We start from the raw sequence: 144,179 nt of genomic DNA on the forward strand, positions 1-144,179 counted from the left end.
ATCTGAAGCCATTTCTGTGTCTTTGAAGGTGTTTCTGGCTCTGGCAGTTTCCTGACAGCAAGGTCTGTTTCCCCTTATTTCTTGTGCAGCTCTTTGCTCAATGGGGTTGTTTCCTGGCGTAACTTGTGGGGTTACATTGCAGCCTTCCCACCCTTCTTTTTCTTGCCTTGACCACAGGGAGTTCTGTGAGCATAAGTTCATTTCTGCCCACATGTGTGCCCTTGGAAAATAATCTTGTGAGGGACGTCAGTTCATTGTAGCAATATCCAGGGACTCCAGGCAAACTTGTATTTCATACTTTGTCCAAGGAGACACATAGGAAGGTGCAACTTTTGCCCTGAAGACCTGTAACAGTAAATTCTGCTGAGCCTGGTGCACCCTCTAAAGTCATCAGGGGACATCGGTTATAGCTTCCAGAAAGAACACCAGAGTCAAATCAATGTAATGCTGTACCTCATCAGGCTGGTGGGAATAAACTGGAAATAGGAAAGAGGGAGGACAGGAGTAGTTGAGTATGCACCACAGAGTGACAGAAGTTCGAGTATCTCAGTGGCCGCTGACTTGCTATGTTGGACTGGTACCAGTGTGGAAAAGATCTCAGTAGGACAACCAGTGTGAATGGGGCCGTAGGACTGGACTTCAGAAAGCACAGTTTGAGCCCTGCTGTAATAAAAAGCTCATGTGAATGATTGATTTTACACACATTAAAAGTTCTTTCAAAACCAGTGGAAATGCTCAAGTACATAAGTCTTTGCCAGACTAAGACTTAGAAATTAATGCAATTTATGTATTTCAGTTACCCACATGAGATAATTTTTTCTTTTTTAATGTATCATGTGATGGGGAGGGGAGAGAATATCCTGAGGAGCTTTGGTATGTGCATGGAAATGTTTCAGCCTCTGTCATTTAAAAACAAACAAAAAATGAAACTAAAAAGCAACAGCTAAGTTTGAAAGCAAGAAAGGATTTTCTCACTAAATAACATCAGACTGTGTGTGTTTTAGCAGAAATGCTACAGAATACCATCTGTTGAAAACTGGTGCATAATTTAGTTTTATATGTTGGAATTTTATGTTTTATGCAAAAACAAACATAAAAAAGAGCATCTTTGTTCTTTTGCAGAGAGTTGGATTGAACGATGTCTCAATGAAAGTGAAAACAAACGTTATTCCAGTCACACCTCTCTGGGGAATGTTTCTAACGATGAAAGTAAGTAACTTGTCATTCATTTAAAATGGGAGTGAATGTCTGAGTCCTAATTTCCTGTTATATCAGTTGCTACCTCTTGGTGATATTTTTAGTAATCTGTAGTTTGATGAGTCAACTCACTTGACATATCAAATAGGTTGTTTTTGTTTTATTTTCTGGAATATTTGCTATTTTGATTTCTTGAAAAAGAAGTAATACTATCTATTAGTTAAATAGTTAAATACTATCTATTAGTTAAAACAACCAGAAGAATTTGTGTGTCACTGAATAAAGGTTGGATGACCTCTAACATGTGCAGTTAGTATTAGCTTATGAGTAAAACCATCTGTTTTGCTTTGCACTGGTGAACACCATGTGGTTGAAATACAAGGGAAAATTGTGCTGTTTTTCAATATTACTGCATCAAATCATACATATAAAATCTTTCTTTCAAGAATTAAAAAATCATCAGGTTAAAAAAAAATCACATATTACATCATGATATTGCTTCTTTTTTAGTCATAGAGGCGAAACAATTATAAATCTAGCTGATTTTAAAATAGCTATTTTTTCTTATCTCTAGTTAGTTATTTTAGATCTTGTTTTTTAACAACAGCATGTAATTAAAAAGACCCCAAAATATCTTAACATAACCTAATTATTTCTTCTTAAAATTGTAAGACAATTTTTAGTTTACCATAGTTTTCCTTGTTTCTGCAATTTCTATTCTACTTAATTTGCCTAAAGCAAAATGTTAGCTTTTCTGTCTGGACTTCCTGCATTAGTTCATGGTATAAGCTGTTAATGCAGACTGAATTCTCACATCTTTATAATTTTTTATTATTACTCACACTTTTTATAATATTCAAGCACGTAAGTTTAGAAAATGTATTTTTAATAACTCAGTTGCTGAATGTCCCTTTGTCATGGCTTAACTGGCAAGCAGCTAAACACCACACAGCTGTTCCTTTGCTCCCTGCCCACAGTGGGATGGGGGAAAGAATGGGAAAAAAGAGTAATATTTGTGGGTTGAGATAAGGACAGTTTAATAGTTCAGAAAAGGAAGGGAAAATAATAACAATGATAAAAGAATTAGGATGTACAAAACAAGTGATGTACAATGCAGTTGCTCACCACCTGCTGACTGATGCCCATCTAGTTACCGAGCAGCAGCCCTTGGCCAGCTTTCCCCCTGGTTTACATACTGAGCATGACATCATATGGTATGGAATATCCCTTTGGCCAGTTTGGGTCAGCTGTCCTGGCTGTGTCTCCTCCTATGTTCTTGTGCCCTCCAGCCTACTTGCTGGTGCGGTGGGGTGAGAAGTTGAAAGGTGCTTGACTTAGTGTAAACACTGCTTAACAACAACAAAAAACATCACTGTGTTATAGACATTATTCTCATCTGAAGTCCAAAACATAGAGCTATACCAGCTACTAGGAAGAAAATTAACTCTATCCCAGCTGAAACCAGGACACCCTTTTACATTTTTTTTCATTTTAAGAGAACTACTTTATTTTGATGTCACAGTAAAATTACATGCCTTGCAGCAGTGTTTTAGTGGATAATGGACTGTGTTATATTTGGACTCTACTCTTGTTTGTCCAAGGATCTTTTTTGAGGCAATATGTTTTCTGAAGGAGAAAGGAGGTGTTAGAAACATGGTATTTATTCATGACTCCCAAGCTAAGAACAGTGGATGAGAATCCTTAAAGACAGACAATAAAACTTGGACAGGTTTGGGTTTTTTGTTTTTTTAAAAGTTAGAGAATTAGAAATTAGTTTATCTTTAAAATTGTAGTGAACTGCAGTGAAAACAAAAAAAAAAATCTGCTTGTTAATTTGCATTTTACAAGAACCTGTAAGACTTACGAAGTTCATTTCACTCTGATGCTACCAAGAAAGTGATGAAAGAATCTGTAATGAATGAGATGGGACTTCAGACTCTTAATACAGCCAGAATTCAGGATTCGACCGCATTGACTTTAGTAAGATTTTCCTTAGACTCACAGTTCAAGACAGTATTGTCAAGGTAATTATATAGCACTGCTAGTTACATATGAAAAAAAATGTAATGATAATGTCATAATTATAAATCTCCTTCTATGTTCTGTTCTAAATCAGCTACCCTAAACAGGTTGAAGCAAAACTAGTGGTAGTTTGTTATATGTCCTTTCAGTTTAATTTCGAGCATGAGAAAACTTCCACATAGCTAGGGACAGTAAGAAGTGGACCTGTGTGGGTTAGTAAGAGCAGGTATTTCAGACATCAGCATTGAGAACATCGGATGTTTGTTCATTCTGTTTTCTCGTACTGGAATTAAGAGGCAGGCGATGATAATGAAAGGCAGCAAATTTAGAAATGATAAAACAAATATATGAATGAATTTATCCCACAATTTATGTGCTGAAGACATTGTCACAGTATATAATGGAAACACAAATGAGAGTGAGAGTTGATTTGATCTAGCTTCCTGCTTAACAGCCAGTTCTTTCAGATGCTTCCTTTGCACTGACACCAGCATTTCTGCAGTGTGGATAAGAGAATTAATCCACCTGAAAAGTCATCCTTGTTCTGAGGGGGTAAGGAAAGGGAGGAGGGAGGGTGAAGAGGAAGGTGTAGGAAAGAAAAATAAGCCTCTTGCCCAGCAGCAAGAAGACCAATAGTCTGTGAAATCCAGAATAAACTAGAAGTTTCACCTTAGAAATCACTGTACTGTGTGCTCCTTTCCAGCCCTTGAGTTATTTCTAACGTTTCTCTAACAGTGCCCACACACCAACCAAGAAATTTCCAAACCATTGTGTCACTCTTTGCCCAGCCTGTCATACATTTACAAACAGCAGGAGGCAAAATGTTTTTAGAAAACCTATGTAACCCCATTTGAATTCTTCAGAATGGTGGTCAAATTGCTGTTGTCAATGGAGCTCCAGTTTTCATCTGCAGCCAAAAGAAGGCATCATCCATCTTTCTCTTGACTAGTTTTATTGTCTCTAAATACATTAGGTAGCTGTTGGCTGAACTCGACCAGGGAAAATGTGGTTTTGGTGTTGGTTATTTTGAATTTATTTTGGTCTTGCATCCAGTGAAGACTATGAGAATCTGCATTGTGAACTGATAATGTTCTTAGTATCATGCTTGCTTTTGTGACTGTTTTTTTCCTGGATGTTTTTAGAATTCATAGGTTTTTAGGACAAGAGCGATAGTTTTGCTGGTCTCCTTTTCTACAGTTGAAGTATGTTACAGAACTATACTTCAGGCCACAGGGGTTCTTTGTAATCTTCTGGTCTCACTCAGACACCTCCAGGCCTCTTCTTGAACGTGCATTACATTGTGAAGGGAAGCAATGACTCATAGCTTTGGATTCACGTGGTCTCACTGCTTTTTGGGGTGCTTCTTACATTCTTGGAAGCTTTTATGACCTCTCCCAAAACACAGCTTTTACACTTTAATATAAAAAAAAATAGGTAAATTTTATTTCACTGTCCAGTTTTTTTAAACATTTTTCCTTCCACCACTTCCATGCTCTACATGTTAGTCAAACAATGCACAGGAAAAAGCGAATGGTACAACCTCATATCTAATAATTAAAAAAGACACCCCACAACATTTTATGTGTACTGTGCATTGAACCAGATTCTCCAAATTGAAATAGCGGTCTGGAAGAATTGGAGGATTATGAAAGTTTCAACCTCACTTCCATGGGGAGCAGGTCATGATGTTACATGATGAAGTGGAAGGGTTGTTTGTCCAAATTTTCTTGCATATTTAGAAATGTGAATGTGTAGACAGTTCATATGAGATAAAAGATTCAGACTGCTTTTTGAACTTCAAAAACAGTATCCAAAATTAATGTTCAAACTGTCTGAAATGGATTTATTGAATAGTTTATTTTTTTGTTTGAACTAAACCTCTTATTTTTCCATTGGAAAAAAAGAGCTACTTGATTTCATTGAAATTTTCCTTGGGGAAAAATCTTTCTCAGCCATACCTACACAATTACAATTATACTCCTATGTGTCTCAGAGGGTTTTAAAAAAATCCCACTATTTTACAAGCATGGAATACATGCTAATGAGCCTGAATCTTATTTATGGCTACGTGTAAGTGAGAGACAAGGTAGTTTCTTACTAATACTTAATTTTAGCTAAGGGCAAACCACTTCTGAGGACAGTCAGAACCTGGACTGCAGGGGCTGCAGAGGGAGAGGCTGTTCCTCTGAAAGGTGTGGAGTTACCTGAACTAAGGCAAGGATTTTATCCATATAAAGCTACTAATAACATTTTAGCTCCTTAGTGGTTTTGAGACACGTGCAAGCAGCACTGGAAAGTACAGGACTCTTCTATTATCTGCACAGTGGAAAGCAGACCTTTACCTTCACTTTAGTTACAACAAACGGACCAATGTCAACACTTTAGAAAAAGGTGTACTAAGGCAGGGTCCTCACTTCGAGTTGTTCCAGTTACTGTTTTAAGGCAGCATGCTTAAAGAAGTGCTGAGCATAGCTCCTATTGTCTCCATGTCTTGCTCCAGGAAGCAAGAAATCCCTTGAGCCATACCTAAAATCAGACAGCAGAAGTTAGAGGATACTACCAAGAGTTCAGGGAAAGCCCCAAATGTATGCAGAAGGTACAAACAGAATTCTGCTCTGGTGGCTTTGAAACAGATTTTTGAGAGGAGAAAGATAGAGCAAAGAAACTTTCATGGAGTCTGGGAAGAAAAAGATTGTCTGATATTTCTGGGAGCCAAGAAATACTATTTTTCTAGTACATTGATGATCCTAGTTTTTAATATATTTGAAGGCCTCTTCTGTGCTGAGAGTTTTATTTACAACTGTCTAAGCCATGACCCGCTTTCAGTTTGGGATGGGTACCAGGTTTCCCACTTAACCAGGTACCTTGAAGATACCTTTCCTTAGAATGCCAGTAGTCCTTCTACTGCCAGTGGAGTGAACACATTAGATCTGCTTCTAGCAAATGGGTTTCTTCCTGAGGTGCTGTGCAGCTGCCATATGTGTAAACACCTGCAGCTGTGCATCAGGAGCAGGACTTTTTCTTGTGACTTCAAATCCTTTTGGATTTGTCACAGAATTGTCAGGTTGGTTCTTTGGCAGTGCCTCAAAACAAGACTTCTTTTCAATGTCTTTATTTCCTTTCTTTACAACACAGATTGTAATTTGAAAGTGTTGAATTTTGAAAGATATGGATTCATTTTAATCTACAGCGTTGTTCTGATGGGAACTGATAAAATGACAGGCCAAAAAGTAAGGAGAAACAGCATTTCTTCCCTCTTTCATGCTATACAAAGAGATCTGGAATCAGACCCGAGCCAAGTGTTAGACAAAACGTTCCCTGCTCAAGAGGGAAGCCATCCAGTGCCCTGCTACCAACTAAAATATAAAGAATAGGGGTATGTATTATTTTCTGCTGGTCAATTATCTGATGAGTTTAGTAAGAATAAAGTGCTTGTATATGTAACGCTGAAGGTTTGTATTTCTAGGTCCCCTCTGTTCCTATACCATGTGCAATTCTTTCCATCTATTTAATAAAAAAGTGGAAGTTCTGTGAAAATATATTTTAGCCAACACCTGATGAACATGAGAAACATTTTGGCTGACAGCTGGTCCATTGGCAGAAAATAACAAAAAAAGTAGTTTTCTTGTATGGAGACTTGATTTTGGGGGAGACAAGCGCTAACTCTGTGAAAAAAATTAGTTCTGTTGAAAATTCAATTGTTAAATGGGTAACATTTTGATGGAAAATGGTGCTTAAAGATCTTTTTTAATAAGCTCAAAGCCCATCATTATTCTTCTTGGGTTTAAGGGACAGTTAGTGGAGGATGTTGAAGAGTCTTGAAGAAGGATTCCCAGGAAGCAGACATACCTGAGGAGGGAGATGTAAATTGCAGTTTATGATCTTATTGTTAGTGTTATTAAAACAAACCCTTACATGAGAGGAGCTGAGTATGGCTGGCTTATCATGTGTCTGAGGACAGGTTAGATAAGGCACCTGCTCATAGGTGCTCACTCTTAATGCAAGTGAAAAACACCTGAGGGAGTGATGGAGGGATGCAGAAGCTCTAGTATTGTATAATTTAGATATTGGCTTGATGTCTGATAGAGTGCCACATATCCAGGAGAAAGTTAAGTCTAGTTAGCACAGGTGAAAGCCATCTAATAACAGACCTTTGAATACTAACCTCCTTAAATCAAGAAAGATAACAGTTTTATTCCAGGTAAGGGGGAGTAGGACCTTTTGGTTTCACAGGCAGAGGTTTAGGATTTCTGCCCCTTAGTTAAGATGAGGGGTTATTTAGATCAGTGGCTTTTAGCCTTTCCAGTTTGCATCCCCCTAGCAATTTCCAGTGAGGTAGAAACCAACTGTGTGCTGAACTCAAATCAGTGGATGGTAGGCTTTGACACTGACATAGAAAATAATGACTAAGAAAATGGATGTCTTTCACTTGGGAAGCAATAACCTGCATTTGAACAAGGCAACAGGGGGGCACAGGAGGACTGGGACTCCTCATGCTGCTGATGCCTAAAGGCAACAGCTTTGGTGGCTGTAACTTGCTGTGGTGGCTCCCTCCCCGTGCCAGCAAAGGCCTGAATCCCTCGGGGCGGTGGAGACGCTGCAGTGCCCGTGTTACGGGTCCCTGTTGGCGAGGCCTGCACACCCCACACGGCCGCCAGCCGTGATCGGCATTGCTAGAGCAGAGGAAAGCCAGCGCCACCCCCTGCAGCCGGGGCTTTACACCCAGCCACCCTTTGTTGAGATGAACAGTTCATCTCAATCTCCGTTTCACTTTTACCTCAGGAACGGTTGGGAGGCCACCAGTGACTGGCCACCCACAGGGCCTTGGCAGGCCAGGCCAGCCTGCCCCGGGTGAAGGAAGCTGTAGCGGCCTCTGTGCCCTGAGCCTGGGCAGCTGCCATAATGTCCCTCCCAGCCCTGCTGCCAGTTTTTCCCTTGGCCAGGGCAGCCAGAAGGACAGAGCAGAATGCAGGACTGGGCTGGGCTCTGGTCAGGCCACCTGCCTCTTGCCCCTCTGCGGAGGCTGTGTGGCCTTCCATGCCAGGGCTCTGCCCTCCCAGCCGGTGCCCTTGCACCTCACTGAGCCTTGCTCCCTCGTCCCCTGTCGCCTGGAAAACTGAAACAACCCAGAAGGCTCTTCCCACCACAGAGCAGCGCGTACATGGCCGTCCCCTCCTCCCCAAGCCTCTCCTCAGGGAAAGCTGGAGCCAGATGAGCTTTTTGTAGGGTGTCTGTGGAGTCAGTTAAGGGTAAGAAGGGAAAAACGGTCAATGTTGTGAGAGGAGACAGTCCCGACTATTTTATCCACCCAGTGGTTTAAATCTGTGCTGCACGGCTCTGCCTCCCACTATGGAGACAGCATTTGTCCTGCCACCGGGGAGGCCGGAGGCGGTTGTCGAGTGTCAGCAGCCCACAGCAGCCACGGCCGCTCAGCATTCAAGCCCTGTGTGCCTATGGTTTGTTGCATGCCGACCATTTGTTTAGGAAAAACAAACGAAAAACACAATTTAAAAGTGATTTGAAATGTGTATGTTGGTCCTATGCTCTGAATAAAAGCGGGGCCCTGAAAGGCAGGGAAGGAGTGTGCAGTCCAATAATTAGAGGCCTATTGTCATGCAGATGCAGAAGAGGGGCGAGGGGCTGCCTGCAGGGTCTGTGGGTAACTGTAAATCTGGATTTTCCTGACATTCAGGGGACTGGCCTCGCAGGTTAAAGGATGTTCTGTTAATACAACCTGCCCTATATGTAATGGAAGAAATACTGTGGCGTGAGGGCTGAAGACAGCGTTTTCCAAAGTGGGGTTTTATTTGTGTGTGTCCATTCTTGGGACAGCACAAAAGGCCTCCCAACAGGGTCTGCTGTTCAGAGGAGATAGCCCGGCTCCCTCAAGATTCAACATCCTAAAGGCTCACTTAAATAATTTCTAAAAGTGAATTGTGTGAAGAAATGAAACTTGCAGCATGGTGTACGCATGCAGTGCTTTACCTTGTTGTTTAGGTATCAAAGCCTTCTGCGCTTAATGCTTTCATCAGCAACAAAATTGTTAACATATCAAACTTTTTTACAACAGTCCTTCCCAAACAATACCCTTTCTGGAGAGGCTGATTGAGCTTTACTCCAGTTTTCACCTAGGAATGTTTTATATGCTCTGCAAATCACAATTTAACAGGAATTATTCTATACATGCTTTTAAATTGTTTCAAAAGAACTTATGTGAACTAGGAAGAATCCTGTATTTTAAGAGTTTTATTTTAATTACCTTTTTCTTTATTCATCTTTTATTCAAATGTTTGGAAAGTTAGCAAATCAGAGAGTTACCTTGGAAACAGCTAATGAGGAATACTATCAGAAAAATTATCTGAAAAGAATAAAGTTTTTTAGTTTCAGTTTTTCTTGTAATTTCGGCTTGTCTTTGTAATTTTATAAGCATCTAGTACATATCATATGTTTGGATCACAGCATTGGATGAACCCCATTAGGTTAAATGCTTTGTTTAATATAAAATTTGGGTAAATCAACTGTTCCCCTAAAGCAGGTGAAAGTGATTTTATGTTCTGACATGCTGCTAGAGGTCTGAGAGTTGCCTTTTTTCCCATATAACTTTATCCTTTCCAATTTTATTTTCCTTGTGCACCCCTCTGTTCCTGCGATCAGTGATTTTTGCAAGCTTTATTGCCTTAAGCAGTATCTACCGATGCTAACTTAGTGAACATCATTATTTACATTTCCAAAAATTAGCCAATATTTGGAAAAAGCTTCGGCACTTGAGAACATTTTTTTTTTTTATCAGATAATTCCTTACCAGTTCGTATATGCCTGAGCAATTCCCACTGGAATTACATAGTGTGTTTTTGTTTCTTAACAGATGAGGAAAAAGAAAATAATAGAGCATCAAAGCCACACTCAACTCCAGCTACACTGCAATGGTAAGATACCTTTTAAAAAAAAAAATCAAGAAAATCTGTTAGTGTTTTTTTTTTTCCTGCTGAAGTGAATAGAGATCTTGGACATCATATACAGTTCTAAAGATACTTTCACTGTAAGTGTTTAATCTGCTCATTAGTATTCCATACAGCATTTCTCAACAAATATCTTACTCTATGGGATTTGTTTGAACATAAGAAACCTCTGATACAGTTTAAGATCTCCTTGGCATACTTCTTTGCCACCTTGCCAGCTGGTGATTTGTGGTTTGTAACCATTGTTATTTTTATTACAAAAAGAAAACGAGTACTGAGATTTTTTTTCAAGACTCACATTTGTTTCAGTGTATGATGAAGCCCACCTTTAATGATAGTTTTACTGAAACACAATCTCTGTAATTCAATGTAGAAGAAAATAAAAGAGAGACAGTTTGAAGTTTGATTCAATTTGTCAAAAAAAAGAGAATTTAAGTGAGGAGAAAAATGGAAGGGTAATTAGGAAGAAAGAGAGGATGGCAAAAGGAATGTTGAGTTACTCTGTTATGAAAAATGTACAAGTGTTGTTCACTGTGATTTACAGCAGTATTTTAGGCTGCATGTTCTGTAATGTTACTTACCCTTCTGACATCCCTTTCTATAGGTTATTTCATAGACTTTTACTGACTTTTTCCTTAATTTAAGTTTTAAATTCTGGTTTAGCTTTCTTAATATTGTAAGTGTATCTGGCAGAACAGAGCTCTGTTACAGAGAAGCCTTGGAGCATGCTTATCTGAAAAGCCATACTCCTTTACTTCACCTGTATGTACTTCTTGGAGTTTTCTGGATGAAAAGCTAAGATTATTGGCAAAAAACGTGGGGTTATTAGCAAAATTATTTTTCTGCTTCTGTTAGTCTCTTGGGAGCTCTAACTGAACAAACAGCAAAGAATAATTAATTCAGTGAATTTTATTCTTTTCTTCTGCCTGTGAAATTCTGTGATTCTGTGAAATATGCATAGAGAGATTGGATTATTTTGTCTATATTTGCTTTCTAAAGTTGATCCATTACATTTTTGATTAAAAAACTCCAAGACCTGTGGTTCATTTACAGTAGGTTGCTGCAAGTATTCAGTGTTCTGACTTGAGGAAACTTGCAGACGCTTCCAGTGCAAATAACGAGATGGGCAAATATAAATAAAGGCATTTATTTCTGAACTATTGCTTCTTTGCACCTATTTGTATCACAAAAGTGCTGTTTTTCAGAAGTTCAAGAAAAGTGAATAAGGAAAGGGAATGAGAAAGGGAACGACAACAGACAGAGAGAAAATTATTAAAATAATAGTGAAATGTCATAGAGGTATTTTATTGTTTTTCATTATTCACCCACACAACACAGTTGAAACAGGATAACAAAGAACTACCTAGCTAAAATAAAATAGCAGGCAGGGCTTACCAGTCCCAAATTCAGAACAGTGTTTATTTTGCAGTAGAGTCAGCTAAGAGTCTTTTCCACAGGAGCAAATAATGTAGTAGCCAAGAAGTCAGAGTTAATTAGAAATGCCAATGATACTGTTCCCAACAGAAAACATGTAAATACTGTAAACAATCTTTTGCCAAATACTTTCAAGCTTCCTCAGTCATAAAGGTTAGTAAATCCCTAGACTCCTGGGATATTGAGCCCTGCTGGAATGCAGTGTGCACACTAATGCTCATTCAGCAGTGTTTGCAATAGAATCCCAGAATTTTGATTCTGCAAAGGCTGCTTACATCATCTTCCCTTCCCCCTTGCTAGTGTACTGGCTTACCACCTGTCTGTTGTGCTAAGTTTCTTACATGTTTAGGTTGGTCAGGAATTCTCCCTTTTGAGTCTTTTGGAGCATCTGCAATTTCCGCCATTCAATTTTCCACCCAGAATTGCACGAGGGAACAGAAAACAAAGAAGTTTTCAAATTTAATTTCTTCAGCTGGTGTCAAACTGAATTATATGATTGGCTCATTTATTAATAGACCTGTAGGCAAAAATTTCCCAGCTTAGTAGCCATACCATAGAACAGTTTTTTGGTGGTTTCCATATGCTTTTCAGCCTATGTACTGCGGCTTTGAACTGGTATTTCCTGGAGAAACTGCTACTGGATTTGATATACTAAATAAAATTACAAGCTCAAAAGCTATGGTCAAATTGCTAAAGTAGTAAGCTTACTTTCTGTGAAGGTGCTGAGTCTCCACTGTTTGGGAAAGTCAGATACATTAGTGTCAGGTTATTTGTTCTGCAGTAGCACCTAGCAACCCATGGGTTGGTAAACTATCGTGGTTAGCACTGCACAAATGCTGCACTGAGTGTTTCCTGTAGGTATTACTTTAAGCAGACAAAACTGTCAAACATATAGACCTCAGACCATGTATTTGCACAGTCAGGAAAGAAAAAAGACTAAATTTACCTGAATATGCCTTGGGTAAGCATATGTCCTACCCTCTTAGGGCAATCTCTGGGCCAAATTCCCCACTGGGAAGCAGTGAGGTAAATTGTTGACCAGATCTCAGGATACAGTACCAAACTTGCCTTATTCTGGCAAATGGAAGCACCACAATTGTCTGCAGCATCTGGTGTCTGCCAAGTTAAAGCTGGTCGTGTTTTAACTGTAAGATGCTACTATCATTTACAGCTAATGAAGGCAATAGGGTGTTGGAGAACAAAAACAGAGGAAATGTCAGTAACAAGGAAAAAGAAGAGGAAGAAAGTAGTAAGGGAAGTGAAGCAAAATGTAAGGGAAATATGTAAATTTTGTCACATGGTTCATATTGCCATCAATTAGTTATTCCTTATCTGGCATCTTGCTGAAAAGAGCAAACAACATTGATCCCATGGGGATCTATCCTTAAGGCTTATGCCTCCAAAGGCAAAGTACATTGGACACTATAAGTGAGGAGGAGGAGGAAAAACTAGCTGAAGAAGCATGTGTGGATGACTGTCAGCCTGGCTAAATATCCTTTTCCTGGAAACAGGAATGATGTTTTTGTTTTATTTTGTTGAAGACACAAAATGAAGTGAAAGGCCTGGTAAATGTAGCATTACTGCCAAATACATCACAATTGGGGAAACTACGCAAGCCTGAATTTAACTGTTAAGGCATGAATATACCAATACCTAGTATCCTGTGCTTATCCCACGTTCCTGTGTTCATGATCATCTGTAAAGCTATAGCTTGCTAAATACTTGGCTCTAAAGCATTCATGATTATTTCATTGGTGAACTGCTTGACCAAATTGTATGTGTGAAACTTCATTTTACCTCATATTTTACCTCATTGGGGTGTGTGTGTGCATGCACGTGTGCATGCGTGTCTACTTCTCCAAACACAGAATTATTCAAAGCATGGACAGCCTTATTCCATGCAGTTTGGTGGCTTACAGTGTAGGTGCTCCAAATCATAACAGTATTGTGAAGCTAAAATCGACAAAACTATTTTCTGCAGTATTCATAAAAAGAAGTAAAGAAGAGGAAGATAAAGCAATGCTAGGTAATGGATTCTTCCCAGATTAGTAGTTTGTCAGAAATTGTTATAATGCATCATAATTAATCTGTTCTAGAATCATTTATATGGTTAGCAATGGTCAACAACACAGCTGTTTTCTTGCCTTCATATCTAAAACCAAGTCTGTAACAACACTACAGACCTGACTCTTCTATAGAATAATGTCATTTCATCTAGAAGTATATAAGTGTACAAAGAGGGAAACAGTAATAGGGATAGATAAAATTGTCATTCCTGTAGAAGGATTAGGGGTTTTATTGCTATACTGTAGTGGTACAGAAGGTCTCATTGTGAACTACTGGATTTCACATGGCTTTATTAGGACATTTAAAATGTTATATATATATTATTTCTGGTAATGATTTGTTAGGTAGAAGATTGAGTTCATTATCCTTCTACAATACTGTAGAATGAGGCTGAATTCAAAACATGATAAAGTTGTTAAATAAAAGACAGGAAAATAAAAGAAGTGGAGCAAGATGGGTTTTTTGATCATTAAAAAAAAAGTTCAGGTATAATGGAGCATTGTTCAGTGTCAGACTAATGACTCTCAGTGAAAGAGAGGAGAAAAAGAGAAAAATTCATCAGATATGAACAGAAATAATTAACTGCTTTTCTTTCTGTCCTGTCTTGGTCACGGAAGCTGACATTCCAATTAGCAGCTATAGTATACAAACGAACTCTCCAGGTTTTGAAAGGAGTTTTTGTTAAAGCACTATGAATTTGAGGGAAGATGCCATGATGATATTTCTGTAGAAACCAAGGAAGAATAGATGTTGCCCATACAAACTGATTCCATTCATCTAGCCGGATATCTTATTAAAATAGTTTGCAGTCACAAATGATCACGATAATTGAAATAGAAGGTAGGTAGGCCCTGAAAAAGGCAATGAAGGAGAGAAACAAAGTTTTTAAAAGGTGTTCTACAGCCATCAGATGACAGGTGGTTATTTACTGTAAAATGGAGTTTGTTTTCTAATATGTTTAAGAGGAAGTTGCACCCATCTTCTTCTCCTAGCCAGTAAGGCAGACAAGTACAAATGTAACTATATATGCATACAAGTGACACCACAGATGGCAAGATTGATTATGGTTTAAAATTAAGTGTGTACGTAAATACGTCTTGAACTTTGTTGGATCAGCAATTATAAAAATGTAATTTCAAAGCAATGTTTCTTGTAAGCTATAGATTTATAATGAGCTCAGTTTCAGATTTTAAACATGAACCATATGCCTAGTCATGTATTTGATGCGTAATTTAAAATTTTATGTGCGTTTGCATGTGTAAATGAATAATAGTAGTTTCTAAAAGGCAGAGGAGGATGTTATTTTACTATTTTATTCAGCATTGTATTCAGATCATGGACTCTTTTTTCACTTTGTCCATAAGCAATAGCAAGAAAGCATTATACAGATATGATTTTGTGCACACTCTTGAGTATTTGCAAATAACTTCCTTTAGCTACGTCTGCTTCCTCAAGGTAAGAATTTTGCAGCTGGACAGGAGTGAAAAGACTATCATGAAACAGAGGCGACCTGTGCTGTAAAGAATGAGAGAATGCTTCCCCTCAGTGAACGCTTGTTGTTTTGTAATTGGACATATATTAGTTTGCTGAAGGATGCTTTTGGGTTGTAACAGATTACTAGCATATTTTTTTTTAAAAATAGTACTTTGGAGCACAGTCAAAACCCAATATCCCTTTGTGCTAATCTCTACTTGCCTGAGAACTCACAGCTTATGTTTTTGATAGCAAGTATGAACCAGATGAAGTAAGTGTGTGTTATGGAAGTGAATTAGAAGGAGCACTTAGGAACAAATCAGAGAAAATTTATCAGACAACTAGAAGCCAGAATGTTTGATCTTAAAGATGCAGCATTGCATACTGTTTACCATACAGGGCATCCAACATACTTGCAGTTCTCTTTGTTTTATATTTGCTTTTTAAGGCTGGAAGAGAACTATGAAATTGCAGAAGGTGTTTGCATTCCTCGAAGTGCTCTCTACATGCATTACTTGGACTTCTGTGAGAAAAATGACACGCAACCTGTTAATGCCGCCAGCTTTGGGAAGGTGAGTCTAAACAGCAGCATGATGCCTTGAGTTCTCACCTGGTTCAGGTGAATCTGGATTATTGAAAATAATTAAATTATCATTTACCATTAGAGATGGAAGTATATGAATGGAATATCTTATGTATTCAAGTTATTGGTCAAGAGCTAAGATTTTGAGTATTTTGACTGTTGGAATAATTTCTAATCATGACTAAGCTCCAGAATACACTAAATTTTTTGTTGGCTTCAGTCCCCAGCCTTGCTGACTGTGACATGGTATACAATAATGGCAGCTTGGAAGCTGAATACAAGCCAGTGTAAATACATTTGCATTGTGACCTGCACTGCTTTAACTAATACATTCTTTTAAAAAAATAGAAGGGTAAAATATCAAACATTGAATTCTGGAGCCTGTCTGTGTTGTTCTTGTAAGCATGATATGGAGACCCCTGAATTAATGGCATCAGCTTACACTGGCAAATTCCCATAGTGGAGTTCAATGCCTCCAGATGTGGAAGTCCAGAAAACATCTAACGGCGTTTTTGTGGCACTGTGAGTACAGGCTGCCAAGTTATCTTTGCACTGTGATTCCTTGTGCTTCCACTTTCCACTCCAGCTCTAGTAAGAGCCACTGTAGTTAACTTCAAACTCACAGTGGAGATGCATTATTAGCAGAGATGCAACATGCCTTGTCCAGGTATAAGCAGTAAAACTCTTGTGCTGTACGCTACTAGCAGACATCAGTGCTGGCTAGGATGTTACATAAAGTTTGGATTTTGGATTTGCTGGTCAGGTGATGTTTTCCTCTTAGTGAAAAATACAATTATATGTTTATATTTTTAATATTTTATTTAAAACTGAAATTTTACTATAGAGTGTGTCACAGGCCTTTAAAACTTTTAGGCTGTGAAAAACACCCCAAAGTGTAGTTTGCCACTGTTTTTTCAAATGTTTGCAAGCATGAATCTGAAGCTGATTGTTCTGCAAGCTATTCTATTCTAGTGTTTGCAACATCTGTTCTATAGAAGCACTGGGCATTCAAAGGAAAAATGTTCCTAGGGTAAGTGCCTGTGTAAAGACTAGGTGAAGGAGAGGAATGTATTTAATGAGGTGTCATTTTCTATAGTGCATCTTTATGTAGGCAGTTTAACAAAGCAAGTTAAATGTACCATGTTGTAACATTACTGTATTTGTTGTGTCTTAAAGACCTGCATAGCTCAGTTGATTCTGTGCTAGGTTTCTGCTTAAATACATGGAATAAGTGTGAATGAAATTGTCCGTTGTGTATATTATTACTACCAAGTGGTAAGTATAGTGGCGACATGTAATTTCAGAACAGTAAGAAGAAACAGATTTCATGCAGGCTAACACATTTTGAATGTGGGTAAAATTTACATGATGCTACTTTTGCTGCTGCTAAAAACTTCTGTGAAGTGTAAGGTGTAATTATTCTGAAATTATTTCATCAGAACATAAATTTACCAGGTATTTCAGCAATTTTCAGCAAGCATCAGTCTTGTTATACTGTATATTACTCCATGCTCCTTCTGTCCTGCCCCCCATGCACAGACCTGTTCATTGGTAGGAGTACCTTGACCTAGCAGGATAGGTACAGTGTCTTCCATCCAAAAATCATGGCATTCCAATGTGTTTTTCATGTGCTGTGATCTAAGTGCTTTCCACTTGGTTGCAATAAAGTTCTGAAGAAGCAATGCACAAAATTTGTTTTCCCTTTTTATGGAGAGGAAGCCATACAGAATCATCCTGGTAGTGTCTCAAACTTGTGCTTTGTGTGGCCATTACTTCTGCATCTGGGAGCTGAGGCTTCTGTACAGGTGTGTCCAGGAACCTCAGGTAACACTGGCACAAGTATGAAGTGAAACAGGCTTCTGCATCTGCAGAACCCAGAGCAGACCCCAATGATTCTTTCCAATCTGTTATTGCTAAGAAAATGTACTGCACAGTCATGAAGATCTGCAAGGCAGACCCATTTCATTAAATCAATAGTTTGCAGTCAGCTTCATCTTGGGAGCAGGTACACGGATGAAGTTTAACCAACAAAGTTGTTAGCATATGACTTAAATACTGTATTAGCAATATGTGTTGCATAAATGCCTTGGAAGCAGAGCAGTGAAATAGGTGCTGTTTGAGGGATTCCGCACTTAGCTGCTGAAACAGAGACCCCAGACAAGTTTGCCTTCACTGGGAATGGTCAAGAGCCCTGCAGCTGTCATGTCCTCCAGAGAAAGGAGTTAGTTGTTCTGTGAAATGTAGACAGTTCGCCTTTCAATAGACCACATTGAATTTATGATTCATCTTTGAACTTTAGCTCTGTGGGCAATGTTAAACATTTAGGCTTTTTCTTTAACAGGCTGGTAGTTTTTAGAAAGAGACGTGGAGTTCAGCACATTAAACCAATCTGTAATAAGTAACATCCTAATGTATTGTTACATACTCAGTTACATTTAACAGAACAGTGTTGATTTCACTTTTAAAGATAATGCTGGAGACATATGAAACTTGCCTGAAAGTGATCTCTCCAGATTAAGGTTTTGTAGACAATGCTTTAGCCCATGTGTACTTCTTAAGCCTGATGTAAGTCAAATATATCCATAATAGAGTATGGCAGGGAGAACAGATGAGTTGTTCACAAAAAGCTGAACTAATGGATCTTGTTTCCTACCATCTCCTATGTTCCCTAAATTCATAGCCTTACCTAAATCTTCTATAATATCTCCATGTTTCCCTGCAGTACATCAAATTATTTCCGGGTCCTAGTCACTACATCAAAGTCTTGCTTCTTTCAGTTTTCTCACACATCTGCTGCACCTTCTTTCTACATTATTTTCAGATTCCCTCATGTCTGTCTGTCTATTTGCCTGTCTCTTTTTCTCTCCTCCCCCATGCCAACAGCTGGGCAAGAAGCAGCACATGGGGTGGCTGGTTCAGAGCAGGTGAAGTTTTGACTGTTTGCCTCACACTGATGGTTGTTCAGTCAGGAAGTGCCAAATGGCTCAAGTAAAGCCTGAGCTTTCTTCCTTGTCCTGTCCCCAGCACTAACATCAATGTGATCTCCCCACTATCCAGTGTTTTCTGTTAAACTTGTTAGAAAGGGACTGTACCTCAGGCATTTGGTACTATTGGATCAGCAAAACAAAAATCAGTCTGGGAGGTGGAGAAATTAACAGAGACAGTAATAGCTTATAGACTGTTTCTTGAGGAAACCAGGCTAATAGCAACAAAAGTAACAAGAGGAAAGAACAGTATTACTGTATAAATAAACACCTTTTAAAAAGCACCCTATACTCCTAAGCCACTTAAAGTACATATAAAATAAGGACTCTAATAGTTATTATTGTGATAAATTGTGTATCCCTAATGTGATAAAGGGAGCTATAGCTTTAATTTGTTAGCCAGGATTTTAGTGCTTTACTCCTCCAATTAATATGTGAAAATTAAAGGCAGTTTTGTCTATACTAGCATTTGCCAGATGGCTATGTTACCTAGTCTGTCATTACAGAACTTTTTCTTTTCTGCAAAAGACAGGGCCAAGCACTCTTCTGTCTATACACTTTAACTAAAGAGCGGCTAGGGAGGGCCCTGTATCTGCTGGTTACAGCTCAGCATCAGCAAGTGGAGACTCCAGTGTTAAACTTTTTCTCTCACTGTAGGCAGAAAAGCATTTTATATTCAATGGGACCATGATTTCACCCATAAGTGAAGTGGAATAAGTAAAAATGTTCCATGCCAACTAGTGGAAGACAGGAAAGTACGGTGAGAAAGAACGGATACGTTACTGAGTTATTAGCGATAAAATGTTGCATATGAGAAAAAGTTTTCTCACAGTGAACATGTTTAGACTGTGAATTAGTCTTCAGGCAAAAGGAGTGAAAGCCCTGTTGCTGAGGTCATTTAAGAAAGACTGCAACCTTGTGCCCCTCAGCCCTGTGCTGCAAATGCTTTCGGCTCTGCTCTGGGACCCTGTGGACCTGGAGAGGAGTTTAAGGTGTTTCCAATTGGAAGTTCTGCTGCTGCCTGCACCAGGGAGGGTGAGCAGTTGTATGTTTTTTTCCAGAGCAAATGTTAACATAAAATGTCATTGATAATTAATACATTGAGCTAGGAATTACGGTGGATGAAGGCTCTCACTCATTATTCTGCTCTCGCTCATTATTCTTACAGGGTTTAGTTGCAAAACCTAAATCATCCTGAACTGGGGCCTTCGCTGTATCAAATAAAAAGCAGGAATGTTTTGAGCATTTCCAAGCCCCTCAGTAGCTATTGTGTATGGATGGGTGCCAGTAAGGCTGTTGGTCTTCTCTTAGCTCTCTTCAGCTGGGTTGGTAGGTTTTTAGTTTCTCTTTCACTTTTTTCCCCCCAATTGATTTTTGTTCTTGTTTCTTTTGTGACCCTGTATGAACCTTATTTTTTAATCAAACCTCTTGAAGATGTAAACTTCCTCCTCTGCACCAGTTTCCCACATCCTCTGTGTCCACAGTTCACGGCTTTAAAAATTTACCGTGCAGTGCTAAGTCACCTCCCGGACCCTGCCATTATCTCTCATACAGAACACTTCGTTTCTGGTGGTGCAACCTCTTTTGCATCCTCATGAAGTGTTCTTCCCACAACTCCCATATGCCCCCTGGAGGTTAAATACTTTCCTCTTTTGTTTTTCTTTTTCTCTCTTCCGTGCTTTCCTGCCATGTCTTTTGACAAGCAATAATAAATTAATTTTTGAAAAAGAAAATGAAGGATGCTGACACTTTTCGTGGTCGTTCTCCCCCAGCCTGAGGTCCCTTTACATCACTCTGGCAGCATAAAGAGGTTTGTGAACCATGTGAATATGGATGCATGCTCACAGAAATTTTAGAGCCTCTTTGCTGCTCCTTGACTGACTTTGCTGTAAGTGACAATTAAGATTCCAATAATTTGATTTCACTAAATAAAGAAGGGTAAAGTCCACAAAAGATTTTTAACATTGATTAGGAATGAGATCTTTTACATTTTTGACCAAAATTTCCACCCCGTTTCCAAAAAATGGGTGAAGGCATAGTTTTACCAGCAGAGAAGTCTTTTTTAATTATTTATTTATTTATTTATATTTCCCCCACTAGTTTGCTTTGCTCCAGGGAGGTACAAGCTGTACCAGCCAGAATCCTTTTATCACTACGCACTGTCTCTATGCCCAGAAGTTTTCCCAGGGGGACTGCACTTCCAAGCATGATTAGCATAAATAGGATTTAGTTTCATGTTATCATACTACATATATTTAATGTTTAAAAAGGACAGACAAGTAGCCTTATTGAAACACCTTTGATAATGACATTGTGATGTGATTGCATTCTGATTTGTCTTTATATTGAAATGCACAGATCTGGAAATTGCCAGCTATGCATAAGGAGATACTTCTCCTGAAGATGTTATTTTTACTCTGTTTGCTCCTAAGTAGTCTCAGTTATAGCAAAGCCAAATTTATTCTAGGTGCTCTTTTCTGATAGAATAAACCAGCACTTGTTTTATTAAGAACAGTTGCTACATATGGAATGGTTTTTTTTATTAGACTTTATCTTCTCAATATAGAAAAGAAAAATAGAACTGGGGGGAAATCAATCTAAAGCTGAGGCTGTGGTTTCTGTAACTGCCTCAAAGGACTGTAACAGTCTGCCAGCACTATCTGAGCAGTCCCTGCTTTTCCTTCATCCCTTTTTAACAGCTGAGGTTCCTGACTGAAGGACAGTTAAGACAAGCATGACTTTGCTTCCTGACTCAGAATCTTCTAGGCCAAGTTCCTCTGAGGAGGCCATAATAGCAGAAGCAAGTGGTCATGCTGGTGTGGGAAACAGGGGTACTACAGTGTAGTTGGAAAGATCTTTGCCCCCTTGGCTCTGCTTCACTGATCCCTTGTACTATTGCAGATTGCTGACTATTGCCTCTTTCTTCTTGAGCTTGGGGAGTAAGAAAACCAGTAAGGACACCTCAGTTTCTTCTGAGTGACGTTTGCTTTCCCAAAGGTTTGCCCACTAGTAAAGGGATTTTTTACTGGCTTTGCCACTTCAAGCATCTGGCTTCTAGTTATGTCTTCAGCATGAAGTAGAGCAGCCTCTGGGCTCCTTTACCTCATGCCTTGTCAACATGTCCCAGAGGCTGTTCTTACAGCGCCAGGTCTGCCAGAGTGCAGGGATCCTGGCGCTCAGCCTTTTCCCACAGATATGCTAGGTGATGGCAGTAAGTGTGCTGGCACCAGTACAGAGCAGGGGGAGTTGTGCAGGGTTTTAGATCTGCTTGGCTTCAGCAAGTCAGCACCAAAAGTGGCTACAGCTCAGTTAAGCATTGGAGTCAGGGCATTTGCAGCTTTGTTGGGATGCAGTAATCTGATCATGCCTTAGGCTGAATTCCATCTGGCCAGAGGAGCTGCTGAAGGAGGATATTGTTGTACATAGATGAATTTGAGGAGGGGGTCTCATAAGCTTCACTAGAGGGTCCAGTTCAGTTGGAGTTCACCATGGAGTGAACTTCCATAGCAGGCAGAATTAGGCACAGACATTACAGAAAGTGCCAGCAGGCTTTTTTGACTTGCTTTACAGCATCTATTGAGATTTATCAGTGCTAGAAACAAGATCTTGTCCTACAGCTAGACCATGCCCTGTTCCACAAAATGATGGGAGCGAGTGGAGAGAAATAGGAAGGTTATTGAATCTAACAACAGGTCTGGGGTCAAGAATGCTGGACCTGTACGTTACAATCTTCTCTCCTGGGCCATGCAAGAAAGCAAGCAAAGAGTAGAGAAGGTATAGACATAGTCACACGTCCTCTCTTTTTGCACAGTTTGGTGGATTTGGAGGACAGGAATGATATTTTGTAATGGGCTTATTTGATTATTCTCTTTCCTATCAGTGGATGTTTCTTGGGGCAAAGCTTTCTCAACCTTTTCCTCAAGGTAATGTGGTGTTAAGCCAGCCCCGAGCCATCTTTGATCCAAAAGGTACCTGTTAACACAGGTGTTAATAATAACAGACCATCTCAGGGCACGATTTTCAAAAGGAGTGAAGGAGATGGGGAAACCCCAGAATGATCCAGCTGGAGCAGTACCAAGCCAGAGATGAATAAGCCTAAAAATCATACACTTATCATGTAAGATTGAGAATGTCAGTGTTGTTTGTGTTTCACAGCAGTGAGAATAAGGAAAGCATGGCTGTGTGGGAGTATAGTTATATTTGGCATCACTGTTTTCTTTTTCCTGCTGCTGTGGCAAAGAAGCTTAAGACTGAAACACTACAACTGAATTCAGTAAATAAACACAGATATTCTGTACCTGACTTTGTGAAAGAAAAGCACACCCTTTAGATATGGGACTCAAAACTTGTGTTCAGATAAATAGAATTGTTATCAGAGAAAAGAGAATTGATTCCACTGTATTTAGAATTTCTCTAGAACCTCCCAGAGCTACAGAGCCTGGAGCCTGAAATCCATTTCTCATTCTGGCAGAGTGCAAATGCTGGCTTGCAACTTAATTTGATTTTATTTCATTACTCTGGGAAGTTCTAGAAGCATGGCCAAATTTATTTAAAAAAGAAAGGAACAAGAGTGAAGAATAACATCCCTCTAGATCAGATGCACTAACAAAATTAACATGTCTTTTGAAAAGCAGCAATTTAAATTATTCTGGGGAAAAAGACTCCTAAAAGTCATCCTCTGCCTATTGCTGCCAGAGCAAAATGTAATATTTTGATACAGGGAGGGAGAAAGAAAGTTCAGAACTTTCCAGTCATCTCTAGTTTGTCATCCTTATTTGTTTGCATAAAGACTGGATCTGTAAGATGCTTTATAAGATAGTTTTGGGGGTTTTTTTTTCCAATTTGCTTTGGCATCTCATATAGAAGAATTTACATGGAATGATTGGGAAATATGAAGTTCACAGTTCGATAGTGAACGCAATGAGGAGCAAAGGGTCACAGTGTAGGGATGAAGGCAGAATAGATGATATATTCCTCATTTTAAAGCTGGGGCTGGCTTTGCTTGTGTTGGAATGTCACAGTGCTGGAGATGTGAGGAGAGATGCAGTGGCAGAAATTACAGCTGGCAGTAATCAGGATGAAGGAATGTACCTTTGCAGCCATTTGTGAGTAAAAGAAGAGCTCCTGCAGTTTGCCATGTCTAAGGTTAATAGATTAGTGCAGACTACAATACAGACCTTTACAGAGCAAGTGCATTTTTCTAGTTGTTGCTCCTAAAGCTTTCTGTGTTTTGCATGGATGCTCAACTTATGTAATTTTTATTGCATTATTTTAAGAATGACCCAAAATACAAGTAACTAAATACTTAATTCAAATTTACTCAGATACCTCTACTGTGTTTAAAAAGCCCAACTGGGAAAAAAATCCTGTTAGCTCCAAGATCTGTGCAATATATGTTGAATGTTGTACTACCAGTGTTGTAATCTCAGTGTGAGAGAATGGTATGAGAAAACTTCTTTCCTGCATTCAGTTTGGCTGCCCCATACATACAGAGTGGAAAGTTTACTGCCTGTCAGAAAGAAAGAAGTCCCCTTATTTCACCTGCACAGGCATTCCTAAAAACCATGGATCAGGATTGTCTGCAAAAATGTTGAACAAATGGTGACTTGATATGCTGGTCCCCTGAAAACATGTAAACTATATGTATATTGGTTTATAATTTAATGACTTCTGTCTGGCTCTTATGTATACAGTAGGCAATCACCAAAAGAACTATGGGGCTGCAAAAAGATAAGATAAAAAGACAAGATAAAATAGATAAGATATCTTTTTTTTTTTTTTTTTTTTTAAATCCAGAAAGGCATACAAGATCTTCTATAGGCAGAAGGGAGGTCAGATCTTGAGCAAGGCACAGAATAAAGAGAGGGAGAACACAACTGAAGTTTAGTAACCGAGAAAGAAATTGAAGGGGAGTTGGTTTCTGAGGCTAATATAGTAAGGACAGAAGTTATTTGCATGTGAAACTTCTGGTCTACATCTGTCTCAACACTAAAAAGCCAAGTAGCATAAAATAATGCCTAACAGTCAAAACTACTGCATAATTTAGGTAGAAATTTGCTTGGAAAATGTAAAGCCTGTACCCTTCTACTCAACAGATCTGACAGATCTCATAGGGCAACTGAATTTGTGGTCAGTTTGGAGAAGTATGAGATGAAATTTCAGTTCTGTTGAAGGACAATGGTAAAAGGCCCATTCACTCAAAAATTCCCTTGGATAATACCACCCATGAGATCTTTTTACCACTGCTTCTGTTGAGAAGCCAGTGCTGCTGTGAAAACGGGGACTGGGCTCCATTCAGAAAGCAGCTCAGACTGCGTGGTCTGGTCTTGATTCGTTTGCTTGTGCAACCCCATTGCAGTGATGAAAGGAAAATGATCCAACTTGGTTTTCAGATCCAAACCTGAGTTTTCATGTCCAACAATTAGGAACCCCCTTCCCTTCCCACTCAGCTGTAAAATGAACTAATTTTATCTGTAGGTCTTTAAAAGTTAATAAACATGAAACACAATGATGATGTATTTTACAGGGTGACTTTTCAGGCTGAAAGTATGATTTAAAAATCAACATTTTGGACCCTCTGCTTTTTCCATTGATTTCAGCACACAATGAATTCCACTTTGTCCTGCCTGATCTGGCTTCCTCTCTCCTTTCAGGGAAATCACACTGCCTTTGGCAATATCATTACACAGGGATTTGTATAAATGTAGCTGAATATAAACATTTATATGAACAGCTCATTCATTTAGTACTTGACTCGTTTTATTCCAAACACAAACACAAATACCCATGCTCATGTGTATGAGCACCCAACCATGAGTTTGTCATGTTATACATATTTTACATATACAGCATTAGATCAAAAAATCTGGACATTTTTTCATTTTTTCTAAATGTGTGCTAGATTATTTTCTCTTTTTTTTGTAAATTATTTGTAAAGACTATTTTAATTGATGCATACTTTTCAGCTGTATTTTGAAAGGTGTATTTCATTGTTTAAAATGTGCCAGATTTAAAAAAGAAACAAACAAAGAAAAGAAAAAAGGATCATCTAATCAACTGCTCCATTATTCTTCTCTTTTCCTGATCACCTCTGCCCTGGTATGTAGAAATTGGCTGATCTGTTTAAATCCCAGGAACTCCCACGGCATATGGTTCATAAAGTAGCATTTACAGTGTGTATTGTAACACTTCATCACTACTAGAAAGACTTGAAAGTAATATGGGTTCATGTCGTTCTAAAAGAAAAAAATAGCATAAACAAAAATCTCTAATATTAAGATTTATTTTCAAGGTTACTTCTGTAAAATCAGCTTTTGGAGAGGAATGGTATTTTCTGAATGACAACTGCCACCAGAAAAAAAAATAAATTAAAAAATCCCCTAGCCCCAAAAACCCATCCTCAGAAAGTAGTTCTTCAACACTGCTTTTTTCCCACAGCCTTGTGGAGCCCCCAACCCTGTCTGCAGAAAATGAAAGAGAGAGGGGTGGGATTAATGTGTAATTAAAGGGAATTTGGAAGGCTGAGATGTTGCGGAATGTTAGATCAGTAGCTGGAACAGCATGTGGTGTTCTTTAGGCAGGCTTCATTGAATCCATACAAAAAAAGAAAGAAGGGCTGCTTGCCTGTCTGCTCATTTATCAAACAGCTAGGCTGAACTTTCACAGCTCCACAAAAGTGTTTTACTGTTTGCTGAAGTTTTGCTCCAGAAATTAAAGCTGAACAACCTAGCGACTCGGAGTCTATGCTGCATTTTTGACATTGGCCACGTTGTGCAAAGCTCTTGGAAACCAACACAGTTCAATTTTTACATGATACAGAGGGAACATGACTGTACTTTTCTAAAAAAAAAAAAAAAAAAAAAGAAAAAAAGAAAAGAAAATATTACCGACGAAATGGACAAATATGTGACATTGTAATGTCTTTATTTATATAGCACCTTTTGATCCAAATACTTGTTCCAGAGCTTTCAGTCATCAATCAGGATTAAATATTTATCACGGTGGCAAAATGGCTAATGGAGAAAAAAATCTATATTATTTAATCAATTTTAATTGACATTTTGTTCTAGTTGAGCAGTTATATATACATATATATCTTGTATGCCTGTTTACCTTTAATACTAGTCCGTGTTCCCCCTCAAAGAGGAAATATTTAGCAATTTATACAATAAAAAAAATTAAAATAGACTATAATTTAAAAAGGAAGAAATTCTTTTTGCAAGTGAATCCTCAGGACTTACTGCAGTCCTTCTTGCATGACTGTTCTGCTAGAAGAATTTTCCTCCTACTGCAGACCACACTGAGAATCAGGTTCAATTCTGTGAGGTGCTGAACACCACCTTCACAGAGCTTTCTCATCAGGACTAACCTGGTTGACAGAGGCTCTGATTACTGAGGGCACAATCTACATTCATTCATCCATTTCCTTAAATGCATCTGGCACTAAAGTTTTGTTTTACAGTGGCAACGTTCTTTTAATCTCTGCTAACAGACTAGAGTCCAGATTCTTGATGATACCCTGCTGTTTCTGAAATGCACTTGTTTTCCATAGAGGACAAATCGATCATGTGCTATCTTTACAAATGCAACAGTGAATCTTCCCTGGTGGAAGGGGTGCCTCTGTCAAATACCAAAATCTTTTCAGGGAATCATCTTTTAGAAAAAGGAGTGTTTAATGGCAGGATCATGAAGGTCTTTAAAGAACTGTGGCCTCCAAGACTCTCAAAAGGAGAATTTCCTCTATTTGCAGCAAAACCAAGTTTGTTCATTCTGCAAACAGACATAAATAAGTAGTAGGGCAATGCTAAGTACAAGCCTCCTTAGTTTAGAGGGAGACCTGATCTTAGATTTTTAAGGAAATGTATTCTACTCCAGTAACTTCTGAAAGTCTTTATTTAAATTAATGGTATTATACTGAACTTCAAAGTCTCTTTCCCCTCTTTCAAAAGTAAAAGAAAAAATCAAAAGTTTTATTTCTGGTTTCTCCTGCCATGTATATTGCTGACTTTACAGTAGGTTTTCTGTCCTAACAGTCTATATTAAATTAAATATTAGTAAATGTGCTTTTCATTTTTTTCTAATATCAGTTCTATTTATTTGCAGATAATAAGGCAACAGTTTCCACAACTAACAACAAGACGACTTGGAACCAGAGGCCAATCAAAGTAAGCAGTATATGGTATTGTCATCTCGTACAGGCCGTCATCTGGCTTTGGCTTTACTGAATAGAACGGTATAAAATCAGGGAATAATTTGTCCAGTTGGGGACTTAAAACCCAACTTTGATGGAGGTTCCATTGTAGTCTTTATATTGTCCTAGTGATTCAGCAATGATCCTGCAAAGGTAGTCTAACAGATGCCTTTTACTGATTTCATCAGCAATATTTTCCATATTGCTCCTATAATGTTTTTCATCTTGACTCACTTTACACAACTTAAAGGACATTCACACCCAGGAGTAGTGAGCTACTGTTGGAGGCTGGAAAATGACAGCTGGTTAACATCATGTTTCAGTTTAGAGGACGAGTGGCAGAATGCTATCTGAAATTTAGGTAGGAACATACATTGGTCTAAACTGGAATTGTCCACAAACCTGGAATTAACCACCATTTTTCCTGTGTAATGAAATCAAACATATCTTTAAGTGATCAAGGAATTAGTTTATTGCCTTACCCAAAAGGGTGCTTCCTGAAAACAGTTCATCTTAATTTTAGAATAAGAAATTGATGCAGAAAGAAAAATGCACTTCCTGGGACATTTGACTTTTTCCAGTTGTTGACAAGATGTGGTTCTACCAATTTATAGAGAGGATGCAGTGATGTTTTTATCCTTTTTTCTGCTTGTGGACTGCATGAAATTTTTCAAGTGGAGCTTTGGCTCTTTTTATGGCAAATGTAATCCCGCTAAGAAAAATAATATCTGCTTTTCTTTATTAGCTTTCAGAGAATCCTACAGGGTAGTCTAAGGGTAGTCTCTGTAGAGCACAAGCAGAAAACTATGGAGGGGAAAACAAAAACCTGGGACAGTGTGTTTGCAAAATTTTGCTGGTAAAGCTTATCTTTCAAAACAAAGCCTGGAAACACAATATTGCTAGATGCTGAGAAACAAATATGCTATGAGACTTGAGCTTATATACTAAAGGTAGAATGACCCACTCTTTAAAGGAAAAAAGAAAATAAGATGCTAAAAGAAATCCCATTAAAATTAACTTTGCTGTGCTTTTCTAACTGGTGGTCCATGCCATGTAGTGTCTCTTTGATGGGAACAAATGTTCTTTCCCCCATCTTGAGATTTTCCTAATCTTTATAACATAGTTTTCTTTTTCTAGAGCACCTGTATTTAAACAGCTAATAGAATATTTGAAATCTCTTCCCAAATACAAATTCAGACCTACCGTAACATCGCTCATAAAAAAACTGCCAGGAATCTCTCAGGTGCAAATTCTGGGCTAGTCCAACAGCATATTAGGAAAGCATGACAGGTCTGGACTCGGAGAATCAGGATTTAGCACTGAATAGAAGTCCTGTGGAGGTTCATAAAGATGGAGTGAAAGTGTGCACAGGTTGCTTTATTGAAGCATTCATATGACAGTACCTGCTGTCAGCCATAAAATCACTGACATGGCTATAACTTTGTTATTTATCTTCCTGTTTAATGAATGAGTACTGCTCTGTTTCCAAACTGGGCTCCTCCTGCAGCTCCAGGAGTCTCTCAGAGGGCTCTTGATCTGCTGATTGAAGGTACCTTACATCTCCAAAAGCTATGGCTCTTTACTCTCAATGAGGCTAAAAATCAATGAGACTTAATATTTCTTGCATATTTTCCCTCAACCTGGATGCCTGTCAGAGGGGTTTTCAGGTCACATACTCCTCTCATGCCACCTTTGCAATGGTTCTGCCCTCTATCTAGCAAATAAGAAGGGGTTTCTGTAAAGCATGCTGCCTGTGCTCTGCAGATTCCTTTTCCCATGAGAGTCCCTGGTCACCCCTGTGAAAGAGATCATAATCACTCAGTATGAATGAAATTGAGTTCTTCTGTTCTAAAAGACAGTGCCTACATCTTTGTCAGTGGTTAACACCCCAAAGATTATAGCATACAGAGGAGTCATTCTCATTTGATCCAATGAAGAAGAGAGTTATAAACACACACTACATGTACACTGTACTTCATTGCAATAAATACATTCCTTGCTAGACCCAGCATAGCTGTAATTGAACACTATTTTTGTTTTCAGAAACATCTGACTGCATTCCAACAAAGTGTTACATAAAGAAATTACTTTAGGCATTAACACTTCAGGCCCTTTATTGCCAACTGTGGTAACCAATTGCTGCCAGTATGATTTTCATTCCACTTCCCTACTACTTCCAAAGGAAACTTGGCCATAGAAGTGGTTAAGATTATCTGACTTCACACTATTCTGCCTTCAAACTTTTTATAGCACGGCTGCCTTGTAACATTACAAAGATCAGAGCTACAATGCTGCTATGCTCTTGGTCATTGGTTGTGAGGCTTCTTTTTTTGCAGCTGTGTTTATTGCTGTAAGCATGCAGCTGTTCTCTATTGCACTGAGCTTAAAACCAGTTCCACCACAGGTAAGCCATGACAAGGCAGCTAACCTAAAAGCTGATTTCTTTCTGTACTGTAGTTTGAAACTTCAATTATGCACACAGGAGGTTAGTTAAACTGATGGAAACTACATGGTGTGAAGGGAAGTTTTCTTCTTTGTTTAAAGGAGTGCTGCAGATACCAGATCCATGGAGTAAAAAGGATGCCAATATTTACCACAAAAATGATTGTGTTGTCTGTACATTATTCTTCTACAGATCAAATTTTCAGGCCCTGTTTATTGAATTAAGTTGGGGTCTTTTTCTGATAGAAATACAGAAAATTGCTTGGAGAAGAATCTTTGTATGCTGCACCAGTGAATTTTTGCCATTTGGGATGGTAAAATTACTGAAGGAAGAAGCGATCTGGAAAAATTTTGGAGTTAATTTGGCTGTTGCTGTCTACATGATTTTGAAGCTACCTGGAAAACTCTTTTATGTAGTTAACTGCCAAGTGCTATACCAGAAATTAAATAAGGCACAGTGAAATTCTACATTTTCCAGGCTTTCATTCATTATTTTCTTGAACTGATTTAAGAGGAAACTTGATATGAGACTGACTGCTGTTTAAATTATACAAACCTCTCAGTCTTGAACTTTTGCAGTTCTGCTTGCTTGCTGTAGCCTTTTCCCTTTCCTCCCCACCTTCCCTCAGCAATTCGTGGTGCTAGCTTCTTGTAGCATTTCCTTTAGGTTTCTCCTACCCCTGAATACTGCCCAGGACGTGCGTGGGCCTTATGGCTTCTAGGTGCAGTGCAGGCATGACAGCTGCTAGAGACCAACTGTGGACTTGAGCTGCAAGCTGGAGTTGTTACCATTCAAGTAAAAAAGCTAAACTTCTACAGCTGGTGTTATAACCCCAGTGTTAGCACAAACTTCCCCTTAGCCACCTTTAACAGGTTAGGACCAATCTGGAGCCTGGTTTCTAGCGTGGAATACACATTTTGGCCTAAGCCCTGATGGGCAGGTTTGGAGTCAATAGCGTGGCTTTCTAAAGTATTGAAACTAGGAGGTCCCATTCGTACCATGTCATCTTAATGTTTTAATAAATCTCACTTGGGTTATTCAATATTGAGTTCATGATAGCTTTTTTTTTAAATGGACAATATGGAACATCCTTAGTGAGCTTGGAAAGCGAGCCATGTACTAGATCTCTGCCACAACTCCCCAGGCCTCCTCTCAGTCTGTCTGTGCTGGTAGAAAAGATTAGGGCTTCCAGCTCTTTGTCACCACTTTCTGCTGGAGATTGACACACGCTGATCTGTGGGTGAATGACTGTGAGAGAAAAAAGTCACCTGAGTTAAACTGCCATCAATTAGATGCTACTCTTTCACTAATTTATTTGAAGACATTTGTAAAACCACCTGATTTTGCCTAAAGCAAACTCAGGTCCGTTCAAGTGAACAGATCTGCTGGCAGCACTCTGAAATCAGTAACTGTCTAGGGAATACAGCAAACACCCGAAGATGGTATCTTCTCCTGCCACCATAGTGGGATCCAGAGGACAGTGTCTCATCACGGTCTAATAGGCTTTTGATAGGCTGTAAGGAGAGAACTGGAAGATCATTAAAAAATCCCTCTAGGAAAGTAAGGTGAATCAAAACTATATGAGCAATACAATCTTGAGATGCCTTTTGTAATCATTAAAAATTTAGCTGATGGGTTGGTGGTGCCTACAGCTGAGACACTGGAATAAAATTTAGCAAGTTATAAAAGGACTAAGATTACCTTTGCTGCTTTGGTGCAAGAATTAGACTGGATAATCAGTGCTTCCATTAACAAGTATAATAAAGCTATGTTGTAGCACAAACTTGTGCCATAAGGCCACCAATGCATTTTTATAGCACAGCCACACTGGGTAATTCCCACTGTGGTCTGCACGGACAGAGTTACACTGTTGTGTAGCATCCCTCACTGATCTAAACCCAGTGCTGATGCTAAGTTATGAAGCAAATAATTTTGAACTGTACATTTTCTACCATTCATTGCTTTCCAACACACGCCTTTTTCTACCCTCTCTTTTCATTGAAGTGTTTTCGATTTTTGAAACATTTCTGATCAACTCATTTGCAATAAAGACTTGTGCTTTCCAGGGATCAAACCAGCCCTCAACAGTGTGAGAATCACTGTAACAACAGAAGGGACAATCCAGAGGGTCTGTACCTCTGCTAATTGCTAAACTAAAGGAGCAGCTGCACAGCAGAGCTTTGCCAACAAGTAGCTTTAAGATGCTTTTTTTTTTTTGTATAACAAGAAAAAAAATAGAAGTCCATTATTTCCCTGCCCTGCAACAGTCAACTTTATTAACTCTGAAGAGAGCTACTTTTCCCAGAAGGAATGAAAATTGAAAGCCCAATATATTACTGCAATGTTCTGCTCCTGAATCAATGCTTGTTAATAATATACAACTGTTGCACAGTATGTTGTACTGTAGAAGTTGTTAGCATTATCAGTTTCTCTTACCCCCACTTTTTTTTTTTAATTTTCAAACAATATGTTTTATCAAATATACATCTCTATGTATCAGGTACCATTATTATGGAATTGCAGTGAAAGAAAACTCCCAGTATTATGATGTGATGTATTCTAAAAAAGGAGCAGCCTGGGTGAACGAAACAGGAAAAAAAGAAGTAACCAAACAGACAGTGGCGTATTCACCACGATCCAAACTGGGAACGTTACTGCCAGAGTTTCCAAATGTCAAAGATCTAAATCTGCCAGCCAGTCTGCCAGAGGAGAAGGTAACACTTTGGAAATCTTTTCTTGGCTTGTCTTGCTTTTTTTTCCCGTGCTCTGGAAGAAAGCTTTATCTAAAATATGAAGACTTTAAATTAGAGTAAGTTTAATAATGCTTTGACTTTATTTATGGGGGACTTAATTGCTTCATATAATAGGAAGAAATATCTTCCCTTAAAAGAGGCAGCTGACACTATCAGCTGTACAATATTTCTAAAGCCTGTGCACACTTTTTTAAAAAGCTACATTACATACAGCAGATGAGTTTGAGAGTAACTGTTTTCAAATATGTTATATCTCTTTAATCTGCGAACATACTTGATGGCAAACTGAAAAACAGTTCTGATGCTTTCTTGAGCAGAGAGGGACTTGGTGCATTTCTTATTTTTCTAGACTGGAAATTAAAAGAATCGTATCTGCACATATGACAGAAGTGCTCTGACTGCTCTTGGCTGAGCTTGATAGTTTTCTGATGCTATTCACATGTGTAGTATCAATGTAAAGTGGGCAAAAGAATAGGGTTTTATAGTTCTTTATGTCCTAATTAGGGCCACATTCTCGTCTTTGATCTCACTGAGGCTTTTTGCTCTTACATTTGAAGAATCCCCATTGACATAGAAAAATACACGAATTCAAAGGGAGAATTTACTTTTAAGAAGAAAACTCATCTTAAAGCTAATCTAACCAACTAGACTAACCGATTTCATTATTTTTGCAATTGTGCATAGGTAAGATAAGAAAAAACTTACTTTTTGTGCTCTATATTCTGATAGTTTTAAAAGCTGATTTCTTAAAGTAGAATAATCTTTTGTGTGTCTCCCTCTCATTCTTTTTCAGGTTTCTACCTTTATTATGATGTATAGAACTCACTGTCAGAGGATACTAGACACTGTAATAAGAGCAAACTTTGATGAGGTATGGTTAGAAACTACAGTTGTAGTTTAATGATACATATGATATTAATGGATCTGAGAGCTTATTTTGAATGTGATATTACAAACTTATGGTTTTGCAGTGGCTGATCCTTTTTATGAGTAATGAATAATAGTAATGATGTATATAGTAATGAATAATAATAATAAATAAGAGTAATGAATATATACCTGTGTATATAATATATGACAATAGTGTTAAATCTCACTTGTAACACTGTATGAATAGAGGAATGAAAGCAATGGGAATATTTTAATTCTGCCATTCTCCAGCAAGATTAAGGTAGCAATATAGCCTTACGATAAGTTGGTCAATCCAGTTCTTACAACTCAAGAACTGTGTCCACAACCATCTTCTTCTAAACTTCGAGATGGGACTGAGCTCTGTTTGAAGGAGTTCCTTTGAGTGCTCAGCACAAACACAGGGCAGGTGCCACAGCCAAAATGGTGGGCTCTGCTGGTCTAGTAACAATGACACGAGGCAGTGGGGGGCCTACAGCCTCCCAGATATCCCAGTAAGCTGTAGCTGAAGTCTCCAGTTGCTCAGTTTTACTGCAGTGCCGCTGGGAACACATACACTGCTCAGTGGTTGATGCGATCCACTAGAGATGGATGAGGTTTGTACCTGCTGCATATCTGACTGAATCTGAAGGTTTTCTGGCAGTGCATGCAGACAGCTCTATAATTAGAGCTGAAAAATTAAATGTTACTGAAATGCAAACAGTTTTATATTACATGTGAAGAAGGCCTCTTGTCCAGGAAAGCAAATCTATCTATGGTGATGCTGAGGGCAGGATTCAAATATGACATCCAGGTCCTGGAAAAAAATCAAAGGAAACTGGTATTTTGACTTTCCCTTCTGAACAATGGCAAGAAATTCTCTGCTTCCTTTCACTGTTTGATTTTCACACTCTTCTGCTTTAAAGCTGAGACTCTTTTAAGTCATTGTACTCAGACTAGATGTTTCCACGTGAGAGAAATATGTGACACATATTCAGGAAGTTTTGCTGCATAAATCTCAGAATACCTCCTTAAGAACAGGATGTTATATTTTGTTAGGAGATCTGTTTGTCAGAATCAATGGCAGATAAGAGGCTGAGCAGCAACAATATATAAATGACAAATATTATTTACTGCACCTGGTGTGGTTACTTGTTTCAGTAACAATTGTGTGCAAAAGTTTATCATTTATGAATGCTGGTGCATTCTGACCCCTGTAGAACTGATCATATCGTTCACTGAGTAACACCTTTACTTCCTAAATGAAATTTTTCACAGGTATATTTTACTGTGTCTGCAGTCTCCTCCCCATTTTTTTTTTTGTCTTTCTCCATTCTTTCTCCTCTTTCCTTCATAGTGGAGGAAAGAATAAATATAAAAGTGTAATGTTTCTTTCCAAAATGAAGACAGAAAATGGTATATTGACCCCTGTAAGCCATGTGCTGTCCTCCTCTCGCTCCCTACACCAAGTCCTAGATTGCATTCCTTTGTATACAGGGACAGAGAGCAAAGAGAGAGAAAAAGGCTTGACATGTGGAAGCCAAAGAGTTACACTCACCAGCTACTGATGGAATGTAAAAATACGGTGGTTTCCATGGGTCCTCTCCTGTAATAACACAAAGACACCCTGTCACCAACTCAGAGTGTCTCCTTGCCCTTTGGTTGATTATCCCATTTTGTGCTGCGTTACAGTATAAGCCTGCCTAGTTAAGGAATATGCCTTGCCTGTGTTTTACACCATTGATCCAGCTTTGGGTCTGAAACAAATGCTATGTAAGCAGGATATTTAAAGAAAATGGTGTTTGTAGCCTTTGATTATTATTAATTTAAACAACCCTGCTTCTTCTTGTGATTTCAGGTTCAAAGTTTTCTTCTGCACTTTTGGCAAGGGATGCCTCCTCATATGCTGCCTGTATTGGGTTCTTCAACTGTAGTGAATATAGTGGGAGTTTGTGATTCAATTCTGTACAAAGCAATTTCTGGAGTTTTGATGCCAACGGTACTACAAGCATTACCTGACAGGTCAGTACAGCTAGCAGCACTGACCACTTTGAGCTCAGCTGTCTTTGTTACATGTCTTTTCTTCGACAATGACACCTGTTCTCAGAAAGCTGCTTGCTGCTACCCCATTTCCTGAGTTTAAATCACAGTGTCAGCTCCAAGGAGTTGAAAAGCCGACATGTTCATGAAGAAATATTCAGATTTTAACAAGACTTGTGCTGTGAAAAACTTGTTATTTTTTGTGTGATAAAGAATACGACCTTCTTCTTGGTTTATTGACATCAGTCTGATAGTCATTTCCCAGCTTTCAGGGAATGTCAGAAATCTGCAGGCTGCAGAGTGCCACATAGTCTTCTGAAAATTTTGGACACTTTTCTGCTAGTGTGGGATAAAAACATAACAGTATTCTGAATTATAGTGACAAGAGGAGCTGACCTGGCTGGTCTGTTTGTAAATATTCACATGCCTATTCAGGCACAGAAACCTAAGCATTTGCCTCTGTATACACTCTTGGAACCCAATTGTCACTCTGCCAGGAGTATAAAACATGAAGATCATACTTGTTAAGCCTTGGACAAGCTGGTTTAATTTAAATCCTCAACTATGAAGAACAGATACATGTTTATTTCAGGATCACATTATTAATATTAAGAAGTCTTGTTTATATAGGTAAAGCAGGACAGAGATCAACAGTTCACAGCAAAAAGTGTAATCACTGAGGGCAGTCAGCCTGTTTTCCCCCCTTCATTTTCCTAATATGTGTATCAGGAAATGCTTTTTCTAAATATATGTGTACGCCTTTAGTATTATTTGACTGATGTGTTCCTGAGGTTGAGTAATTTGTTAAGAATGTTGCTCTAGGATTTCTTATTGGTGGTGTGTATTTGGCTCACAAGATTTTAGAGCATCTTTTATCATGGCAAATGTTTTCAAGATGATGTTCTGCTCTCCTATGCACACTGCATAACTGCTAAAGTACAGGCAAAGTATTTTTTCCACAAGAAACCTGTTATAAGCATGGACTTTCCTTGATAAGACATATACGTTTTTACAGGCTTTGCCCCTCACCACCTCTCCCCGCCCCCCCAAATCTATTTCATTGGAAGGATTAAACAGAACAGCAGTCCTTTTCTCAAGCTGCTTAGTTCTTTCATAGCAAATAAGGAGAGACTTGAGTGTGAATATAGACTTTTGTAATGCATATAAAGGGCCAGATTGTGGCTATTAAGCCATAGCCTGCACTGGAGGGGGTGAAGAAGGGTCTCATTGCAATGGAAGCTCCTGAAGGAAATCTTGCTGACTCAGCCAGAATCCTCTGAGGGACTTCCTGGGAACAAGTATTGGCTGTCCAGAAAAGCCACTTTTTAGGGGGTGCAGCAGATGTCATCTATTCCTTGTCCTCTTAAGGTGTCTTAGTGGAGCAGAGCAGCCTATGGCCATGTTTATTTTACCAGCTCTGTTCTCAGTGCAGTGTGTTAGGAGTACAAACAGAAAAAGCTGCCTGTCTGAAAGAGGGGAAGTTCCTTGCATCTTTCTTCTCTCTCTCATTTGTGTATCTTGGGTGTTGCTATAGGCAGCACAGCTCAGTCTGGCAGAACCAACTGTGAGAGTCCCCTGCACAACGCCCTGCAACTGCTCCTGAAAACTGTCTTTTAATACTAAGCAGTTCTAAGAAGGGCGGAATGAACTGCCTACCAGGTTTAGCAGGAAATGATGGAGCCGTCAGGAAAGAGTAGTAAGAGAAGAGAAATCTCACTTGTCTGGGAAAGTTCCTGTACTCTGCAGAGTTAAGCAGGCAGGTCCTGCTCCGCCCCTGCTTCCCCCACCTGTGTGGGCTTGGCCTGGAAATTCCTCCCCACCGTCATTACCCACTCACTGGCTCAGCATGCAGCACAGTTGGTTGTTGCTTCACTTGCACATCTCTGTGCACATCTGTATAAATGTGGACACAGCTGAGCTGAAATCCAAAGCCTGATCTATTGCCTTCTTTAAACAGTTTTGATTTTACGTTTTTATGTTTGTACAGAGTGGGAATGATTTTATTTCAAGCTAAGAATAGTGTTTGTAAGTATCAAAGCAGTGCAATACAGAGACTTGCATTCTTTGTGAGGTCTTGATTGTGGTGATATGTTTCCCTTTCCTTACAAATGTTTTCAGAAGTTTTTCTTCACACCTACAAACCGTGTTAGCAACTCTGCATAATAGTGAGTTGTAAATAATTGACTCACAATCTTCACATGTTCACAGTTTTTATAATATAAAGCACAGAATAAACTTGTTCAGATATAGTGATTTCTCTTTTCAGTTTGACACAGGTGATCCGAAAGTTTGCAAAGCAACTGGATGAGTGGCTGAAAGTAGCTCTCCACGATTTACCAGAAAACCTACGAAATATTAAGTTTGAATGTATGTATTGCCCAATCTGTCTCCTGTTAACTTGGGATGTGGATAGTGTTTATTGATTACAAATTAATTGGAAGTGAGATTAGTGTTCTTTTAGGAATTAAAACATGTCAGCATTATAAATATTGCATTCACTTACAATCTCTACTTATTCATGAGAACCAATTTCATTTAGTGATATGAGGGACTGCTCAAAATGAGAAGAATTGGTTTTCCTTTCTTGTGGATTCTGATAAGAAATTAATTTTGTTGATATTAAGCAAATATTAGGGATGATATTAGGCAAAGGAAATTATTAAACAACCCTTTAGGCTAGCACAATTTGAATACAGCTTGAGGCCCTTACTCAAAAAAGTGCCAGAGTTAAAAATGAAGGAGATCAAATTACCCTGTCACCACAGGAAAGGGCACTAGTCCTTTTCAGATGTGCTTTGTAGATGCCTGCAGTGCACATCACCTATTGATAAAGCCTGCTTTATTTCACGGCTCTCAGTTCTTTGCCTTTCATGAGCACTAAATTCCACACCACAAAGTTAAAGGGGAAAAAAAAAAACCAAAACAAAACTAATTTAGGAGAAGGATTAACTATTTTGATCAGCATGGAAAATTAGATGTATATTTTACTGGGAACAGTCAAGATGTAAGTTGGAACAACTAATTTCAGGGCTTTTTGCACTGTTTACTGATTTATTTTTAAAGTTCCACAGAGTCAGAACTAAGAATATGCTTTTTCACATCTTTGTCAGCTCGAAAATCTCGAGAATCTGCAACAGCAAAATCTTTTCTGACCTTATAGGGAGAGAGAAAGAGATGGACAAATGAACTTTCTCATCATTCTCAAACTGTTCTTTTTAACTGCCTCCATGTACAGTGCAGAGGGAAAACCTACTCTGTGGCCATGTTTAAGGCCTGTTTGGATAGTTCTGCAAGTCTTTGGAGATTTTAGTAAAAGGAAAAACTTGAGTGTATCCTACCTTTTACATGAGCCTTTGTTGCTTCTGCAATTGTTTCCTCCTCGTCAGAATTTGTGATAGTGTACACAGCCAGTGGACGTACCGACAGGAGTAACTGCAAGCCTTGGTCATGTTTGCAGTTCCTGTGCCACAGATTTCAGACAAAAGATGAGCATACAACATTTTAAAGTTTGTTTTCCAGGTATAGGAAATATGTTAATACAAGGCCCGTATCACTTGGAAATTGCTATAAGAGAGCGGAGGACTGTCAAGTACCTCCTGGGCCATCTTGCCCCATAGCAAATTAGTACATCATATAATAGCTTTCAGAAACTTTGATCAAATTCGACCTGAAACTGTATCAGATTTTTAGGTCCTACTAGTCCAGTCAAAAGACTCCTCCAAAACTCATTTGCATTAAGATTTAGCATCCTTTTCTAATTTCCACAGATAATGTAGCTGTCATTATTTTATGCCCGCTTCTTGCATCAACATTTTTCTTTCTATTAAGTAGTTCTTTCTGGTCTTCAGTTCTTTTGTGTATCAAGAGAAAATTTGCTATGCTGAACAAGCAAAGCTCTTTCATTGTCCTCTACATTTCTCTTGTCATCTCATTATTCACAGCATCTATAAATCATTGCTTGTAATATGCCTCTGTAAAACTGATTGAGCATCCAGATTTAAGGTTTTAGGTCAAGGTTTAAACTAAGTTAAAACTGGGATATTTGAATGAAGTTTGTATAGCCACAATCTTGTATGGGAAACTGGATATATTTTTTTGGTTCTTATTTTAATTACTGTGTTAAGAAGTAACTTTCTTTATTTAGCACAGTATGTAAATATGTATCTCTTCTTTCCTGCAGTGTCCAGAAGATTCTCACAAATACTTCGGCGACAGACATCACTGAATCATCTCTGCCAAGTAAATATATCAGTTACCCAAGTCTGCTGAATCATTTTTTAATGACTTTTCAAATAATTTTATGAATTGGCAGGCTGGACTTTGCTCAAAGTGGAAGAGATCATGTTAGCAGTTTGTCTTGAATATTTATTGTGACAGTCTTTTAAAAATCAAAAAGTAATCAGCAAAAAATGCTTTTCTAGACAACTGGCAACCCCTTATCATTAAATTAAGCAGGATACTTTTATGAACCAAAATTATTATTTGATTTGAAGAGATGGTTCATTTCCAGGAAATAAATGAGAGACATTCTATTGATTTCAGAGCAGTTTGTATTAGGTCTATTTCAAAGCAAGAGAAATTTCTATATGCCTGACAATAAATCCCTCGTCTAATTGTCTATTATAAATCAAATGCAAATTAGTAAAAAACAAAAAATGTGAACCACTGGGGTTTTAAATAGAAATACTCTTGCAACCATGGCAAATGAATATGAACACTACTCTGAAGTGTTTGTTTTTCACCAGTTAAGTTTAGATTGCAACTACCTATCAGAAAGTGATGAGGCCAAATTCTGTGTAGGATAAAAAGGGGGAGAACACATTGAATTCATTGACATTTCACCCATGTATTGGAGCAGACAGTTTGTTTTCCCTATCACACTGGAAACTCCACTTTTGGAAGGTGTATGTATCCAGCACCCCAGGTTAACCTTGTAACTGATGAAGTCACAGAAGAAGCTCTGGGGGAAAAAAACCCCACTCCTGCAAGGACTTCTTTGTAGATTGCTGTCTCCATTATTTTAGTGGTGGAGGCAGAGATACCTGTGCTACCTTTCCCCAAATGTAGTGAATCATCACTGAACTTTGGAGGTCCATAGAGATTCAGAGGAAATCAAGATATAGAGACCACAACTTCTGCATCAAACCTGGGATCAAACAGTTTATTTACATGAAGACCTCTTCAAATGCATCATTTCCTTGGGGAAGCTGATAACCCTAGTGTGGGTTATCATCTCTGCTTAACTTAGAGAGATCTAGTGTGTGTTATATGACCGTAATCTTGTGTCACTTCCTTTACTCTCAGCCCATCCTCCCAAATTTCAGCAGCAGGCCCCTGTCTCAACCAGCCAAGAAGCAGATCTGATGTGAAGGCAAATGAGGTTTAACCTTTTCATGTGGCTGAGGGAAGAATGAGAGTCTTCATAGTTTGGGAGAGGGGAGGGTGCAAACCAGAGTGGGGTTTGTTTGGGTTTGGCTTGATTTTTCTTGTTGCTTTTTGGTTTTGAACTGAAGTTGGTCAAGAAAATCAACAGCACTGTTGGAGACTGAGGAATATAGCAACAGCACCACCAGATTAGGGTTGCTCATCAGGGTTTGTGGTGAATACAATCAAAATACTTGCAGTTGATTAAAGTAGTCAAAATGACTTGGGAGTTCTCTGTAGAGTGCCCTGTTATGTCCATAAGACGTCAAGCTGGTGGGTGGGGGTCTACGAGGAGAATCAACTTAGAAAGCCTCATGAAGGAAGCGTAAAAGTGGATAAAGCCTATTTTTTAACCTAATAAACCATGAACTAATGAATAGATTGGATTACAGGCATCGAGAACGGTGATCCACAGCGCAGACATCACATTTCAAATGCTGGAGGACTGGAGGAATGTGGATCTGAATAGCATTACCAAACAAACTCTCTATACTATGGAGGACTCACGGGAGGAACACAGAAAGCTCATCATACAATGTAAGAGCAGAACCCTCAAATAAAGCCAAATGAACTTGGTTTCCTGCTGGAAACAAAGCTCAGGGAAAGTAACACTGTTTTTGTAGCCATTGGTTTGCTTGGAGGCTTAAGATAATTACAGAGACATTTATCAAAATGTAAGGCAAAGCCCTGTCAGGGTCTTTGAGGCATAGAACTGGGCACTCTTCTATTAAGTTTCTGTCTAGTATCCAGAACAGCCAATGGCACAAAACTTGCACTCAAATTCATGAAGATTTTTTTCCAGGAACTTGAGCAAATTAGATCTATGAGTTAACCATTGAATCTGATAAAGTCCAGTCTCTCTTGCTGTAGAATTGCAAGACAGCTGTCTTTTGAATGGCTTTGATGCTAAAGTGGTTGTGTATTTGAGTCCCTTGTAAACTTTTATTTGTAAAAGGCCACATTTTATACAGTGTTTTCACAAACAAGATCATTTGATGGGGTAAGCTTTCACCCTGAACTTTTATAAGAAGTCCCATATCGAGCAAGCTCATTGGCTAGTATAGACTCTGCTTAGTATAGTGAAGGGCATGAACTGAAAAGTGACTTTGGAGATGTTGGCAAATTGGTTTTAGAGTCCAAGATCTTTTGCAAAATAAAATTTAACTTGCATTGTCCAGCAAGTGTGCATGATTGTAAGTTTAGGTGTACCCCTAAGCATGCTGAGTCTGTCCTTCTGAGGCACCAGAAGTGACCGGCTTTGTCTTTAGCATCATTCATAACCTCACTTCCCTGTGAGCCTACCTGTTGTATTGCCATCTCTCTCCTGAGGAGGACCAGTCATCTTTTATCCAGAACCAGCCTTAATGGGGAGCAACCTGGGCAACCACTTTGTGGGCACCCTGCAGGGGTAGTTTGTTAGTGGGCTAACTCTTTCAGTGAGTGGCTGTGAAGAGAAGGGGTGACACCTTCACACGTTCACTGGACCCTACAAGGTTAACTTTGGCACTGGTTCTACCATGTTAACACTAGAAGTCTTCTCCCCAGAATAGGCTTTGTATTCTCTGTTAGCTCTGTTTTCCAGTGAGAGGTGCTTGGTACTCTTTCTCTCCTTCTTAACCCTTGAGTCATTTCCTGATTGGCCCTGTTCCTTTTTGAGGAGATAGAAACTTGATGTGGCAGCAAGGAAGGTAGCATACAGTGAGACTGGAGTCCAGAAGCTGGGTGCATCTTTCTGTCATCTGTTATGTTTTCAGTATCTACCCAATATCCTCCAACTGGCCAAAAAAGAGGGTTCCCAAAGTTAGAATCCCTAGTAACAGCAACAGTTTGGGCTCTCATTTGGAAAATCCTTACTGTTTAGGAAAGCTTTTCGTATATGTGCTAACTATTTAAAAACAAACTTATGTGTAATAAAATCAAATGGATTTTCCTGAATGCTAATGGCTTTGAACACGTTTTTCCATATTTTAAGCCTGCATTGTCTGATAAGCAATTACTTAGAAATGGTAACCTAGTATGAATGTTCATCATGAAATGAGATTCCACTGAGATGTGCAGATATACATAGAGATTACTCTAAAACTTAGAATCTCCCACCCCCCATCTTTGATGTTTATTCTACTTGGCCAAAGATCTTTTCAAAGGTCACACTCTGTATCACTTGTATGACATGGAGTTATGGCCTGCTTTCACTTTCTTGGTGTTAATAATCAAGAAAGTATGATTTTCAGCTACTGTAAGTGGAAAAAAAAGTGTTTATAAGCCTATAAGCAAGCTTAGAGAGAAACAGAAAAATCACTGGGTATAAGAGAACCTCCTTCCTGCTTTGTATGTTAGCTGTCTCTTTATTTATTTATGGTAGCGTGGTTTCTTTATTCCTTCTTACTCAGATCCTGCTGAGGTATTTTTAACAGGTGCTAAAGGCTAAACAGTTACTTTTCTCAAATAGGTCGTTGCATACAGTTGCATTGCTCCAGAGGCGAAGCAGGCAACTGATTTGTTTTTCCACTCTTGCTCCCCTCTTTGCACAGCATATGAATTACTTCATCTGTTGTATCAGGCAGTTTTTGTCCAGCCAAATACTCAGGTAAGGAGAGAACATTTAGATTTCTCTGTGATCCTGTTCTGAATAAAGGGAGGTTGCCCATTCAATAAAACAATGAAACAAGATAAGGGTGGCCCAAACGTCATTATTTCCCTTCTTCCCCAACTAATGTTTCTGACCATCCAGCCTTTGCAAGTCTACGTGGAACAAAGTTATAGTCAGTTGTGAAGGGTGTGCATTCCTGCTCACCTTGCTGATCCAATTTAGAGACCAGGGAGCTTGTTCCTTGTGTTATTGTCAGATAGCCTCTCTCGCTCACTTCTCTAGTTATCATCTCTAAGCTTCGCCTCCTCCACCTTCCCCCCTACCTTTCCTATGGTGGGAAATTCCATCCTCCTGTTATTTATAATTGAGCATAAATGGAAATGCATAGCACATTGAGATCATCCTGTAACACAGCAGGTAGAGAGTATCTTTCTTCTTGACTTACCAGGCCTTTTCTTTTAGCTGAATTGAAGAATAGCTTCTTAAGGTGTCAAAGCACATGAGTATCTCTCTTCCAGCCATTGATTCTCATAAATAAACTAGCTACTTGCATTTTTAAGAGCTGCAGTTGGATGACTTGGTTGTTTTTACTTTCTGTATTAGAATATGAATGTGTGTACTTGGGAGAGGTTAAAAAGTACACAGTTTGCTTTTTGAAACTCTTCTTGATGAATTAAGTATAGCATTTGTGCATTGGTAGCAATTTGTTTTGAAGAAGTAGAAGTTTATGGAAATTCTTTGTGTGTGTTTCCGGAATTGCAAATAGATGATTTGCAGCAGTTAAATCATGTTTTTGCAACTAAAGCATTATACAGATAAGAGCCCTATCAACGATACTCATCCACTTGATGCTTAGAAGATTCTTCATGCATTTCTAAATCAATTTTATAACCTTTTTTCATCACCAGGGTCAAGGCCTAGCTTTGCACTCTGCATAGAGAACACTATAAATGTTTCACTTCTGGGCACACCAGACAGCCAAAGCTTAAATTAAAAGATTCATTTTAAACAATAGGCCCTGATTTGCTTACATTAAAATACCACTTCCAATGACTCCATCATTTTCAGTAGAAAAAAGAGACCAAGCAAACTTACTGGGTCAGCACCAATATATTGTTATAGCTAAGTAATCTATTATAAAAAAACACAACAAACTTGAGATAATATTGGCAGCTTTTTGTGATTTGTTTCTCTTTTGTTTGAAATGAAATCCAAGTACTGAGGTGGGCTATTTTTTGTCTGCCAGTGTATCAAGAGTTTGATCACCTTCTGGAGGAGCAGTCCCCCATTGAGTCATACATCGAGTGGCTGGATTCCATGGTGGACAGATGTGTTGTAAAGGTTGGTAGCAGGATTAAGGACCTGAGTTACTGATGTGTATTATGAGCTCTATTTATGTCAGAATTTTCGGGGAGGAAAAAAAAAAAGGCAAAAAAAATGCCAGGCATGGGTAATCAGCAGGAGTAAAGCAGCAGTGGGGAAAATCTCACCAGTTTTCATGGACACCTGCTTACATTCAGGATTCTGCTTTATTCTGCCATTGTCTGTTCTGTCCCAAAAGACCATATTCAAGAATGGAACAGGGCTGAGGTTTCCAATCAAATCTCTATTTCACAGTTATGGAGAGATAAGTTCAGAGTCATCCTAATGACACAGTGCAAATAAAAGCATAATCTAGTCTGGCCTTTTAAGATTTTAATGGAAAAGATATTTAGGCTAGCTAATTCATTTATATACGTTCAAATGTAAGGATGAAAGTTTGCATTACCATTCAGCCAAGGACACATTTATGTTGTCTTTTGAGCTGATTTAGGATACCAATAATTTTTTAAAAATAATTTTTAAATTAAAACCAAATTTAAATAATAGAATATTTTATTTTAATTTAAGTACATGCAGGAAGTTAGTAATAAATCTTTAAAAAATATTTTCAGAAGGGATCAGGCATCACCATAATTTTACGTTGAGTATGAAGCTGTATGAATGACTGTTTTAACTTCTGTCAGTAGCTGTACTTTGTATTAGGATGTTCTGTTAGAATTTCAACTCCTCATTCGAGTTGTTAAAGCTAAGATGTAAGTAAAAAAAAAAAAAAAAAAGCAAGCATACAGAAAACAACAGATAATTCCCCAAATTACTTGAAACACTTTGATTGTTTTGAGGAACTTTTCTTTTAGTGAGTGGAATGTAATTTGAAATTCAGGCCATAACTGTTAATTTTCATAAAGAAATTGACATGAATTTTATTAGCTGATTGGATGAACATAATTCTTTAACTCACATATGGCTATAGTAAATAAATTTTTGAAGAATTGATGCCTAAAGTGTGCTTTCTGGCAAGTATTGTTCCTAGTAAAATGACTGTGTGAATTCACAAAAATAAAAACATGAAAGAAAAAAAAATTATATTCAAGAGTAAATTTTATTTGAAATATTAATATAAATTTTCAGTGTAGATCAAGCATTCTTGATTTTAAATTGCTTCCTTGACTAGGAAACAATAATGAACACATAAGTAATTAGGTTAAGATGAAAATCAGATCAATTTTTTGGGAGTCCTTTCACTGAGATTCAGTCTTGGTGTTGAATAATACTTTATGATTTCCTCTTTCTGAAAGTTGTGTATGGTTACAAGGCAGTTTTCTGTGTAACATTGTTTTTGGTTTTTTAAAAATGTTAGAGTTTATTTTCATGTAAAGATAATGTTAAGTGGTTTGTCAGTACTAAAAAAGAAGACAAATATGTGCATTATTCAGCTGTATCAAGAAGTAGAAATAAAAAATTTCTCCATCTATCTGTTTTCTTGCAGGTAGCTGCCAAGAGACAAGGCTCTCTAAAGAAAGTAGCTCAGCAGTTCCTCCTGATGTGGTCCTGTTTTGGCACTCGAGTGATTCGGGACATGACTTTGCACAGTGCACCCAGCTTTGGTACTTTGATTTTGTTGTAATAGTTGCATGCCACAGACTAAAAAAAAAAATCTGTATCCTGGCTTGTAATGTACTGTTTAAGTGAAAACATAACCGGTTTTCACATGTCCAGAGCTCTATTAAAAAGAAAGTTGGAGCTACTGACATTTGGAAGTAATGCTCAGGCAGATGTCTGACTTCAAGATCTAGCTGGGGGAGCTGAAAACATTACTGCTTCCTTCTGTTTGCTGTTAGCCAGTAGCTGGAGTTATCAGTCACAGGTCAGCTGGAGGAGTTGCTTACAGGAGCATTCCCTAATGCACTTCAGTGCAAAGTGAGGCTGGTTACCCAAATCGTTCCGACCACGTTATGCTAAGAGAGATGACTTTGCCTGAAGTGGACAAAAAGCTCTCCAGTGAACCACTTTGCCAGCTCAGTTTTTAAAAGACATAGCATTTTAAAATAGTTTTTGCAAAATGAGTGTGATTCGATACACTGGACAGATTCTCTTCCATTCTTTTAGAATTCAGGCAGAGTGGAAAAACAGACTTCCACTTTTAAAATGAAAAAGCATGTTGCGTTTCTATACAGTTTCAAAGGGGGCTTTGTCTTGAATGCTGGGATACCAGCAATTCAGATTAAAATCAGCTAAAACCAGGAACGATTGAAAATGGACTGCCATGTCAAAAGTGAGAACATTCACAGTCACTTGGGACCACGTTTTGCATGAGGGCTGATTTTCATAATTGCACATTTGTCTGAATATGTTAGTAGAAGATTAATAATGAATGAATTTATGAAGGCACTGCACTGAACAAGGTTTTCTGCCAGCTGAGCTTTGATGCCCTTTATGCTTTTAGAGCCATCTAATAGCATAAATTCAGATACTATCAGATAGGCACAATATGACCTGTATTTTTATTTTAACCTGAAACTACTTCTGTTGGCTTCCCATTGTAAAGAGTTTTCTAGACAGGTATTAGTGAGTCGCCATTAGACATCAGGATGGTGAACATCCCCAAGATGATCATGATTTCCATCTGCTAGCTTGTGTTTTCAGCACCAGTGTCCTGGTCACACCTATTTTCCACCTCCCCTAGAACTCCTTTTCCCTTTGAGTCACTGCAGCTTTTCCTGTTGTTGTGAGCATAAAAGTAGCTGATGCTGCTTAACAGTATACTTTTCTCCAGTATCCAAAAATCCCTTTGCATGAGTATTGTATAAATGCTGAATTCTGTGTTCTAGCACTTCGTGTTGCTACGCTTCTCTCTGCAGACATAATCTCAACCTGTGAAACACACTGGTACCCAGCAAATGAAGAATTATCCTGCATTAGTGCTGTGTTGAGGTTGCGCTGTTACAAGTCATGAAATGCTGGCATTAAACTGCCCCCAAGGATATGTTATTGCTACTGAATTGCACAGTACAGCATTATTTTTATTCGTGTTCAGGATATGTTTGTAATCTAATCAAGCATTCTCTGTTTCAGAGCATCAATCACTGAAACATCTTTAATCAAACAGAGATTCCTCAAATAGTTATTAGACCACTAATTGTCTGGACAGTCTGTACAGTGCTCCTCAGCTGTGATTCCTTACCTATTAACATAAACATTTAAGAATTTGCCATGTAGCAAGTAAATGAGAATGTTGAGAATTATTCATTGGTTTGAGTTTGGGACCTACCACAATATAATATATCAGATCTACCAAAATAACACCTGCTATCCCTATTATAAATTTGGCTCTTGAATTTCTCATTTTTGAGAACTTTAACTGCTCAGCTAAGTTTGTAGGGTTTGGGGGTTTGAGGGATTTTTTTGTTTGTTTGTTTGTTTGTTTGGGTTTATTTGGTTTGTCTTTTTAGTTCACTGAGTATATCTGTGTGTACTAATGCATGAGTCATCTTCTTACATGGACACGCACCTTTGAACATGAATTTTATATGTTTATATGTGATGACAGGGAAAGAAAGGTCATAGCTTATGTGTTTTTCATATGTATGCAGTGTTATAATTAGAACTGGATTGATCACTGCTCTTCAATTTGGTAGCCAATGCAAGAGTTTAGAAAAACAACTATTGTGCTCAGTGTGAAGCTGAGAGAGTTTGGGATTTTCAACAGATTCAGAAATCTTTGTTTTTTAAAAAGTAAAATAAAAAAGAATTATTTTGCATCTGTCACATTTTGGTGCTTAGACCACAGTTGCCTGCCTCAGCAGTCTTGAAGCAGTGTTAATCACTGCCAGAACAAGATCTCTAATCAACAGGCTAGAGGATTTGTCCCGTGGGAGGGTTTTCTCCTCTTTTCTGTTGAAACTATTTCACTTTATAGAAACCACATGATCATTTGTTGAGCTGTAGAGGTCTGCAGCCTGCTAGGTGTGTTCCCTCCTGGGAGGTGATGTGACAAGTGTTGATGCAGTCCCTGTTCTGACCCTTATTTGTACAGGGTGGAGTTTTCCCTGCTCAGGTGCAGTGCCAGTGGAGACAGGAGGACATCTGAGCCTTCAGGTTTTCAAAGGGGAGAATGACACCAAAAACATATCCTCATTCTATCATTCAGAAACCTGGGCTATCCCTACCTTGTTTCCCCCAGAATGTCCTAGATGTTATTTAAGCCATGGCCACAAATTTACAGTAATTTATTAATGATGCTACTTTTTCACTGAAGGCCATTTGACACATTGTTTATGAATTAGAGATGAGCAAGTTCCAAAAGAGTAATCCCTGAATGTAAACAGTTTAGAGCTAGATGGCAGAAACCTTCTGTGTTAACACAGTTCCTTCTAGCTGTTTAGAATAATGTATGCATTTAAGTATGCATTCTATGGAGAGAAACAAAAACTGTTTTACTATTCTAAATGTTTACATCTATATACCTTTGGTCTTAGATGAAAAGTTTTTCATTTTTTTCTGCATTGTGAACTGTTTCAGTGGACTGATTTTTAACTTTTTTTTCCACTTCAAACAATATATATGCTCAGATGTTCAGACTATAATATTTTTAAAAAGTAAAATAATGTGTTAAATGATGGGATCCTTACTATATACAGGACAACATTATTTTATCTTTGATATATATGATACAGAATTCAGATTGGAAGAAGTTGGAATACCTGGCACTGGACTGGCTGGCACAGAGATTTGATTCTGCAAAGCTTTTAAGTAGAGTGGCATGGGCAGGTTGAAACAATCCCTTGCAGAAAAAAAAGCTCCTCTCGCTCCCTCCCTTTTTTTCTCTGCCTGCCTCCCTCCCTCATCCTTCCTGTCTATGCATATCAAAGGCACAGTTGGTGGCAGTGTTTGGGTAATGAATCCAGTTTATAAAGTAACTAGTAATAGAAGCTCCATGATTTTCTCCAGATCTGGAAATCTCACTGTTGTTTTTCTACTTACACATAATTGCTGTATGTAGCATCTGTAATAGCTGCAGATACTTACTGTACATTAACTGGGTAATCATTGCAATGATTTGTCAGCTCCTGAAAACTAGAGCCAAATGCTATTTATTGTTGTAATGACAGTCTCTTCAATGACTTGTTACCTTTTCCTCAAGAAGCGTATGGTTTGCCAGCCACAGCTGGATCCATTTCAGTACTTAAAGATATACTTGAAAGAACCCAACAGTTTCATGTGAAAAACAGTAGCTTGCAAACACAGAATAAATTATTGTACATCGTGCTGAATAGCTATTCACTGTGTAGCTGAAATGCCTGCCCTGATATTGGTTTCTCTCTATAGCTTACATTTCATTTGACTCATTTAAAAATGTAAAAATATTGCATTCATTCAGTACCAACAACTTGTTTGTCTAGTGTCTTTCACGCAAATTCTGGGCTCAAGAACTCTATGCACAGTTTAAAAATACACAGTGGGAGAAATAATGGGGGAGGAAGAGAGAAATTCAAAAGAGTGACAAGGGCACTGGAGTGTTTTTAAATGCTGCATTCAGTATTGCCAACCCCAAGTTTTCAAAACAAAGCATGAGACCCCCCCAAAAACCAAAGATTTATTTAAAAATAGCAAATCTTGGGTTCTTGTCATTTCAGTGTTTAGGGTTCACACTTGCAAATATTTTTATGAAACTGCAAGGAAATTTCCTTAAAAATTTCTATTTTAAATTAAAGCTGAGCAAGGAGTTTGATGGGAAACACTAAGTACCCTGAGCTTTATAGCACCATATGAAGTTTGCCAACATTTAGGCCTGTTTTTCTTACCTTGGAAGTACTTAGCAGTACTAACTGAACTACAGTCAATAGAAACTTCCCACTGAAATACTGTAGCCGGAAGAAGAGCGAGCATTTTGTGGATATTCTTGACAATCTAGGTTTCCGGTGGGGAAATCCTAGGTCAGTAACAAGGTGATCAGCCAGGTCTTCTGTCTTTATTGTACTGCTAAATTGAATAGGATTTTATTTAACAAGAGTTGAGCCCCAAAGATTTCTAAAAACAAATTATCTGCAGTAGTTAAGTGAAGATCACTATTCACCCTTGAAAGGCTGGGGAAAATTATTACCATTTTGATTTCCACACATAGCGAGAGATAAAAACCTGAATGCTTTAGGTTCACCAGTAGCCAAAGATTTCCTGCCCATAGCAAAGGTGTTGCAATCATGTACGTCCTCACTCTGTGCTGCCTTGCCTAAGAACACAAAGGTGCATGTTCACCTCCCAGTGTGCGTGCTCAGCTCGCATCAGTGACAACAGAAGCCATGCAGGCATGGAATGAGAGAATGAAACACAAAGACCATACAGGTCACAAAGAAAAAGAATATGTTCAGTCGCTTTGAAAGCTGAAGTGCCAGCTAGAATGGTATAAGGACATAGGGCCTTTCAAACCACTTCTTCTGCCCTTCAACAGTATATTTGAGTACAGAAATTAGAGTAGGGATGGCTGTGCTTTGTTGTGATAAAAGCTAGTTAGTATGCAAAGATAAACCTAACTTTCCTGAGAAGAAACCAAGCGTTATGAAGTGTGATTGAATTTGAAACTTGTTGCATCTTTTTCCCAAGGAAGTATTTTTCATCAAAATAGAGTAATGGAATTTCAAAAGGAACACTTCCAGGTGAGGCATTTGTTTTGTCTAGCAGTAGTTGATCTCTTTTTCCCTCTCATCTGATGCTCTTTGTCTGGTATAAACTGGACTGGCTATTATTTTAAGCTGACTGCATTTGCACTTGCCAGAGTTATTTAGTGACTTACATGAACATGTTTAAATATTCCATGCAAATCTAAATCAACATAGGAGCTTTTTAAAAAATCAACATTGTATGATCAAATCCTGTCTGGAACTATTATAGGTACTCCGTGAATGGCATCCATTGCATAAACTGGCCAAATTCCAACTTGATATTTGTCAGTCTTCCCCTGCAGATGAATGTTACTACTTTCAGAAGGACACTACACAATCTCTCAGCTCTGATGCTTTGCTCCTCTAATTTTCCCCTGAAATGCATCTGTGGTCTCTTCTTACATATCCATTTTTGTGGCTGTGTGCTCTAGGGCAAACATTTCTTCACCATCCCTGACATGTATCCTTATAAATTATGAGAAGCAACTCACTTCCTTTCTGCAAAATGAAGCCAGGCGGGGCATTTTTAGTCATTTAAAATCCATTATCCATTCCCTGCATCCTCCGGTTAATCTTCTCTATACCAGTTTCAACTTGTACTAATTTTTGTTGAACATGGGTGACTAGAGTTATATGCAATATTCTCACTGAGGTTTCACCAGTGCCTTGTGTCATACTTCTGTTTCTACAGAGGAAGTATATAAATCAGAGGATGATACAAATCTCTAAGGGCAGAACTTCTTACAGTGTGCTATTAAACTTCATTTCCATTACTGTAGTCCATAGTATTTCCCAGTCCTTCCTCCTAACAACATTAGGAAGTTCTCCATCTGTACTCAAATCTTACTTGAAGATTTGTGGCTAATAGCTAGCTATGTAATCTTCTTTTACTAGTAATTTTCAAAGTGTGTTTTGACTCTATCCTCACATTTTCTGTTGTCCATACTCTTCCCTTAATTTCTTTAATCCTTTAGTCCTTAAGCTTTCCACATTCCTATCATGGCAGTTATGAGGTATTATCGAGGGCATCTTCAGAAGTAAGCACAGAAACAAGTCAAATGTTTTGCTGCTGATATGATTCAAACTGATAATTAGGAAAATACAGAGCAGTAGTAGGACAGAGCAAAGCTTTGGCACAAGTTTTTCCCTTTAAGACATCCACAATTGCTGCTAATGCCTCTGTGTTTGGCGGTTAATGGATGTCTTATCCAGTCCAGGCAACAGACTGGACATATACCATCAGGAAATGTGGAAGGTTGTTTCTGCCTTCCTATTGATTAGTCTCTCATTTATTTGTCCAGTGACACAAGTAGTTCAGAAAATGCATACCAGAATGTGTCCCTAAGGCGGCCAATTCAGGATTCTGCTTCTGACAGAAACTTGTATCTGGTCCCTTAGATAAAAGGAAACAATTCCACTGTAGTGTAATTGTCTAAATTGTTCAATGGTAATGTAGGAGAAGAAATTTCCAAGTCCCAGCTTCCAGTTAGGCAGGCTCTGTGCACCCTGTATCACAATAATTGGTCATATAAGCCTGTATAAATCCAGGAGTGAACAAAGTTTGCGAGTCCCATTTTACTTTGACCTCTCTCAGCTTGAGTAAGAGAGCTACTTCAGTGGCAGTAGGATCTGAAGGCAGTCCTACTTGGTACTGTTTGTGTCGAATACTGTAATCGTGGGTTCAAAGAGTATATTGAGGCAGTCAATGGCACTTTTTTTTTGTTTACTACCAGGGTCTTTTCACCTTATTCACTTGATGTTCGATGACTACGTATTGTACCTGCTAGAATCACTTCATTGTCAGGAGAGAGCTAATGAGCTAATGAGGGCAATGAAAGGAGAAGGAAGCACAGGTGAGTTTGTTGGGTTTTTCATCTTATGTTGTTCTGTTCCACTGGATTCGCTATTTTCTGTGTTAGAACATTTCTTTACCTTCATCTAGCCCCATGAGGTACATCTAGGAGCAAAGTTTCTCAGTTCCGTCATGATTTGAAATACATTCTGAAAGAGGCCTGCCTGCTTCATGATGTAATTCTGAATGGCTGAAACTGCATCCCTAAGCACACACTTTGTGTTTTGGTAAAAGATTTTTGTACTGAACTTTTTACCTTAGTCAATGTGTCTAAGCCATCGTTGCATTTCAGTGGACCTAGTCTTGATTCTTGACTCTCCTCACCTTAGTTTAACACTGAATAAAGTCATTGATATCAGTGGATTTGTACCAGTCTAAATTAGAGGGAGAGATACGAGAAGTGAACAGAGACAAAACTGAAAGCTACTGTTTCTGGTACTTACGATCTGAGTGCCTGTACAGAAGCAAGCTCTGAGTCCTGCTCCGCTCTACACTGCCTTGCCAGAACAGAAGCGAGCAGACTGCCTTTAGTCTCTCTGCTCAAGGCAACCCCTTGTAATGCGGGGTCCTCAGTGATCTTCCTTCCTTGCATCTCCCATTAATTTTGGCAAGTTAAACCCCTTTGCCACCTTTGGAAAGTTCCGTTCTTCATTTTAGCTATGGCTTAATTTGTCACTCTGTAGATTTATAGGAAGAAGAATGATTTAATTCATTCGCCTGCCATAGCCTCTTGATTTTTTGACAAATTGTTTATCCTTGTGTACTTTCCACATAACTTTAGCAGCTACAACTATCCAGAGTGTCATCCTCTTCAGTCCATGAAGAAGGTCGTGACCAAAAGCCACTGGAATACCCTGGAGATTCCTGTTTCTTTCCAATGTCTCTAGAAGGAGTAGGAGTGCATGACTCCTAATTTTGGGTGTCTAATAGCACATTACAGGAATATAAGCCTTAAACTCTCTGTGCACAAGTTTCCTATCTATGCAATGGGAATAACAGCACAGAGGTCCTATGAAGGTACACTGAAGGTTGTAATGCTGAATGTGTATGGAAGTACTTTCAAATATTTGTGATTCCTGCTATGCATTTCTTGAAATACAACCTACAGAACTTAACTGCTTGTGTTGATTTTTTTTTTAGTTTCTCAGTGTTTCTTGACTCTGCCTTTGATTATATTTGGTGATTTTTCTCTCATCCTGCAGCAGAAATACGAGAAGAAATTATTTTGAGTGAACCAGCTCCTCCAACTCCCTCCCCAGTGCCATTCTCCCCAGCTAAATCTGCCACCTCAGTGGAAGTGCCCTCTGCCCCTTCACCCGTTAGCAATCAGTCCCCAGAGTACGGTGGCATAACAGCTACAACAGGTAGGTAGGCTTATGGCACCTGGATCTGCTTGAAGATGCACTTGGTTATGTGAAATTGAGCCTGAGAACAGAATGTGCTGGCTTTCGAGAGATGAGAATCTTTTCCAAAACGAAATCTGTTATACAGATCTGATACAGTAATACAGTATCAGTTATGCCTTCTCACTGTATCCAAACATGATGTACAGTCTAACAGTAAAAAGATTTGATCTTTGGATGTTTTATATACTTCAAGGTAATGTGCCAGATATTTTAAGGTTTAGTAAGGTTTTCAAAATCCTAAACCACTAGTGATTAAGGAATTCCTAGTGGGTAAAATGGGAACTGGATATCTCTCAACATATTTGAGACCCAAATATGTTTAAATAGCTGTGCAAGTTTCTCTTGGGAATATTTTACACATTGTTGATAACATTCATCTTTCAATGTTAGAGAGTAGGAATTACATGTCTGATACCTATTTTCAGCTGCATGCTCTACTATGGCAACTCATGAGCTGGTTGTATTCTGGTGGGCCCACAGATTAAAAAATCTGTGCTTAAAGGTATTCAACTTGTGGGCAGGTTTGAAAGAAAACAATAAGCACAAAACTGGCTTCTTGTTTGGTCTATACCAATGGGCAACCATCCTCTGTACTCTAATGTAAAACTCGCTACCTTTTGGTTGTGGGCGGGACAGTCTGTCTGTATGATCAAAAGACAGTGTTTTCTTAGCTCATGGAAAAAAAGGCAGGAATGTGAATGATTTTCAGAAGGCGTTCCAGGCAGTGAAATTCCAGCTTTGCTGCTCCTCAGTGAAAAGGGTGTATAATCAGAATGTGGAAACGATCACTTTTGTGATGTACTAGAAAACTTACAAAACCTTCTTGAAAGAATGTCAGAAAGTGATGATTTACCACACTGGAGAATTTGGCAGTGGCTAAAGGACTAATAAATCTTTCTGACAAATGTTTTTCATGTTTTCAAAGGCACCACAGGGAAGCACAATGCATAGTTGTGGTGGAAAGAGATTTAAAAACATTTGTCCCTACATCAAAACTTAACGTTTTCTCATTGTTGGAGACAATACAATATTTAGGAGGGAAATAGGTTGGTATAACCCCCAGAACAGTTAATGAGGCACGTGATTTCTAGACATAGCAAGTGGGCACACTGCTTCAGATCAGGCGACAGTGGAGGTGGTGTATATGTTTGAGTCTTGCTGAAATATTGATTTTCTGGGTAACTTGATCTGTGGCCCAATGGGATCATTGTGATGTTATAACCAGAACTTCGTATGATGCAGAACTGTACCCAGCAGTAAAAGATTGAAAAGTAGGGAACTGTGTGCTCTCCAGTGGCATTCACAGGAATGGAGATTTGAGGGACTTGTAACTCTATGCGTAACTCTATGTGACTATCATATCTATTAACCCAAAGCTTATTCCATAGTTATATAATAGCCCAGTTGTCAGCTACCTGAGCTTCCACCTTCAGCTCACTTGACTTAGGCACAGATCTGAGCACGCCTGGGAATTGCATGGATCTTACGTATCCTTCCTGAATCCCACCAGTAATGCAAGGAATTGGACTCACACAAACATTACAAATACAATTCCTTTTTGTTTTCATGTTTTTTATTATTTTATTATGTCTGTTTTATTCTCTCCCTCTAATTTTTTATGTCCTGGTAAGGCCAAGGTCTGCTAGTGTGAAGTCTCAAGCCAAACCCAGGAACTATTGGGAACAATAGTTGAAGGACCTACTCCCACAGTACAGGCAGTAGAACTTGACGTAGTTGTTCCCATAGCAGAACTTCTTAGGCAAGAAAGCCATTTCTGATTTGTTTAGCTCTGATTTTTCTAGCTTTTCATTTTTAAGTTGTTTTAAAACCTTCTGTTTGGCTGAATTGGATTTTATTCTTGCAGTCTGGTGCAATCTCACTTTTGCAAGTATGAAAATAATTTTTGCCTAGCACAAGCCAAATTTGTCAATGCAAATAGTGGTCTGGTTAAGATTAAATGTAAGTATGTATTTCCTTGTCTTAATTTGGGCAATTAGTAATACCTCTGTTTCCGTGTAGATGAACCAATTGCCTTTTTAGTTTGCTGACCATTACATCATGGAAGGCAAGGTTCATTCACATAAAGCAATACAAAATAACAACCATGTTTCAGCTATAGGAAATTGCTCTATTTTAAAATAGGGGTGCTGAAGATGTGTTGCTGTATTCCATATACAGATTTGTGGCATTAATATATAGAATATTTTGGAACAGAAACTTCTGTTCTGGAGAGATATTTTAAAGTACACTCTTGATTTTCTTATGTGTCTTTTATGAAGTAAATGTAAAACTCTGCAAATGCTTTGCAGATCTTGAGAACTAGTTCCATTGGTTACCACTAGCTCTCAGTTTCCCAGTTTAAGGCATCATTAACTCTTTCTTGCTTGTGGCATTAGCAATAAAAGTTAACTATTAAACTTACATTTTAACCTTTTTGCCTTCAGTCAGTGATCAGTACAAAACCAGCAAATTAAACTGTTGCAATGACATGATACTGAGCAAAAGAAAGGTGAATCCTATTGATAACATTCTGCGGTAGAACATCTGGCATGGCTCAGCTAACATTTTATTTAAAACTTTTTGTTAAGTTACTAGACATTTAAAAGGATAATTAGTCTCCATCCTGTCCAAATCACAAAGGCCAGTTTAATGATTGTTCAAACTGCAACAATATTGTAATAAAAGTGATAGCTATATGGCTATCTAACTAAGCTATTCTCTCTTAAAGCCACTCTTAAAGCTGTGATTATTCATTTGCCAATGCAGTGCTTTTTAGACAACCCAAAATGAACTCTGAATTGTAAGTAGTTCCTAATATGCTGGTAAAATAATCTATGCAGTTTACTGTTTGGTTTCAAAAAATGTATGTGTGAAATAAGTCTGCAGGTCAGCAATAGTCATTTAAGGTCACTGTTTTTCCAAGTCTAAGCTAGGTATTAGAGTTCTGGGAATATGGCACAGGAGATGCTTGCACAGAGCTACCACCTCTTATAATTGTGTGTGTAAGTAGAACAAATTTGTGTTCTTTTCCTAAAGCTTCAGCTCCTGGACTCATATGAATATATGAGAAAATGAGCTCTTGTTCAACAGAGTTCAATTCTTACAGCTATAGAGTGTAAAAGTCAAAGGTTCCAGTTTCAAAAGATAATTCTCCCCTTCCAAATGGAAGGGTTCTTTTTTTTTTTTTTTTTTTTTTTCCCCTGAAGCTGGTAGTTAAGGTAATTTCTTTGTTGTGTGGGGGCAGAATGGGGGTCTGACTCCAGATTTCTGATTCCTTGAGTTGACAGTACTGCTTACTATCAGACATGATACACAGTGTTGTAAGCATCTTGCTTGTACCTGGGTGGTCACTTACTCCAGCATAAAGCAAATGTAATATGCAGCATCATGAAGCAACTTTTGTTTCTTTCTCCACTGGTGTACATGATGACACCAATAACAACAGGGCTGTTCTTGGACTGATAGCAGTTCCATTTATACTTGGCTCTCTTACAGGTCAGATGGCCTTTTGGTTAGTATGCTCAAAATCAAATTTTTCATTAAAAAAGAAAAAGGAGTGATAATAAATTAATTTCCCTATTTTAATCAAGCCCTGCATGTTCAGAACACAAAGCAGAGCAAAATGTTGCTCAATCACTATTGTTTTTCCTTATTTCAGAAAGCAGTTCAGTTGGGTTCAGTCATATCTAAAAGAGACTTCATCTCCTGGAGTTCAATTCTGCATCCAGCTGAGGAAATTAATCATATAGGACTGAGACATAGGCAGGTATTAAAAAGCTAACTATGAAAAACTTTCACACTTATCTCACTCCTCCTTTTCTACCAACCACAATGTTGGCAGTATCTTGGCTGACCCGATACATACATACACACAGTCCACAAATCTGATGACATCTTCTACCCTTCCTCTTTGTCTTTGTGACTAGGTCACTGAAAAGAACAGCATCCCTTCCACAAAGGCAAAGAGAAGTGAGGCAACTGTAGGTTCCCAAGAACACCCTGAAAAAAATATTTGAACTGCTTTCTGTCATGCTGTAAATCCAGAGCAAAACCCAACCTACATTTGTTTCTAAACCATAACCTCCAAAAGAAAAGTTAGTATTTCCTGGAGCAGCTGTAGCTATGTGAAGTACTACCCTGTAGTACCTCGGACAATTCTTGGTTAAGAAAATTAAACAAAGATATTCACAACTCAGTGCAAGACATGTTCTCTGTATTTGTTTCTGTGTTATCTGGACAGGACCAAAGCATGTTACACCCTAAACATTTATTTTAAAATTGAAGTGAGGTGGCTGCCAGTTAGACTTGAATGCCAGGAGTAGCCAAGTCCTCTCATCTAAGGAGTCTGAATTCCCACAGGGAGCACATGAAACAACTTGCTGTCCCGGACTAACTCATTTTCCTCAGATGGAGATAAGTTTCCTCATATTTAAAAAAAAAAAAAAAAAAGAAAAGGAGGCTGTCAGAATGGCTGGGGCCAGTCAAATCAACCATATTTGGTAAAATGCAGAGGATCTTTTGGCCCTGTTATTACCACTTCTTGTTAGAGATAGGAAAGTCATGAGATTTTTGGGTCAATGGCCAATTTTTTCTCGGAACAAAGAAAGCAGGTCAAAGTAAAACTTTTGTTTTATGGTGAATTTTAAAACTGAAAAAAAATCGGTAAAGTTACCTAAAAATAAGTAAGTATTTGGGGTTTTTTTCACCATCTTTGTTGTCCTTCTTTTCTCTTTGTTTCTGCCTTTTAAATTTAAGCCTCTTTTGAAAAATATGTTGACCTTTTGAAATCGAAATGTTTCACCAAAATATTCTGCAGACAAATTGTTGATATTGTTAAAATGATTTTTCTCTTATTTTCAAATGCAACCATTTGGTGACCACATAAGTAGTTTTGGCCCCTTCCACTTAAACTGTATTTTCTAGTAAGGTAGGCTTCCTTAAACATTTTCCTCTACTCAAGGAACTATGACTGCTTATATCCACAGCAACACTGATGGGCTAGCTTCTCTTCAGTCTCAGGGATATCAGTGGTCCTCTGCAATGGGAGGAGATGGAAGACTGAGAATTCAAGTCAGTGACAGAAAATGCAGGCACATGAAAACAGACCTAGCACAAATATCCTTGGCCATAACAGATCCAAAGATGTTTCTACTATAAAAGCACCAAATCACACCCTGCTGGAGTATTTCAAGCTGGACTTGCCTTGTGAAGCTCAGAATGCCTTTCTTCAGTCCCAGAATCAAGCATTTCCCATTTAAAAAAATTTGTCTGATTTTGCCAAATACAATCACACACACCTGAAGAAAATTATACACATCTGAGATAGGATTTGCATTCCCCAAAGCCATGGAGTGGACACAAACCTGGTAATACAATCATTTCCCTCTCTGAATTAGGCCCTTTCATACTACAGGAAGTCCTAGAATCTGCACTGAAAAAAATGAATCACCTCCTGCAATTCCTTTTAGCTAGTGAAAAAGAGTCAAGAGAGCCCAGAGACCCCCAAACTAGTGTTCACATTGGGTTAAATTCAGTGTTCTGGTCCTCATTTGCAGGGTAATCTCAGCCAGTATGGTCATGACCTCCAGCAAGAGCTATGTTATACTGGAACAATGGATCTGTCAGCCTCCTGAGTGAAAGGGGTGTGTGCAAAGGACAAAGGTTTCTCAGCAGCTGGCTCATGAATCTGGAGTTCCTGCCTGGAAGGGATCAGGATGATTAAAAAACTCAGCACCTTCCAAGCAAAATGGAAAACCCACTTCTTTGCTTTGCTCTTCCCACAAATGCTCTACATGAAAAACTAAATTAAGTCCAGTCCCTGTCACCTCAAAAGAAGAAAGAAACATTATTTGTGAGAAGAAAACGGCTAGACAATTTCTGTCTATATATTTGTTGTAATTTGGAGATCTACCACTGTGTTGCCAATACAAAGGCTGGTACCTAGTTGGGTGGAACAGGTACTGCAAAAGGATTTAGTAAATTCATTTGCATAACACCCATTTTTGCTAGTCCTTCATTGTTCTGATTGTAGTTCCTGTCTCATTCCCGGCCTGATCAGCCTCAGAGCTAAACAGGCCAGCAGCCCACTTGGTGTAAGAGAGACCTCAGGGTTTGGTGCATCATGCCTGACAAATATTAGTGCTGGTGTTCCTTCATTTCTAAGACCTACCCCACTTTTTCCTATAAAATGATTTCAACACCACACTGAAAGTTCACTGTCTGAGCCATTGGAGATATGTCTCTTACCTCTGGATCTTTGCACACTCCGGCTGATTTGGTATGTTTATATATGCCTCAGATATGACTTTTGTTCATTTGTGTTGATGCTGTTTCCATTATCATTGCCTGTTAGGTTGCTTTCCTGTAACTATCTCAAAGCATAACACCTCTATGGATGACAGCATGTTAGCTCTGTTCCTTTAATGCTTGTTTGTCTGCAGGGGCTATGCAATCCTATACGTGGTCACTCACTTACACTGTGACAACAGCTGCTGGGTCACCTGCTGAAAATTCCCAACAGTTGCCCTGCATGAGAAGTCCACACGTACCATCATCATCTGTCACACACCGGATACCTGTTTATCCCCACAGAGAAGAACATGGGTAAGTGACTTCCCCGTATCCTGGGTTGTTTGTTTTTTTTGTGGGTTCTGGCTGAACTTATGCTTAGGGGTTTTTTTGGAAATACAGTGAAATCTGTTTCTTGATGTAGTAAGTCTGTATTGCAAAGATGCTAGTATCGTTATTCTTTGGGCTACTGTTGTATGATTATATTATGTCTCAGTTTTATAATCGCATGTTTTTTATCTCATCTCATGTTTTAAGTCTCATCTATTTAGAAACACAGTAGGCCTGGAGAATATTTTATAAAAGAGAAGGCTTTAGTGGATTTCTTCTCTGATTCCTGTTTTCCTGTGCCATATTCTATCCCAAAGGCTAGATGTGCTCAAAGAATGACCCTACTATACCATGTCTCAGGAGGGGTGATCCTTCTCCTGTTCTCAGCACTGCTGAGACCACATCTGGATCCAATTCTGTGCTCCCCAGTACAAGACAGGCACAGGCATACTGGATTAAGTCCAGAAAAGGGCCACTTAGATGGTTACAGGACTGGAGCATCTGTCATGCAAAGACAGGCTGAAAGAGCTAGGGTTGTTTAGCATCAGGCAGAGAAGGCTCAGGGAGGGTCTTCTCAATGTGTATAAATACCTGCTGGGGGGTGTAAAGAAGATGGAGACAGATTCTTCTCAGTGGTATTTAGTGACAGGACATGAGACAATGGGCACAAATAGAAATACAAAAAAATATGTTTAAACATAAACAAAAAACTTTGGTATTTTAAGTGTGATCAAACACTGGAATAGGGGGCCCAGAAAGGCTATGGAGTCTCCATCCTTGCTGGTATACAAACTCCGTCTGGACACAATCCTGGACAGCCTGCTCTAGTGGATCCTGCTTTGTGCAGAGGAGGTTAGACTAGACAATCTCCACAGGTCCCTTCCAACCTCAATGATTCAGTGATTCTATGACTACTTTTAGACCTGCAGAAAAGATGCCCAAAGTTCGGAGAAAAAGCTACATTTTCACCGTAATATTCTAAGCCCATCTCCATCACCAAAATTTGCTCAAGGCTCTCAATTAAAATAATTACAGTAGAAATTTATGTAACATTATTTGATCTTGGAAAACTTCAGTCACTCCAACTAAATCTCTCAGTGCTCTTTTCATCAAGCAAAACTTCTTCTGTGCCATCCTCATTTGAGTGCATAACTCATAGAAATCTGTAACTAAAAAGAAACAACTGCAAAATAATCAATGGGGAAGGGCGAGGCTCATAGCAAGATTAGTAAATGCCCAAGTACTGACATGATGCAAGAGGTTCAAAAGACTTTACTGAGTTCCAGTCTCATTGCATACTCATTAACCTTGCAGAAGTGCTTTTGTAGTGTGGAAGACTGTACGTTGTTTGGAAGGGTAACAGTAGATTAATTTGAACCCTGCGACTCCTTCCCTCTTGGATGTGGTCAGGTTTAGATAACTGTTTGAATGTCACTGCTAAGCCCTTACTGGAAAGACCTGGATATGGAGATATGGAACATCTCTTCTATACAGCAGTATGACTGCTTGGTGGAAGCATAGCAACAGGGAGGTTTGGGAGCTAACAGGATGCAAGAATTGGAACAGACCACAGTAAGGCTGTGTATGTATAATAGATACGTGCACACATATGTGAGAATTCATTGTTCCTAAAGGAATCTCTTTCAATCTAGGTGAATCAACTTTTCAGAAAGGCAACAAAGAATGCTACAACCTGGCCTCTTTTGCCATTTGATTTCATTTGTGACACTTGAATAGAAACATTTTGGTCATGCTTCTAAACATTTCAGTGACATCTGCTTTCTTGTCTGGAATCGAGTTTGTAAGCTGATAGGGATAGGGCCTCTCTGTGAATCTGTGTTTGCATGGCTTCTATCACAATGATTTCCTGATCTCATTTGCCCTCTATATAGTACTATTAAATTTTTTCTGAATCATTACAATTTGTACATATTTTGTATCTACAGCAAAATCAGCACATTGGTATTTCAGCTTTTATAGGATCTGAGTCTAATGTGACAGGCTGATAGAGAGATGTTCCTGAAGAAATGTTTGCAGAGAAATCCAGTGACTTCACCCTTGGTGTTTTGAAGCACAAGATTCATTATATAGTTCTTATGGAAGGTACAGTCACAGATTCAATACAGAGCTTGTTTAAAAGCATTAAAGAACCATCTCTTCAGAGAGGAAAAGAATAAAATGAGACCTTGTATGCAAGAGTCAAACAAATGGCTGCCCTGGAAAGAAAGAGAGTAAAATCAAAGTCTGCACTAAGATTTCCAGGTTTCTGGAGAAGAGAGAAATGGAGCAAGCAGCTGCCATAGCTGCACAGACTCAGCCTTACTCCCATGCCAAAGGGCCCAGCAGAGCACATAAGCAGTATGGGGGCCACAAGCTCTTCCCCTGCTGTAGGTGAATGTCACACCAAATGCAGACTCTTAGCCACGCAGCATACCTGGAATTTTCCTAACAGAAGAAAGAGGAATCTTCCTGAAGGAAAAGTACACAATAGAGATTATGATAAGAAACTTTATCAACTCCATGCTCAAGTGAATTAAAGTGCTATAGTTTAGTAAAAGGTGACGTGTTTGAAAGAAGGAGAGAAAATCAATTGCTTCCAGACTAGCACATGGCGTCCTTAATGAATAGAAAAAGCATGAAGTGCAAACACTGCCTTACAGGAGTTGGTTTTGTTTGGGAGTCCAAGGGCACCGTGGGCTACTGGAGGGAATGGACAGATGATCATCTTCTTTAAGCAGAGAAGGCTGCACTGTGAATGTCAGGCTTATGCAGACCCCAAAAGCATCTGTTACAGATTTTAACAGTCTGCTGTGTTGAACAAGGCAAACAAGATGTTTGCCTACTACAGTGTGCAACAGCTTCGTAACATAGCTATTTGTCTCTCCCCTGCTTGCCACAGAAAGACTACCAAAGTCATGTTATGTGATCACCAGTTCATCTGAGGTAGATTATGGAAACCATTCGTACTTACAGCTAAACCCAAGTGAATGTAAAAATGAGAGCTGAATGTTGAACAATGAAGGTGGACATAGGGCCTTATGTCCTGAAAATGTTTTTAGAAGGGGCGCTTTGCTTTAATTTTGAATCTGCTGGATTGTCTGGTAGAAGACATGACATGGTAACTCTAGAATACCTTCGTAAGATCAAAAGGATAACAGAAGTTTAAACTGTACCCAGTGTAAAAATTGCAATGAACTTTCCAGAAAAAGAGTAAATCTGTACGAATAGCCATCTTCTTTTGAACACACTGAATTGGTTACTTTGTTTGTTTATCAACATTTGTGTTCCATCATGTTTCATTGAGCAAGTCCAGAGGAGGACCACAAAAGTGATTAGGGGGCTGGAACACCTGCCATATGGGCACAGGCTGAGACAGCTGGGATTGTTTAGCCTAGAGAAGAGGAAGCTCTGGGGAGACATTATAGCAGTCTTCCAGTACTTAAAGGGGGCCTACAGGAAAGACAGGGAGGGACTTTTTATCAGAGTGTATTGATAGGAGGAGGGGTAATGGTTTTAAAATGAAAGAGAGTAGAGATTTCATTAGGTATTAGTAAGAAATGCTTTACTGTGAAGGTGGCACAACACTGGAACAGGTTGCCCAGAGAAGCTGTGGATGCTCCATCCCTGGAAGTGCTCAAGGCCAGGTTGGATGGGGCTTTGAGAAACCTGGTTTGGTAGAACGTGTCCCTGTCCATGGCAGGGGGGTTGGAACTGGGTGGTCTTTAAGTTCCCTCTCAACCCAACCCATTCTATGATTCTATTTTTCAATAGCATTATTTTAAGAACCTTTGAACTTCTGTGCTGAATTAGGATCAAATGTTTGCATGGCTACACAAAGATGGGAGGTTGCCGAAAGTGTACATGCATCTTCTGCTAGTGAATAGCACAAATAATGGTGGCCAACAAACATTGATGCTGCAGTTTCTTATGGCTAAGGAAACTTCTTTACCCCCGCTGTCCCTAGACAAGGGGTTGGAATAAAAAAATGGAAGTAGGCAAGCTCTCCATTCTCAAATCCCACTCTATTCTCAAGTCAGCTGTGCTAAAGCTGTCCATTGTATGCTTCAGGTGCAAATTAATACAGCTCTCTCCCTCCCATAAAAGGAACATCTGACCCCAGTGCAAGGAGGTAGCTGAACTCCAGTGTAGTTCTTTAAGTCAAATATTACCATACTTCCTCAGCCTGGATAGCAATTTACTAGGAACATGGCAATAAAATAATAATAAAAGTGAAAGACACTTTCTCCTTAGAAAATGCACAAATGAGTCAGCAATTTAAAACTAGTCACAGAAATGTTGAGTGTCTCTATCTGTTGTTGTACTGAACATGTAATTTCACTAAGTGGCATCTGCTTCCTGACTGAGCTGGGAAATATCTTTTTTTAAAAGGTTATTTAAAATATCATTCTCCTATTCAAAAGGTGCAAATGTATGTTTCATGAAAGTCCTAGATTTATTAGTGGGAATACAATTATTATGCATACTAAATAGAATTTTTAAACGGATTTTAGATACACAGGAAGTTACAACTACGGTAGCTACAGCAACCAGCATCCACATCCAATGCAGAGTCAGTATCCAACCTTACCACACGACACTGCTATCTCTGGACCACTTCACTACTCAGCTTACCACAGAAGCTCTTCGCAGGTAAGTTGGATTTATTACTGACAATGCTTTCTATAACATTTTAAGTGAAGATGTGCTTGTAAAATTATCAGCATATTAGCTGTCTGAATCAATAAGCTGTCATCAATCTAGTCATTGAGGGTCCCTAATTTTTTTCTTTTCTCATATTACTTAGATATTTGTTCATTTTGGTGGAGATTCTTTTATCAGAAGTACCTTTAGATTGTGGATTTAAAGTACTAATTCTAAAATCCAGCAGTCTGGATCATGGAAAGTGTTTCTGTGTTATGGAGTAGGTAGAACAAAAATGAATATAATTAGTTGTACGTTTCTTCAGTGTTGGGAACAGCAAGAGATTCCTAACAAGGAATAAAAGTGTTTTCATATAGCTGAAAGAAGACGCAGAGGCCATAGTGAATTCTTCTGAGGCCTCTGCTTTTGAGAACACATGTGTTTAGCAATTTGCCAAAAAATGTGAGTTCTGCATATAGTTTGAATAACTTCAGGATGCCACTGCAAAGAGGTTCTGTTTAATGCTATAGTCTCCTGCTATAATGCTGAGAAATTATGTCAGTAACTATTTCAGGACTATGTCTGAGAAATTATGTCAGTAACTATTTCAGGACTATGTCACTTCACAAAACTGAGCCAGTAGGAACCAGCACAAATTAAGTGTGAAGATTATATTTGACAACAGTTCAAAAGTAATACCGCTGTAGGAGGACTTTAGTACATCATGCAACTGATGCTTCCTCAGTGTAGGAAGCTGCTCTCTGGGCTCTCTGCTGGAAGATTTTTAAAAGGTGAGTACAGGCAAGAGATGATGGCATTGGGGTATTCCACCCACATGGCAGCTTTTGTGCTTTATCTACTGGAAATTTATACAACTATATTAGGGACCACTATGCTTAACTGGACTGCAATAGTTTCATACCAGATGCAAAGATGCGAATTTGATAGTGCTTTGGACTAGAACACGCAAAACATGCATCTCATTCTGGTCTTTGGCATCAGTCTGCCAGGCAATCTCAGAGTAGTCATTTGTCTTGTTTATGCTTAAATTTCCCTAGCTGTAAGAAAAAAATAATGGTCTTGATCTCCTCAGAGCTTTGTGAGATCTGCTGTCCTATATGAACCCAATATGCTTATTTCGACCAGCTCAGCAATGGCTCCTTAGATTATGGAAGGAACAAGTCTACAGCTTCATAACCATTTGTGTCATACCTTGGTCCATCAGACTACATGAGGTGACAAGATTTATTTGAGGCTTGTTGCAGCCGCTGTATCTTCAATAGGAACAGTGAGTGAATGTTTGATTAGTGTCCTGTGATAGGTTTGTATTCATTTTTTCAGTACAGGCCTTACCCAATATTTTTTCCAGAATGAGTCACTTTTTGACTTAGAATTGGCTTCCCAATTTTCTTTACTCTCTCTTATCCTTTACTGCAGAAAACCCCTGAGTGCTGGTTCTGAAATGGTCTGTAAGGTCATTTCTCTCTGTAAAACAGAGAATTAGGCTTTTACTCTTTAGAAATGTTATCACCTGCATAAGGAGTTTTTTCTACCCTCTGACAACTGTCCATCATACTTACATAGACAGCACAAGTTAAGCAAGAAATAAATAAAGCAAAGCACAATCGATACATTTTTAGTTTACTCATGTCCTGGACAACATGTTATATGGAAATAGCAACATAGATTAAAATTGTGCAAATACTTTTCATACTGTAGTAGACTGTCTCTACGAGTGCAGATGTCAGATCATTTCTTCCTCTTTTGCTAGCTCTTGAACTGTTCTGAACATCCATGAAGAACAGTTATGCTTTAATGATCACACTTGAGAGCAAAATCTTTTCAACTTGTTCTTTCTCATGCTTCTTGTAAACCAAGGTGGAATCTCACAGCAGGACACAACTAACAAAAACCTATTAGTGTACTCATTCTGTATTGAAAGGAGCTACAAACTGAAACCTTACTTTCAAAAATAATCTGAAAGTCTTGAATGGTTTAATATGGGATTTTCTGTCATTCTTTTTAAAGCTAAGTGAGCTTCTGTAAAATGCCTGCCCCAATGATAAGTTCTTTCTTATCTACTTTTAACCAAATGATTTCATAAGATGCCCCTAATAAGATGTTAGAGGACTACTCTTTTTCTAGCAGACTTTCTGAGGGGAACATGGTACAAGGAATTGCAGTAGGACTCATGATGTTGTCAAGATAAAAGAAGCCAAATTTGCAATGAATATATCAACAGCTGCCACTATACTGAAACTGGAGGAGATGCAATGTTATGGCTGTGGTAATATAATCAGTTGAGAAGAGGAGGCATTGACCATTACTCTTCAAAAGAACTCTTTGTTATAATCTACATTCAGTCCAAATATAGAACTCTGGCTCAACTTTAGCTAATATTCTATCATGCCCTTTAGGACAGTGTCTAGAGATTAACTCCAAAGAAAAAAAAATATCTGTGTGTGTGGTAAGTTCTCCTCTACAAACACGGATTCAGAGAGGAACCTTGTCCCAGACAGGGGTCTGAGCCAAAACAGGTGACATGTAATCAAGGTGGAGTTGAGGCTGCAGCTATATAGTATTTTGGTTTTGAAGAATGCCATATCCAACCTCTTTCTGTGGAAAAGAGTGACTTACTCCAGATTTTATCAGGTCAGTTACTTCGAGACTATTTTACATCCCAGAGAAATGTTCCTATAGAAAAACAGAGAGTCGTGCTTGATTTTTTGTTCATTTCTTTAGTAGAACTTTAAGAGAGATCATTTCACAGATACAATTTACAAACCGTCAACAAAAAAGAGTGGAATTGGAGCAAAGGGAATGGAGGGAATAACTTCTATTTGGTGGAAGTGGGGAACTGAACAGCTAGGAAAGGTGAAGGGAAGGGTATGAGTGACCCTTTAAATTGTATTTGCCAACATACAGCATGTTGATCCCAACCTGGCAATACAATGATGATTCATAGTATTTATTTTAGGAAGTCTACTGTGGTTTTGTCATTGGAAGCCTTACAGTGGGACTGTGCTAGGGAAGAAGTCTCACAGCTGTAGAACTTGTACTAGGTACAGCTCTTGAAAAGTGCAGAAGGTGGGAGTCCCAAGCCAAGCCTATCTCATCTGACCGGTGGCAAGTCCATGTTAGTGAGAGACTTCTAGATAACATGAGTTAGTGTTAGAGGAAACGAGACAGCGGTAGTTGCTAATGGTGATACTGCTGAAGCACCTTGTGTCACAGCTGCATGCTCACTCACATCCTATTCCGTAACAGGCTGGTGAGAATCCTTGAGGTTATTGTTATTTCTCATCTTTGAGACAGTCGTCCAGCTTACCTTGGCTCACAGCGGAATGTGATAAGTGGCTTCTGAATTTGGGCTAAATAGAAATATTGATAGCTTATATTTTCATAAAGATCAGTGGATCACAGAGGGACAAGAAGGCAAAAAAAAAATATGGAGGAGATGGCTTGTAAAAAACTTTATAGGGGAGTAAATGTTCTGCTAAAGTAATGTCTGCAGCTACTAACCCAGCATAAGCCTAAAACGGGCTCCTTCTGGCAGTGTAGGCTGACTAATTCCCACTGATGGCTAAAAGTCTTTTTGTTGACAGGGACAGTCTGTTCAAACCTTGGTCTTAATCTGATATTTTTTTTCTTTCATCAGCATCTGTGAATAGTTCACAGAACAGTTGCTTCCTTGTAACTCCAGGCCTGATTGCTCATTTCTTGACTTGGCTTACTGACCAGGAGCCTGGCACACAAATAAAGAAAAATTATGTACAGATTGATTTGTTACTACCTAATTTTCCAAGCCATAATGCAGAAGTGCATACAATCCTATGATACTACTCCAACATCATATAGGAGACTGTGTAATGTGTGTACATCAACACATCTATACTGACACTATGTTTCATCAGTTCTCTGCCTCTGCAATTCTAGGTACCAGATGCCAGGGTAGAAAATAGACAACTCTGTCTAAAAGCTTCTGAGTGTTCCTATTAGCCTATGCTGAGTCTAGCAGAGAGGTACCTCTGTCAAAGGTACCCCCTTGATAATGTCACCACCTAATCCACCTCCATGATCAACACTTGACTGGGTTTTATCACAGCTTTTGTTAGCAAGTTTCACCCTGGGTGGACAGGTCTTAATCCTCTTTCAGGCTATCCATAAATATTTCAGTTCGTATCATTCCATCTCTTCCTTAAACACATCCATGCTGCAGTAATTTTTCTTTGTAAACCACAAGGATCACTCTTCTAGAAGGAAGAGTAATTAGAGAAACCTGCAGCAGTATATATGTTTGTATTTTAGTATAACTGGTAACATATAAAGATGCACATCATGTGAATGTGCATCACTGTACATACAGTACAAAAAATGGCAAACATACAAGAGAGATGTATGAGTACTCTAATGCATGGCTGTAGTGAAACATATTGTAGGTCCATTTATCCAGGTCGTATCTCCAGCAATGGCCAGAAATGAATGTGTGGCGGGAAAGTCTTAGAAACAGGGTATGTAGAGAGTGGTCCTTTCACCAGCATAGCTGCACTGGCTTTGGCAAGAGCTGACTTAGGGACATACGGAGTAGGAAGCAACAGTTAGACTGCTGTATTTTGTAGCAAACTGCTCTCCATTTGTACTTACAGACTTAGGGGTGGGTTGTATGAAACACGTTCTCTTGTTAATTCTAAGTCTGTTATCTCATAAGTGCATTGGGTGCCCTCTGTTTTTTGCATGATAAGGAATAGGGAATATTCTTTCCCTATTTATCTACTCTGGCCGTTGAAGACATTATAAATCTCCCTCATTCCCCTCGCCTCCTTCCTGTCGTCACTTTTCCAGACTTCAGAGTTATCACCTGTTCTGTTTCTCTTGTGATGGATGTTCTATATGGAGGAGTTATCTCAGGACTGCATGTGCACTGCAAAGCAGGTGTTGTCTGGGAAGCATGGAAATGTCCTGTTCTCTCAGTTCTGCTGAGCAGGGAAGCTGCTGGAGCTGCAGCTCCCCTCCAGCCTTCCTGTGCAAACCTGATCTCTGAGTAGGTAGGAGGGACTCAGTCAAGAAGCTGCCACATCAGCCACTTAGATCTGTGAACACTCCTAGACCCTGCGCTGCACAGAGCCTTTTATTTTACCTTTTCTTCCTTTGCACTTCCAAAATGGAGCAACCACCTCCAAATGGTGTATCTCAGGTGGAGGTACTTAATGGAGAGTCATAGAAGTATCATAGCAGTGTTTCACTTTTTGTTCCTTGAGATGCAATTCCCACCTTAAAGACAAGCTTCACCCCACCCTCCTGACTTTTAAGCTATCTCCTGTTGCACTCGGGAGCACAGCCAGGGTCAGTTGTTCCTCAACTGGGTTCCGGGACTGGGAGGAGCACATGTGTATCAGCAAGTGCTTGGCACTCCTGTTTTGCTGTTGTCAAAATGGGCTTATGAAGAAGATAGTTTACTTCCATGGTCTGGATAGAACAAATCAGTCTGGAAAATGCTGTAGTAGTACAACCTGCTGTCACGTGGTAGATTGGGTCTGCAACTCTCGGAGGTACAGAGCACAGTATTGGGGCCATAGCTAAAGAAACTTTATCAGTGTTTGACTCTCCTAAACTGCTCGGAGGACTGCAGTGGTCTTCCATTACTTCCCAGAGTTGCCGCAACACTTCGTTTCTTGGTGCAATGTTGCATGCCACAATTCTACCCAACCATGTCTTTACTTCCCTGCATATGCCTCTAGAGAAGGATTTACATGGGTGCAGCACTTCGTAACTGGTTTTTGTTACAGTGTGTGGGAGCCAAAGAAATCTCCCAGACACAGCCCGTGCTTCACTGTCAGTTCATGTTGTTCTGGCTCATTTACTTCACCAAAAAAAAGAATGGGAAAAGTTCTTGTCTCCCCAGCAGATACACAGTATAAGCTCGTGACTATACCAATGCAGTAAGAATAGCAGGCCCTTCCCAATAACCACTCTGTCATCAAAGAGCTAATAATGACAGGAAGAAGAAAATACTGTCCAAATCCCACCCATGCACAAGAATCATTGTTCCTAACTGTATGGCATCATAAGGGACTTGAGGTTGTTAGAATGTAATAGAAGTAATTATGTATTGAATGCAACAGGAAACAGATGTCTTAACTTCTTTGTAAATAATAACAAATAACGTTTTCATAGGGCTCCAAATGCCACTCCCAAAAGTATCAAAATCACTTAGATTGACTTGAAAGTTTCACCCAACCTATATGACAGACTAATATTCAATAAGCTTCAATTTGTGAAGAAAAGGATCAAATTAAAGGTTATAAAGATGCAATCAATCAATAGTTGTGATTATATAATTTTTTGAGATTTTAAGCATATTTTTATTAGGTTAATTCATAGGCAGCTCTTCACAATTGCTGTAATTTCTGATATGAGTTATTTGCAAGCTTTAAAGTAGTGGCTAACATACAATATTAACCTACAGCATTCTGCAAAAGTGTGAGCTAATGCAACATCAAGTCAGAACCTCATTCATAAGGAAAATATTTTGCTGTTTGGACAGAGACACCTTTCACCTCCATGCATAATCAGTCAGTCAGTTGAGGATAAGAATAAATAGATTATTCTCCACCCTCACATTGCAGGAACTCAGTCTTCACTTCATGAGAACATATTTAATGTTGTATTTTCTAAAATAATACTAAAAGGAATTGAATTAATTTTACATTTTTGGGCAAGGCCATAACAATAATCTGCTCAAAGTCTCCCAGACTTAAAGAGCTTCTTGTCTAGGTCTTACAGCAGCAGCAGCAGCGAGTGTGAGTTAACCCAGAAAATGGTAATTTCCTGTCAAGAGCTCTCCAACAAATGTCGCTTTTATATCTGGCAAAGATCACTAGGCCCCAGTGTTTTGAGTTCAGCATGCTTAAGCACTCTTCATTAAACCGGATGTAGAGTGTGAAAGGTGATTCAGGCAGCATGGGCAGGCATCCGCCCAGATGGCTACGCTTTGGACACTCCAACAAGGCTGAATAGATGCTTCATTGGGTGAGTTAATAGTCAGGCAGGGGCCAATGAGTACTTTAAAAATATTGTCTTTCAATAGTCTCTTCACTGTAGGGAAAAAGAAGTCACTGACTCATTTGCGATTAGCTGACCTACCATTACAAAACTTTCCATCTTGCATTCAGTCATAACAGAATTTATTGTAAAATACTAGATATTTAGAGTCCATGTTATTTTCAAGCAATTATTCTTTTTACATTCATGACACATTCATAAACACAGCTGCATCGGGTGTTCTTGATGAAAAGGAAAAGCAGCACCCTGTATCCTGTCCCCTCATGCACAGCCATTAGCCCTGCCTTCTTAGCAAGCCTTAGCATGGCCTCTTGACTGCACATAGGAGGGGGATTATCTTCCCTTCTCAGCTCACCCTGAAATTCATTCTGGGAGTCAAAGTTTCATTCCCCCAACAGCACAGGTTTTGTGGTTCCAAACTACCTAAAAGGCATATGGCTTCCCCACATAATGCCATGTACAACCAGGAGACCCGCAACAATATTCCCAGAGTTCATTTTGTTCCTCTTGCTCATAGATGAAAATTGTGCAGTCTATAAGTTATCAAGTAGCAAATTATCCCAGCAGAAACCAGGGCTTTCTCTTGGAATTTGTAAAGGGTATGAAAGCAAGTAATTCCCCTGCTATAAGTCACAACTTCCGTTTCACAAACTCAAAGGAAAGTTGCCCTGAGTCAGGATGGCAAAGGTTTCTGTTTCAGTTAACAACAGAGTAGATCAATTACTGCATTGGGAAGAAGACAGATAATAATTGGTGTATTATGGCAAAAGTCAAGATTAATCTTGTTGTAAGCATATTCTTTAACACAAGAATCAACAGTGACTTCAGGTATAGATCAATGGGGGATACAGACAAAGACCATGGTAACTGCTATCAAGTAAAACACAACTGAACGGAGAGAAGAATGTTTCTAGCTTGGACCACATCTTGCAGCTCCACAGATGACATACAGAAAATAGAAAGTTAAAAACATATTATTTGTGTGGTGTGTTTTTTTCCCTGTGATCCATCCTGGTCCCAAGTCCTACTATCTCAAAGCATTTTGTATACAGCCATTAGTGGGACATTTGAGATCATCCAGGAAAAACAACCTACAGATTTGACAGCTATGGAAAAAGGACTTTAATTTAACTTGAGCCAACCTAACTAATGGATTACATCATGTAGCAGGAGGAAGAAAAGAGCCATCTTCTGAGGACTGTTAATCTTCTATCTCAAATATTTATCTTGAGGTTTGATAAATTGTTCTGGTGGCTGTAGACAGAACACAGATGACTCACTTCTATTAGATGCCTGACTTTTTGATAACTAAAGTTAGGTAAGATGAATTCAACTCTGAAGCTATAGCAAATTACAAGATTACTTGTTTCTTCCATATTCATTATGGCAAGAGCTTTGTTCGTGAAGATGTTCAGGTGAAGGCAGTCAGCAGGCACTAGCATGAAAATGACTTCTGTGTAATGCCAGTGCAGACCAGAAAAGCAGCATCCTAAATATTAAAAATATGAAAATAATTCAACTTTTTCTGGAACATCTTATGCTTACTTAGAATATTTGCAGATTGGTTGTTTTTTGACAGTGCCTTGTCCTTAATTAATGAGTTAAAGGAGAGAGCCATGATCCTAAATTCAAATGACCTCATTTAACACTTCAGAGCTTGACTTTCATTGTTGCTGGGCCCTGGCAGCTTTTATCTTCAACAAAAGCTTCTGGAAAGCCAAGAAGTCTGAAAACTTGATTCTTCTGCAAAGGAATATAAGGCTTTCTGTGGTCAGTGCCTAAGCTCTACTGAATTTTCCTACGGAAAAGCCTTTCTCTGGGGTGAAGATGGAAATCTGGATGATCTTGTATGGACTTTTGCCAGTGTTGCCAATACAGCTTATTCTGATAGGTGTATTAGCTATACCAGTTGGAAGTGTTGACATTCCAGTATGGCGCTGCCATTTACCAGCCTGCAGCAGCTGATTGCACAGGTAAATCCAGTCTCTGTGACAATGAGAAGTATATGCTAAATAACGCCATCGTAGAGCTTTGATGTCTTCCCTCTCATCTGCTAACTGGCCTGTCTAGCCAGGAGACGGTGGAATATGCTAAATCACTAACTACAGTATGTTGGTCAAAAATAGTCTTTCTCCACTCTAATTGGAAGCAGTCAGTGTGTGGCTTTTGAGCTGCCTGAGGCTTGTGAACTGTTTGAATGTGTTTGCCAAGGTGGGGCCGCCTTCCTGGCTGCAGAATGAAGGGAGTCAGCAGAAACTCTTCTGCTGTCATTGCCTTGGTCTTATGCAACAGTTACGGATGCAACTGGTTAACCCCAGCCCCACCCTGCAGTGGAGTGATGTAATGAGACCCTTTGGGAATCACTGATGAGATGTTACTCCTAGGAACAACTATGGCAGCTCTCCTCTCCACAACCCTCCAAAATATGGAGAAGGGGTTTTACAGTCCTCAGCCGTATAAAGTTTTGGTATGCAGCTTGCAAGGTGCCTGAGAGGTGAATAGTCCTACCTTGGTGACATCTTTCTAGTTAAGGAAATACCACAGTGTCAAACAATACAAGATAGTGAAATTTTAAATTATGTCACTTCTGATGGAAAAGGTATAGAGGTGTAAAATGTAGAAGCTCTGAAGATACATGGCTGGTCAAGGGCAACATGGGCACTAACCATCTGTGCAGCACAGATGGATAATAGGAGGGCAAAACAGGGAGGGACATTTCTTAGGCACAGCACAGATGATCTGTTCCGGTAAAACAGCAATAAGATAAATACATGTTAAGCCAGCACTCATAAGCACGATTTACAGGGCAGCCTGTGGCTGTAGAAGGCAAAAGCTGTTTTCCTGCCTATCCTTTCCGCAAGACATCTTCTCCTTAGTGGGAGGCATTTGTCAAACTTCTTTGATTTCTAGTTTCCAACTGTCACTGAGAACAGCTGGGGAATAGATAGATTCTTCCTCTGTCTGCCTCTTTTCACAAGTTCTCTGATTGGCTGCTCACTCTGAGGCCAAACCATACTATTTTTCTGCAGAAAATGGCAGGATGCCTTGTGAACATTTAAAAAGGAAGGCACCTTTCCAGTAATAAAGATCCTTTTGCTCTCATCCCTCAAAACTCAATTGAGTGAGCGGGAGTCGGGACATTTTATACCCTGTTTTCTAATGAATACCAAGTTTTCAAGTAAAAGATGGGGGAAAAAGATTGGATTAATTCAGTTTATTTTTCTACTTGCAGATATACCTGCCAGCATGAAGCTCTTTGATAAATTAATTCAATATTTAAATGCAGTGGCCACTTTGCAAGACTTTCCCTGACACTGTGGTTTGACTGCATGCACTAGTTACCTGATATTCCACCTTCAGTATGTCACCTAGTTGTTGGAGGGCTGGTAATTCATATGATTTTGGTTTTGTTAAACACAGAGTTGTGATACCACCAGCCCTTATTTTAAAATTGAGTATGTGGCAGATGATTCTTTAATTTGTCTTTCTTTGTTTTTATTGTAGTACCCTTTCAACAGCCCAACATCAAGAATGGAGCCCTGTTTGATGAGCAGTACTCCAAGGCTGCATCCCACACCGGTGACTCCTCGCTGGCCGGAGGTCCCGGCCGCAAACTCCTGCTACACAAGCCCATCCATGCACTCCACAAGATACGGAAATTCTAGTGACATGTACACCCCCTTGACTACACGCAGAAATTCTGAATATGAGCACATGCAACACTTTCCTGGCTTTGCCTATATCAATGGGGAAGCCACCACAGGTTGGGCTAAATGAAAATGACTGGTATCAGCTAAGCCCATATACTTAAAAGAGTTATAAAAACTTCATGTTATGTGTGACTTTTCATGAACGTTCTTCAAGGGAGGTGAAGATGGAAAAGATCCTGGGCAAATAAACATAGTTCATAATGTGGACAGATTGCAGACCAGTATGACTGTATGTTCCTGTAGCCGAAAAAGATTTTTGTGCTATTCTAGATCACTTTTGGGGCCAATCTGTGCCTTTTTTAATTCTGGCATGTGGGCCAACCCTGTGTGATGTCAGTTTGAGTGAGCCATTTTTGCCCCCCTCACTTAATGGCAATTGTTAATGAGTCTTACAAAAAAAGTACTGGAACAGGTAATATTTATAATTTGAATTAAAGACAGGAAATTCACCCTAAGCAAAACCCTGTCATCTATTCTTCTTTTTAAGCTCTTAATACATTCCTTAAAAACCATTCTGCCAAGTCATCACTTGTTCATATCAATTCCTCTATCTGGCTCCTTAAAAGACACATGTTATAGGTTTCAGTTTACACCTAACTTTGTATATTGATGCACCTTTCTGTTGATTCAGTAAGTTTGATCTTTACAAAAGAGAAAAAAAGACATGTAGCATTGAATTATACACTGCCTTAAGTTGACTATTGTTCTTATTATGTATGTATTTGTGTTAAGTTTGCACAATCTGGAAAAATCTAACTTCTCTGGTCAGTATTGACAAGGTTAAGAAGGGACTTGGGGACTGGGAAGATTTTGGATTCAGAGCCACATATGTTAAATATGATGATATGAAGCAATTATGTAAAGAAAATGACAATGCAAACATGATTATTCACTTAATTACCTATTGACAGGTATGAAATTGTTCTCTCAATTTCTTCACGTGGTGATAATTCTATATACTTCTACAAAAGCAAAATTCAAAGCTGTGCCTTTGAACTTATTCTGTACTGTGTATGTGTGGAAAAATGTATTGTATTTTGGGGAGAATTTTTCTTAGACATTTTCTGTCAGTTTTGTAGCTATTTGTGAGTTTTTGTTAGATTTTATTAACATAGCCTTTTCTTCTGTATTATAAAATGCACCAAGCAATTATGGTGGACCTATTACCCTATGGGTAAGAAATAAATAAATGGAAATATGACATTAGGCATTTTAGTAATTGTTTTGTAAATAAAATCTTTGATAGCACCCAGTGTGATGATAACCATGTTTATGCCTAAAATGGACATAAGTGTTATATGTACAGTTGTGCAAGATATATGAGGGATTTTCACACTCAAATAAAGTTCTTGAAATTAAATAGAAGCCATTTAAATTTACTTAAATACAGAAACTTCAATATATTGCAAACTTTAAGAAAAATCCTAAATTTGACCATGTATGATTTTATTCAACAAAGGACTTGAGAATATATATAACTTACAGTCACTGTAGCCCTACACCTGTGCTTGCAGCTACAAACTGTGCATGGCCATGACTGGATAGATGACTCAGTATTGCTCAGTTTAAGCCTTGCTGCTGTTGCTCACCCAAGCCTTTATATTCACTGAGGCAGGTAAGATGTGCTCTCTCCTTTTCACTACCTTGTAACAAACATGTTGCTGCTGGAATACAGTAAATGGAGAAGTAATTTTTCCTTAGGTAAGTAAATAATGTGGCAAAATTCTCAGATTTCATAAAATTCATAACATTGCATGTTTAACTAGTGGTAAACTGGTAGAGTTTGGGGTCTAAAGTAACTAGAGGAATGCACTGAAAATCTGCAAGGGCTGAGGGAGGAAGGATGTTCCAGGCCAGGTCTGGCAACTGTCCAGGCTCTTAAATATTCAGCCAAGGTCCTGGTGGGATTTTCAGAAACACACTAGGACCTTATCTCCACCTTTAGGTACGTGATGAAATTTTGTTTCCTGAGTTAGTGTCACAGACCTCCTGAAACTTTACCTCTCTCAGCTGGTTTTATTACCCCATATACTTATATACTTTTATTCTTCACTTTTATTAAGGACAAGGGAGATCAGGCATAGGCTATCTTATCTATTTTATTCTTATTCAGATTACCTTCAGGCAAAATTGTCTACATGTGAAGAAAGTAAGTCATGTGAGGAAGCTTTTTCCGTAGCCAGTCTTTAGCAGCTGGAGTTTTGATGTGTTTGAGACCAAAGTCCTACTTTTGTTATTGAAGATGTTTAAATCAAAGCATTGATTTTGGCCAATTAATTATTAACAAGCATAGAAATATTTGTCTCATCAAGAATGTGACAAATCAGTATGAGAAAGGCAGTGTCACTAGAATAGAAAAATCTACTTTCTCTTCTCCAGTGAATTCCAAATATCTGCATTGCATTGCATCTGCCAAGAGCCCACTGTGATCCTGTGCACTCATTCATTATTGAACATTGATCAACCTCCAGTTACCTGACGGACTGCTCACCATGACGTGCCATGGTGTCTCCAAGGGGAGCCGTTTGTGGGCAGAACTGACCAGTGAGTCAAAGCTGTGTCTTTGGAAGGATCAGGATGGAGGCGAACCCCTGCACTACTCAAGGGAACCCTGAAGCACTTCCTACATTTTTCACAGTAACTTGTAAAACCAAATAAAGTCTAATCCCCATCGACCGAAAGAGAAGAGAAAATGACACTACTTTAATAAACAAACGTGCCATAACCTTCAACACATTTGGGGACAACTCAGTTACCCTGATTTCAAGAGCTCAGGGAGACTGTTCAGGAAGGAGGATGGATATCAGACACAGTGTCAGCCCCATAAATAATAAAGACTTTCTGAGTGGGGAACTGCAACACTGTGTGCAAAGTCCTGGGGGGGAATTTTGACCAACAGCAGCACCACAAAAGTGCTCATAAAAAAGTCACAGAACATCATCAGTCCCATAAGGCCCTGAAAGTCTTTTGCAAAGAACCTCCACAGTCTTTCTTTCCTTTTTTCTTTTTAATTAATTTAGAAACTTGTGTTGATACCATAGGAGTCTGCATGTGCACTTCCAACTACCTTTGAACTGCTTCCTGATGAGGGCTTTGAAATTTAAACTGGACATTCACGGGGAGCAATACATAGATTACCGAACACAGCTCTACAGAGGTCACCATCACCACCTGCATCAGAAGCGCTGCAAGGGAAAGCAGGTCCCCTCCTCAACAACCACAGGTCAGAGCCCACCTTATTAATATAAACTACCATGACTTTCAGGTCACAAGGGTATATACCAGGCTGTGAAGTGCAGTGGCTCATAAGAGGATGATAACCTCTGGGTAGAATGGCTGGTTAGCTGTAGAAGAATGGCTGCAGAAGCATGGCCTTAGAATCTCTGAAGATCTGCACAATCCAGGCCCGGTATTAGAATAGGCCTGTAATCAGAACTGTACTGAAGTTGCTGTGCTGAAGTTAACACGAAAGGTAGCCTTGAGCTATTCTTGAATCCTGAGACCAAGTAATTATGTTGTGCCAACAGGCCGTGGCTGTAACAAGCTACAGCTGCTGGGAAAGCAGGTGCAGGGCCAAGAAAGATAGGGAGAGGTATGGGAATATAGGGAGTAACAAACTACAAGGCTGAAGCATAGCAACACAATTAGCTACATGGATAGAATGCTTATTTTAGTCATGATAATTAGGGGTGTGAGAACCGCGTGCATTTAGAGACTACTAACCAATTATATTTCTGCTTTACGAATATGCATGTGTATCGGTTCTATATAAGTAGTGTTAGAAACTAATAAAGTTGAGCAAGATGCATAACTCATATTGAGCATCTTCTTGACTCTGGCGAACCCTTCTTCCAACAGTTAGCAGCAAGGATCTCCTAAATCATCCCTGTACAAACTGCAAAATCTCCTGAGTCAGAGCCTGCAACCTGTTAATTAAGCCTTTCCCTTGACCATGGTAACTGAAACTGCTGTTTCTTGCCTAGCCATATATTTATGTGTATATAAATACGTGACTACACAAATCTTTCTGAAGAAGCTTTTATACCACATGCCAAAATACTCAATGTCATTTTCACTTTATCTTCCCTTCTTCTACTTTTTTCTTTTTCTTTTTTTCTCGCTCACCTTCTGTCTTCTCACAACAAATACACGTTTTATTAAAACTGTAATCTTCCTCATAGTTTAAAACATACAACAAAAATAGATAATACGTAATATATACAATACAGTATCTTGTAATGTATATTATAGCATGACTAACATAACATATATAATATTTTTAGATAGATGTATACACACACAAACAAACATACATGTATATATGCACATAAAAAGCTATTACAATCCTTCAAGATTTTTCATTACCAGGTAGAAAAAAAGACTCAGCGGGAGAAGAGCAGTGAGAACTCCATTCACTAGCATGAATCCTGTTTTTGTCAGGCTACCTCTTGCTGCTAAGGTCACCACCCTTTGACAAAAATGGCCTCTGACCTCTCTAGCCCCACAATTCTCTCGTGACTGACCCTGAAACCCATGAAATTCAGGGGCAGACATTGCTTGGAACGTTTAGATAAAGCTGACTAACATGGGAAGGGCTCATGGTATGCACCCATCTGAAAAGGTCTGGCAGTTCTTTGGTAGAGGATGCAATCTGTCCCCCTCTTTCACTGAGATCCTAATCCTTCATATGCTACATAAAGTGGAAACTAAAAAGCACTGATGATGAATAACAATGTGCCTTTAAAGGGCAGTAACAGTTTCCTAGTCTTTATTTTTTAGGATTTTTAATTTTAAAAAAATTAATTGGCTATGTACAAGAGAAATTAGTGTTTTGCTGTGCTGTAAGTAAATCTAGGCAGGCTTATGCTCTATTATAGATTTGTAAATCAAACAAGCTAAGGATTATTTTTGCTGGGTTTTTCTTAAAAGCTGCATTAGCACACACACAGACCTGACTCAGAAGAAATGGCTACGCATTTCGGGCTGGATTTTGTTACTCCTTGCAGTCCAATGACCATGTTGTTCTGGCTTTGTATCTCAGTTCAACCCATTGTGGCAATAAACCCCTAACCAGAAAATTCAGATCCTAGTTTGAGTCTGCATCTTAAACACACAGAGGCATATACCGACGTGTCTTGGCACCTTCAGCGCTCTTTGAAGCCACCGTTCATCTGCAGATGGAACCTCACTGCCCCTGCGAAGCCACCACTCATCTGCAGATGGAACCTCGCTGCCCCTGTGGTATATTCTGCCATGGAGCTGATCGTCTGAGATGAAAGGTTTATCTTCATGACCACAGAGTACCTCCTGAATTGTTGCTGAAGGAATAAATACTTCAAGGAGAGACTGGCCACATCTCCCCCGAAGTTTTATTATCATGAGGGTTTGTTAACTTTAAGAAACTGCTTTCTGCTCTCTGGACAGTGAATTCTGATTATAGGGCACCATAATTATGCAAATACTACATGTCTTCTCAATGTAGTTTAAACCTACAGTCTTGCAAAGCACTTCGGAGATGTAGTGTACCTCTGCCCCGTTGCGGCAGGCTCTGCCATGCAGCCCCCCCGCCATCCCGAACACAGCAGCGGCCTGGTGCAGGCATCTCTCCTCCGCACCGCCCCGGTTGCTCACACCCACATCAGCACCTTCTGAAAAATATATTGACCCCTCTGTGAAAGGATACATGGCCAGTTTTGGGAAGGCAGCCATGCTGTCCCTCAGAGAGGGGGGTTGTCTCCACATGGGAATGGAGAATTTTCATGTACCACCACTACCACTCTGGCTGGGCTGGACTTGAGCAAAAGGGGTTTATTTTGCTGCCAGACATTACAGTGAAGGCTCACATCAGGCAACGGACACGGACTTTGCCAGTGGTGGAGGCCCAATGACACCGGAGCCCTGATTCTGCTCTGCACTGCCCCTGGGCTCAGGCTGCCAGCAGGTGCCATTTTGTGCAGGGCCGGCGGGCAGGGTGGGGGTGGGAGGCAGCCCTGCCGCCATCATACACTGGAGTGTCTGCCCTGGGCTCAGAGGCAGGTGCAGTGAAGGCACTGCAAAATGCTGTGGTGTCACCGCTTTGCCTAAAAGTTTGAGCAAAAGTGGCCAGCCCTTGTTTCGGCACGCTGTTTGCCTTGTGACAGGCACGGTAAGCACAGGGCAAGTCGCAGACAGCGCACAAATGGACAGGCATAACGAGGAGGGCATATGTCGGTGTGTGCTTCGTGCCACCAAGCAACCCAAGGGCGCTCTCCGGGACGGCGCGGCCCCTCGGGACTCGAACACTCTCTCCATCCCGCTCCGCCGCCCTTCTCGCCAGGCGCCGTTGGGGCTGCCCGCCGCGGACTACAGCACCCAGCGTGCCCCGCGGCATCAGAGCGCCGCAGATCCCGCCGCGCGCCGCAGGGCCCCCCGCTTAGCATGCTGGGAGTCGTAGTCCGCTCGTCGCTGTCTCCAGCCAGCGGGACCGGGCGAGATGGCAGCCAATAGGAGAGCTCGGGGCTGCCCGCGCCGCCCTCTCCAGCCAATAGCTCTCGAGGACTGCCTGCCAGTCCGGGCGGTTTCCAAGGGGACCGTTGCGTCACGTCACGTCAGGGGGCGCGGGGTGGGAGGTCAGGGCGCGGCGGAGCGGCGGCTGCTGCCGGCGGAGGAGCGGGCGGCGGCCGGCGGGCATGGAGCTGGGCGCGGTGCTGGAGGCCGTGGAGGGGCGCGGTAGCGCCGAGGCGGTGGAGCGGGTCCTGGCGCGGTACAACGAGGAGGTAACGGGCCGCTGGGGAGGGAACAGCGCAGCAGTACCAGGGTGGTGAGCGAGGGCAGTGCCGGGGGAGACCAGACTTGGCCGGGAGCGCAAACCAGCCGTGTGGCGGGTAGATCAAGCCCGCCGCCAGGCTTGGGCCCCCCGCGCCTTCCGGCTGGCCTCGGCTTTACGTGCCAGACGTGTAGCGTAGCGGGTTATCGGCGATCAGCCTGTGGAAAGAGCTGTTCCACAGCGTAAGTTTGCCTCAGAAACCTCCTAACCTGCATATCCCTGGGGGAGGAGGCCGGGCAGTAACAGAGGCTGTGTGCCTGCTCACCCGGCCGATGTGCCCTGGGTGGGCAGGCCGCTGCCGCCGGGTCTCGCTGCCGTGCGGGGGGCAGAGGCCTCTGCACCGGCCGTGGCAGCAGCCGAGGAGCTGCTCTCCGCTGGGAGGGCCCTGTGTGAGATGGGCTGCCAGGCCTCGCCTGGTGTTCCTGATTCTGGCCCAGCAAAGGGAAAAGGGTAGCCATCTGTAAGCAGGGTTATGTCAGCGTTGGAAGCTCAACCCGTTAGGTATTAAAGAGTAAATTTAATTAGTGTCTACTGCCATTGCAGTACGATATGCGTATGCTAAGTCAAGAAGTGAAGGGATTTCCCAGTAATGTTGGGAAGTAGAAATAGGAGTGAAGTTAGGTGGGTTTTATTTATTTCCCGTCTCTGGTAGGGTCATTTTGATACCTAGGTTCTAGTAGAGCAGTATAGTCTATTTGCACAGCTCACGTCTCAACCCATCAGGTTTTGTCTCTGTCCTTTGCATAGATACTTCTGTGACTGGTGGTACTGAGAGTTTTGCTTTGGATGTAATTTAAATGCAGTTGTGTTGAACTGACTATCTGCCGAAATTTAGGAATCTGTTACAGGAACAAACGAGGTTTTTAGTTAAAGATTCCTAGTGCTCTGATTAGGGGAAAAGCCAAATGAATGTGGACCGGTGAAGTTTATTCTTTAGTCTCCAAGACATGGCTTGAAGTTTGCTGTCTTATGTGCAGTATTTTTTAAGTCTTAACAACGGCAGTAACTGATATCTTCACTCAAATGAGCCTCTAGAAGAAGCTTGAGCAACAGTCTATACGTAGGCTGCCTTTGTGCACATGAAATTCAAATGCAGAGATTGACGCAGCTGCAGGACACTTTTTCTGAAGGATTGATAGGTCTGGAGTTCATTAGACACATCTCTTAATTCGCAGACCTCTAAGGTATAGAGGAAGGATTCTGATTGAGGGAACCTTTTTATCTTCTGATTTGACTCTTGAAAATAACCTTTTGTTAAATGTTATCAGACAAAAAGTGCAGACAAACATTTCATAATTTTGCTGTACTGGATTTTGTGCCTTCTCAGCAGCTTCCCCAGATGAATTTATTTAGGCTTAAGTTGAATTCTCAAGGACCGAGTGAAAACTAGTGGTGTTTCTGTTCTGTCATTTCAAGTCTTTGAATGGAGTCTTGGAGTTACGCGTGCAACTAAATGCTTCTTTTGAAGTTGGCATGGAACTCTTTTAATACTGTCTCAATATGACATTTCTTTTATTGTGTTTCTTGTTAAGAAGTTTGCCTTAATGTTTCCTACATCTCTCTTTCTGTGCAGTGTGTTACTAAGGTATATTGCCTGTGGGCCAGCAAAGGGTGGGCAGGGTACTCCAGGTTCCAGATCTTTGCCCATGCCTCTTCTGTGCTTTAGGTTTCCTTAGTTTTTTTCCCAAATAACAATTTAAATATGCTTTAGTTGAAGAGAAAGGATGGATTAAGTGTAGTTTGAAGGTGCAGGTGGCTATAGAATAACTACAATGAGAGTAATTAATAGGTCTGTTCTTGCTCCCTTGTGCTGTCCCATTTGCAGTGATTCTTCTGAATCTGTTCCTCCAGCATTTACACTACTTACTATTGCTACATTTCTGTTGTAAATTTCCAAAAATGTTAATGTGCAAATGCAAAGATTGCCTTCTGTTGTTTAATTGGTCATCACTTAATACTCACCTGCTTTTGGCTGGCATTTTGCTGAACTTGTGTTGTTCAGTAGTGTTAGTGGGAGCCCTGTAGGAGAAAGGAGAGTAATTACTTTCCTGCCATCCTCAAGGATCTAACTGATATTGGTAAACCTTGATGGCAGGGTAGATGTCCAAGGCCTTTCAGTGTAATTGTGAGCTTGTGTCATGAAAGGCAAGAGGCCTGCTAATGTGCTATGGAGGGTCACTTTTGTTTTTCAGTCACTTGCATGATGTAGCAAGCTGTATATTAGAAGTAATAAAAATTGATAATTTTATTTTTTTAGAAGCAGTTCTTCATGCTTACTCATTTAGCTGGGAAGTTTTAAAATGTCCTTAAAATAACTGTCTGGTATTACTGCTTTCTTTGACTGGCAGAATAAACTTTGTGCCATATAAGTAATTTTTCACTAATAACATACTTCAGGGTACTAACGTGGAACTAGACTCAATTACTATTTGAAGTGTTTAACAGGAAATAAGTACTCATTGTTAGACCATGTCTATCTCATGTTCAGCTGTACCAGAGAGTGTGTTTTGGAAATTGCCACAATATGAAAACTGGTAGGTTTTGTAGTAAGACTTACTTGGTTTGTGCTACTTGTTTTCTGGGTGGGTTTGTAGTACAGTTGTTCTGGTTTGGGACCCTTTAGGCTTAGTGCATTCAGAAGCCTGTAAACAAGAAGTGCTTGGCGAATAATCTGAGTAATAAGATATTTGTAAACACAAGGCTATAGCTAATGTTTTTCACTCTGTGAAGTGCTATGCATGAGGTTGTTAACTCACATCAGAAACACAGCTCACAGATAAAGGCTTGCTCTGCACCAGTAGTAATTCTGAAAGTGTTAGTTGGAGCCACTTACTGAAGCTCTTGCAGTTGGGTAGAATGGGAAAAGGACATCAGTTAACATGGTTATGGCCTCGTTATCTGAGGCTGGTTTTAACCAGACTTTTAAAATTTTGCAATGGTTTTGCGGGTGTTACATACTTGGTAGCTGATGTTCATGTAACAAATGCAAACTTTTTTTTTTTTTTTTTTTTTTACAGAATAGGACCATTTTCAGATTTGATCCAGAAGATGAAGACAAAAGAAAGGTGAGTAAAATAGGCTATTGAGCTGCGTACCTACTCTGGTTAGAAGTATAAAAAGGGCAAAGTATTATCTTAACTTAGCTGCCATTGTGAAATGGTGCAAGTAGTGATTATAAAGTTCTGCATTAATTCTTGTTTCTTCAGTGCAAAGACATGACACCTACCATTCCCCTTTTTTCTGAAAGAGAAAAGCAAATTCCCCTAATATAAACACCTGTCTTGAATAAAAGTAGTAACAGAAAAGCCCATAAATAATTTTGTTGGGTACAGGTTTTGAGATGGGATGGAGGAATAAAGATACTCTTTTGTATATACTGAGTATTGATACTTGCTTTTAATCAAAAAATTTTGCAATGCGTTTTTCCATTTTTCTCCTCAGCAGGTAGCAATATTAGAGATGTATTTCTTGTCTGTGTTAATAATTAAAGAATATTGGAGATTGAGCTGAAGGGGATAAGTACAGAAGAAAGCTATGGAGCTGTAGGAGAGACAGAGGTACAGAAGCCTGTTAATCTGAAGGTAGCTGTAAGCAGCAGAATGTGTACTGTGCATGTCAGGTTCCAAACATGGAAATTGTTTCTGTGTTATAGAATGGAGCTTTACAGGTGTGTTGGGGCTGAACAGGTCCCTTTAGACCCATCCACAGCCTTGCATTTAAAGCTTGGACATAGATTTCTTTTTCTTCCTGTTGTTATTTTTATGGTGTAATATGTAATGGCGAGACCCCGCTGTTCTTTTCTCTAACTAGTTTTTGGGCCGATTTGTATATTTATTCAGAAAGTGTTCATTAGTGAATGAGGCTGCATGTTCCTGCTATTTCTGATTTCAAGCTTGAAGTTTTTTTTCTTGCAGAAAGGTTCTTGCAAGATTCCTGCAAGGATAGCTTGTCTTAAATTGGACACAAAAAAAATTGATTTTGCAAAATCTAAATGTTTTCAGGTATTAAGTCTTTCTGATAAATGGTTGGGTTGATAAGTCTCTCCGTCCTTTGCATTTGCAAAATCATCAGTTATGTGTGCTGTAATCTTAAGTTACAATTCCTTATTACATGGATGACTCAAAGACCTCTTACCTTGGCTTTGTCTATGATTTTGTTTGAAGCTGATGTTCGGTGATGTGGTGGACTGTGTATGTCCTTTTTGATTTATAGGAGAACTCAAATGGGATCTTGTTTTGTTTTTTCCATTGTGTTTGTGTTCTTCCCTCTCTTCCCTCCCCATCCTTTCTCCTTCTTTTTACATTGAGAATGAGGAAGTGTCTAGTCTGGAAAACTGAATGCTAGGTACCTGAGAACATAGGGAAGGATAATAGAAGCCAAGTTGGCGAATGCTGAGCAAAGACAATGAGTGCTGGGAGAGTGGAGGTGTGTAGGATTTTCTCTGTGTGGTTGGTTTTGGTTTGTTGCTCTGTTTTTTTTAACAGATACTCAACTGCATATGCTCGATACCCTTAGTATCTGTAAAACATTGAGCACTCTCCTGTCATCAGTTAAGGTAAAAAATAAAAATGCTTTCAATTGAAAGGTAAAATAGTACACACTCTTGGTGAGAGCAAACTACTGAAGTTATCACCAAAATTAATGGAGGTTGCTCGAAGACTGCATGATGTAGCTTCATGCTAATTCAGAAATGAGTTCAGTTTCTAATTTAGTAATACTAAAATACACTTGAGTGGATAGTATTTGTAGTTCTGCTGCTATTAGCTTAGAATGATTGCAGTGAAAGATTTTAGACAGTCACAATCCATAATGAAGTCATGTAGTAGACTTGAAGTTCAGCTATGGGAGCAAATACAGAGAAACATTGGAAACTTGCCATATAACTTGATGAATGCAATCTATAATTCTTACCAGTCTCTTGTGGCATATTGGATTTGTTCATGCCTAGGAGTAAATTTGCTTTTAGTTATTTGCTCCAGCAAGTCTCACAGAATTTGTTGTAAGTCGTTCACGTCTATGCAAGAGTGCAATTAAAAGATCAACAATAGCAATGCGAGTTCTTTTCCTCTGCCTCACCACATGGCTTCAGCCATGACCTTAGAATTATAGCAAGGTTGTTTCTGTAGTGTAATTGTATTGTAACATAGGCGTAATTGTGCTTTACACTTTTCTAGCCCGGGGAGAGGAGAACCCATATGTAGCAGTGCCATGCTGTAAAATAGAAAAGACAGGAAGGTCAAAACTCTGGCTTGACTATAGAAGCTGGGTAAACGGGACAGCAGCAGTTGTTCTGCCGTAATATGGCTATGAAATTATGATGCTTGAGGCTGTGAACTGAATCAACAGTGAGTTTGACTGAACTCCAGGAGGAAAGTAGGTTTTGTCCCCTAGAAGGCAGGAAGAGAGGTAATGCTATCAAGCTGGTCTATCTGGACATAGCCACAGGACTTTAATACATCACAGGATAATAAAAAGCAGAAGATTGTAATGTGAGCTATTACTTGTCCTTGTTGTTTTGTTTAATGATGCATGTGTTTGTATTGGCCTATACGATGGGTGTTATATAAATATATACTGATATTTATCAGTTGGCAACCTGCGTTGTACTGTAAGGTCTACTCAGATACCAGGCAGATCAAGCTGGTGCCATTCCTTCTTAACGTCATATTCTGATAAAAAAATAAGAATTTCTGAAAGCCTGTTTTCAGTTTGTGTGTGTAAACAGTACAGAAATTGCCAGCCAGAGGTAAAAATGTTCTGGGATAGCAGCTGAAATTAAGCTCCTCTGAAGCAACCACACTGCCTTAATCAGCTCTGTTTGTCTCAGCCAGCCAAGAAGTTCTTCGTGGTGTTTTGCTGGGACAAAACAACACTTCCAGCAGCTTGGCATGGTTCACACAAACAGTTGGTTCTTTAGGTCTATGCTGGAATCGACTCCAGAAAATGAATATCTGATAACTTGACTGGGCAGTCGCCTTGGAGAGAGGTGTTGGCATAGCATGTCCCTCTTGATGTGGCACAGTGGGCACTTCAGCTCAAGCCTCACATGTCCTAATACAAAAAGGAAGATATTTTTTTTTTTTTAGAACCATTTTCTTATTATTTAACAGCTTTGTTCTCCATTATTTGTACCTTGAGAGGTCAGAATCCTGCTTCTGTAGCAGCAACGCATTTGTGCTGTTTAGAGACTTAAAATGGTAAGAAAATCACAGCACTCTTTGTGTCCTGAAAATGTCTGTCAGTCCTGGTTCCCTAGTTAGCCACAGCATTCCACAACTGGAAGGAGCTACAGCACCGTTTGCCTAGGTGATAAAACAGGAAAAGACCAAGAGAGGAACCCAAACTGACTTATTAAATTGGATGAAGATGCTGAGTTTGGGGGAGAAAGGGGGGTAAAAAAGGAAGCAGCAGCCAAATGTAAGAATATTACTCATCAGCCATGTTCTTATCTGAAATGGCAGGGTCTTCGTGATTGCCATATTTCCTTTTCAACTCCTTACATTTTGTCTGCTTCACTTTTTGTAGTACTTACCTGGTTTCTACTCTACTGGCTCCAACTTAGTGTGTTCGTTCAGTCCTGTAATTTGAAGTCTGAGTTCATTTTTCTTGATTTATTGTTCAGGTTCAATTTGAACATAATGGATCTAAAATTCAAGGCCTCCTTTAGTATGAAGAAAATCACCAAAACAGCATTGTCCCCCCACATTGCCGAATGTTTTAAAGGTGTTGAAATAGCTGATGGTGAATCATATCAAATGTATTGTGGGACTTTCCAAATTAAATTCATGATGTGTGGAGATTCCTTAAGGCTGTGCACTGTACCATATTTGAACTTTGGAAGGATGGAAGCAGTAAAGTATGTTGATGCAACAAGATGCCGTCATGGTCTAAGTCTCAGAAAAATCTTGTTACTGGCTAGTGCTGTTGACACTGTGACACTTCTGGGAGGTCTGGAGGTTCCTGCAGCCCCAAAGGTGCAGAATTTTTCTCCTTACAGTGACTTTGTTACAAGCTTTTATAGTCTGTTAGTCAGTGTCCTGTAAAAATATCAAGCTCAAGCACTCCTGTGGGCACAGTGTGTGGTATCTTAGCATTAATTGTTGTTGTTAATTGTTCTAACTTTACTGAAACCCCTTAAGGGAGTACCGGTCTGTAAGAGAAGAAAAGTTACTAAGTCTGCTTCATTAATACTAAGCATTTGTTCTAATTCCCTCTGGTTCTGCCCACTCCCATCCAACATTTTTCAGTTTTTACATCTCTTAAGATTTATGTCAAGCCAGTGAGACCCATTTGTCCTATTAACACCCTTCTTTCACTGCTGGGTTACAGACTTCATAAAAGCTTCTCCCTCTCCCTGTTCAGTGGAGAGGTCAAGGAGGGCTGCTGAGAGTGCAGCTATGCAGAATTTCACCTTTCTTTGACTCTGAAACAGGTGTTTATTCTACTGGTTCTGACAACATGGATTACTGAGCATGTTCTTCACCTTACCTGCAAGAGTGCCCATCTAGCCTAAGCTCTCACGTGTTCAAACCTGTGACTTGAACTTCTGCCGTGTTAGAGCTGGCAGGCTTCTACCAAACAGGCTGACCTCCTCCTGTTGAGGGGGATGAACAATGAGGTTTTGAAGTGGAGCAGGCTGAAACCTCAAGGAATACAAGTGTACACCTTCCCTCTCTGCCCTTATGTGTCCACAAAGACTAGGCAAAAACTGAGCGTGGCCTTTTCAGAGGAGGTTATCTAATTGTCCCATTATTCAACACAGTTGATTGTAAATGTTATATAAATGTTCTCTTGACTTCCAGAGAAAATGAAAGCTTGAACTAACATTTCAAATACTTTTGGGCTTACTTTCATACTGCATTGGATGCTTAACTCTAAAACTTCATAGCAGATTGAAACAATTATTTTATTCTTTTAATGCTGGTCCTGTTAGCAGTAATGATCAGCGAACATTCTTATTCAGCAATTCCAAGTTATGCCTCTTTGCTCCTGGAATCTGTTATCGCTGACTTGCCAAAACATAGTTTTGCTTTGGTTTCCTGCAACATTGATTTGCATAGTCTACTGAAAATAGAAGAAACACGTAAAATGCTTAATTTTGCCTTATATGAGATGGAGAGGAACTTGTGTTTTAAGAGAAGCTTCTAAATAATTTTGAGAGCCACTGAAACTTGGGAGTTGTAAAAATTCATGTGCAGTTTATTGTGGTTACTGCTAATGTTCCTTTCATCTCCCTGAAAACTGGGTAGAGTCTGTTCTGAATCTTCATGTTTGTAGTAAAGTAAAGGTAAGTTTGAGGAATAGATAGCAATATAGATGGGGTAAACAATAGCAGACCTATACAACCTTTTGGGGGAAATACAGTTCCTTTGTATTTGGCACTACAGCTGATTTCATTAACCATTCTCACCACTGAACAGCTGCAGAACTAGGTTGAATTAAATTAAGAACGTACTTCTCTTGAACCCCTAGAGACAATTTAATTAAAATTGAAATTTGAAAATAATGAAAAACATGGGTCAGAAGACAAAGTGAACTAGAGCGACTTAAGCCAGTACATGAGAGGGAAAGCATGACCTGATACTACTTAGGATGTTCCCATTCTCCTAAATAAATGTGCTCTGGCACATAATACCTAATGAAGCCAAAGAAATGGTGGCTTCTGGTTCATCCATGCTAAAAGAGTAAGCAAGCACTCACTGTTGGGCCTGTGACTTTTCTTTCCCAGCTATTAGAGTGGGAAGGACTCATTTGATTTTTGTGGACCATTCTTTAAAAAGCTTGATCTTTGCTTAAGTTAAGCCTAACATGTGTAGTAAGAATTTCTTCAGTCTGACGTACTCGTATAGCTTCCTGTATGTTGCTATCACTTGCTATTAGTCAAGATGGATGTATTTATGCCTAGAAATATACAAAGAACATTGATCTTGAGAAATGAACAAAGGTGATACAAAACCAAGCACACCACTCTTGTTCTGCTGTTGTAGGATTTCTGTTCTTGATTGACTCTTTTTGGCAATTTTATTACTAGTATGCTCTGTCACTGGAGACAGTGGAAAAGGGGAACAACATGTATTTCCAAGTCAATTTGACAACAGGTTGTGGTTTTTCCTCTTGCTTTAATTTAAGCTTGATTGCGAAGAAACATACCTCTTCTGGTACTTAAAGCATCTATGGCATAATTCAAAAATAAAGATGCAGAAAAGAAAAGTATGTACACTATTTCTGTAATGTTTAGCAGAACTTTTGTTGTTCACCTTTGAATTGCAGCTTCTCTAGCACTGAATAATCTGTGTCCATATTAAATGCTGTGTTCAGTAAAGCAGTGGTGTTTGCTTGGATTTGAATACTTGCTGAGTGGAGGCTATATTCTCTTGTTCCTGGTCTAATTCAGAGGCCTATATAAGTAAAGAGAATCATTTGCCGAAGAAAGAGAAGCAAATAAAGGGAAATTTTCTCATCAAGACATTTATTACTCTGGTGTTGAGAAGCTACAGTAAATTCAGCTGACATAACATAGCCAAAGTTTAGTGGTCTGTGAATTGAAAAAAGTGAATATAGGTCAAGTGTGCTTTCTAAACATCTTCAAACACAAAGAGAGGAGGTGGAAAAGGACCTTACGTGCAGGCATCCCCATAGAGCAAGGTCATGAAGTACCCTGTTTTTCACAAACACCTAGTACCCCCAGCTGAGGTTGAGCCTGGGAAATACAAGCACCTGCTAATAAGCACTTACAGTGCTCCTCTCTCCTTTTCCCCCTCGTGCATCCCCCAACCAGTCTAAGCAGCCTGTAAACAAAGATGGCGAAAGAAAATGGAAGTAGAGATGGTACCTTTTTGCCCAAAGCCACCCAAAAAATGTGTGGCTGAGCAAGGAAGAAAACACAGGTCTCTGGTATCTCAGGATATTGCTTTTTTCTATAGGACTGTATTGCTTCTTAGCATCAAGCATTTATGCTATGGGGATAAAAGACTAAAGTGGATTAATGTTTTACTTGTCAAGACAAGATGACAAATGGGTGTTTCTGGGCTTTCTGTTTTAACATGCAATAAAATTTTACAATGTTTTGCCATTACTCACACTACAGTATAGACAAAAGGAATGGCGAGTATTGCTCTGTCTTCACCTTACTATTGGCCTGAAAGCTGAGAATTCTTGAATTTCAGAGATATGAATGTATTTTATAATTTTTTAAAAAAGTTTAAAAAGGCTAGAATCTACCTTGGTTCTGTGGAAAAATATATGAAAACCACATCTTGCTGTTGCACAACTGATGAAAGTCAAACTCCCTTCTGAATGTTGAAAGGATAGAACTAAAAAAATGTTAAACTCATACAGCAATATAGGGGATAGCAGTAAAACTGTGAAATTAGGACAATAATCGTACATTCTGTGAGTGGGGAGGTACCTTGCTGCCCAAATTCTTTCACTTGCTTTCATTTCCAACTGAGTAAGTAACATCTGTGCCCTTTAGTTTATGCCATGCTAATGGCCTACAGGACAGTAGAAAAAGCACCACCTAAAGGAAATGGAAAGGGTAATAATGCTTTTACAGTCATATCCTTTAGTGTTTCTCTTTTCTCTGTGCATCACTTCTCTCACACCATCAAGGAGAAAGCAGAAAATGTGCTGTATGGCATTTTGTTTTTGTTATCTCCAAGGCAATTTCCTAATAGAATGAAATCTGTTTCCTTGCTTTGCAATTTTCCGTGGATAGCTCTTCAGCTATAATCAGATGCTCCTATTGACACTTGAGGTTGGCCAGCAGTGGTTCACTGTCACAGGCTTCAGCAGGTTTGCAAGTGGTGGTATCATAACTCAGTGCTGCTTCCTTTAAAATCACTATTGCTGGCTCACCAGGGTCTAACTCCAGAGAACTTTGTCAGTAGTTCCTGCGTGTTTTTCACTTTTGTGAGTCTTACCTCTTAAAAAAATTGTATTTTGCTGTAATGGCTAGGAACCTTAGTACCTTATTCTTAAGTTTATGGTGGATTAGTTGTTAATCTAATATGCATAAGACTGTATAATTAATGCTTTTAAAAATAAACTCCAGCCTTCCTTATATTGTGAAATCTTTTATGCAGCCAAGGCTTCAGGAACATGTAGGAAATTAAGTACCTTACAAGCCCACCAATGGTTTGGTTTTTTAAACTTGTAAGTTGCTAAATCTTAAAAAAATAACTTGTGTTCTGTTTAGTATCTATCTTTAGTACAGCTATTGAGAGTTAAGAATCTTCTGTTAACTGCATTTCACTAAGATTTGAAGCCATGAGATGATCTTTTTTATGTTTAATTAAATTGCAAAGGTAGTTTTCAAATGTATGGAGGGAGGGTTAGGCTTCCACCTCCTATGGCAAGTCAGTGGGAGTTTGGTGCCCTTTGGGATGTCCCCTGCAGTGCTTTTGACATTTTGCAGTGACACTTCCATAGCAGCAGGTGGGTGCAACTTATGGGGGCGGAGAGGGAATCGGTCTGAATTTGGGAGGATTGATTTCTATGTAGTCAAATGAGCATTCAGGTTTTATCCATTTCAGTGAGTATTGATTGGATCAGATACTTCATGAAGTGATCCTTGGTATTTAAAGTCCTAGAAAAAAATTCAGTACTGTTAACAAAAAGTCAGATATGGTTTTGTGCTGTATTTATTTACTGGTAAGGCAGGCAGTCTGACCCACTATGTCTTTGAAGTGTTCATTCAGCATCTTTATTTGGGGAAGACTAGTAATTTGGCTTCTTGTGCCATTAATATGGTACTGCTACATAGTTCCCAACGAGAAGGAGAGTTCTGTTGGTGAACCAGTTGTTGAACTTGAGTAAATGATTACAGACCACCTCGTTGCAGCTGATATCAACGAGGAAGACTGTAACTCTAATAAAAATGTGCTTGAACAGGGAACAGAATAAATGGGCCTTTGCTTGGAGTTCTCTGAACTGTCTGTTCAGACTCCATACAGGAGTAACTGTGTTAGTCCTCAAAACCAGGCTTCACAACTGTTGCTTCAGCTTGCAAAGCAAAGTTAATTGTATGGAAAACTCTCTTAACAATAGGAGCAAAATTCTTGTAAGGAATTGAGCTGTGACCAGATAATTTGACTGTGGATCTAGACTGGTCATTTTTTGTTTCCTAGGCAATTTTTAACAAACACTTGAAAGATGCCACCTTTGGAAACATTTAGTGCAGGTCTATCTTACTATGCTTAAATCAGGGGGTTGTACAGATCTGTGGGAGGAGCCTTAGATTAATGTTGAAGAACTCTGAAAACTCTGTATTTAAGTGTCTTTTTTCCAGATACTTGTCTATGAAATCCCCACCGTAAGTACCTTCGTGCCTGTACAGGTGGTCAAATGTGAGTTTTATGCTGTTGCAGTGCCTATAGTATTCTGACAAAGATTTCTCATGTTGCCTGGGTGATAGTAAGGGGTGGAGCTCACTCCTTGTTTTCAGGGTCTTACTGGTTTAATCTAGTGAGAGCTGTGGAGATGGAGTCATGGTCTTCATTCTCTGGGTGGTGCTTTTGGGTGGGCTTCACCGCGGGAGAAGCATACTAGAAATCATATTATGAATCCCTACTGTCTGACTTTGTTTGCAGATTGTCTTTTAACATTGTTGAAGATTTGTGTTTTCTCCCTTATTCTTCTGGAGTGTCTGTTCTAGATTTGCTTTAGACTTAGATCTTTTTTTTTTATTTATTATTTTTCTGGCTTTAATTGTCAGTGATCACAGTAATGAAATTTGCTTGGATGTCCCAAGTGGAACTTCTGTTTTGAACTTTGGGTCAGGGTGATGGGCTGCTGTGCTCCCTGCCTTTTTGTTGTGGTGGTGAAGGCTGCAATTGTAGAGACCGTTCCTCAAGAACTATTTTTACTTTGCTAGAATTCCTATGCTTGTTTTTATCACTTTCTTATTGGCATGTACTGCCTGAGACCATTATATGAATTTCAGGTCCTAAGTGGACTTCTGCACTAGTGCTATTCAATTTAGTTGCTATGCTGGCTTCTTTGGTAATTTATTTGTGTCAATGGTCAAGACACAAAGCTTAGGGAGTGAGAAGCAGGTAGAGAGTGTGTCCTGTGAGGTACAATGCAGTTTGTGTTGCCACTTACTTGGGAACTTCTTCGTAACTATACTTCTGGCTCTGATAGCCACGACTACTCATGTTGTCCTGAGCTTAACGCATAAAACCCCTATGTAGTCCTCCCTCATCAAGCAATCTTTTCTGTCCTGTCTTTTCTCCCTTTTGATTGATCATCTGATTGTCCATTCCTGTCTTATAAAAGGTAATTCTTCTATAATTCAGATGTTACTGTTCTGACCTGCAGATTCTTGGAGTGTTGTGTTTCCTTATGCTGCATTTACATGATTAATGTTTGCCCCAGCAGTCATGTCGGTATTAAACTTCAATCTGTGTTGCCAAAGCAGCAGTTTTGCTGGTTTGGCAAATCTAGTACAGCTGGAGTCTTCCAATAAAATTGCATTATGTTTCAGTGTCAGAGGTAACATTTCTAAGAATCTTACTGAGGATGGGAGAAGTCCATAGGTTAGGTCGAAGTGGCAACACACATTACAGGTGTTACCGAGCATAGAGTGTACTAATACTTGTGTGTTGAACAGCAGTTATTTTGGTTTGGTTTCTTTTTTCCCAGTCTCCTGACAGAAACAACCTCACCTTGTAATTCTGCAGGTACTGTAGGTGTCATCGTTCTATTTTGATGTATTTTTAAAACTTCTCTCTAGCCTTGCTACTCTGGCTACTCAAGTTTTTAGTCCTGGCACTGAGTAAACTTCGTAACTGGCAGTGGTGGATAGCATCTGACATCTTGGCTTAATGCTTTTGCCAATATTGTTGATGTATTTGGATTGTATCCATAAGAAAAACTGCTTTTGGTGATCACTGGAGGTCTTTTGCAGTAGTTCATATTCTGAAGAGCTAATACACGACGACCTAGTCTGTCAAGTCAGCTGAAAACTCAAAAGCTATATGGAAGCTTAGCAAAAGTAGTTTCCTATGCCACCAATATTTTGATGCTAAAACTGTTCCTTTTTTGTTTGTTTGTGTTTGCATAGAAACTGTGTGAAGGAATTCTAAACATCCTTGAAAAGGACACAAAAACTTCATGTCAAGTTGCCTGCCTGGAGGCCCTCCGGATTCTCTCTAGGGACAAGAAGGTTTTAGTGCCTGTAACCACGAAGAGGAACATGCAGATCCTTATGAGGCTAGCAAAGCTGGACAGTGTGGAAGATCCTTTGGAGAGAGTGTCTGAATTTCCTGTTATAGTAGAAGCTTTAAAATGCCTCTGTAACATAATTTTTAATAGTGCTGTTGCACAGAAGCTCAGTTTGGAACTGAATCTTGCAGCTATGCTCTGTAGTCTTCTGGAGAAATGCAAGGACCAACAGTTTGTTGATGACATTAAATGCTTTGATTTGCGTCTCCTCTTCCTCTTGTCGCTTCTGCACACGGATATTAGATCACAGTTGCGTCGGGAACTACAAGGTGTGCAAGTTTTGACTCGGGCTTTGGAAAGTTCCCTCAGTGTAAGATGGATGGAAGAATATAAAGCAGCAGAAGATCGTGGCAGGCCTCCTCTATCTTTGCAAGAGACAGATTGTGCCATTGAGGCGCTAAAGGCTCTTTTTAATGTAACGCTTGACAGTTGGAATGTCCACAGCGAGGTAAGGCTTAGCTAAAGTGTTTTTGAAATTGGTTTTGTTTAGCCTGCCAGAGACAGAATGAGCAGGTTCTCTCTCGTTAACATGAGGCAGTTATTGTCCAAGCCCCAGAGCAACTGCTGCTGCTTTAATTTTGATTGAAGATGATAGCTGTTATTTTGAAAAATGCAAAGGTTGTCTTGAAATTTTGCATCATAATTTATGTGCAGAATCAGTCTGAGAAAATTTGTGTGTCTGAATTCTGATTCTGTCATGTATTGATGATCTTGGCCTTTCAAGAGGCTGTCGTCTTTAATGGTTATGATTATTATACTGCTTTAATGCTTCGATGTTCAGTGCTTTGAATACCAAAACAACTTTTTTGTTCTTGTTACTGCTTGGGCAAAAAAATTAATCTATATGGGTTTTTTGCATGTGTATACAAATTCTGGGAGAATAGCTTGGATTATATAATGTGAGTTAGAGATACATGTTTTCAGATAAAAAATGCAAATATGACTATTTCATCAGAGTCTTAGATTTCCAAAACAAAACAAATGCTGTTCAGTAATAATTAGCTGGTTAGGAAAAACTTCTTAATGTGTATCAGATGTCTACATCTCTGGAGATTGTGGACTATAGCAATGGGATAGTAATTAGAGTTGAGAAGTCTCCCTAGTTTTCTTCTGTTTTTCTGGGCATGATGATAAGCACATCAACTTGAATTTTTAACAAATAACTGAGGGAAGGGTGGTATTGTTTTTAATATCTTTATCTCCCATCCTCCAAGCACCAGGTTGGGACTGAAATGAGACCTTTTAAGTCAAGTATGAGAACAAAATGCTCTGTCATTGTTAGCTCTTGTAAATAAGATTTATCTTGTTTTTTCATTTTAACACCACATCTTTTTTTTTTTTTTCCTTGGGTAAATGTGCTTCCTATGTGTTGCATCTCTAAATTTATAAACAGAAATGATAATTTTGTTGAATAACCCAGGTCTGTGCCACAGTAACAGTATTATATAGGGAATCTTCATTTTTAGGCCACATCATGTTATGTCTGAAACAGTGTTGTTAACTTTTCACTGGGCATTGTAAACATGTAGCATATAAAGTTAAGCAGAAGTTTATAGTAGTTAAAATGGACAGTTAACTCCCCTAAGTGCATTGAACTAAACAGCAAATAAGACTTTACTCATAAAAGAATGTAAAACTTCAGAAAGGTCTGAAGCTTATTCTTTGTTTTAATGTCTCAAGGAAATGCTAAGTAAGAAATCCTGACATTTAAAATTGAGTGAGTGGGGAGAAAGAATCAGAGAAGCTAATACTTTGAATTTCAAGGAAGTGTAAAGGAAGTGGGGGACTTTTCTCTCATTTATATTCCTGACTTAGACCTTTATAGAAAAATATCTTTAATTTTGTCAAAGTAAGTTCTTTATATAGGTAAATGATTGTTTTGGAGGTAAAAACTTGAGTGGAGAAAAATTACTCAGCCAAGCACGTAACACAATTACATGAATGTTTGCTAGTTCAGAGTTTGAAAATTGCCGTCTTTGTGATTAAATTCTTCTGTGTGGAGGAAATAATGTCAGGTGTTAAGTTGGAAAGTGATGCTATATTACATGTTTACCTCCTGAGAAGTAAGCTCTTAAAATCTCGATCTTGAAGTTAGTATACTCTTACAAAATACTGGGAATCTTGAGAGATGAAAAGTCCAGTTTACTGCAGAAGGCCAGGTGGGAGGTGGCACACAGTTGTGGTGTTACCTGATGAGGTTTCCTGTGGCCGTTGTCTGTGGAATGGGGGAGGCTTCATCCCAGGAAAATTTCCTTCAGATTGGAGGAAATTCTGGTGTTAGTAACTATTTTTTTTTTGGGGGTGTGTGTGGTTTTTTTGTTTTGTTTTTTTTTAATTTTTTATTTTTGGATAAGCATTTAAGATGTCCTGGGGTGGGAGAAGCTTATTTTGTGTTTTGAGGTAACTCTTCAGTAAAAGTTCCTAAAAGCAAGGAACCTTTATTAAGGAGCTCTTTCCTAAGTGTAAACTGTAAGGCAGATATGTTAGGTGACATTCTGCTTAGCAAGTATCCCTGTGGAAATATTAATGATCTGTAAGAACAGTAAACAGCATGTTAATTAAGTGGGCTGAAGATGCAGAATTTGCAGAGATTACAAACAGTAGACAGGATGGAAAATAAAAGGAGAGCAGAGAGGTTAGCTATGTGGGTAGAAAACTTAATGAGATCCATCCTAAGGGGGAGAGAACCATTTGAAACACCAGTATTTAATGACTGGAGGTGGTTTCAAAGTAGCAAAGCCAGACAAGAGCCGCAGGTGGTGCAGTTGGCACATTTGGATGCTGATGTTACAAAAGATGCATTGGGCCTTTGTGCTAGGTCAAACACACCAGAACATATGATGGATGCCAAGAAGAGCTAATGAAAAAGGACGAGGACAATGATACACACAGTTAAATGATTGCAGTTACTGGTGTACTTTTGTGTGGCTGCTGTCTGGTGGGAGACTGGAAGGTGAAATTGCTTGGAGAGAGCAAAAGTAGGGCAAATAAGGTTGTTGAAAGTAGAGAAGTTATTAATGAAATGGAGAAAAGGTATCAAGGGAACAGGAGCAAGTGAATTAGAAAAAGAAACAGACTGGGTGGGGGAATGAAACTGTTGGCAGCAAAAGGTCTAAATTAGGAAGAGGCAAATTAAATGAAGAACATATATAATTTAAATGGATGAATAGGCGGCTGGGTATAAGTACAGGAAGGGAGGTAGTGGTGTATTAGGAATAGTGGTATGGAATTGAGCAAATGCTTGTAATGGGGTTTTCTGGTAGTGAGCACTCATTTAACTGGGAAAAAGTCCCCAGTGACTTTTCCAAGGCCTAGGTAGAAGGCCAGCATATGACAGTTACGTTGCATTAAGCATTCAGTGAACTCTTAAGGTACAGTCCTTTTATTGATAGGGATGGATGTTATGATCTAATAGGTATTTTTCATCTTTAATTTTTATTATTCTAGTGACCTGAAACCCCCACTTGCAATCTTCAAAATGAAAAAATATCTCCATAATTTATATTTATATAGAATGAATCTCATCAATTTCGTTACATGGCTGCCATCCTTCGACACTGCTTATTAACCACGGGCCCTACTGAAGACAAAACTGAAGAGTTGCACAGGTTGGTAGAATTGCAGCACCAATCTATTTTAAAAGCTTATTTAATTTTTTAAAAAATAGGGGAAAAAATACTTTGCCTAAAATCTAAAGTGGAAATCTGAGAAACAATAAAAGCTGTTAATTTTGAGTAAAATATTCTTAATCTTTTTGATGAAAGCTGTTTGCTGAAATACTGTTCAGGCATGTATGCTGTTCCAGAGAGAAAGTGGCTGGCAAGATTGTTATTTTTGATCAATATTAGTGAAGCTGACCTTTTTGAAATTTTTGTGTGTGTGAGTGTAACAGGATGAAAATACATACGGGAATTTTAGGGGTAGAGCAAATTGAAGTGGACTAAAACTTCTGTTGTTTTGCATAGAAGCTGATGGAAAAACTGCATTTTGAGAGTTTTGTATGTAACTTTTGCGATCCTGATGGATTGAGATGGAAGTAACAAATAGGTATTTTATCTCTAGTAGTTATAGGCCGCTTTATTAAAAGTACAAATACTAGTTCTATAATTTTATTTTTTTCAAAGATGAGTGAATCATTGTGCAGTTTTGGGTGTATTGTGAGGTTTTTTCCTCAGTCCTGCACCCAACTGCAACTGTTTATGTATTTGCAACTAATAATCAAAACTTAAAGTATTTTTAGTGAGATAGTGAAGTGACTCTGTGGAGTGTTACTCTTTTTTTTTTTTTTTTTTTTTTTTTTCTGTGACACCCTTATTTTTGTGCAAGTAGGTCAGCTGTTCACAGGGCCTGACAGTATGGTAGCTTCAAACACTATCCCGTGTTATCTCCCGAAAATGAAAACTAGTGTTGCCATTTTCTTCTTCAGAGATGTCTGTGTATCTAATGTAGGATCTTTTGAAGATCTTCTGAACCAGCAGTCTCTGGGAAGAAGGATATGGGTTTTCACACCCAGCAATCTTGAAAGTGTTAAATGAACTTGATTAAAATCTTGGACACGTCTTGGAGATCAACAGTCTTAGTAGGTGAACACTAAAATCCTACATCAGAGCCTTTCTCAGTTGGTGCAGACCAGTCTGGAATAATTTAGGATACTGCTGCAGTAGTTGATGACTAAAGTTAGTGCTGTGTCCTAAAAGACAGTATTTTCTCTTTGCTGCTCCTTATGGTGGGTGTTTTGCACTCTTATCCTCCCTGTAAGGGAGGGACTAGTGGGAATACATTCCCCACTGCTGGAAAAATTGAACAGATTTGGATGAATTCAACACCTACAAGAAGACAGAGATTGACCTTTAGCATTTAAGCTTGTACATAGTCAGCAAGACTACCTGATATTCTGGTATATGATTATGCAGCTGATGCTCTTCCCATGAAAGCTAGTCCAGGAATCTGACTAGTCTAATCACCCTGTAAAATTTAATTATCTTGTGCTATTGCAAAAGGATGCATATTATGCAGGTCCTTTTGGTTTTAGCTTTTGCAAACACTTGCCGATGAGATCTGAAAAGGGCTTTACATACAGAAAGAAGTAGGCAGCTGTGGAGAACATGTAGTATTGCTGTGACTTCTGTCCTTGTGTTTTTCAGTCAGAAGGGGTATCTTGTGTAAAGATGCTTCCCACATGGACCTTATGGGACACCAAGTCAAGGCAAGGACTCTATGATTTGGAGAGGGGGAAGCAGAAGAGAAATGAGGATGGTTATCACTGCCTTGTGTCACTTCAGTTGTTTCCCCTTGTCCATCAGACTCAGTATAGCACTGTATTGGTCTTTCTGTTAATGCTAGGAAAGCAACTTTCTCCCTGTTAGCTAACTGTAGCTAGTTTGTTTAGTTCAAGTTGATAGAAGAAAGAATGCAAATGTACGATTGCTGCATGTAGTATTCAATTTTGATTTATGTCAAACTTGGGGTGGTTTTTAACATGCTAGAAGAGCACTGCACAGTTTTTTTACTTTTGTGATTCAAGTAATTCAGCCCATTTGCAGAACCTGAGTTTTGTGTTTGAGTGCTACAGGATGCAATAAGAGCTGAATCATTTAATAAGTTCTTCCACCAAAACTATTCATCACAAGCCAGCTCTGGAATAGAAAAGGTATAGTCAGAAGTAATGCCCCTGCAAACTCTTAAGAGGGATCAGGGGCTTGGATCAGAGGACTCCACTTCAGTTCCCTGATGTACTTGGTTAAGCAAAACATTCATTCCTGGTAGGAGCTTCAATAATGAATGAGTAAGCTTGTGTTAGGAGTCTATAGCATTGCTAAAAAAAATGTGGCTGTGTCGTCATTTGGGCTGTTCAGTGTGCTGGACTCTGACCGTGCAATCTTTATTTTTAGAGATGAGGTGTGAGTTAGAGAGTAAAGTGCAACTTCGTGCTCTGCTTTCCACCTGGAGCCTATCAGTAAGGCAATTATGAAAGTAATGTTAAAAATTGAATAAGATATAAGCAGTGTTGAATGCAGAATAAACTTTATGAAGCATCAGGGAGGCATAAGTATATTTCTTAGAATTGCTGATCACTTGCACTTCTCTTAAGTTTGTAAATCTGCAGAATATAAGATGCTTAAATGGAAGGGTTTGGGCAGCCTGTTAAAGCACATTGTATGAATGCTTGTGCTCTGAATGTGTAAGTTGAGGATTTATTTTTTGTGAGCATCAGGTGCTGGATACATGCCCTGAGCTGTGATGTACTGATTGTCAGTGTGACTCTTTCTAATAAATGAGTAGAAGTTACCTATAAAATATCTTAACTAATTTAGTACCTGGTATTGTTGTCATTATTGTGGTTCTGTCATGTCATTACTTAACGTTTGAATATGAACAGCTTAAAGCACCACATATTAGAGGGAGTGCCATTTTTGCCCACTAACAAGGTTTTAATCAAGGCATTCAGCAGCTCTAAATAGGCCTTTGCTTCTGAATTTGCATATCAGGAGGGGGCTGGGAGCATGAGTGGGTGGATGTCATGTCCCAGTGATTAATGATCTCTAGGAAGCCGAAAAGGGGAGAGTAATATACGCAGTATTTCTACCCCCTGGAGTAGGAATGCAAACACTATTGTGCAGATCTGTGCATAGTCACTGACTTCCTGGTAGCTGGAGAATTTCATACACTCCTTTACCACAAATAAAACTGTCAGTGGAGTGACAAAGATCAGAAAGCCGGGCTTCATTTATTGAAAAGAATAGCTCAGACACAGTGATCCAGAAAATTAATTTTGTAGGTGTTTGGGAACTTGGTTGTTTAATAAGAAACTGGTAAAAAGAGAACTTTTGATGAAAGGCCTGAAGCCACCAAATATTCATTGAATTTTAGTCTGGTTTGTTTCTAACTATTCCGGAATTATTGGAGAGAAATAACTTCCATGATATAAAAGACATATCTTAAACAGGAATTAGAACAAAACAAAGAGAATAAGCTTTCCAAAAAGTAGAAGTTGTCTGAATTTCAGTTGCTAAAAGAGCAAAAGGGATATGGCACAATGTGGAACAGCCACCCAGTCTGATCAGACCAAAACCAGCACATTTGTTAGAAATCCTGTTACTTTTGATTGCTATGATTTGCTTTCTCTTTCACTAATTCTTTGTCAGAATTGTATTAATAACAAAAACTGAGGGCATCTTCTAAGTAGGTAATTAAACACATTAAATGAAGTTGTTTGGTAAGTTTTTTCTGTTCTTGGGACACTTCACCAATCCTTGAAACATCAATGCTCATAGCTCCATTGGTATCTTTGAAGTCTGCATATTTAAGCCTAAATAGTTCTGTAGTATTTCTAAATATATCCATTTTTACGTTTAGTTGGGCATCAGCAAGTAAATAATAACAGAATTCTAATTTTTGCAGCATCTGTGTAATTTATCCCCATATTCAGGAAGAGTACAAACGCAAGTCTGTATAATGAGAACAGGATAGATAGCAAACTCAAGGGATGTGTACCATACAAGAGACCCTTGCAAAGTAAGTTCCATCTTACTCCATTAAAGAGGAGGGAGGGACCCTGTGGTCTAATTGAAATCACTTAATGGATATTTGGGAAGCGCTTCTCTGTGCTTTGTAGAATGCAAAGACTGCCAGTTACTAAAAGGTAGCGCTTAGTAAATAAACCTGAATCTGGTTTTAATGTGTTAAAAGCTTTCTGTATTTCTTATACGCTACAGGCTAAGTAGAAGTCAAATATTTCAGGGGACCTGAGAAATTGCCACCATATCCCACTGTTTTAAGAGGAAGAAATGTTTTCTGTGGTGTATTTTGTCACATTAATGATAGTAATACGGATGTATTGTAAAACGTTTTCAGTTTCAAGGAGGAAAAAACTGACCTGCTACATACTAATGTGAGAGTTCCCCCTGCTGTCCTGCAAGATCAGCTGCTGTAACAACACGCTGCTGGAAGCTGTGCCTTTATCTGTTGGATAGGATACTGGGGGGGCTGGAAGTAATAATGCACTGCCGCAGTATAGCTTTTGGAGCTTTTCTTTCTTTTTCCTTGTTTGTTCCAAGAGCCAGCACTCAGGCGATAATGCATGCCACCTTCTTTAAAACCCAGAGAGTAGAAAACAAAGCATTGTTTGAGTTGCAGAGCCTCTTTTTGGTTGCAGTTGTACAAACAGTTTATGGTGAGTTGCACTCCGTTTTTAAGTCTTCCAAATGAATAATGAATCTTTAAAATCTGTTTCAGCAATGCAATCAACCTCTTAAGCAACGTTCCTGTTTCCTGCTTGGATGTTCTTACTAATTCATCATCCCAAGAGGAAACAGATATAAAATACAATGGTATGAATATGGGAGCAATTCAAATTTTACTGGATTTCATGGAGAAGAGAATAGACAAGGTATGGGCTGCAAAGATTCTTCACAAAAAGGGCCTCTTTCGTTAATGTAAAAAGTGCACATATGTAAAGCTTCTTAGAAACCTTTCAGACAATGTATAGCACAAATATGGTTGTCCTTGCTTCTAGATTGTAAGATACCTCAAAACTGAAAAAAAATTCCTGTGAATATCTGAAGCATACTTGCTCTGTCTGTTTGTGTGTGTCTGTGTGAGGATGAACATTTGGCTCTTTGTTTATATCTCTGTAAAGTTCATGTTTTAGCTGTCATGTAGGATTTTATTGAAGGGTTCGTAGGATTTGAAAAGGAAAATTTTTTTCACTTGTATTTTATTTTAGGGAAGCAGCTATAGAGAAGGTCTGACTCCAGTTCTCAGTTTATTAACTGAATGCTGCCGAACTCATAGGAATATCAGGAAGTTTATCAAAGCTCAAGTAAGTAAAATATTCATCAAAATTTAAATATGACGCTAATGATAAACTCTGAGGTTTGTACATCAGTGCATGACACTGATACTTTAAAAGTATGAATGGTTTCATATTAAATTACCTACAGAGTTCTTTGTAGTGCTTTTTTCTGTTAGGTTTCTGACAACTTGTCAGCTATGGAAATAATTTTTCAGTCATGTAAATCAATAGATATTATGGCCTAAGTTCCACAATGTATTTTGTAGATATGTTAAATGATGACATGAAGGGTATTGTAAAGCTGTGTTAATACAAATCATTGTGGATCATGTGACACAGGGGCAAAGAACTCAGTGAGGTCTGTCCCCTTAAATCCAGCATGTCAAAAAAAATTCAGTGCAGTTAATAAAACTTCGCAAAGCTGTGTAGTAACCGGTGAGGCTACAGGTGTTTTGATGGGTTCTGCTCGAGCTTTAGTTTGACCTCAGCAGGCAGGAGTCACTGGAATTGAAACTTGTGTACCAGCTGTTCTGTCAGAGTAAAACTGTCCCTGAACAGAGGCACACTTCATCACTTGGTCTCTTTAAAGAGCTGTTTAATACAGTGCAGACTGTGGGTAGGCTTTTTACAGGAAAATAAGATTTCGATGCCATGGTTAAAGATCTAAAGGATCTCTGTGGCTTGGTGGTTGGGTGTGGTTTTCTGTTTGTTTTGCTGCTTTTCCTGGAGTTAAGTGGAGAAAAGTTGAAAGATGAGCAAGGGAAAGAGCTGAAATCAGCTGAGAAATGTTCTTTTTCCTAAGATGCAGTGATTTTCAGGGTGCATGGTAGATACCGCTCCCAGGTCAAACCTGCACCTGAATTCATAAATGGAGTTATTTATAATGGATAAAAGCATACATTTCCTGCCTCTTTCATCTATACCAGGAGAGTGGTTTTGGGAATTTAAGAAACTTGTTCTTGCTGTTTATTGTTTTTATTTGTAGCAGTTCTTTCCTATGATACCCTTCTGATCTGTTCAGTTAAAATAAAATACAGTTGCAGAGCCAAATTTTCAGAAGTTAGAAAATGAAGTTGTCTGCATGTGTTTACAACATCTCAGCATCTAGATGGCAGGACATAATTGCATGCTGTCTCCTACCACAGGACCACTGCCTCATATAGTGCACAGAATGGATGGATACTGCTAACTGCATGACTGAATATTTGATATTTTGAATTACCCTCATTGTTAAGTGTTGGCCTTAGGCTTTATTTATTATGTACTATTCAAATTCTGATCCGAAGACAGAATGATTAATTTCCTCATGGGCTGTCCTATGGCACTCATCACTGTATTAGTACTAGAGTACTCTAAAAATATTAATTCATTCTTACAACACTCTGTGAAATGTCAGTCATGGTACTATCCCCATTGGGGAAAGTAAGCAGGGACAAAGTAAAATGTTTTTGCTAATTGTTTGAATACTTAGTTTGAAACAGACAGGCTACTTCGAAAAAACCAGACCCTATATTGTAACATTCATTTGTTTAAGTATCATTTCCCAGTCAGTCCAGTTTCAGTAGTAATTGTGCGGCAATCTTGCATGGAACGTGACATTTTACATTAGACACCTAGAAGACAAAGGACTTGCATTGTCTTGTGAGAATTAGTGACATCTTTGGTTTCATTTCCTAGTAAAACATTGAAGACCCACAATTCTTAACAGGAATCTTCAGATCATAAAATTTCATATTATGGCCTAGATTTGTTTTCAGATCATATTGTACACTGTGAATGTGAAAAAGTTAATGTAGGTTTTAAGTCTGAAGGCATATGTGCAAGGAGGCAGAAGTTAGGTTGCAAAACCAAGTACCTCCTGCCTGCCTTAAGGGTTGAAATTAACAATATTAATGACATTTAATGATAAAATAGTGTGCTTGAGGAAATGTTGAGTAATGTTTTCTCCAAGCTAAATTTCAAAAAAAATGTTGATCTTTTAAAAGAATGTTTTCTGGGAGAAGTATGCATTTCCTTTGTACATGTAGAGCCAGTTTTTTAAATTTATGGCAGTGGGACTTGCAATGTGACTTATTTTCCTGATTTTTCGTTATAACTATATTCATTGTTCTGTATAAATTACACATCGTGTTAATATTGTAAGTTTCCTTAAGCTGGTATTTTTAATGCTTTTACCAGATATCTGAGCAGAACAGAAGAAACAAAGAACATGAGGTTACTGCTGTCTGTTGGCCAACTATTTTGTGACACGTTTGTGCTCTTAAACTCCTAATAATGTGGGGGAGTTTTTGTTTGGTTGGTTGGTTGGTTTTTTTTAAAGTTTGGGGACTGAGTACTCTTCTGCCCAGCTTGGCCGACCATAAGGCCTGAATATATTAAGAAGCAAGAGTCATTACTAGTGCGTGTAAGCATAGTTAGGTTGATTTTATTTTTTTTTTTTTTTTCTTGAAGGAGCAGAGCTTAGAGTATTTTCTTGTTCTGTTGGCTGTTTGTTTCTGCAATGATTGGGTAGGTATTGCCATGCATTATGTACTGTTTTTCCTTTTTTTTTTTTTTGTGCTGCTAGGTATTGCCTCCACTAAGAGATGTATCAAATCGTCCAGAAGTTGGCACAACAGTGAGAAACAAGCTTGTACGCCTTATGACACATGTTGACCTTGGAGTAAAGCAAATTGCAGCAGAATTCCTTTTTGTTCTTTGTAAAGAGAGAGGTAAAAATTACTTTTTCTTCTCCCTTTTATATAAGGCTTTGCTGTAATGTAATTAGTGCATTTTGCCTCATGCTATAACTCAATTCTTGTAAAACTGCTGGTTTTTGTTTTTTAGCTGATAATAGCCGAGTAATTTTCTGTATCACTCTTTGCAGTTGACAGCTTGTTAAAATATACAGGCTATGGTAATGCAGCAGGACTGCTGGCAGCAAGGGGCTTGTTAGCAGGAGGAAGAGGAGATCATTGGTACTCGGATGATGAAGATACAGATACAGAAGAATACAAATCTGCAAAGCCGAAGTACAGTATTGTTTTCAGTTCTGCATATCCTGTTGCATTTTAGTTGTTTTGACATAATTCTTCTGTTTCACCTTGTCCAGAGAGGCCAGTTTTGGAATTACGCGTGCTTTTATTAACTGCTGTCTCCTGTTGACTTCAGGGTCTAACTATTGAGAAACTGGCCTCTAACAGTGACTGTCATATAGTCAGATGGCTCCAGGGGAAAAAAAAAATTACTGTGAGAATGATATAACTTCAGTCTGAATAAAATTCAAGTCTGTTTAAAATTCAAGTGTGAAAACGGATTTTTAAGCAAATTTTAGAAAAACATTATAGTAACAAACTTAGTAAGGATAGTGTTTGCCCCAGAATTTCCACTATTGTTTGTGGGGTACATCTCTGTAACAGAAAACAAAGGTGTCAGATGTGGCTTAAGGTTTTAAGTAGAACTTTGTAAAAAAGGAACAAACCAGGTTTTGCTTCAGTCAGTTGGATTGCCTGGTACTAAAATTTTCCTAAAGAATCAAGCAGGTCACATGAGTAAATATTGAAGGAGCAAAATAACTTCTACAGAAGTCATGCATCAGGGATCCAGTATATTTGTTTGAAGGATTCGATGAATATATAGAAGGTCTGTCTGCTGATTTTTACTAATTGTAATTTATTTGGTGTTAGGAGTTTCAGTTTGTCATGTTAGATCTGTGATTTGATGCCATTTTAAGCAGATTCTGAAACTGTTCATAGTGGGCATCTAAGGCACGTTATTTTTCTGCTTTACTCAATTTTTGTTGATAGAAAAGGTATATGATGGGGGTTGTGGCTTATTGGGAGGCTCTTAAGGAACACAAATGAAAGACAGGATTAAATGTATGAGAAGTTACAGAAATTATATTGCTTCTATACTAAGAAACACTCTAAACCAGGAGGTTTCTTTTTATTTCTGCACTTCAAGATCTTCTTTTCTTGCTCTTTTGTCTCTGCTGCTCTTTCAAAAGCCTAACATGCAGTTACATGCATATAAGTAAAACTGCAACATCTATTTAGTTAAAAGCTAATACTCAAACAAAATATTCAAGACAACTGTCAGTTGATTTATGCATCTGATTCTCTGTTGCTGTTAAATGTTTGTGATTAAACTGCTTGATAAGATAATTTAGTCTGAAAGTATTCTTTAAATCTACTTCTCTGCTTTTGTTACCACTTCTGTATCACAGTTCACTTGTAACAGTGAAAATAGAACTGGCATTGTAAATTCTCAAAGTAACCTTAATTTGGTTTTAGCAAAAATCATCATGCGGGGGCAATAGTAAATTAATTCAACAATTTTCATTAATAAGAAAACCTAACTGGAACCTGTGTATATTTTTAAAATCAAGCAGTTACAGAATTAGTTTCAAATATGTATCTGTCATTCTGTTCCCCATCAATGTCTTTATTGCTAATGGCATTGTCATTACTACTATCATTATTCCCCTGCTTTCAAACTGCTTGTGTATGGATTATAACATAACAAATACTGGTGGATTGTGTATTTCTGAGTAGCTAGCAAGTAATTAATGCAGAATCAACAAGAAGATAGTATCACGGTTCATGAGAAAAGGCTACCAAAAAGGTATAAATACCAAGGTTGGCTATTTATAGTAAAAACTTTTATGTGCAGTTTAAACAGTTTTATTCTTGGTGGTTTCTGTTAGTGTGCCTCTTTCCTTCTATCTCTAGAAATGTGAATTGTATTGTTTTTCCACCTCCAGCATTAACCTTATCACTGGTCACTTAGAAGAACCAATGCCCAATCCGATGGATGAAATGACAGAAGAACAGAAAGAATACGAAGCTATGAAGCTTGTCAACATGTTTGATAAACTTTCCAGGTATTATATTATAGCTGCTTTTTAGGGAGGCAGCTTATATCCTGGCTCTTTACTAAGATCTAGTGCTTCAAAATAGTGTTATAATCAACTTATTTGCAGGGTTAGGACCACTTTAACTGCAGAGAAAAATGTTTAGCACTTCAAAGAAAAGAGTGATATATAACAGGACTTCAGAGGAAACTCTTTTGGAAGGAATTGGACAGAATCAGGAAGGTCTGGTGGTGAGGGGACCTGCCTCCTAAATGGATAGGCTGATAATAATGAAAAGAATTTCTCCTTTTACAGTATGGGACACAATCCAAGCCCAAGGCAAGTGTATTCCTTTTCCCTAAGTCAGTGAGCAGCATCTCATGGTAACTGCTTATGTCTGCTGCTTATATGAAGAGCAAATACAGCGTGAAGATACTTGTCACCAGAAGCAGTAAAATATAATGGAGTATTTAAAAGAGAATTTACAATTAAGAATTATGGTGGATTTATTAGAATATGTGTGGACTGGATTCAAACGAGCCATTATAACTTGTTTTAAATGACTGAGGTAATGCCATAGAAGAAAATGGTACTTAATGTGACATAAAGGTGTACATTATTGCCATGGAAAGTTGATTTTTGTTTTATAGCTTTCTACATACAAAAAGGGAATAGACCTGTGCAGTTAGCTATAGCTTTTTCCTCTTTGACTCAGTATGCCTGGAATTTGCTGGTTTTTCTTCCCTCTTACTTGTAGCCATGTTGGAGTGATTGCTTGTGGGTTTTTTTCTGTAAGCAAAGTTTTAGTCTTGAGGAACACTTAATGTAATACTGATTTATCACTGAACTGAGCTGTAGGAATTTAGGTAAACACGTAAGTGGATCATTCTTCAAACATGGGAAAACTGAGCAGCTAGAAACGTTTGTGTTTTGTGAGTCTGTGGCTACTCAAATAACAAGATCTATTCAGAGAAATTCAGCAAACCAAGTATTGTTACATCTCTATTAAAGATTAGGAATACAGCAAAAGATATGGGAGAATCCTGGATCTTACATTAGCTGAAAAGACTGAATTATAAGCAGGAGAGTAGGCAGGGAAGGGTCTCAGAACAACTGATCTGAGACTGTCAGTGAAGTAATGGGATATTTTTTCACATTATTTGCATGGAAAGCAAGTGTCATCATATGTTACAGTCTTAATAAAGAGAAGAAAATGCAGTGCACATGTAATCTTAATTGAACTGCTATGTAAAATTGAATGTTTGCTATGTAAGCTAGAGAATTAAGATGCTGAGCCTTAGGGGTACCACAATAAAGTGACTAAATGGTGTAAAACTTTTAAAAAGGAAAGATTGAAACTGGAGATAAACTAAGAGTGAAGACAAGTCAGTTGCTATCACTGTAGCAGTTACACAAAAAGTCCATAGCATAAGAGTCTTTTCAGTGTGGAGGCTCAGAGACACCTGCTGTGTTGCCTGCTACCAACTGACAATAACTCAGCAGCTGGTGCCCTGTGTCACTACTCATCCTCTTGGCCAGTAGCATTACTTTCACCTTGGGCTTTCTGTGTCTGTTACATCCACCTGCAGTTTCTTCTATAATACTTAGACTGCAGACTCTTCAGGGCTGGGACTCTTTGTTGTAAGGTTTTTGTTTGTTTGTTTTTTAGTGTAGTGATTACTGTGGGACAGTGTTGTTAATGTGACCCCTTTAGGTGCTGTGATAACATGAATAAAATCACTTGACTGTTCTTCCCACCATTTTTGTTTAATGAAAACTGGGGGGGGAGCGGGGGGGGGGATGCTGGCAGGAAGGAAAAAGAAAGTAAGACTTGGTTTTGGGAGGCTATGGGATTGTTTTTAATGAATGTAATTGAGTGCAGTTGTGGGTTTTGCAGATGTTAAATAAAAGGGGAAGCTGCCAGTCTTGTATACAAGAAGAAAGACTTAGTAACATGCAGATAGTGGTGGGAGTCCCTGCATGTTTTTGGAATTGAACACTTCTGCCTCCAGCTTGAGCCCTTCAGTGCTGGGAGTTTTCAGAGACTTAAATCTACCACTGGAATGCACTTTTTTTCCCTTGGTTTGCAACCTACAAGTTTAAACTGGAGGTTGCTTTGATAGGAATCTTCAGTTGACTCTGGGTTTTCAGTCTTGCTCTGAGGCAAGTCTGCTGGTGGCAGATTTCCTGCTTCTGTTGGTCTTTGTTGTTGTCACCGTAGGAGAGGACATACACCATGAGTTGAGCAGTTTGTTTGGTGCAGTGCTTTGCTTATAAGAGGGGAGGAAGTTGGGCAAGGGTACAAACAGCTCCTTCTCCTAATCTTGAACAAGTTTGTGTAACTTCATCTGTGTAACTTGAACAAGAGCTTAGAGTGAACTTGTGTGATGTACAGCAAAACTGGCTTGCTTAATATACTTCTGTTGTCCCAGTAGTGGAAGCTAAACTTTAAAGAGCTTGCCTGCTTTTACTGGGAGAAGGTATTAAAAAAAAAAAATAATAATGTGGAAGAACTGAAGAACTGAAAGACTTGCCTCCCTTCCTGACTGGTGAGGAGCATCAGTCCAGTCTGTCACTGGGGTGTTTCACATTTGGCTCTGACTGGCTCTGTATTGTTTCTGAAAAGTTACCTGGTGACTGATTGAACTCAGAAAACAAATTTGCAAAAGAGTCAACTTTATTGAAAAGTTACAGCCTTCATTAATGGATGCTAACTCTTTACAGTGTACAGTTTGTACAGGTTTAATGAAACTATAAGTAATAAACTGGCATTTTCTCCCTTCTTCTGTAAGATGCCAGTGGATTTTTGCTCTCTAGGTTTCTCTTTATTTTCAGCATTGGTAGTGAAGAATTGAAACTGCTTTGGGGTAATGTAAAACTAATCCATGCTTTTGGTCATTACTGGTCTTACTTCCAAAGTTTTTCTATTCTGTTAGGTTGTTGGTGTTTAGGCCATGGGGTTCATGAGGTAATTGACCGTTGACAAAGCTAAATTAAAATTAATCACCGAGTTTTATCAATATGGAGGAAAGCTAAATATTGTTTGTGAACCCATTTTCCCTTCTCCAATATTTTAACATAGATCTGGGTTCTACAGAAACTTGTGTAGAATTTAATATTTTGCTCAAATATGGCTGGATGAGAATACTTTTTGAAATTGTGAAATACATATATAAATTGTAAGTGTAAATTAAGATGAAAAATACTATTACTGCAGCTTTTGGTAGATGCAGATGTAGGTAGCTTGCTGGGTGCCTGAACCTGGCCATGAAGTAACTCTACAGGCTTTTTCTGCAATAAGGGTTGATACCGTCATGATGATACATTGAGAATTGTTTGGTGACTGTAAATCAGTGTCCTCTGTATGTGATGCACATCTTTGAGCTTTGAAAAACTCCTCAGATCTGCAAAAAGAATTAACTCAACCTTTATTTTTTGCAAAATACCAAGTTAGCTACCTTAAATCGGTGTTGTATGGTATTTTGTCTGTTGATATAATACGTTATTTGAAATACTCAGTGTTAATTAAAATGTCTGGAAAAAATGCTAACATTTTTTCTATTATAAATGGCAGGTAGAATTGTATATTAACTGACTAATTTAAAATGTCAGGATGCTTTTTCCAAGCCAACCTTGTATTAATAGCAAGAATCCTTTTGCTGATGAAATGGTCTCCAATTATCACAGCTTGGGTTTTGTTGTACATTGAACGGAAGTCAACAAAATGAGTATGTAAGAGAACCTGTCTAAATAAGCAACCATACTCATTAAAAACACAAAATTAATCATAGGATGAATGAAGAAGGCAATGCTACACAGAGGGTTTTTTTTCCTCCCCTTTCTAATCACAGAACAAAATAATGTTACGTGAAAGGATCGGAACTATTATGTAGTACTCAATTATAAGGAGGTGAATAGGTCCCTAACATGCCATTTTATCAAAGGAGCAGAGTGGTGTTTACATGATGGCTATTTGATTACAGACACCGTCATTAATTCCATGTGTCAATACTGCCCTATAGCACACAGAGCAGACAAGAAAGAGTTACCCTTCAAAACAAGGGAATGATTTTTTGAGTTGTTATCAAGCTAAATGGCAAGCAGTAAGCTGGAACTTGTGTAGATATATTTGAAGGGACTTTTGGGAGATCTGGAAGTGGAAGAAGAGAATGCATTTTACAACCGTTTAATTACAGTGTGTTTCTAAGTACACTTGAATAGCATGCTTTACATTAAAAAAAATGAATGTTGCAAGAAGGTGTATTTGAGTATATGGGAGGTCACAAAAGGATGTTCAGATAGGTGTGAATTTGTACTTGTATATATCTTCATGGGTACAGAGGTACTGCCACTGCCACTTACTGGGCCAATGCTATCTCTCTTCTGCTGTATAGATGTAATTTAAACATCCAGTGTCTGGATAGCAAACTGTCTTTTGAAGCTGTATGTGCCAGGTTGTGGTGCTTCCCTTGCCACTTATTATCTCACCTTAAACAGTAAGCACTTCCTCAGCTAGCCCCAGTTGTCAAAGTTCAATGGAGGTCTCTTAAGCGGCCAGTGCTAAATAGTCAAATAGCTGAGCTGAGACCATTCGTACCAGGTAAGGATCAGTGCTGTGGGCTCTGGTGTGGTACTGAAGTTAGCTGAGTATTGCCTCCAGCAGTATTCTGGTTAGCAGATAGTTGTTCCAAACTTCTGAAGCTAGCTTTGTAGGCAGCCCAGATCTTTTCATCTGTTTGTCTTCCTTTGTATTTTTCCTCTTTGAAGAACAGGAGTAAGCTTGTGTGGTGTTCAGAGTTTGCAGTCTTTAGTCGGAAAATGGCATCCCTTCACTGGTAGATTATGGTTAGGAAAAAAATAGGCTGATCCCTGCTTCTCATCCTACTTTCGGTGGCCTGGAGTATTTCTGTCTTCATACAGTTCAGTTTTATTGGGTAGCATTTGTCGGAGGAAGCATGCATGTAGTTCAGCTTCCTAATACAGAGAGAACAGCAAACTTGTAACAACCATCTTTCATCCTGCTCAGGGACTTGCAAAGCAGGAAGTTCGTGCAGGAACTGAAAGGTAATTGATAAACATCCTTCTTATATTATGACGTGAGCTCAGCCTAGCTCATAGTTAAAGCATAGAGAGGAGGAAGTGCACTGGGAATGAACCTCAACTGCAATATGGCACAGTTCATAATGGTGCACTTTGGGTACAGCAAGCTGAGAAACGGGCTTTTGAGCGTCACGAAAGAAGACACAAATGCATGTCAGTGACTCAGACTTCTGCATTACATTGTCATGCAAAACTTGGTGTATTTATCCTCAAAAGACCCCCACAAAAAACACAGCTTGTGTATATGGATATGTTTTGTCTGTTGCATCTGGTGTTCAGCATCTCTGCAGATGACTCATGGGAGAGGAAAAGCTGGTGTCAGCTTTGGGAGTGTGTGTAGCAGGATGTAAAAGTGAAGCATGAAAGGGAAGTTGCAGAGAAAGAGCTATGTCTTTATAATTGACAGATGATGAGATAGGACTTCTTGGCAATATTTACAGGTATCTTGTAAGTATCCTTATGTGAGGAGAAGAAGGTCCCCTTAAGGGGACCCCTTGAGACCTTGTTCTCCTGTGTTTCTTTCCTTTTCCTTGAACTGTTTCTTTATCCTTTACTAGGCTTTATAATTTATTTATTACCAATAATACGTTGTAAATTGTGTGATTTTTATGACTTCTGGCTGCATTGTTAAGTGCTGCAACCTAAGAGTATGCATTGTGGTTTTTAAAACAAAATTCTAGGATCCTCTCAGCTTAAGAGGGCAAGCAAAGGTGATTTTGTTCTTTGTGGCTATGTTTTTATTTTCAGGACTTGAAAGATATGAGCAAGGAGTTACTCTTCAGGTTATCCTTCTCTAGAAATAAGTGTAATAGATCACTACCGAGGCTTGAACTTGAGTGACACTGAATTGTTACAAGATTGATTACAGATTTCAAAGGACACTTGTTTTGTATGATGGTGTATAAAAGCCAAAAAGGCCTTAGATGTATAGGGGGGGTTTCCTGTGAAAAAAGTCTGTGCAACTCCAAAGCACTCTGGCTTTGCCTTTGGGGGAGCCCTAGGGAGCAGGTTTCTAGTCCTGTCTGGACGCTTAGATCTGCAGTCTTCTTTTTTTTTTTTTTTTTGAGGCCTTTCAAATTTGATTTTTAGTATTCTTTTGATGCCTTCTTGCACGCTTCTCCAGCAGAAAAACTTAAGAGTGCTCTCATTTGGGAAAAAACTGCATACTACGGATCGCATTGCCTGAAGGAAGAGGACTTGCTATTAAGTATGGCAAGCTATCTCCAGTCTATATAAAGATAGATCCTACTCTCACACACACGGAGGCAGAGTCCGGCCTGTGCTCTTCAAGTATGGTCATTACAAACCTCCTTCCCTGGCCCCCAGCTTCCCACTCCAGCCTGGTTTGCCAAACCACAGCAGTTTCTCCAGGTCCAGTTTCTCACATTTTGAAATGCCACAGGCATCAGGTTTGTGAGTTTATCACTGTAGTATCCGATTGCCACATCTGCACAAATAGCTGTGCTTATCTTGCTGGTCTCTGCTCTTCTGGAGCAAAAAAGACTCTTGGGAGACTTACTGTAACTGCTGCTTGACTGTACAATACCTGGTGTACCCATGCCATGTAATTCAGATGTTGCCTTTCTTTCTGTTCCTATGGTTGTGTTAAGATTAGATTGCCAGCTGTGTACAAGCAATTTTTGTCCCTTTTTCAGCCAAGGTAGTAGTGCACACTGGGCAGAGAGCTGGTGAAATGCCTGTGCTTCCCCATTGAGTGATGGAGTTTTATTGTCTGTGGCTGGGGAGGGTGGTATATATGTGTTAAATTGACAGTTTTACTGGGCTGCCTTTCAAGCAAGGGGTAAATTGACATCAAGCCTCTGCTCCTTTATTTAAGGTGACTCCTGAATATTTAGAAGTATTCTCCTTTTTTTTTTTTTTTTTCCCAGCCGAAAATCAAAATGTTATCTTTGCCCTTACAGCTTTTGCCATAATCCACATATAAATGAGGTGATAAAAAGTAAGGATTAAATAAATCTTTGCTAATACTTTTTGATTGGCTTAATCAATAATTAATCATCTCTTAGATGAGGCTGTAGCTTGTGGAGTAGATATAATTGGATTAGTTGCTGAGAGGCCTTTGGAGCTTTGAAGAGATTAAAATGGCTGTCAATCCTGTAATTAAACTGCCACAAACAAAAGCAATAGTATTAGAATCAGTCAGCTTTTTCTAAAGGAATCAACAAGTACTTACACACCCCTTAGTAGTGGCGTAGGCAGAGTATGTTCTCGTAACTGATTTCTTTCCATCAACAAGATGAATATGTGTCAAATCATTGTTTTAATTGCCTGGGCATCTACCGGCCAGAATGGCAGGTGAAATTTTAGGAAGAAATGACTGTCAGAGAAGTCCTAGAAGACAAGCTGGTTTGTGTATCTAAAACAGTGAACTTTCTAGAAATCATACTGTTGCTTAAAACCTTTCTATCAAATCTTAACACTGACGTTTGTTATCTGACTTAGCGATTCCTATAATTTTCCTCTGAATGTTGTCAATCATTTTTTAAAAAGAAAACTATAAATAACAGTTAATAAACTTTGCAAGGCTTGCAAAGCCTTGTCTTGAGCCTATTAGGCACTGACTTTTCATGGTGTCTTTAATTGGCTAAGTAGGTTTGGCCTACATGAATGAAGTCTTTATCTGTCCTACTCTTCCCCTCCCACCTATTTTGGAAGGTTTTTTTGTTCCTCTTTCTTGAAAACAGAGGGCTTTAGCAGAAATAACTTCCTTGTAAAGGCTCATTATGTACTAAAGCATATACTGTATGTGACTGTATTATACACATGTGAATTGATATGTGTGCATATGCTAATATATATTCTTGGTTTAAATCTCTTACAGAGATGAGCTTATAAAACCAATGGGAGTGCGGCCGGATGGTACAATGGCTCCTTTGGAAGAAGCAGTCAGCCAGTACCATACCAACAAGCAAGACAGTTCAGATTCAGACTAAAGCATCACCTGCTTCACTCTCAATTCTCCTCTAATCCACACTTTTCCTTAGAGCCACAACATCTTTTATCTAGGCATTTTACTCTCACATTTAGCCAGCGTCACTTTAACTGTTCTATTACTTGGGATATATAAATGATGGGTCCGGTGGTGTAATGTCTGAATTTTTATTATGTCTGTTGAAAGAACATATCAATTTTATTAGTTGATGATTTTTATTAATTTAAAACTAAACGTATTTCAAAGGGATAAAAAGTGAAAGCCTACAATGTAAAATAAAACACAGATGCTTTAATTTTACAGAATTCTGTTTTCTAAACTCTGTAGGTTTTCCCATTCTTGAAATTTTATTTTTTTGTATTGTCTTGCTAGTCTCTCCCTTTCTATAATTGTAATTAAAGAAGGTGTTTGCTTGATGGCATTAGGAGCAGAGGGTGTTTAAACTCAGAAGTCTGACTGACTTATGAAGCTGCTTTAAATGGCATTCAGCTGCAATTTCAGAGATTTTTAAAGTGTCATTGGATTTCTTACTGCTAAACACTTCTGTGGTTAAACTGCTGCTTAAGATTTTACCAATGTGTCAAGTCACTGACTGCTGCTAAAATTACCTTTAAATTGGGAACAAGATGAGGTATGATGAATGTCCTCCCTACCTCCCCTCCCCCATTATGACCACATGAATATACCTCCCCCTCCCATCTTTGGTTAAGTAAAAACATCCCTATTCAAAACAGCATTCAAGTATGTACACTTAAATGTTGTCATGAATGGGAGCGGACTAAAGTGAAGTGCACGTGCAAGCGTTTTACTGAATTGGGGCCTACTTTTGCAGATTAATGGCTGTGCCTCACTTGAAGGGAAGTCAAACTGATCAACAAATATTTCCTTTCAGGGAGAACTTAGAAAGCGGTGGGATAGAGAGGGGAATTTGGGAAGGAGAAGAAAGTCACTTTCAACCCTGTACTCTCGTAAAACAAAGATTAAAGTTTTAGGTGTGTTGCACTGCTGTTGTTGTATCATTGCCTGCTTGTTTTCTTTCTCTCTGTGTTTCTCCCAGCATGAATTACATGAAGAATAATCCATGCCTTAGTTTTTAATTTTATTTTATTTTTTTTTTGCTCAGAAGCGTCCACACGCTACTCCTTGTGAACCTTTCAGAGGCTGGTGAAAGTTTCCCTGTTTTTCCTATGACTTGAGACTGGTTCCCTGAACTAAGAAAGCTGCTGTTCAAAGACCTTGTAAAGGGAGGACTTGGTATGAAATCATGCTGCGGTTTCCCGTAGAGGAGCTTGTACAGATCTCCTTAGTCTTCTGAAAGGACTAAAAGGAAATAATGCACTGCTGTCCTCTCAGCAGTTCAGTTTGTTTTCCCAAAAGACGCTGCCTAGCCATACCAATGCACCTTTTTTTTAAAAAAAAAAAATGGGGGGGAGGGGACAGACAGACCCTTAGGGACATTAATTGTATACATTTCTTCATGCTGGGACCTTTCTGAATCTTAAAATAATTGATGCTTTGGGTTATGATGTGATCGGGGCTATATTGTCTGCTGCGTTCCACATGGAGCATGACAGTTTGCGTAGGGAGAAAAGGAAGCCAGCTACTGTTCCCACGTAGCAACAGCTAAAGCAAACCCCACCAATGTATTGATAATACTCTAATCATGCCAATTATGTATGAATCCAAAAGAGGGAAGGAAGAATTGCCTAGGAGCAAGAAAAACACTTAGCTGCTTCTAAGCTGGGTCTCAGAAATGTAATTTTGGGTCTAACATCATCCACTGACTACTTTGAGCCCAGCACAGGCAAGTATTAAGTACACTGCAAGCGCAAAGAATTTATGAACCCTTCCCAAGAAGCAAAACTTAACTAGCTCTGTTAATAAGGAGTTGAGTCCTGTCCAGATACTGGCTGAGGCTGTTCCTTGGGGCTGGAGAAGCAGTTGTTTCAGTAATAGGCTTTTGTATGGGTTGCTATAGGGGGTTGAGTACGGAGCAAGAAAAAGAGCAAAATGTCAAATTTGTTGTTTTACAAGGTGTAGTATATGCTCCTACAATTAGCTGGCTAAAGATATTAATAAAACAGTAATGGCTCCAGAGACCTCATTAGAAATGGTGTAGCGTGAGGCTTTTGTGGTCTGGCTGCTGTCAATTGCAACAGGGCAACAATAGTTGCAATAAACAGTTCTTCTGTTTAGTTTATCTTGGAAAATATGTGCTCATAGTAGATTTTACAGACATGAGATGCTGCTGCAATTAAAGAAAATGAAGACCAAGCATAAGAGGATTCAGGCACAACCTTCTAGCTCAAGAGTGATTTTCATAATTGGGTTGCCTGTAGTGCAGGTTGATCTAGTTAAATGAATAATTTCTATTAGTGCAGTATCCTAAAGCATCTCTTGTTCCAAGATGATAGTTTGTGGAAGGGGCGCTGCAAGATTTTTGGCTTATCTTGGAAATGTAACGGGTCCATCCTTAGCTGCACTGGCTGGAGATCTGGGAAAATCTCAGGATGATGTTCCTCCAACACAACAGTGCATCTGCTTCCTTGTGTGCTATATGATGTTTTCTCTTCAAGGTAACCATGCAGAAGTTAAGGTTTCTCTTGGATGAGAGTCGGGAGAAAAGTAGAGTATTTGGTGATTTAAAAAACAAAAAAGCTCCCTGGACTTTGTATTTACTGTGAAATCAGGATTTGCTCCTGAGGTTATTTTCAAAGTTGAACCTCCAAAATTGGAGGCTTGGGTGACTGAAACTTAACTTAAACCAGTAAACTGGGCAGTGAACCTGACCAGTTTTTGGAATGCCATCTCTTTCCAACAGAGTGCGGAGGTGCTGCATCTGCGTTTGAGTGTCTAAATTCCTGTCTGATGTGAGCATGAGAATCTGCTGCAACCTGTAATGTTTTAATACCTAGTAATCTCAAGCCTGGAGAGGTGTGACTGCCTCTGCTAGCAGTAGTTCTGATAGAGTCACCATATATGTATTTGACTGTGCATTTCATTCCACATGGTGTGAGCTATCCTGTGTTATATGAAATAATGATATTTGATTATATATGCTTTCATTTTTCCTCCGAAACACTTGAGCATAGTTGACTAAGAAAATACTGTAATCAGAAAAAGGAACCCTTCTGATAGATTTTCTGGTGCTGACTGTAAAGGCCAGCAGGTTTCAGAGACATGTACCTTTCATTCCCAAAACCTTTCACAGTCAGTCACAAATACAAAAAAGTGTGTTTCAATCTTTATTTTGGTATCAACAGGCCAGAGTAACACAGTTCTCATTAAAGCTTGTCAATGATTTGGAAGCTTTGCTTTTCTTTGTTTCCCATTAGAGTTATGAAACAAAAGATGATGGGAAATTGCTGAAATTGGTCAGAATAATTTGTTCTTTTGCAAAATAATGCAGATGCATTTGTTTAAATGCTCATGAAAACTTCCTGGCAGGTATTCTCAAATACTAATTGAAACTTTATGTGCCCAAAAAGTGGTTTTCAGGAAAAAAGGACATTTACAATCTGTTAAAAATGTTGTTGTGAGAAAATTACCAGAACTTTAAAGAAATTTGCCAAAGAGGAAAACCACATTAGCTTCGATGTTTTGAATGTAGAACACTGCTGTATATGTGTGTGGCCAAAGTAGATTTTTCACCGTATATCTGGAGTTTTTCCAAGTTCCTGAAAATCTGCAATGGCTTTTAAAAAAGAGTGAGCACATAACTGGGCAAGAGTGTATTTCAGTTACAGTTCTTCAAGCAGCCTCTACCTGGGTGAAAAATTGGTTGTCAGAGGTGGCTTTAAGGAAGAGAATATTACAGACAAGCCGTCCTATTAGTTGGTTGCCAAGCACCCTAGTCCGAAAGAGGAAAGTAAACCCCAAAGCATACAAGATCCCCAGTCTCCTGAAGGAGCGTTCCACAACATTGTCCTTCACCTTATTACCACAAAACAGCTAATAAAATCCTGTGCTTTAATAAGGTTGGCTGTAAAAAGACTGTTCCACTGTTCAAACAGTTGAGAGCCAGATTTTGCTGGTCTTTGATGAGCAGCAAGTTAAACAGCTGTCCAGATCAGATTCTTTTCTGTCAAGCATGGAAAAGTGATGATTTAGTGGTAATGCAAAGATGCGGCTCACTTTCAGACAAAAAGAGAGAGAGAGCGCGCACAGTTTAATCCTGCAAATGAAAATCTTTGTTGCATCAACATCTCAGTTACTTGGGTGGCTCTGGTTCTTATGAAAAGTTACAGGGAACATTTCCTGGTTTCTTCATGCAAAAACTTTAGTTCATCCTGAAGTTGGTTCTCTCCAAAGTATGTGTTCTCACACGGGTGATACAATATTTACACCAGGAATTTTGGGGGGAAGTGATGTCCGTTTAGCTTTACCTTGTATCCTCTAGCTGGGTGTGCCTGGAATGCAGAAGCGGCCCTGAGGCTCCTGAAGAGCAGGCAGAAGAGCCTGGAATGGCACGTACTAACTCCTTCCCGACCTCTGCTGCCAGCCAGCTGCCTGAGGGTGGCCTGAGGACAGGGGAGGCCCTGCCGGGGAGGTGGGACCTGGGAGGCCACCCTGCCTATCTCCTCCTGCCTGCAGGAAACCAGGGCAGGCACAAGGCTGCGGGGGCAGCCACACAGGTGGCTATGCGGAGTGGAAAAGGGTAGTAATTGCCTACTTGCAGTAAAGCTCAGTGTTTTTCAGGGCTGATCCTCTCGCAGCCAGCAATGCTGTCTACAGGTGAGTCGGATTAATCCTCTGCTGTTACCTGTTACTCGGCCCCGTGGAAGGCTGTGCCTTCGTCCGAGTATTGCTTTTAGTGGTGGGGATCAGTAACGCTTTGGCTGTTGCATGTCTGTCCCTCGTTTTGGAGGTGCACCATAGCTCCATGTCTTGCTTTCTTTCCTGAGAGTGAGGCTCTCTCCTCGCTCTCTACAAGTGAGGATGCGGAAGAGGGTGTCCCACAAAAAGGGACAAAACTCATTTGTTGGGAAGGAGGTAGGAGCAGCCATGTCTTCTGTCTATGCAGCACAGGAGCCACTTTCATTCCACCATCGGACACCTCTGAGTCCAGGCAGTCCTGCAGCCACTCCCATCTCGGTGGACTCTGGCTAGGCTTGAGGACAGCAGAGGCTGTCTGACAGCTGGGGAAAAAACAATCCCCAAAACCTGACCATTGCCACAAGCTGTCCAGCAGCACCATCCAACAGCACGTGGCTCAGGTCAGCTGTCTGTCCTGGCTGGGAGCTACAGGGTCCAGCAGGATCAAGCACACTCCTCGAGCATCCCAGCTTTTTCTAGAGCAGGCAGAAGCACAGATTACTGAACTGCTGGCGTGCCTGGGAGTCGATCCCTCCGATGGCATGCCAATCTCTGTGGGGTACCTAGGCAGGCTTTTAGAGGTTGGTGGGGAAGGAATTATTCAGACCACCCATCTTAGCTGGCTAAATTACCCGGGTAGTCTCTTCAAACTCCTTCTCCAGTCACGGATGAGAGAGAGGACAATTCAGAGTAAGGCTAATTTGGGTGCACTGAATGACCCTCTGCAGGAGCTTTGCTTTCCCTCCCTCGACTACAGAGGGAGCCTGGGGAGACCAGCTGGTTACATTTAACTGCTAAATTGGTTGCCAAAAGATGGGTGGTGAGAATTCCTTCCCGTTTCCCTTTTGCCATGGATCACACTCTTCCCGGAGCAAGATGCATGCCTGCTTTCTCCTGCAAATTTAGAGTGCTCAGTGTAGTGGGATATAGGCCCCCAGGAACCACCACAACACAAATGCTGCATCGCAACAGTTGATAGGTACTGTATGGTATTGTGAGTAGGATTTCATGGACTTTTGCTTAAATAGATCCTTTAAAGCAGCTTTGCTTTTGGAAGCCTGTTTAACAGCTTGTCTTGGTATAAGACAAGTTTTACATATGTTTTGAAATTTAAAAAGGAAAGTGAAACCTTCAGCAAAAATTATAATTAAAGAGGTACAGATAAGACAGAGAAGACAGAATTCGAAGCTCTCTCCAGATGTTACAAATGGAGATGAAGGTGAAGCCATTCAGACTAAACTCTGCTGAGATTGCCCCTTCCTCTTTGCCTGATAAGCCCATTGCAAATTAAAACAAAAGCAGCTAAGATCCACAGGCTTCGGGGCATCTGTAAGCCCTCTTTTACCTTTTAAAGCTCATAACAGATGCTGACTGTGGGTGTTAGTCCTCGTCTAATCAAAAAGGCAATACTTCATTCTAGAAGCTTAAAGTACAAGTTTCTGCCATATAAAAGCCAACAAGTGTAAGAATCCAAACCTGAACCTAAACTACCAGGATTTGAAGGTTTCAGGATTATTTTATGCTCAAAAAGTGATCTTGCCTGGTAAATCAAAGTGCTGTGGCAGATCACACTTCTGAAGGCATTTCAAAAAACAGTAGGTTGGGGGTTTTTCCCCTTTTTGAGAAGAGACTAGTGACTGCCTGGATTCTCTCCTGTTTTCTCATTCCCCAAATGTTCATAACACCCTGTTGGGGAGGAATAATTCCCATCCAAGTTGTAAAACACACTTATAAGTAGATGGGAAAAGCATGAACAGAGCTGTACAGAAAACAAAACCGCCAGGAACAAGATCTTATTTTGCATGCTTCTCACTGTTGTAGTTTTGCCCCAATTAGCATATTTTAAAGACAAGCCTTTTAAACAAAAAAAATTCTGCTATCTGTCTGAACCGTTCTCAAGCTTTGAACTTTTCCATCCTTTCTATTGATTATGGCCAAGTGACCCATATTTAAAAAGCATTTACAATAAAATTATAGCACTTTCTTTTGTGCTGCCGGCTTTCCCAGTGAAAAGCTAAAATGTTTTAAAATTGTCACTTTTTGACAGAGGTAATGGCTGTAATATATTTAGTCTCTTCCCCCTTGTTGTGCTTAAAATGGCTATGCTAATAAAGGGCACAGCTGTCGATACTTTATGGCCTGCTGGGGGGAAGAGGGGGAACGAAGGCAAAAAACAGATTGACTGTGTGTCAACAAATGCAGCTGGGAAAGAAAAAAAGAAGCCCCTTGAAGGCCCCTGCAACTTAAAGTCCAAGATAAATGATGTCCCTATGCTTAAAAAAAAAAAAAAAAATGGAGGTTGGAATTCAATAAAGGGGAACTGAAAAGGAAACTGCTTAAAACTGAAAGCCTTTTCTCTGCCTCTAGACAGCTTACAAGAGAAATGAGCAAAACTGACCACAGAAAGAGGGTGAGCGGCCAAGAAAGAAAACAAAAGCCTATCCTGGAAAATATATTGCATCAACGAATTATCTGAAGTGCATTATCGCCGGCGGGCGGAGAGCATACAGTTTAATGGAGATGCGACAACTAACTTTTACATGCCGCTGCCTTTTGGGGAGCGGGCTGCTTTGTGCCCGGGGGAGGGGAAAGGGGAGCTGTAATTATTCATAACAAATAACTAAGGCCAGGACAAAATGGCCAGCGGGGTGCTGGTGAAAGCTGCTCCCTGGGGAGGAGGGGCACGCTGCTCCACAGCTCCTGCCCAGCACAGCAGCACCCGGCAGCCCCGCTCCCGGCGTGCCCCGCTTTTAGGATGTTTTTCCCCAGGGCAGCTCTGGTACCAGCCTCTCTGGTCTTTGGGAGGAAAGGAAAAATATTATGTTTCTTCCCCTCCTGCAGACAGAAGCCATAGAGGGAAACGCCATTTTGTGTCCTGGCAGCCCCGTGAGGCCTCCCGCTGTTAACTGCAGCAAGCCGGGCCCCAGCGGCCGACACAACATGGCGGATGTGGGCCTCCATGCCCACCTGTACAAGCAAGAAATAAGGCTGGCAGAGACCAGCGGCTCTGCCCAAGGCCTGGGGTGGGGGTGGGGAAAGCCTGTGGGAGCTGGGCCCAGCAGGCAGGGGATGGCAGAGGGAAAAGGGCCGTTGCCATCAGGCAGCCCTGCGGGTAATGGCTGGCCTGCCCTCGCCACCCTGGCAGTGCAGCAGATGAGCTGACAGCAAGGCTCATCCTCTCCAGAGACGGTGTACCCCAAGGCTGTCAGCAGATGTTTTAACTGTGGTGGTTTTATTATTTGTTAACTAACGGCCCCTCTTTTTTTATTCATAGCAATGCCTGTTAGGACCTAGCCTTACGGTTCAGATAGAAATGACCCCTCAAGCGCGTGGCTGGGAGGTGGGAAACCCCCGGGCTGTCCCCACGAGGGGCTGCAGCAGGTCCTGCCCAGCTGGCCAGGGAGGACCCGGGCACACCATGGGAAGGCTTGGAGCCCTTCCTGAGGCACAGCGCGAGGAGCAACAGGGTTGTAAGAGGTGTAGGGATGGGCAGCTTGAACTACTGCAATGAGGAAAGGGCAATATTGGCTGCAAACCTGCAAGAATCAGGCAGGTTTCCTTCCCTAGGTCATGATGCAGCTTGTTTGCATGGAGGCAAATCCAGAATAAAATGGGTGACAGGGAGCTGTTTTTTCATTGTCATTTCTTGGACAATTATGGAAAATGGGGACAGTTTTTCCCAGCCTAAGGCAAAATGCCTTTGTAAGTATGCCTTGTGTTTTCCAGAGGCATGCCAAAAGTATGGGTAAGTCAGCACCACCATACTTCCTGTATCCACCTGGTGAGAATCAGGATTCAGACATTTCTGCTACCTGTTTTGGCTTTGGAAAGAAGTTTTCTTGGGAATTAAGGGCTTGGCAGCAACTGAGGCCAGGAGAGCCAGTCAGCCTGCAAATAACCTCTGCTTCTGCAGTTGGAGAGTGAGGAGATGCAGTCTGGCATGGGATGTCCCACTTTTAGGAACCATCTGCTCTTCTCTCTCACGTCCCCACTTCTGTCATTCCCCACCTCCACCATTTTTTTTTTATTTTTCATTCAAGGCCTTTTTGCCTGATTGGTTGCTCCCATTCAAAAATATCTGGGAAAGGTAGCCAGATGCAAGAAAAAGGGTTATCTACTTTTTCAGTTGCCCCATTTGTGTGTGTGTGTGTGTTCTTTTTAACCTCTGAAAATTCTCTAAGAATGCAAAGAAAAATAAGTAACCGAAGACAAGGTGAAATCAGGAAATCAGCAAGAATCCTGAAATGAAATAAAAGTCATTGTCAAATTTTTACTAAAACAGCGGGACATTAAAATGGCACAGAAAGTTCTCATTTCCTTCTGTAATTGTTTGGAAGAGTTTAAAAAGGCCATAATTTTTACTGTTCCTGCTAGACTTCACTTGGTAAAGCCCTTGCACCAGTAGAGGTCAATACCTCCCAGAATTTCTGTGTCTGTGGGATGAGCGGTCTGGCTTTGCTTTTCCTTAGAGAAGAGTGGAGTTTGGTGTGGCTGATATGCAAGAGGAAAAACTGAAAGGTAGCTGTGCCCAAGGACAGAAGATGTAAGAGATCCCCTGTCCACATGGGTTTCTCTGACGCTGCCCTGTTTTGACTTTGGGAAGCAAACTTCCTTGCCTGTGATTGTGACTCCCTGTGTGAGTCCCACTGCCTCTTGGTAGCTGATAGTTGGGGAAAAAATGGAGAAAAACAAGAGAAAAATATCTGAACTCCGAGTGTGTGATACAACCAAGATGTTCACTGATATGGGTTGATATGATTTTACAGACAAAGGTTCTCCTGAAGCTGGGTTAAAGGTGGAAATGCATGGGCCCTACTTAAATAAAAAGTAAAATTATGAGAAAAAGGACTGCTAAAGTTGGTGCAGTGCATATAGCATGACCGTAAGTAGCTCAGCAGTGTCTGAGCTGTAACTGCTGCTGGGGAACGTTGTCCAAAGAAAAAATGTCCAACAGGTTCCTGGAAGACCTGCGGCCCTGGGGGACTCAATGTCTATATCTGTGATTTGGAAAACAACTGGAAAGTGCTGGAGGTAACACAGAAATGGTGTGTAATGGTCAAAGCCAGTGAGTTATGCAGGGGCTCCATAATCCCTGCACAGGGAATGTGTGGAAGTGCTGGTGAGACCATGACTGCGACCAGCCTCAGTGCCCATAACCCATGCATCTGCAGAGGCCTGAAATATCCAGTGAGATGATTTATGATCATGCTGCTCAGCACGCTCAGGGGAAGACTAAGAGGAGGCTGTGTGGGAGCCAGAGCAGATGTTTTTTTGTAATTTTTGCTTTGCAGACCACCACAATTTTCCAGGGGAGGTACAAACCCAGGAGAGCGGCTGTTGAGCTCATAGACTTGCTTTGTTTAATTATCATTCACAAACTGTTTAATAGGGGCCTAGAGACCCTAGGAACCACCAAGAGCCAGAGGTTGATAACCACCAAATATCTCTGTAGGGAGAAGGTATGTAAACCTTTTATTTATTTAATGGAGCTGAAAAAAAACCCAAAAATAATATTTTATGTGTGTAATTAAGCATTGAAGTGGGATCTGGTGGGCTTACTGTCACTTGAAGCCCTTTGGTTGGCCAATTTGCCTTCAAATCTGGACAGCCAACCTTGCTGCTGCCATTGGTGTTTCATGTGCTACTGGGGGGATTGCAAGCCCTCAAAACATCTGTGCTTTTTAGCAGTTAACTTGTAATGCTGGTCTTCATGTCAAAGCCTTTTAGCTATAGTGTCTCTCATAGTCCTTTTAAACAAAAGATTACCAGCAAGTCACAAGTTAAATTTGAAAACCTCTTGTTTTTCATATTTTTAAAAAATTCTAGGCACCTTTGCATGTTGTCCACATTGCTTGTTCTATCAGTTTTAATGGTTAATGTCTTAAATATCTTGTGTCTCAGCCACAGACTGGTCTTTGGAACTGCTGTTAACTATCTTATTTTCAAGCCTCCTGGTGTGTGGGTCCCTCTGGCTCCCTCCTAGGTTCTTGTGGTCTTTGCTGGTCTCCTACCGAGTGTGGGTGATGGGTAGATTTCTCAGAGGTATCAAGTCACCCAGATTTTAACTATAGGAGGCATGGAGAGGGAAGGGAAGTGTTCAAGTGTGCAATTAGCCTTTATAAAACACCAGAGGATCCACATGAAAAATAAACTAATAAATACTTTACTGCAGGCAGGGGTTTGGGCCAAGCTGGCACCCAGTGCCATCAGCAACTGGCCATAGATCTGTAGCATATGGGGTTTGCAGGTTCTTGTGTGCATAAGCAGAGAGTCTTTCTGAACAATTTCTTTGATAATTGTTTCATCCTTCTAATAATCTGCTTTCTGATCGTATCGACACTGTGCATAGGTACACATGTGTTTCTCTCCTTTCCCTGTGTCTCCTCTGGTAGCTTTTAAACCTGCTGGCCAGTATCTGTCAGTAATACTCAAAAGATACGACGCTCCCACATGCTTAATGAAAATCCATGCCCTAGAAGAAAAGAGAGGTACAAAACGGGGCCCCTCAATGGGCTGCAGTACAGGCTTGCAGTTTGCTAGAGTTTCCCATGTAAATACCCCAGCTCAGCCAGCCCCCAGGTCCCCATCACACACACATGTGCAGAAGGCCAGATGTTAACCCTTCCAACATGCCACAGCGGTTTTGCAGTACCTCCCTGCTCCTTTTCCTCTCCCTCCACCTTCTCCCTCACAAAGACAGGCCCTGGCTTTCCCTTGCCAGCTGAAGTTTAGAGGTGAGTTTAGGGATGCTAAGGGGGCATTTAGGAGATGTGCTGGAGCTCAGGGATGCAACTAAGGTAGGTGTCTCCTTGCTTCTCTGCTCCAGAGAGCAGCTCATCCCACCCATGAGATCCATCTTGTTGATCTCCAGGGATGTCCATCTCTCCACTGAGTACAGAGCAACCTGCAGTGGATCAGACACCTATTTTTCAGACAATTAAATCCTTGAGTTTAATTTTAATACTGCCTTTAATTCAGACGGTTAAATCCTGAGACCCACTCTCAGCCGATGTGCTTTTCCAGGGGAGCAAGGAGGGAGGGCTCTTTTGCCTCCCTGCCACCCCTGAGCTGTCTGGTGAGGTTCAAGATGTACCGTGACTGTGCCACCCTTGCCCACACCGTGACCATGGCCATCCCATGTTTCTGACTGGCAAGTGGGCTCCCATGCAGCATGGCAACTCGCTGGCTGGGTGACACACACACACACACCCCGCCATGTGGGTGCCCAGGTGTATTTTTAGCTCTGCTGCGAACACTCCAGAGTGAGTTATGAGTTGGCTGAGAGATGGATTTGATCGAGGCTTGTGTCTCTACCACAAAACCGGGCTGTGGTTCAGTACCGGGCAGGCTTTTCAGCCCTTGGCTTGCCCTTAGGTGGGGACACAGCAGCTGTTGGAGCAATTTGCAGTGCAAATAACCGCAGAGTGCATCTCCAAATTCTTTTCTGCTTGTGGACCCCTGTATTCCCCCAGATAAATCTGAGCAGATTTGCAGGGGAGGACGTTACAGTGCAGGATCCCAGCACTGTGAAAGGATTTAATCCAAACATTTGAGACAGTCAGAAAGCCAGTTGGATCCTGACAAGGAAGGACATTGGTGCAAAGCCCTTGCTGGGTATCTGATGCTCAGAAATCTTCCTAGCAATCCCCATGGGATGAGTGCTTTGGTGACGAACTACATAAAAATACTGAAAGTATAAGTTATGCAATAAGGTGTTTGGGATCACAATGGAGATCTTGCAAATCTAGCCGTAAGGCATTTGCACATAAATAAATAAATAAAATAAAATAGAAATGCAGCTTCTTTCAGTTGCAACCTAAACTTTGTGCTGAGTTAAATCTCCCCAGCCCTGGGCTGATCCCTGTAGCCCCTCCAGGGTTTTCAATGCATCCAACAATGAAAGTGAAATCCAATCCCATCCAATTAGAGGAAAATGAATGGCTCATCTACAATAAATGGGCTCTGAATAACAATAAGCCAACAAGAGAGCAATGAACTGGAGACAGAGTACAATCTTCCTGAATGTTAATCGGCAACTAACTCCACAAGCTTCTTAGAGGTGGAAAGAATTGGAGGAAAATAGATTAGGGAAGCTTTAGAGCACATTGCCTTTTAACTGCTTAGGCTTCACATTTTTACCTAAATACAAGAAAGTTTCTAATGCTGCCTTTTGCAGGGTGAAGGAGGGGTGTGCATGTGATGGGGGTGTTTGTTCTCAAAGTTAAATGTTTTCAGTTTATTTATAATTTTACATGTATGTCCACTAGTATTATTTCATGGGTTTATTTATTTTAACATCTCTTTTTACAAGTACAAAGTAAAAGGAAAGAAGCCTTGGAAAACGTTTTCTGTAGATCTGAGGATTTGGGGAATGAGGCTGAATGAATCCAGAAGTCAGCCTGAGACTGAAGAGAAGGCTGGAGAGGCAAAAGAGAAAGGATAAGGAAAACGGCCGTTCAGCAGCTGAAGTGCTGTCTGTACCCAGCAGGCTTCCCTGATGCTGCCCATTCTCCGGTCCCCTGTAGACACCTTTTCACACTCTCAAAGCTGACGATACCTGAAACACCTGCAGAGCAGCCCAGCTGCTGCTTTCCACTGCCTTTAGCCCCACAGGTAATTTTCGTAAAACCAGGGAAGATGCAGGATTCCTGACCCATCACTAAAAGAAGCCCCCGCAGCCATGCAAGCTCCATATTCAAGGCAACCAGGTCTTAACAAACTGAGCTGGGTTTCCCATCCTCTCTAGTCACTCTATTCCACTCCAGACAGGCAGAGAGGTTATTCAGCTGGACCAGCACTGCCATCCCCTCCTGCCTATCTTCATCCACAGGAGTCCAACTCAAAGGCCATGGAGTCCCACTGGCCAGCGTGGGCATCTGGCCAGGCCCTGTTAGGTGAGAGCAGGTTAACCTCACTGCAGCCTGCGCACTCACCTCAGCTGTGGTGGGGGGGGATGAAGAAGGGCACTGGTCCTCTGGGAACAGAAGTGCTCCTGCGCTGGTGCCATGGCAAAAGAGAGTGCACAGCAAGGTCTAGCAGCTCACTGCTCCTTGCTGTGGAGAGCCTGCTCCTTCCTGGTTTGAGGTGAAAATGTTAGTTTTGACAATCCTAATAGCTGTAACATATGTAATATACATATATATACACACACGCACACGAAAGCTATCCCTGCTCACTCCTGAAGAAATCTGTCAAGATACTTCTTGCAGAAATCATGGAAGTAAAAGGTCTTCAAAAAGTGTAGTGATGTGAGGTGAGGGGAAGGTGCCATTGCTGGCTTTGAAAAAGCCTTGGAAATGTGATGCATGGTAATGCATGCTGGCTCAGGGGATGTGTTCCCATCCGTGCCAGGGGTCTGAGGCTCATTAGGGTGCTCTCTTCTGCTCCTTCAGTGCCTGCCTATGCACACTCTTCACAATGGCACGCCAAGAAAAGGGCCCTAATAGCACCTGGCAGGGCTGCAGAGATGGCACAATGGCTTTTCTTTTCTCTGTTGGAGCTGATCACTCAGCTTTCACACTCAGCTTGTGCTGCCAGGGCTGCTTTTTACCCACAGGACTGAGGGCAGGTCCCTGGGCAAACCTGAAGCTCTGGCGGAGGGCAGTGGGGTGCAGTGTGGTAGAAGGAGGTAATGGCAGCTCCCAGCTTGTAAAATAGGTGGTCCTGAGCAAACCATCTTCTACAGCTCTCCTACGCAGCCACTCAGGTGTGCAAAGGCTGCAGCGCAAAGTTGCCTTTAGAGAGTTAACCAACCCCCACCAACATGAATCCCAAACACATAGAATAAGCAAAAAAAGGAATGGGTGGCTTTTAAGTGCAACGGTACAACATATCTTTGTAATTTATTCTATCAGCAGGAGTCATTGAAGTAAAAGTTTCCTGTGTTGCATTCCTTATCCCAAATGTCCTCCCAGAAGCAGCTCCAAATCTGGTATCTCATGGCAAAAAAAGCTGGCAAACAAGTCCCTGGAAAACCAAAGTACATTCTTTCTCCGTATGGGGTGAAGAGAGGAGCCATACCCCTCTTTCCCTCTCCTAATCTGCTGTACAAGCAAAGGGTTGCTCGTTGTATTCTTCTAGAGAAGCAAGAATTTGATAGGTGTATAGATAAGCTATTACGTAATATACATGCAGAGCTAAAGGGGATTTGGAAGGAAGAATTATTCATTTGTTAAATTAAATAACAATTTGGTCTCGGCAGCATTAAAATAAATTTCCAAAGGCCATTGTTTGTTTGAACAAAGAGGGGAAAGGAGCTGTTAGAAGCAGTTTACACAGTTCAAATATGAGGGGTTGTGTGTGTTAATAAGACCAGCGTTGGTGCTCAGCATGCAACACAGAAAACACATTTGCCATAGTGTGCTGGACATGCTCTGGCCAGCACTTGGAAACAGCATCATGCCCTGCCAAAACTTAGTGGTGAGAGCAAGAAATTCCAAGGGGAATTTCAAATTCCACAAATATATTTTTTCTAAAAACTGATTTAGACTATTGGACAAGGCAGTGGCCAGCAGAAACCCCTGGCTTTGATAATTTGGGGCCAAAATACTGTTTCTTTCCATTCCAGCAGCCTCGAAGTACCATCATCCTTTTCCTATCTTCCCTCATCCCCTCAGCAGTGAACGTGGAGCATTTTCTGGAGCCTCCCACTTGTTTGGTGTCTTAGTTTTGGTTGTCACTAACTGCAACGGTGATTCTTTGGTTAGTTGGGGATTTTCTATGCAAGAGATTTGCTCTGCAATTCCTGGGAAGAGTTAGGAGTGCTTTGCTCCCCAGATAAAGTGCAGTGTCACATTTAGCCTGCACCAAAGCATCTCAAAAATATTAAAAATCATAGCAGTCTAGCCTTACTATGCAAGAACTGCATGGTTTATGCTCATTGTATGACAAAAAGGGCATGAAGCTAACCTGTTAAATTGTCGGTTTATAAAACAAGATCCTGGTAACACAATTTAGCCAAAACAGCACCATCTGTTCCTCAAGGTTATGCTTGTGCAGACAGTGGTACTGCTTATGTAGCAAGTTGCTACTCATCACAGGGGGTCACAGGAAAAGTACTTCGTAGGATAATGTGAACAACTTTGATGAAAAAACAATTTTCTGTGAGAGTTTCAGCGTGGGCATTTTCATTAGACCAGCAATACCCTGTGAAAACAGATTCTCTTTTTATCGGTGTTCATCACGTCATTTTTTGCCAGAAGGGAGAACCATCTCCACATGCCCCTGTGACCATAGCACCTCTGAAGAACCGTGGTCCAAGGGCTGATGTCCCATTTTCTTTTGGTGCTGGACAATCTCTCCCATGAGGACTCACACCAGGTGCTCCTAGGTGGCTCCCGACCCTGCTTCACACAGTGGGCAACCAAGATGGCTGATGGATGGGTGACCTTCTCCCAGCCAGGAGAGCTTCCTCACTCGGGACCTCAACAACAGTGCTCACACATCAGCCCTGAGGTAAGGTGGCTGCGGTCTGGAGACTTAGGGCTGCCCTCATGCATCTCCCTCATCCCAGCTCCTGATCTCCCTGTGCCCTCCAAGGAGCAGCCTGGCCCGCAGCAAGCTAGCTGCAACATTGGCAGAAAAGCACTTCAAGAATTTGCTTGTGGCATAAAGCTAAGCCTTACCAGGCTACAGGGAGGGCTGGCTGCTGAAATCTTTGCTCATGGCAAAAATCTCAGTGCCCTGGACAAAGTCTGATCTCCGTGCTGCAGTGGCCATGATGGGCTCCCCTAGATCCAAAGCATTTTGGCTTGGGGATCTTGCAGCTCCCCTCAGGTCACTTACCAAGCTGAGGAGCCCTGTGTCCATGTGTGACCCAACCCTGGCTGCCCTCACCACATCTGCATAAAATGCTTGAGAAGTGTCTTTCAGATGCCTCCATCAGCTACATCTCTATTTGGAAACTAAGGGCCAAAACCCTGTGCCTTTAAATTTGTCTGGTCTTAGCCCCTTACTTTGATCTTCTTTACCAGGGATAGGTTTGCCTTGTCATATTTTGTATTCCCAGCCTGCTGAAGAGGCCGATCCCTGGAGCAGAGAGCAAGGCCAGCCCTGCCCTGGCACTCTTACAGGGCTGCTCCTGCTGGAGCTGCCTGAACAAAGCACTGTTTGAGACTGGCTTTGGCGGCCCATGGCTCCCTACAGGGATCTTTTCCATTTCTGAGAAAAATCTGGCAAATTTTTGCTTTTTCTGTCTTGACGTTTGTGACTGTTCCCACACGAGAAGGCGTGAGTTGGGGACTGAACGAGTTGGGTCCTGCAGGCTCTCGGCAGAGCGCTAAAGACTAGACACCTTTCCCTCAAGAAGTTTTATGGATGTTGCATAATTTGTGGGTTGATAGTTAATAACTAACTCCTGCTACGTTAATCTACTTTTGCCCTCCTCTCCATGCGTCTACTGTCTGGGAAATCAAGCTGGGGGAAAAAGCATTATAAATAAGGTAAAAATTGTGCCTAGGTAGTTCTTGGAGGGGAAGGTTGCTCTTCTTCATTAGAGTCTGATGATGAGTAATTAAAGAAGAAGATGACTTCTCTAATTACTGATATAAGCATCTTTACTGACTCCAGGAGTCAGGAGTATCAGTTGTTTGAAAGGGAGTGCTTACTAAGAAGTGTTTTGTTTTTTAAATAATATTTTGAAAGAAAAGCACCTGGTTTAGGAGAATATCTGACTGGACGGAGACTTGTTCTGGCAGTGCTGAACTGCATCATGCGCGTGGGGACAAAAGTGACCTCAGGAGGATGGGTAATATTGCTCTATCATGAGACGAGTTGTACTTGTCATGGCAACTATGCCGAGGAGAGGGCAGGATTTAACACAACTTTCTCACTTCAGTTATCCCACTGAAAAATGTATGCAGATCCCCGTTTTTTGTGAGTCCCAGAGACTTTACAAAAGGAGTCAAGGCTCTGGCCAGAGCTGCAGGGGCACTTTGGGTTGAGGTGTCCAGCAGTCACTGAAGTATGCAACTCCTTTTCTGTCTTTGGGCACTCACCATCTCCCACACTGATCTGATAAACCCATGTTGTTTAGGTTCAGATTTACTCCTGATACTGCTTTTCAAAGCCTCTTGATAAACCTTTCTGCAGTCAGCTTGCTTTTGAGTGACTGACTCTATCGTCAGCTGCAGATACTTTCTTCCCTTGGATCTCAGATGGGAGCTCAGCTCTCTGGCCCAGCATCTACCTCCAGTGTGTCCATCCCCACCTCAAAATTCAGGAACTACCATAACGCTGTAGCACTCCTACAGCACCGCCAGCAGCAGGAAGCCCAGACTCAGACCCGCCTTTCCTAGCACACAGCCCTCTGCCACACCTTTATTAGCTGTAGTGCTGCAGAAAGGACCGTCTCAGGTCTTCATGCGTGCCTTCGCTCTGCTCAGCTTGCCTGAAAAAAGAGATTTTAGACCGTTTGCTCTGAGGCAGCCAGCTGCAGACTACAAGCACCTGCTTCACCCTCCACATTCTGAGGGCTTGCAGGCCTGCCACAGCCTTAGAGGCTGCCAGAGCGTAGCACAGTTCATTTAAATTTGAACAAAGTATTGAACTTTATTTTGAGCCCTAAAATTCAAATCAGAGTGCGAAGAACGCACACCTGGAGGATGTGAATTTAAAAAAGAGTAACTGAGCTCTTTTTTAGAGCTGCCCATGTTTCCCATCTCTCTGGTTTTATTATCTGGAGAGCAAACACTAAAAAACCAAATCCTTTGCATTGAAACATCTCCAAAACATGGACCTCACTGAAAGATTTTCACTGACATTTTTCTGAGAGGGAAAAAGTTACTCCTTAGGTAATACACCTTTGTTTCTTTTCCATCAGAATAAAATTTTGGTTAACACAGAGGGACTACCCTAACTGTGTTAAGTTAAAAAAAAAAAAGGGGGGGGGCGGGGGGGGGGGAGAATTAACTAAACCACTAAGGCTTAATCCCAGCTTAGATTTTGGCAATTTGGGCAGAGTGATGTTTTGGAAACACGGTCAAAACTGAAAGTTACCTCAAAGTTTTCTATAGGAAAATGGCTGCCACTTTTAGTGGGTCTAGCAAAAAATCCTCAATAGTTTGTTAGAGAGAGAGAAAAACAGCTAGCCTGTCCCTGGAGTTATACAGGGCTGAAAATTGGCAAGACTCACCAGGTAATCCTTTTTCAGCAGAGACTTGCAAAGAAACTATCAAGCCAATCCAAGAATAATAAAATTATATTTGCCTAATTATAGGCTTTCTCTCCCTACAGAACACATGGATTTTAATGCCTGTTTCAGGTACTTATCATACATGAGAATGTAGTATATTTTTTACTGCTCCTTCCTTCTCTTTTACTCGGAGTTTTCCAAACACGATGCTGAACTCTCAAAGACTAAATCCTTAGCTGGTAGAAAATGGGATAATGCAGCTATACTGATTTGCACCAGCCCTGTTATATCACCTAGATGCAGAGTGGAGCTGCTTTAATTCTTTATTCTCATTTGATTTAATTTTCAAAAACAATACTGTCTTACAAAGTACATGTTTACAAATGAGTCAAAACTCATTACACAAACAATTTAATTGTAAGCAGGTTAGATCAGCTTTCTTGTGATAAGAGCTTCTGATATTGGTGTCTCTTTCTTGTGCAGGCTTAAAACTTTACTTGCAAAATCTCCTTGTATTCCTTTGAACTCTCTTGGGAGATTAAAAAAAAAAAATAAATACTCCAGTTAACACTCCCTCATTTCATTTTTAAAGGTCATGCTTAGAGCTGGCAGTTGTTATAGGAGCTGTCCTCTGTAAAGAAAAGTCTTAACTAGCCAGGCACAGACTTAACCTCACCATCGAAAAACTAACATTGTCACTAGGATATGGAGAAACCATGGTGAAGAACTAGCAACAGCGAGACCACGGCAGAATGAGCAGTCGGCATCTGCTCGGTGGGCCTTTATCATGCAGTGTTGTATGTACGATTCAAAATGCACAGGACGATTGTTGAAATGATGTAGACAAATTGACTCAAATTAGTTTAGCATGGGCCATGCAAAGTTTAAGCTTGTTTAGCCCAGACACATAGCAACAGCCGCCGTGCTTTGGAAGACCATGTGTTCAAAGTGCTAGCGAAAAAGTGGTATTCCAGTCCACGTTTGCAGGGTTTGCTTTTGTGCCTGCTTGCCTCTTTTCTTAATTTTGCCTGGCTCTAGAAAGTCCTGGCAGAAGCAATCCCTGCTGAATACTACACTAGCACTGATAATTTTATAGAAGTACTTGTGAGCTTTAATGTCATTTTATACTTCCTTAATCTTTTGACTGTTACTTAATGACAAACAAATCCCCAAAGAACTGGGAAGGGGGGGAAGATTAAAAGGATTTTGAGATTGTGTTCTCTGCTTTCAGTCAAACTGTCCCAAATCCTGCCAACACAATTCTCCAGTGCCCTATGACACCCCTTCCCAGACCACCAGGAGTGAGTTTCTTATTGTATTTACAGTAATCTAATTACAACAGTTCTTCAATTCACAGCCAGCTTTGGTATACAGGCTTTAGCAAGAACCCTCCTCTCAGTGCAGATTGTGAACTTTAATCTTTTAAACTAACACACTCACAGAACCCCCCAAAAAATTTTTGGAATGCTTGTGTAAGCTACTAAGATGTGTTCCCCCCCCACGCCCACCAATGCTTCTGTCATCTTTTTGTTTTCTTATGTGCCAATTTACTGCCTAAGAGTTACTAGAGATAATATTCTGTAAAGTTATAAAATGATGGTAAAACCAGGTTGCCTGCCAGAAAATTTCTTTTAAAAAAGATATTTTTCTAAATATGTGTAGTTCCCTTAATTTTTTTTAACGTCTCTGCATTTCTGTAGTTGAAGAAGCAGCTACGTAGAAGAAATAGAATAAACACTTTACTTAAACATGAAATACAGTCTCAGCTTAAAATTGTCATTGCCCAAAATCGTTTGATGCAAATCTTAAAGCTGATTATTTAGAAGAATCAGATGACAAAAGTAGACAAAGTTTGTACATAATAAAAATATCAAGAAAATGAAGACAGAAAAGATTGTTTTGTATGAAGCAAAATATAAAACAAAAGTAGAATCTCCAATGAATTAGCAAATCTGGACATTCTTAGTGTGTCATTGCAGCCATCTAGCTATATGCACAAGTATTGCACTATTTTCATTTCCATCACAGGTTTTGCACTTCAAGCTTTTACAGTAATACTGGGTTTACCAATACACATCTTCTGGAAGTCTAAGGGAGCTTTTCTCTTCTGCCAGTTTGGCATTTGATTCTGAGAGCAACGCTCACATGAAGTCTAATTCACTGAAGTTAATAAAATCTTCACTCCCAAACACATCAGGAATAATTAATTTCCAATATTATTATAAAACTTAGTCTCCCCCATTACCATGTCCTTTAGCAGATGCACAGAAGGCAGAAATACATGTATGCTCGTATTTAATTTACTAGTGTTTCAAATCCTCAGTTTGGCCTTTGGTATCTCTTTGGTTGGTTTATGTGAGGCTTATCAATCATTTTGCTTTCTAGTATGTATCAGCATTCCTTGTCACGTCAGAGTTGGTTTAATACTTAATTCCTCCTGTTGAGATTCATTGCTATGCAAGCTGAAATGAGCTGGACAGTCAAACCTCAGCTATTTCCTACCGTTTTCTGTGAACCTTGAAAAACTGGGAACGTAGCAGTGTCTTTTCTGGTCTCACATTCACTCTTGAAAAACTACTTCTAATGCACCTTTGTGCTATTTTCCTCTGAGCAAACTAGCCATGGAATTAGTCAGTAAGTGAAGCAATTATTTAATGTGTAAAATCTTTAGTTTTCTAGATAATGCATATGCTCTGCTCAATACAAAGAACTCAGAATAATGAAATGGCTTTGAAGGGGTCATATGAAAGAGTAAGAGACAGCAGCTGCTTGGAAACCTCCCAGCTTTCATCAAAATGTTTTGGAAATGACAGATTGTATGTTGTACTTTATTTCTGTGAGATCTAATTTAAATTTTAATCTCTGGGATAATATATCCAATCTTCACAGTCCAGTAATTTATCAGGTTGGACAATGTACAGGAAATACTCCTTCCCTTATAAAAACAAAGTTATTTACCAGTTCGGGAGACATTCTCATGTGAGGTTCTTGGGCTCCCCTAACAGAGGGAAAACATACTGCGTTGCTGCAAAAGGTGTGGAGCAGGGAAGCCCGAAGTGTACGAATGCCATCTGCTGGCTTGATTAAAAAATAGGACCCTCCTGCAACACTGCTGGTATCTTTGAAGACGAATGTGGAGGACCAGATCTCATGAGCCAGTCACATTATTCCGTATCACTCATGTCAATAGAAGAAGAATCAAGCTGAGACTATATAAGCCAAATCTGACTTAATGTGTATGTCTGTGTTTGAGCATTAGGTTTGTTTAATGTTTTATGTCATCAGGGCTTAGTGAGATTAGGAATAAAAGGCATCTGTGCTTGCAGTTTTGCTGAATATCACGTTTAGATGTACTAATCCTCATGTAAGTTTATACCCATTGGACTATTGTTTTGTATGCAGCGCTGCACGGAAAGGGTTCTGCACAGCAAAGCCAGCTTTATCTCAGGTGTTTTCATCTCTCTGGGTTTGTAACCAGCTTTCCTTTTCAGGGCAACAATCTGGCTTGCTCCAGCAGGGAGTCTGGAGAGAATGCGCTGCCCAGGAGGGCCTGGGGGTGAAACACAGAGCAACCCAACTGGGCACAGAGGAACCCCCACCTGACAGGAACTTGTAGCCTCTGGGAATTTCTCCTTAGGGTTCAAAGTGTAAACAGCAGCAAAAGCCATGTATTTTTTAATTAAACCACAGACTAGAGTCCAATCATTTGCACGGGGCAAAATATTATGAATTTTAGAAGTATTTGATGAGTACTCGAGGATCTTTCTTCTTAGCACACTCCTACAGAAACTGGTAAGCCAGCCTGAAGTATGATGCTAAAAGACAATCTCTTTCTGAATATGGTCAAGTTTGTGCCTTGCGTAAGTGCTGGCAGACAGTCATAACCCATCTGCCCTTATCATGATGGTCCAAAGAATCAGGAAGTAAAAATTAAGTATGAATCCTCACCATGGCTTGTCCTTCTCTTCTGGACTGAACTCAAAGTCCAGGTGTGGAGGAGGATGGTTCCTTGCTAGGCTCATCCCTAGTTTCAGCAGAGCCAGCTGGCTGTGGGTCATGCATTTCCTGAGCAGCTCACATCTGGCAGAAAGGCTGGCAAGTGACAGACCCAACCTGTCTACTAGTTTCTTTTTTTTGTGAGACTAAACCAGAGAAGCAGCTGCTGCTTAGGGACTTTCCAGCTCACTCACACACCAAATTCTTTGAGGAAACACCAGACCAGAGCTGGAGACAGTGCCCTTTATGGCAGCAGTGCAAGGCACAACTTTTCTAAATTTGACACAGACCTCCAAATTCACAAGACTTAAAACATATCAAATGCTGAGTGGGTTTAACTCGTCCTTACTTGCCTTCTGGCTCCTGAGCCATTCAGATTTACAGGCAACTAATTCGCTCTCCACAGCATTGCTCCAGGCACTGTAGGATGTCAGCATGGACGGTTTGGTGTGTGATTTTATCTGTATAGAGATGGGACGGGTTTGGGTGATTTTGCTTAGAAATATTAGGATATTTTTAGAGACTATGTTTGCAGTTTGTAATCAAAACTATCATATTGTCATTTTATAATTAACGAGTAGTCAGAACATTCTCTTTCTAGATGTTTGGTTAATTCTCTTGGGTCTATGTATTAACAAATGTCACCATGCCCCTCATACTCCACATAATGCCCAGTGAATATGATGCACTATATTTTTCCAAGGACAATCCATTCTTGTGCAGTTTTACTTATTGCACGGTTCTGCTCAGAAAAAAAAATCTTCTTTTTTTTATTGTTTATTCTATGTACTTCATGTTGTTCAGAAATGACCCACAGTCAAGCAAGCTGAGAAGGCTGTCATTATTTAGTGCCTGAACTCTAAAACAGAGTCAGAGCCAACAGTGTAGGTAATGATGGGAAGTGGTTAATGACAGGTCAATGATGGGATATGACTAATAAAGGGAAAAGCATTATGGAACTGCAAAGACACTGAGTGCACTGCATGGCAGATGAAAACTCCGTAAATCCTTGTAACCCCAAGCCTACAGCCATCTATTTGCCTTCCCACCACCCCTCCTGGTAGCACAGCAAGAATTTCCAAATCACCTATGGCAGGCCCTTGCAAAGCTGCAGCTCCCACCATGGGAGCTCAGGCTGGCCACACATACCACCTCCAACGCCCAGCCTGGGTCTGCTTCACAGGATGTCAGAGAGTTGTACTGGGATGTTCCC

General features: G+C 39.8%; 2 protein-coding genes across 3 annotated transcripts; both read left to right on the top strand.

The window, feature by feature from the left end:
* Positions 1-566: 566 nt before the first annotated feature.
* Positions 567-77,382, top strand: RFX4 (regulatory factor X4). Its single transcript, XM_055711032.1, has 18 exons — positions 567-651; positions 1,123-1,209; positions 10,085-10,145; positions 15,601-15,724; positions 27,822-27,883; positions 32,853-33,066; positions 33,899-33,976; positions 35,852-36,015; positions 38,300-38,400; positions 40,214-40,272; positions 41,850-41,994; positions 45,294-45,388; positions 46,857-46,974; positions 53,760-53,879; positions 55,081-55,242; positions 61,725-61,887; positions 66,414-66,552; positions 77,110-77,382. Exons 1-18 carry the CDS (start codon positions 567-569, stop codon positions 77,380-77,382), a joined length of 2,250 nt encoding a protein of 749 aa, XP_055567007.1.
* Positions 77,383-83,914: 6,532 nt separating this feature from the next.
* On the top strand, positions 83,915-124,002 carry RIC8B (RIC8 guanine nucleotide exchange factor B). Of its 2 annotated transcripts, XR_008732429.1 has the most exons (11): positions 83,915-84,070; positions 87,138-87,185; positions 98,186-98,794; positions 101,860-101,954; positions 106,582-106,735; positions 107,072-107,167; positions 109,707-109,851; positions 110,007-110,151; positions 111,882-112,001; positions 119,914-121,016; positions 121,148-124,002. XR_008732429.1 is itself a non-coding variant. In XM_055711768.1 (10 exons), the coding sequence occupies exons 1-10, from the start codon at positions 83,984-83,986 to the stop codon at positions 120,023-120,025; spliced, it is 1,611 nt and encodes a 536-aa protein (XP_055567743.1). In that variant the 5' UTR covers positions 83,915-83,983; the 3' UTR covers positions 120,026-121,026. The 2 variants fall into 2 exon arrangements, 1 of the variants encoding a protein (XP_055567743.1); XM_055711768.1 differs by lacking the exon at positions 121,148-124,002 and having other exon boundaries at positions 119,914-121,026.
* Positions 124,003-144,179: the final 20,177 nt, after the last annotated feature.

This window comes from Falco cherrug, chromosome 5 (assembly GCF_023634085.1).
Source record: "Falco cherrug isolate bFalChe1 chromosome 5, bFalChe1.pri, whole genome shotgun sequence".
Classification (NCBI taxonomy): Eukaryota; Metazoa; Chordata; class Aves; order Falconiformes; family Falconidae; genus Falco; species Falco cherrug.

Excerpts from the sequence above, each read along its gene's own strand:
- RFX4 (XM_055711032.1), top strand. The coding sequence starts at position 567 with ATGTTGGACTGGTACCAGTGTGGAAAAGATCTCAGTAGGACAACCAGT. Across the intron at positions 652-1,122 it reads ACTGGACTTCAGAAAGCACA|AGAGTTGGATTGAACGATGT; the intron begins GTTTGAGCCCTG and ends GTTCTTTTGCAG. Across the intron at positions 15,725-27,821 it reads ATGCCGCCAGCTTTGGGAAG|ATAATAAGGCAACAGTTTCC; the intron begins GTGAGTCTAAAC and ends ATTTATTTGCAG.
- RIC8B (XM_055711768.1), top strand. The coding sequence starts at position 83,984 with ATGGAGCTGGGCGCGGTGCTGGAGGCCGTGGAGGGGCGCGGTAGCGCC. Across the intron at positions 98,795-101,859 it reads GTTGGAATGTCCACAGCGAG|AATGAATCTCATCAATTTCG; the intron begins GTAAGGCTTAGC and ends ATATTTATATAG. Across the intron at positions 101,955-106,581 it reads AAAACTGAAGAGTTGCACAG|CAATGCAATCAACCTCTTAA; the intron begins GTTGGTAGAATT and ends AATCTGTTTCAG.